Here is a 112,330-nt window from a genome sequence, read left to right as displayed (position 1 = left end):
TAAACACTCTAGGGTGGGTGAAGGATATTAGAACTCCACTTTAGAGACAGGGAAACTGAGGCTTACAACATCTGGATGCATACCCAAGTTTTGCTGGGCCAGGCAGCTGTGCCACGTGTCTAGCGAAGCTCTCTTGACCTGGACATGTGTCCACAGGCTTTATTAGAGCAAACAGGAATTTTACACTGCATGTCTGATTCCTAGATTCCTACACACTATGGAAATGGTGCTTTTTCGAAAGTGACAACACAATGGAATTGTATGTGGCATGTGTATTTCACATTCTCAAACAGAACTGCCAGTGCTCAGAGAAATAACCATCCAGTGAAAGCATCTCTCTCCATGCCCCTCTGCCCTCAACACCCACATCCAGGACACAAAACTCCCCCGTTTCTTCTCCCACCTCCCCAGCCACTCCTTCCCAGTCCCGGTGACTGGTTCATTCTCATCTCTTGATTTTTTAAATATATGTTTTTTATTGATTTTAGGGAGAGAGAGATAGAAACATCAATCAGTTACCTCCTGAACAGCCCCTGCCTGCTGGGGATCAAGCCCATAACCCGGGCATGTGCCCAGACTGGGAATCAAACCAGTGACCTCTTGGTGCATAGCTTAATGCTCAACCACTGAGCCACACTAGCCGGGCATCTCTTGACCTCTTAATGTTGGCAAGGCCAAGTAGCTCAGCTTTGGATCTTTCTCTATCTTATCCCATCTTCTGGTTTTAATGCTATCAATATGCTGATGATTCCTGAACATAAGCGCTCCAGTCTAAAATTCTACCTTGAGCTCCAATTTACATTCATTCAACATCCCATTCCACATCTACCCCTGGGTGTCTGGTAGGATTTCAAACTTAATCTGTCCTAAACCTAGTTCCTGACTACCACTTCCCACCTCCTCCCAAATGCTTCCTCACCTCAATTAATGGCAAGTCCATCCCAAGACTCAAGCTAAAACCCTCAGAGCTTCTCTTGAACTTATCTCCTAGTTTCATACTCCACATCTATTTTAACAGTAAATGCAATGGTAGCTCTAAAGTTAAAATATACAGTATTAACTAATTCTCACCAATTTGGTTCAAGCCAATCATGTCTCTCATCAAGACCGTCCCCTCACTAGCTCCCTTGTCTCTCTTCAGGCTTTTACACAGAAACCAAAGTAATCTCGGTAAGCATGTTTTGTCCTTCCTCTGCTCAAAACTATCCAATGGCCTTCTCTCTCGCCCAGATAGAAGGCCAAGGTCAGCACAATGGCTGAGAAGGCCCTACATCATCAGATCTCACCCCACAGCTCCCCCACTCCTTCCTTCCATGCCAGCCACACTGGACTCCTCTTCCACAAATATGCAAGCACCCACCTGCCTGCCACAGGGCCCTTGCACTGGCTGTTGCAGCAGAGCTTCCCAGCAAGTTACTCAATTTAAACTGCTTTGGCCATTCCAGAACTTCCTAACCTTGGTCTTGCTTTGTCTCTCATAGTACTCCCATCTCACAAACTATCTTTTTTACTTGTTTGTTGTCTGCCTCCCCAACTAGAAGGTAATATAGAATGTTTTCTTTTTTTTCACTGCTGTGCCCATGTCTAGCATAGCATCTGGCACACAGGTGATCAATAAATATTTGTTAAAGGATGGAAAGATGACTTGAACATAAGAGCCAGAGTAAACCGGAGATGAGAGCTAAGAATGACTGGAATTGTGAATCTGCTGCTCCCTCAGCTGGTGTCAGTTCCCACACGTCTGTCTCGGTGTGATGCTAAGTTTTTCATTCAGCATGGCCCTAAAACCTAACTTCAATATTTTAACTGGTGCCCAACCCAAGAAGAGGCTAAATCTGTTTCTATGCTGGAAAAGCAACTGATTCTACTGGACTTACTGAGAGATGCCCTTTGAGCCAGTTCAGAAGCTTTATGGGTAAATTTAACTATATATGGTTTTGACCTCATGGTCTGATTTTAAAATATAATCCTGGCCTAAGATGACAACACAGCCTGTACTTCTGCCTTTGTGTCCTTTACCCTCCCCAGACCTACACACATCCTTCCCCACCACTCACATAGTACAAATCTGCTGGGCTAGACAATGGATAACCCTCAGGTAGTTGTTAGTGGGATGGATTTGCACATGCACAATATAAATAACCTTTATATTGAGATTTATCATTTCTATATTTCATCTCACTTAATTATCACAAAATATATATTATTATCCCTATTTATCAGATGAAAAAACAGGTTAGAGTGATTAAATGACTTACTCAAATAAAATTACTAAGCAAGTGCCCTGGCCGGTTTGGCTCAGCGGTTAGAGCGTCAGCCTGCAGTCCGGAGAGACCCGGGTTTGGTTCCCGCTAGGGGCGCATACCTTGTTTGCAGTTTGTCCCCAGCCCTGGTTGGGTCGTGTGGGTGGCAACCACTCGATGTGTCCCTTTCACGTCAATGTTTCTCTCTCTCTCTCCCTCCCACTCTATCTGAATAAAATATTGAAAAATGTCCTTGGGTGAGGATAAAAAATAATAATAATAAAAACTAAGCAAGTTCACAGTGCCTACACCCTCAGTCCAGATGCTTTACATATGCTATCCAATTTAATCTTTTCAATGACCCAGTGAGGCAGCTGTTACTTAGTCCCATTTACAGCTGCAGAAACTGAAGCCCAGAGAGGTTAGAGAATATCTCCCACATGGTTAGAGAATGGACCCACATTCACTCAGCTAGTAAGAAAGAGCTGGACCAGGCGTCCACCTTGGTCTTCTGATCCCAGGGCTGGTTCTAGGGCTATCTGCACGCAGCTGCACTTGCCCACTCCCCACTCACTGCCCGCCAACCCCACGTGGCACACAACAAAGGGGGCTGACAATCTGGCTCCCTGTGTCAGAGGAAATGCCCAGTGACTGCACCACACCCTGATGGTCCCTACATAGCTAGTATTAGGACTGTCCAGAGTGGACCTATGGGAATCAAACCAGAGTGAAGGCCTTAACTCAGAGCAACAGAAATCTCTTCAGATCCCCAAACAACTGAAAGCACTGGGAGCCTCTGCCCTTGAGAAAATCTCCTCTCCCACTAACTCTTGGGAAGTCCTGGGGGAGTCAGGCTGAGGCTAGCCCTCTCTCCCCACAGCATTTCAAGTTTATTCTGCTCCTCTCTTACCCTTTCAAACATGGCAGTCATGGAAATCAGCAGTGATGATAGGCACCTGCTGGTTTCTCCCTTCCTATTTATGGCAATCACTTCTCACTTGACCTGGACTCTCCCTGACCAAACCCTTGCAACTGCTACTCTTTTCTATCTGTCCTGTCCCACTGTGTTCCATCACTCTCTGCCTCTGTCCAAGTAATCCCACCTTCTCACAACTGAAGTCCTCACTTTAAGCCAACCAATCTTCTCCTGGGAATCAATCCTAAAGAATCACACATGGGTATGAAGACTCAGCAGCAAGAAAATTCACGGTAGTCACACTTTTAAGAGTGAAACACAAGGAACAATCTAAAGTTTCAGCATGCAAATAGTTACATAGCCCTGGCAGTTTTGCTCAGCGATTAGAGCGTTAGCCTGTGGTCCAGAGAGATCCGGGTTCGGTTCTTGCTAGGGGCACGTACCTCGGTTGCAGTTTGTTCCTGGCCTTGGTTGGGATTATGAGGGAGGCAGCCACTCGATGTGTCCCTTTCATGTCAATGTTTCTCTCTCTCTCTCTCTCTCTCTCTCTCTCTCCCCCCCCCCCTTTTCTCCCTCCCACTCTATCTGAACAAAAAATGGAAAAATGTCCTCGGGTAAGGATAAAAACAAAATTAAAAATATATATATTCATAATAGTACTGTGTAAAAAGCTGAATATAAGACTGCCCCAGTTTTTAAAATAACATATATATGCAAAGTGGGGCCCCCTTGCCCAGCCAGTGTGGCTCAGTGGATTGAGCATCGCTGGGTTCAATTCCCCATCAGAGCACGCTTGTGGGCTTGATCCCAAGTGGGCAGTGTGCAGGAGGCATCCAATGGATATATCTCTCTCACATCAATGTTTCTATCTCTCTCTCTAAAAAATCAATTAAAAAATATTGAACAAAAAAAAAAACAAAAGTGTGGCCCGGCCAGTGTGGCTCAGTGGATTTGAGCATCATCCCATGGACTGAGAGGTCCCTGTTCAATTCCTGGTCAGGGTACATACCAGGGTTTCGGGCTCAATCCCCAGTAGGAGGCGGCCGATTGGTGTTTCTTTTCTTTTCTTTTTTTAAAAACATGTTTTCATCGATTTTTTTTTTTTTTTTAGAGAGAGAGGAAAGGAGAGAGAGAAACATCGATTGGCTGCCTCCTGCACAACCCCCACCAGGGATTGAGCCTGAAACCTGGGCATGTGCTCTGACCAGGAATCGAACCAGGACCTCTCAGTCTATGGGACGACGCTCAATCCACTGAGCCACACTGGCCGGGGCCAAGAGACTGATGTTTGTATCTCTCTCTCCCTTCCTCTTTCTAAAAAATCAATTTTAAAAATGTGTATACATATATAAAAGTGTGTATGTATGTGTGTGAATGTGCATAGTATATGCAGAATATAAAGTTATACACCAAAATTTAACAGTTTATCAGTGATGGGTAATTTTTACTTTATTGCAACTCTGTTTTTACATTAAACATATATTACTTTTATAATAGGAAAAAGGTATTTGCATGTCCTACTTTCTGTGGAAGAACAAAGACCAAGAATAACCAATATAACTGGAAGAAGAAAAAAACAAGGTGGGGGACTAGCCCTACCAAGATTGGTTACAGTGCGATAATATTTAAGACGATGTGGTGTTGGCACAGGAAGAGACAAGCTGGCCAATGAAGAGACCTGTGACTAGATGGAAACTTGCTCTAGACAGAGGTTATACGTCACCAGGGAAAGAATAGATTAGTCTAGAGCAGCAGTTCTCAACCTGTGGGTCATGACCTCCTTGAGGGTCAAACGACCCTTTCACAGGGGTTGCCTAAGACATAACAGTAGCAAAATTACAGTTATGAAGTAGCAACGAAAATAATTTTATGGTTGGGGGTCACCACAACATGAGGAACTGTATTAAAGGGTCACGGCATTAGGAAGGTTGAGAACCACTGGAGAGGATCTCAAATTTTATGGTATAAGGATTCCTTTACCGTGTTAAAAATTAACAAGGATCGAGGGAGGACTAGGTGGAGCTCAGAGGATTCAGGACAGTGAAAAAAAATTCTGTATGAGACTATATACATGTCATACATTTGTCCAAACCCATAGAATGTACAACACAAGAGTGAACCCTAATGTAAACTATGGACTTCATGTTCTGATAATGATGTGTCCACATAGTTTCATCAGCTGAAACAAATGCACCACCCTGGTGGGGATGTTAAAAGTGGGGACAGCTATGCATGGGGGTGGGCGGGGGTATATGAGAAATTTCTGTAACTTACTCTCAATTTTGCTGTGAAGCTAAAGCTGCTCCATAAAAAATTAAGTCTTTTAAAAAAGTTAATGAGAAACCTAAAGAGCTGTTGTTTATAGGCTTTATATAGGTTTATATCTATTTATACTAACTTATCCAGAAATTAAAACTGACAAAAAAAATTTTTTTTAATCCTCACCTGAGGATATTTTTTTGGTTTATCTTCAGATAGACTGTAGGGGAAGGAAAGAGAGGGAGAGAGAGGGAAACATCAACATCCACCTACCAACTGACTTGCTGCCTCCAGCACCACAACCAGGGCCCCAGGGTGAATGACAACTGAGGTTACATACCCTTGACCGGAATCAAACCCGCAACTCTTTGGTCCTCAGACCAATGCTCCAACTGCTGAGCCATACCGACCAGGGAGACAAAATTTTTTAAATATTTAACTAACTAAGCCGGGCCAGTGTGGCTCAGTGGGACTAAGCATCGTCTGAGAAGTTCCAATTTGATTCCTGGTCAGGGCACATGCCTTGGTTGCTGGCTCCATCCCCAGTAGGGGGCGTGCAGGAGGTAGCCAATCCATGTTTCTCTTTCTCCTTTCCTGTCTTTAAAAAATCAATAAAAATATATTTAATTATTTAAATAATTAAAATTAGCTCATAGAACCATTAGATGTTAACATAAATAACCTATGTTGTGAAAAATATATATTTTAAAAAACAAAGCAGTGAAAAGAATGGCATTGTTTTACATTTTTGTTAAGTTCCTACTAGCTTAATAGAAAACTGCTGGATTCTCACATAGTCTTCTGCAATCAATCTGCTGCAGTATGCCATTTTGGTTGACGTATATGAAGAAAATCCAGCCTCACAGATAATAGTTGTAAAGGGAGGAGTGCTGTAGTCTTTTCAGCTAATTGGGGATATTCTACTCTGTTACTACACCAAAACTCAACAAGGGGTGGTGTATTAAAGTTAGTTACAATGTGGAATATGAAACTGTATCAATGAACTTTTTTACTGTGTTACATTGAAACACATTCGTCTATCTTACAGTTGTTTTTTTATATATCACTTATTTTTAAAATGCCTTTATTGATGTTAGAAAAAGGAAGAGGGAGAGAGAGATAGAAACATTGATGAGAGATAAACATCAGTGGGCTGCCTCCTGCATGCCCCCTGCTGGGGATCAAGCCTGCAATCCGGGCAGGTGCCCTGAGCGGAAACATCCATGGGATGACACTCAACCACTGAGTCACACCAGCCAGGAGTCATACACGCATAAATATATATATATATATATATTTTTTTTACCCTCACCCAAGGACATTTTTTCCATTTTTTGTTCAGATAGAGTGGGAGGGAGAACGAGGAAGAGAGAGAGAGAGAGAGAGAGAGAGAGAGAAAGAGAGAGAGAAACATCGATGCTAAAGGGACACATCAAGTGGTTGTCATCTGCACGACCCAACCAGGGCCAGGGACAAACTGCAGCCGAGGTACGTGCCCTTAGCAGGAACCGAACCCGGGTCTCTCTGGACCATAGGCTGACGCTCTAACCGCTGAGCCAAACCGGCCAGGGCTCACTTACATTTTTAATGTTTTTATTTATTTCCAAGAAAGGAAGGGAAAGAGAGAGATAGAAACATCAGTGATAAAGAAACATCAATGGGCTGCCTCTTGCACCCTCCCTGCTAAGGATCGAGCCTGCAACCAGGGCATGTGCTCTGACCAGGAATCAAACCAGCGACCTCCTGGTGCATAGGATGACACTCAGTGAGCTGAGCCACATGGGCTGGGCTATCTTACAACAGTTTTAATTTATCTTTTTCCTATGCATGCTTTTGGAAAATACTGATCTACTCGGTTATCACATTTCACAATACAGTATTTTTAAAGTCATTATTTGTTAATATCAGCATCTATCTTAAAAAAAAAGCAAACTTTTAAACATTGAAAAATTACCAGATTCATGGTGGTGAATAAAAGTTCCCAAATGCTAAGTTTTGCTTGAAAGCTCATATATTATCATTGGCAACAACCATCAGTTGTCCTAGCAGTGACCAGCTCACTTCATTCGTTTCTGAGAAAATATCTGCAAATATCCTAATCTGAGTAACCATAGTCTGTCATTTTTTCAAGTAAAAATGGTGTTCCATGAAAAAGTCACCAGTTTTATCTCAACTCAAACAACTGTACAAGTATATTACCTAAACGGCCATCATTCTTCTGCATGCAATAGAAGTGCTCTATGCAAACTTCCTGTTTCACCACACAGAATATTAAAAAGACCTGCTGCAGGGCCAAAGCTTTAATACAATTACAACTTTTCACTGCTTCTTCAATGACATTCTTAAGTGAAAATATTTTGTTTAATAGCGAGTGTGTGGGGGTGAGCAATACAATAGCAACTACTGTTACCATTTGGTGCCACTGTATTGATTCCTGCTGAGGTGCCAGCAGTTCTACCCACTACTGCTTTTATACTAATAATGCACATAACAACACAGCACAAATGAGAAACTCAAATAATTCCTTTAAATTATTACAAAAACAGTTTATCTTCTGGAGAGATAGATAGATAGATATAGATATAGATATAGATATAGATATAGATATAGATATAGATATAGATATAGATATAGATATAGATATAGATATAGATATAGATATAGATATAGATATAGATATAGATATAGATATAGATATAGATATATCCCTGATGACATTAAAATAATAACAATAATAATGTTATGAATATCAAAAGTCACCATAAAAATGAAAAAGCAGCCCAGCCAGTGTGGCTCAAAGGACTGAGCATTGTCCTATGGACTGAGAGGTCCCAGTTCAATTCCTGGTCAGGGCACATGCCCAAGTTGTGGGCCCGATCCCTAGTAGGGGGCATGCAGGAGGCAGCCAATCAATGTATTACTCTCATATTGATGTTTCTATCTCTCTCTCCCTCCCTCTCTCTCTCTAAAAAATCAATAAAAACAAATCTCAGATGTGAGAAGAACTCCTGAATTGAGATGAAGACAAGCCAGCAGGAAAATAGGCAAATATATGAATAGGCAATTAACAGAAGGCAAAGAATCAATGAACATATGAAAATAGCTCAATCTCACTAATAATCAGGGTAATGAAAACTGAAACTACTAATTCACAAATCCATCCGAAGAACAAAAATGTAAAAGTCTGACAATACCGAGTGTTGATAAGGACACTAAACAATAGCAACACTGTTAGTCGGAGTGAGAACTGGGATGATCATTTTACAGAGCAAACTGTCAATATTTAGTAAATGTGAATACTCCCATAACCCATAAGCCAGCAATTCAACTCTTAGATATGTATCCCAGAGAAACTCCTGCATGTGTACATAAGGTGATATACACAACAATGAACACTGTAACACTTGTTTGTAATAACAGGAAGCTGAAAACAACCTAAATATCAAGGGATGAATGGGTAAATATATACTGTCCGACAAAACTTTCTATGATCATGGAAGTGTTCTCTATCCATGTGGTCCAATACAGCAGCCTCTACCCACAGGTGCCTATTAAACACATGAAATGTGGCTAATGTCACTGGGGAAATAAAATTTTCAGTTGCATGTGGCTAGTGGCTATACCAGACAGCATAGCTTTCTAGCAGTGAAAATACATGAATTAGAGCTACATACATGTCAACAAAGATAAATCTCAAAAACATTATATTGGACAAAAAAGGCAAATTTCAGCCCTGGCCGGGTTTGCTCAGTGGTTAGAATGTCGGCCTGCAGACCAAAGTGTCTCTGGTTCAATTCCTAAGACTCTCTGGTCAAGGGCATGTACCTCAGTTGCAGGTTCAATCCCTGACCCTGGTCAGGGTAGTGTGGGAGGCAACCAATTGATGTGTCTCTCTCACATCAATGTTTCTCTCTCTCTCTCCCTCCCTTCCTTCCACTCTATCTAAAAATCAGTGAAAAAATATCCTCAGGTGAGGATTACCAAAAGAGAGAGAGAGAGAAAAGCAAGTTTCATAAGGTAGGGTGGGAACTAGAATGAAGCGAGTGACCTATGTAGGGTGAAAATTTTGGGAAGCGCTCACCCTCAAGATCATGCAAATACAAGTTGGACATTTAGGTGACCCTGGGAGTGAGAATGTCAAATTTTGTGCCCTATGTGCCTTGCTTGCCTTACCCTAGATCCATCCCTGTCAGGATATCACCTCCAGGTCCTCTCTAGGAAGACTCAAGGATTTAGCATATGATTGTATTCATGCCTGTGATTTCTTACAATGAAAGAATACAAAGCAAAATTAACCACGGGAAAAGGCGCATGGGGTGAAGTCTGGAGGAAACCATGTGCTAGCCTCCAAGAGTTCTATCCTAGTGGAGTCTCATGGGATGCACTTAGTTCCTGGAGCAGAGATGTGACAACTTGTATGAAATGTTGTCTACCAGGGAAGCTCATTAGAGACTCGGTGCTAAGGAATTTATTGGGAGCTGATCAAGTACCAGAATTTCAGATTCCAGAAAGAAAGCAAGTGTTTAACATAAACCACACTGTACAAATAGTTTAAGCACCACAAGCCACTCTTATCATTTAAAGACTGGTGGAAATGCTCCTAAAATCCAATTTCCTAGACACCAGCCAAAGGCCAGTATTGCCAATAGGTCTTTCTAAGAATAGCAGTCTCAGGCCTATTAGGTTAACTCTTTTTTGCATTGATATCATTTATATAAAATCTTATAACATAACGTGCATTACTATATATTGTTTAAAGACACATGCATATAAAGATATACAACATGTACAGAAAAAGAACCACTAAATCCAGGGTTGTAGTTACACTGGAGGAAAATGGGAAAGTAGTAGGTTTGAGGCAGGGGCCTTTCGATCACATCCCTCATGTTTTACTTCTTAAGCTGGGTAATAAGTAAAAGTGTATTTTGTTTTAGCATTTCTTATAGTTTTTCAAGTGTGTGTACCTGAAATATTACATAAGAATAAAGACTTATCTGCTTATTACTATGTTCTACTAACAGTTCATGTTTATTGTTTTTCACACTCCAGGTACTATGCTTAGCCCTTTACATGGATTTATTCTTTCCTTTTTAATCTACTGAAGACTGTGTGAGGCCCTGTGCTAATCTCCAAAAACACACTGAGAGGTCAATGTGAGGCAGGTGAGATTTCTGTCCACAACCAGCTTTCAATCTACTAAGGGATGATGAGCAGCAATAAGCACAACTCAAAACCAACATAAGTACAGACTCTGAGTGCTACTAAGATAATAAAGCATGGCAATGTGATTAAGGAAGGGCTACTTTAGGGTGATCCAGGAAGGCTTCAGAGGGACATTTGAGTTGAATCATAAATGATGAGATGAGACAACCATACATTATTCTGAAGGAAGCCAATTCCAGGCAGAGGGAGCACCAAGTACAAAGCCCTGCAGCAGGAATAAGCTTGTTGTGTTGAAAGACAGGAAATAAAGCCAACAGGGTTTGAGAGTGGTGACAAGAGGGAGACTGGTAGATGAGGCCTGAGAGGTTAGCTGAGGCCACCATGCAGGGATTCCTAAGCTACAGTAAGGATCTAAGGTTTCGTTCTAAGTGTGATAAGCCTTAGAAGGTTTTAAGCAGAGTAATGACATGATCTGGTTTACAACTGAGGATTATTCAGCCAGCTGTACGGAGACATTTTCTTTATTAGCACCACCAGACTGATGAGCTTTTCAGGGGCTATGAAAAGGTTGGGACTAGCAATAATAAAAAAAAAGTTCCAAAATGCAAAAAGAAAACTATGAAGTTGGAATGCTAGATGTTTAATTAAACATCTAGAAAATGTAATATTATGGCAACTTCATTCATCATTAATTTTAGTATTCATAAACAATCAAATTACATTTGGAAATAATTTGAAAATTAGATTTTTTTGAGTCACAAAAATGTCCAAGTAGGCACAATGATTGCCAAGAAATCACAGCCATCACAAATGTAAAATTTCTTGTAGCCAAGCAATTTCAAAGGCAGAAAAAATGTCTTCTGGTGTTTTTTTTTTTAAGTGGAAAAAAAAATATTTTTAATTAATGTAACATGTAAATACAAAAATATACCTAGCATTATGAGGCCTTAAGACTCTAAGGAGGCCACAGAGATGGCTGGATAAGAAATGCTAGTAGTGCCCTAGCCAGTTTGGCTCAGTAGTTAGAATGTCAGCCCGCAGACCAAAAAGTCTCGAGTTCAATTCCAGTCAAGGGCATATACCTTGGTTGTGGTTTGATCCCCAAACCTGGTTGGGGTCATGTGAGAGGCAATCAATTGATGCGTCTCTCTCATATCAGTTTCTCTCTCTCCCTACCTTCCTCCCACTCTAAATGAAAAAATATCCTCCGGTGAAGATTATTTTTTTAAAAAAAGAGAAAGAGCCCTGGCCGGTTTGGCTCGGCAGTTAGAGCGTCGGCCTGCAGTCCAGTGAGACCCGGGTTCGGTTCCCAATAAGGGCATGTACCTCAGTTGCAGTTTGTCCCTCGCCCTGGTTGGGTCGTGCGGGTGGCAACCACTCGATGTGTCTCTTTCACGTCAATGTTCTTCTCTCTCTCTCCCTCCCACTCTATCTGAACAAAATATGGAAGAATACAAAATAAATAAATAAAATAAAAAAAGAGAAAGAGAGAGATTCCAAAATGGCGTTAGAGTGAATGGAAGCTACACAGATCATCTCCCAGGACCAAACTGAAATTACAATTAAAATAAAGACAAATCATCAGGAAAGGCAACAGAAAAGCAGCTGGAAAGGACCCATATAACCAGGGACAGAAAAAGGACACTAAATTAAGCCTGGCAGGAATTGTGGAGGCACAGAGGGTAGGCTGGGAGCCCATGGACAGCAGCAGTTTTAGCTGTGAGCAGCTCACTCTGGGTTAACATCCCAAGTCAGCTCCACAGGACAGAGCACTAAATTAGCTACAGCCATTCACCTGGGGCTCCAGCAGAGGGAGGGTGGACTGGATGGACTGGAACGATGTGGAGGCTCAGGAGCTGGGAGGGCAATGGGAGTTTTGTGCTGAATAACTCTCTCATAGGTCAGTAGCCATATTACTCAAAGAGCCCCCTCCCTCAGGAATTTAACACCACCCAGCCAGGCCAGAAAAATGTAAATTGAGGCTCATTAACAGCCAGCAAGCATCTGCCTAAGTCAAAAGAAACAAAGGAAAAATTAACACATGGGGCTACATCAAACTAAAAAGCTTCTGCACAGCAAAAGAAACAACCATCAAACTGGAAAGGGGACCCACTATATGGGAGAGCATATCTGACAATGATTCATCAAATAAGGGGTTAATTTATAAAATATAAAGAGTACTCATACAACTCAACAAAAGGAAGACAAAGAACCCAATTTAAAAATCGGCAGAGAACAGTTTGGCTCAGCAGTTGAAGCATCATCAGCCTGCGGACCAGAGTCCCAGGTTAAGTTCCCACTAGGGGCATGTACCAAAAATATAAAAAATAATAAATAAATAAATAAATAAATAAATAAATAAATAAATAAACAAATAAATAAATAAAAATCAGCAAGGACCTAAATAGACACCTCTCTAAAAAAGGACATAGAAATGGCCAAGAGATATATCAAAAATGCTCAACATCACTAATCATTAGAGAGATGCAAATTAAAACAACAATGAGGTATCACCTCACACCTGTCAGAATGGCTGCCATCAACAAATTATCTAACAAGTGATGGTGAGGGTGTGGAGAAAGGGGAACTCTAGTACACTGCTGTTGGGAATGCAGACTGGTGCAGCCCCTATGGAAAACAATATGGTGTTTCTTCAAAAAATTAAAAAATGATCTGCCATTTGACCCAGTGATCCCACTTCTAGGAATATACCCTAAGAAGCCTGAAACACCAATCAGAAAGAATATATGTACCCCTATGTTCATAGCAGCACTATTTACGATCGCTAAGATCTGGAAACAGCCCAAGTGTCCATCAATAGATGAGTGGTTAAAAATCTGTGGTACATATACACAATGGCACACTATGCAGCTATAAGAAAGAGAGATCTCTTATCCTTTGAGACAACATGGAAGGTCCTGGAGAGCATTATGCTAAGCAAAATAAGGCAATCAGAGAAAGACAAATACATGATCTCACTTATTTGTGAAATATAATGAACAAAATTGACCCAGAGACATAGAAAGGGGTACGGTTCAGACGGACAAACCTCAAAGGAAGGGGTTGGGGGAGAAGGATGAGATAAACCAAAGAATTTATATGCACGTGTGTGTAACCAGTGGACATAAACAACAATGCTGTGGGGGGAGGGATTAGGAGGAGGGTGTCGGGGGGGGGGGGGCAGGAGAAGTATCTGTAACAAAAATAAATTAATAAAAATTGAAAAGAAATGCTAGTAGCTTGGATCAGTGCTATTTAGACTTGCACTGAGTATGAACACTGTCCAGGGGACCCTTGGAAAGGTTTCTCTTGAGGAGAGGACATTTAAACAGAGAAACATAAATGACAAGAAGGCATCAGCTATCCCAAAAACTGAGAGAAGATAATCTACCAAGAACTGGGACAAGAGCCCTAGCCAGTTAGGCTCAGCGGTTAGAGCGTTGGTCCACAGACTTCAGCGTCCCAGGTTCGGTTCCCGCTAAAGACACATACCTCGGTTGCAGTTTTTCCCCAGCCCGGGTTGGGGTCGTGTGGGTGGCAACAGTTCCATGTGTCTCTCTCATGTGGATGTTTCTCTCTCTCTCTACCTCCCTCTCCCCCTCCTGCTCTATCTGAAGATAAATGCAAAAAAAAAAAAAAAAATGTCTTTGGGTGTGGATTTAAAAAAAAAAAGAACTGTGACAAGATAATCTAGTTAGAGGCTCTGTGCTGGGAGTGCCTTTTCAGATTTTTAAGGGACAAAGAGAGGGTCAATTTGGCTGGACTGAAGTTGGGGTTTGTGGGTTGTAGTTAACAAAGCATGTAGAGTCTTAAAGACAATACAGGAGGAGAATAGTTCCAAGATCCCAGTGGATGCCTAAAACTGTGAATAGTATCAAACTTTATACACACTGTTATTTCCTATACATGCATGCCAGTGATAAGGTTTAATTTCTAAATTAGGTACAGTCAGAAATTAATAATAACTTATAATAAAATAGAACAATTATAGCAATTACTGTAATAAAAGTTTATGTGGACATGGGGGTCTCTCTCTGATATGCTGCATCAGTGATTTTCAACATTTTCATCTCATGGCACACAAACTAATTACTAAAATACTTCGGCACACCAAAAAATATATTTTTTGTCAATCTGATAAAAAAGATATACAGGTGTAATTTCGATTCATTCACACCAGACAGCTATTTTATTGGCTGTTACCATATTTTTATTTTACAAGGGAAAAGAGGTCAGTGCTCCTGACTAAATAGATATTACATGTTTTTCTTTCTTTGTTTTTTATGTTTGTATTGATTTGAGAGAGAAAGAGACAGAAACATGAATGTGAGAATGAAACATCCATCTGTTGCCTCGCACACACACCCTGACTGGGATTGAATCGGCAACCCTTCGGTGCATGGGGCAATGCTCAGTTGAGCCACACTGGCCAGGACACCTATTGCATGTTTTAAAAATCCTTGCAGCACATTGGTTGAAAATCACTGTGCTAGACAAAGGGATGATTCACCTCCCAGACAGCACTAGCTAGTGCAAGATTTCATTTTTCATCATGATACTCAGAACAGTGCACAATTTCACAGTTTAAAACATATGAATTATTTTTGGAATTTTCCATTTAGTATTTTTGGACCAAGGATGAGGCAGGTAACTGAAACTATGAAAATTGAAGCAGTAGATGGAGGCGTGTGTGTGTGTGGGGGGGGGGGAGGCTATTGTGTTATCATCCTGAGAAAAAATACATCACTCACATCATAAGCAGGAGAGTGACTAATCTGATATTTGACCTGCACTGTCCAATAATACAGTAGCCACTTGCCATAGGGGCTCATGACCACCTGAATATAGCTACTGCCACTGTGAAACACAACTTTCCATGTCACTTAATTTTAATCAAATAACATTTCAATTTAAAAACCAATATGCAGCCTAGCCGGTGTTGCTCAGTGGTTGAGCATCAACCCACACACCAAGAGGTCGCCAGTTCGATTCTGGGTCGGGGCACATGCCCAGGTTGTGGGCCTGATCCCCAGTGGGGGTGTGCAGGAGGCAGCCAGTCGATGTTCTCTCTCATCAATGTTTCTATCTCTCTCTCTCTCTTTCCCTTCCTCTCTCTCTAAAAATCAATAAAGAAAAAAAATTATTTTTAAACCTTTTGTTTTTACTTTTTAAAACGTAGTTAATAGACAAATTTAAAATTAAGTATGTGGCTTGAGTTATTTTTCCACTGGTCAAACGGGGGAGCAGAGAGAGTGGGTGCGGAGGTGCCTGGGGTCTTCCTGGCTGGAGGCAACTTTGGAGAGAAGTTCCTAGTTGTATTATGCAGTCACGAATTACGTCAGTGTGTTTTCACGGCCCCGTTAACTGAGCGGGGAAACGTAGCCTTGGGAGTTGAGTAGCAGAGGCCGGCCTCGAACTCCTACATAGAGCGTTGTCCACCTGACACACCTCCCAGCGGCCCTCGAGGAGGAGAGGGCGGGATTCGAACCAGGCCCGACAGCCAGAGCCCGGGCCCCGGCGCCGCGTTACCGCCGCTCCGTCTCCCCTCAGAGGTGAGTCAAATGGTCACATCGTTCACAACAGACTCCGTGGCCGCTGGGCCTGAAGGGCCAGAGAAACTCCGGGTAACGCTCACCTTCTGCAAATGCCGAAGCTGCAAACACTCCTCCTTCCCCTTCACACCCAATTCAATCGCGCCGGCGGCCGATTTCCGCTTCTTTCCCACGAATCCCCAGCCAAGCCTCCTTCTCCTCCCGCCCCCTGGGACTAATCCAACCAATAAGCTCTCAGAGAATCTGCTTTAGCACCGCCCTATTATCACCTGCCAATCACCGCAGATTCGAGCACCGCCCTCCCCGCCCTCTTAAGCGAGCGCCGCGCGCCACCGCTCGGCCGTTGGCGGTCCTGCTCCCCTTGGATTGAGTCTCCCGGAAGGGCTAGGCCGAAGGGCGGGCCGCGCCGGTGCGGGAACCCTCAGGATTGGTCGACAGGAGCCCCGCGCTCTGACTCAGCCTACCCCCGCCTGCGATATCTGAGTCTGAGACGCTGGAAATTGGTTCCCCGCGGATACCCAAAGAAGCCAAGGCGTGGTCCCGCCTCCCCTGCACAGCCGGAGAGGGAGCTCTGCTGATTGGTCCGGGAACTCTCGGCGCGCGCAGCCCGGCTCTCCAGGATTGGCTAACGGAGTGCTTACGCAGCCGGGGAGCGTTTACGGTGATTGGTCGGGGGGTGCGGCCTGCTATTTGAAGGAGGCGCGCGGACCGTATGCGCACTTCAGTCCGCGGACAGAGGAGGTGGGAGGTTCCGTGGGCAACGCAGTCCCGCTGACCCTACAGGACCCAGACGTGGGCTCGGCCCCAACTCAACCGCGCCCGGCGAGGCGATGGCCAAGGTGTCGGTGCTGAACGTGGCGGTGCTGGAGAATCCGAGCCCTTTCCACAGCCCCTTCCGGTTCGAGATCAGCTTCGAGTGCAATGAAGCTCTGGCGGACGGTGAGGCTAGGCCTGCGGGGACACTGCCCCCTCCCCGCGTTCCCTTGCCAACCCGACTTTCCTGTAAAGACCCTCGCGGCCAACTTCCTACCCGGTGAAATAACCCCCAGATCATGATCTAACCCCCCTCCCTCCTTGCCAGCCCAACCTCCGCGTAGAGGCTACCTCCCACTCTACCCCACTGCCAACCCGACCCTTTCCGCACGGGTTCTCTCATTTCCCACGGTGGAGACCTCATCATCCCCGCCCAAACACACTTTCCTATGGAGCTCCTGGGCTCCCGTTTCTATGTGGAGACCTTCTCAGCCGCCATTCTTTAACCTGCGGAGACCCTCAGCCACCCCATCTTCTATTTCTGTATAGCAGTTTTTATTTTAACGTTACGGCCATTCAGTCTTCTTCACTCATCATCCCCTCTCTGGCGAGCCACTCCCATCTCACTTTTTTCCTAGGGAGACTCCAGTCCTCAGCCCCCTCCCATTTTGCCAGTTCCCCTGTGGAGGCCTCTCTCCCAGTTCTCCCAGTGAAACCGTCCTGTTACCCTTTTTCCCTGTGAAGAAGGTCCCTGGCCCCATGGCAAGACCTCACTCATCCCCATCTCCCCACTTTTCACACAATAATCTCCTCCCCAACTTGCTATTTAAACAATACCACCCACTTGTTTTCTACCCCAAAGCATATACCATAGAACCTGGCTTCCCTCCTCCTTATCCTGGCCCCAACCTTATACTCTTGAGCTCCACCTGGGGAGGTATGGCCTGGCTTCCAGCTCCAGTCTTTGAGGAACTTACTTTCCCCAGCTTCCATTCTTCTCTCTTCCCTGACTATCGGCTTTGACGAATACACTCAAATTTGAAGAGTGGGCTAGTTAGGCAAGCATTAGCCATTTCCCACTGTTTGCCCACCAGGTTCCAGCTGACCTACTGCAAAAATTCTTTTAGCACTTTTTTTTTTGTCTGTATTTATTTGAGAGAGAGAGAGGAAGGGAGAGGGAGAGAGAAACGTCGATGAGCAAGAACATCAGTTGGTCACCTCCTGCATGCCCCACACTGGGGATTTGGCCCACAACCTGGGCATATGCCCTGACCGGGAATCGAACCAGTGACCTCTTGGTGTATGGATCATTGCTCAGCCACTAAGCCACACCAACTGGGCTCTTTTAGCACTTCTGATGGTCTGACCTAGTCTGGTTAGGTGGGCTGGGCTAGGCTAAATCATGTTGGTTTTCAGCTTCAAACAATCAGCTGGGAGGTCACAACCTTTTGGGCATCTTTTCCAAGGTGCTTTCACAGATGTGCTTATTCATCTGTGTGACATAAAGGTAGACATGGCTCTCATCTCACAGATGAGAAGGAGGAAGCCACAAAGAATGAAAGACCTTTCAAGGAAAGGTCTATAAAAAAAAAAAAAAAAAAAATCTGAAGTCATCCAGGGAGTCTTGGCACCACTTTCAGGAGTAAATGCTTTCATTTTATTGCACTTCACAGATGTTGAGTTTTTTACAAATTTAAGGTAAGATTCTTACCAGCAAAAGGATCACTACTTACTTTATTGTTGTGGGTTGGAACTAAACCCACAGTACCTCTGAAGTGTGACTGTACTCCATCAGACCACTTCTCTGGCAGTTGAAAAGAAAAGAGACAGAAGCTGAGGAGGTAAAGATCTATGAGGTCCGGGCATACCAAACAAGCACCTCTAGGTGGTAGTTGGGTAGTTTGCTTGCAAAGCCAGCCACTGGATTAGTTTAGGGTTGATACAATCGGAGATGTTTGTGTGCTTGGGCTGGACCAATGGATCAGTTTCTCTCTGGTTTCTCTTTTTAAATTATGTGGTCTACTGTGGCTAACTATAGAGTGAATCCAGTTAAATCCTTTCTCTAACAAAGCAGGTTATAAGTAAATTAAGTGTAGAATGTCACTGTAGAATAAGATTTAATTTTGAAGCCAGGAGGAGATGTAAAGGGCTAATAGATTAAAGAATTCACAGTTCCCAGATGGCAAGAGATCAGGTTTCAATCACCCTGTTTATACTCCTTGCATGTAAAAGTGGGTGTGTGGTCATTATCTAGTACTTTTATCCTAGGAAACCCCTGCCCTGTTAATTTACTAATCTATTTATAACATCATAGTTGAGGTACAGAGTCAATCTGCTGGTCATTATATTTTAATAGAAACAATGACTTCTCCAAGGTCACACAGCTGATTGGTATAATTATTGACATTAGGGCTCGTTCTGAGTTCAATGTTGTTTATCTTTGCTGAAACCTGGGAAGGAAAGAAAGAATGCATCTTCTGTTTTAGAAGTAGGACATAAATAGAACTGATCATATAATTTATTTCCACATTAGGACTCTCAAAAGAGAGTGAAGGGAGTACTATTATTAATTTTGGACAATAAAGCTTTTGCTCAGAGAAACTCAAATTGAAAAGCAAACTCTAACCTGGAAATCCAGACTCTGGTTCTTCCCCTTAAGGCACTCCATAGCTCTAACCTGTCAGCTTGCTTTCTGTCTCTTCCCACAGAACAGAGAATTTGATTCCTCCCTGTCTCCCAAAAGATGGAATGGGCCTGGCTTTAGAAGTCTCAGATCCTGGAGTAATCTCAGTCTTGTTACCTCGACACTAGCAACTGCAGATCTGACAAGACACCTAAACCACAGCCAGTCAGCTGACCTCATTTCCCAAGGGCTCCAAGCCCCTTTTGCTTTATTTTCTTCTAAGCATCAGGAAATAGATGCTTCCAAAATGTGGGTCCACATTTAGCATATTAGGTTTGACATCTCCCCACCCCCACCCCCACCCCCTTTAGTTGAGAAATTCAACAGGCACTGCTTGAATAAGTCATGGGACCAGATGTTTAGACCCACTGCTGTGGTCAGGCCAAGGTTCATCTGTATGATTATGAACAAAAATAAAATGATAAACTGAAAAAAGCCTACTAGATAAGTTTTTTAAATGGCAGGAAACAGGTCCCTCAGCTATTTCAACTACAATAATATTTTACGTCTTTTTCTTTTTCTTTTTTAATCCTCACCCAAGGAAATTTTTTTCCATTTTATCTACAGATAGAGTGGGAGGGAGGGAGAGAGAGAAACATCAATGTGAGAAAGACACTTTGACCGGTTGCCTCCTGCACAGCCCCGACCAGGGCCAGGATGAACTGCAACTGATGTATATGCCCTTGACTAGAATTGAACCCACGACTCATTGGTCCGCAGGCCGACGCTCTAACCACTGAGAAAACCAGCCAGGACTTTATGTGTTTTATTATGCTGTTGGTTTTGGTTTTGTTTTCATAAATAGTGGAGGAGTCTGGCCAGTGTGGTTCAGTGGTTGAACGTCAACCCATGCACCAAGAGGTCACCGGTTTGATTACTAGTCGGGACACATGCCCAGGTTGTGGGCCCAATCCCCAGTGGGCAGCATGCAGGAGGCAGCCAGTTGATGTTCTCTCACATTGATGTTTCTATCTCTCTTTCACTTCCTCTCTCTCTCTAAAATCAATAAAGGGAAAAAAGAAATTAAAAATAAAATAGCTGCCCTGGCCGGTTTGGCTCAGCTGTTAGAGCATCAGCCTGCGGTCCAGAGAGACCCAGGTTCGGTTCCCGCTAAGGGCATGTACCTTGGTTGCAGTTTGTCCCTGGCCCTGGTTGGTCGTGTGGGTGGCAGCCACTTGATGTGTCCCTTTCACATCGATGTTTCTCTCTCTCCCTCTCCCACTCTATCTAAGCAAAGAATGGAGAACTGTCCTTGGGTGAGGATTAAAAAAAAAAATAGTGGAGGAGCATCTTGTGTAGTGGTTAGATCATAAAGTTAGGTTATAAAGACAAAATGTAATGCAGTTGTCTTTGAAATTGCCCCAAAGATTAAATACACATGTGATGTATAAAATCGTGTCCTGTATCCCTGGTGGTTTGGCTCAGCAGTTGGAGCGTTGGCCTGTGGACCAGAGAGTCCTGGGTTCGGTTCCTGCTAGGGGCACATACCAAGAAAAAAAAAGAAGAAAAATTGTGTCCTGTATTCGATAGGAGTGAGTTTGTGCTGTATTGGTGACTGATATCCCATATCTAATTCTAAAGAGGGTTATGTTAAAAAATGAAGCCACTTAAGTATACTTCAGCTTAAAACACTTCAACTTTAAGACGATTCCAATAGTAGGTCCTTATCTTTTGTCTTCTGTAGATGTTTTTGTTAGCTCCAACTCCTGAGTCGTCATTTCTCTGACCCCCTGTTAATTCTCTGGTTAATTTCTCCAGCATTTTTTTGTTTTTTGTTTTTATCCTCACCCGAGGACATTTTTCCTTTTTTGTTCTGGTAGAGTGGGAGGGAGAGACAGAAACAGAGAGAGAGAGAGAGAGAAACATTGATGTGAAAGGGACACATCGAGTGGCTGCCACCCGTACGACCAACCAGGGCCGGGGACAAACTGCAACCGAGGTATGTGCCCTTAGCGGGAACCGAACCTGGGCCTCTCGGGATGCAGGTCGACGCTCTAACCACTGAGCCAAACTAGCCAGGGCAATTTCTCCAGTATTGAGGGATCCACTCTGACCCACTTGCCTGGCCACCCATGTAGTGTGTTTTCCTGTCAGCACCCACACAGTCTTTGTTTAGGTTTTGCTAACAGTATTAAACATAATGTGCCCGTGGTGTGCCCTGAATCTGCTTTCAGTCTCCTTTTTATCTTCTCCATCCCCAGCACATTAGTTAAATGCACACATGTGTTATTCCAACTGGTGATGGGGGAGAGGCCAGGAGAAAAGATAACCAAAATCTAGACCTGTGTGAGAAAGGTGAGAACAGCTAGCTGGTTTTCTGTTTGTTCCAAACATGTTATGTCTAGTCATGTAACTACTTGTAGCAAAAATAAATCAATAAACTTAATCCTCCCTGCAAATAATAAAGATACTAGAGTATGAACCCCAGTGACCCCTTCGAAGTGGGGGTGTCACACTGTATCTCAAACCTGCTTGGTCCCTGAGTAGACTTGGGTGGAACTGCAAAGGGACAGGAAGCCAGTGTATCGAAGAGGAACTTGGGGCTTAGGTGACCAACCTTCATAGCTATGGCCCAGCATCAGTGTGCTTCTGAAGTTGGATGCACTTGCAGGACACTGGACCAAGGAATAGGGCAGCTTCCAAGAGCGTTTGCTTCCTGTGAAAATCACAGCTTGTGAAACTTCCCCAGTTGCTGGAGTGGTAGGTTGTGTAATTTCAGAGAACCTAAAATAAGTTTCAGGTCTCCTGCCAAGCTTCCCTGTACTAATGTGACCTTGCCCCTGATACACTTGGACCTCTTGCAAGAGGTAGTGGTCACTGGGAATTTCCTGTGATTGATGAGCACGATCTCCTTAAGCACTTTTTCTTTCATCTTGCCAGAACATCCTCAGGGATGAGGTCCCCTCTACTGGATCAAGTGCAAGAGAGTTGGGGTTAGAGGATCACCTATGATGCCACATTTTTTGATTGAGCCATCAACAGTGGCCATAAACAGGCATGACTTGGTACTGGATCTGGAAGACCTGGGGACTGGCTGACTCCTCCAGCAGCCTCATCTTCCCTCTCATGCCGGCTGGCTGTCCTGCTGTATTGGAATCTGCCACCCTGCCCCAGTTGTCGAGGGATCTACTCAGTTTGGTGGCACCAGTCCCTGTGTGTGAAAGAGGATGCTGCTTCCTATCCCAGTACCCAGTGGGCAGGGCCCTGAAATGGCCCAACTCCCTGCTGTTCCCTCCTCAGCACGCCTCCATCACGTGGCTCTTAATTCAGCCTCTGCCATACGGTTTGCCCTGTGGCTTTGAGAGGTCCGAGTTTCCCTGAGATGCGTAGTCAAGGTCGCCTGGCAAAGCTAGGCCCACCGGAGAAATTTCCCACTCCCATTGGAAGAGCTTCCTGCCCACCCCAGTATTTAGGACTACAGTGCCTGGTACTTAGTACCCAGAGTGAGTGTCAAGTGTTATTGAGCATAAGAGTTTTACCATATTAAGGATCTGTCCAAAACTAACATGTGAAGACCCTTTTCCTGCCTTCTTGATGTCAATTTATTTCAATTCTTTAACACCCTATGTCCTTGCAGACTTGGAATGGAAGATCATTTATGTCGGCTCAGCTGAGAGTGAGGAGTTTGATCAAATCCTAGACTCGGTGCTGGTCGGCCCTGTCCCAGCAGGGAGACACATGTTCATCTTTCAGGTAAGAAAGGAGGCTTTAGGCCTTCATACATAGAAACATCCTCTTCTACCCAAAAGCGCACAGCATAGTTTAGTGGTCAAAAGTTCAGGTTCAAATCCTCATTCTGCTTAAGAACTGTCTGATCTCTCAAAGGTACTTGAAATACCTCCCTTTCCTCCACCTCTGTGTGGTGACTGTTACCATAAACCATTGATTCACAGTTGATCTTCATTAGTCACAGGAGTTACATTCTGTAAAGCTGCTGTGAACAGTGAGATAGTGAATACTGAACCATGGCCCCACAGGAAATACAGGGTTAGGTTCCAGCGTGTCACATTTAAGTCATCTAGTCAATACATAACCTTGTTTTGGTGTGTTTAAATACCTGTTAGTATTATTGTTGATTCATTAACACTGAACTCAGAGCAGTTGGTGCTAAGGCCCAGGATGTGTTTTCCCTAGGCCGATGCCCCCAACCCATCCCTCATCCCTGAGAGTGATGCCATTGGTGTGACTGTGGTCCTCATCACCTGCACCTACCATGGACAGGAGTTCATCCGTGTGGGCTACTATGTCAACAATGAGTACCCTGACCCAGAGTTGCGGGAGAACCCACCCCCAAAGCCAGACTTCTCTCAGGTGGGGTCTTTCTACACTTCCAGTTCTAGATCAGCTAGCTCCTTTGCATTTTGGGGGAGTTGAGTTATTGGATTTGGGAGCTAAGGTCACTTAAAGTTTTCAAGTAATACTCAGTGAGAGAGGTCTTTTTTCTCAGAAGCATGCCTCACAGAATTAAGATTAGATAGGTCCTGGCCCTAAATCATGGTGCACAGGCATTCCCTGGAGTCTCACACATATTGTTGGTGATGGAATAAGCAAGGTCGGCTCTTCATGGGCCTTGGGGGGTGAACTGGGGGTGCCCTAGCTTTGTGGGAATAATGAGAGGGCATGCTGAAAGTTGACGTTTTTCTTCCTGCCCCAGCTCCAACGGAACATCTTGGCCTCGAATCCCCGGGTGACCCGTTTCCACATCAACTGGGACAACAACACGGATAGGCTGGAGGCCATAGAGAACCAGGATCCTGCCCTAAGCTGCAGCCTCCCCATCAACTGTACCCCTGTCAAGGGTTTGGGGCTCCCTGGTTGCATCCCTGGCCTCCTCCCCGAGAACTCCATGGACTGCATCTAGCTGGGGGACTCTAGGCCCTACCTGGGCCCAGCTAAGACTACAGCCAGTCTCCTGACACATCTGGGGGTGGGGCATTCGGGCCTCCTGGAGAGTCCTGTGGGGGCCATCTGGAAGACTTTGGGGCCATCAACTACATTCAGGCCTGTCAAACTTGTCCCTAAGGGAGGAACAGGCCTCAGGTCTCTCCCAGCCTCAGCCCAGAAGGATTATCTCACCTTTACTGCCCAGGCCTTTAAAAAGCAGGTACTTCAGTTCTTAATTCTAACTTACGTCCTTTCTCTCTTCCACACATAGGTCATTGTGTCACCATGCTCCCATATAAGTACCATTGACCCACAGCTCTTCCCACAGACCTCCTTGGCCTACCTTGAGGCTTTCTTGGTCAATGGTTCAGGCCCTCTTGGGCCAAAGGCTCTGTCATTCCTTTCCCTTCCCAAACATCTGAATAGATCAACCCAGTTTTCTGGAGTCACAAGGAATTTGGGTTAGAAGGTAGACTTGGACAAAATTTCTGTCCTTTTCTCAGAACAATTTTTAGGTCTTTTCAATCTAGCAGCCCCTGGAAAACTCTGTTCCCAAAAGTGTGATAAGCAGGATGCTGAGGAATGATGGTTGACTCTCCTCTCAATCACAACCACCTTCTTATTACCTCCTAACTGGACCTGGATTTCCCTGGAGGCTGCCACTGTGGGGAGATGGCATGTTGGAGCGGCCTGCTGGGCTCTTGTCTGTTGGTATCAGGGCCCCTCTGCCTCTGGCTGATCTGCCCTCTGCTAAGACCTCATGCTCTCACAGGCTACAGAGTGATTGTAGGCATGAACAGTAGGGGCCCTGAAAACCTCCCTCCCCCACCATACTCTGCCACATTCCCCATCCCTTTGCTGCTATGTGGATGCTGTTGGTGATTAGTTTGTATATTAAAGGGTTTTTATATTAAATATGTTTGGTTGGTCTAAAAATGCATTTCATTTATACTGATTGTTTCTGCTTTTGTCTTGGGTGTCCATCTTTCCTTGGAACATAGGGTGGAGGTCCTCTTGTGCTGACCATTGGGTTGACTGCCCCTTAGCTCCTTGTTCAGCTTTTTGTTCTAGTTCTAATTGGTTGTATAGTTGTAATCCAGACTGAGATTCAGGAAGGGATTTTATTTGTTGAAACTTAAGCAATGCAGCTGTTGTAGAGCATAACCAGTGATTTTTTCCCCCCAGACGTTGACCTTGACCCACAGGAAGAAATTAACATTGTATTCCAAGGACACAGCAACACTTTCATTAAATTTTATTTAACCTTTCTTTGTAACTTCACAGCCAGAGCTAGAGTAGTTTGGCTGGAGAGCCATTTCCCCATAATTCACATACGAGCCCCAACTCTTCCTTCCCTGAGACTATGGTCGACCTAGGAGCATGGGTGCAGACAGCAGCTGGGTAGGGTGCAGGGTGTACAAATCTATAGGAAGAGCAGTGAGTCAGCTGGCTTGTAGACCTAAGACCCCCTAAACCCCTCCAAGGCAAGGAGAGCTGGCTCATCCAGTCCCCTGCCCCTCTGACCACCTCTTGTTTGGGTTTTCTTCTGCCTAAGTGGCTCTAAACGGGGTGGGGGGGGGTGTTTGCTCCCCAGGGCACATTCAGCAATCAATGTCCAGGTGGTTTTAGTTGTCATTTCCGGTGGAGGAGGAGGTCCTACTGGCGTCCAGTGGGTAGAGAAACGGGATGTACTATAGTGCACAAGACAGTCCTCCCAGTAAAGTGATCAGGCCCTAAGTGTCAGTAGTGTGGCAGTGGGAAACCCTGATCACCCTCAGTCTCTGTGTGTATAAAAGGGCACCCTGAAGACAGATTCCCTCTGCATTCCCCAAAGGTAATCTTAAGCCTGACTCTGCCCCAGATCTTTCATCTGTATAATGGGAGTAATGATAGTACCTGCGTGACAAGGCTGTGGTGAGAAATAATGAGTCGCAGGAACCCAGTGTGGATACCAGGAACAGGACTGACACTGAGGGCCCCCTCCCAACCGCTCCTTGCTCCGGAGGACCTGCCTCCTCCAGGAGCCCAGCCCAACTGGCCTGCTGGGTTATCCTGCGCCAGGCCTTATGAATGACGACGGCCGGCGACCTCTGACCCGCGGCATCGCCGCGCCCCTCCCCCGCTGGCAGGTGGACAGCGACTGCGCCGGGGTAAGGGGACCGCGGAGCCAACCTCGGCTGGCCCGCGGCCGCTGCCGCACTGAGCGGGGGCGGGGGACTGCGGCGTGCACCGGGCCGGGCGTGCGCCCGCCTGGACCGCCTCCTGATCCTCCGAGCGCGGCGCGGCCTCCCGCCAGCTCCGGCCGCCTAGCCGGGCCAGCTCCGGCAGCAAGCTGCGCCTCCGCCCCGCCCTCTCACCCCGGGATTGACACTGATCGTTCTGCCGGGGACTGGCCGGACCTCGCGCCTCGGCCAATTGGCGGCCTCTCTGGGCAAGCCCGGGCCCCTGTCGCGAACCTCAGCCAATCAGGCGCCTCGCGAGCTCGCGAGTGGCCGGGCATCCACGGAGCGCGTCACGGGGCTGGAACCAATAGAGGCGCTGGAGGGTCGCAGAGGACCAATAGGTGGCAGCGTGGTGCCGTCAGTCAGGGCGTCCTGGACCAATGAGCGTGGGCTGCGGGAGCGTCACAGACAGACAGCAGCAGCGGACTTGGGCTGAGGTTCCCGGGCGGGCGGGCGCGCAGAGACGCGGGAAGCAGGGGCTTGGCGGGGGTCGCGGCGCCGCAGCCAGCGCAGCAACCCGAGGGGCCGCTGCCGCCGCCGCCGCCGCCGCCGCCCAGCGCGCTCCGGGGCCGCCGGCCACAGCCAGCACCCGCCGCCGCAGCTCCGGGACCGGCCCCGGCCGCCGCCGCCGCGATGGGCAACGCCGCCGCCGCCAAGAAGGGCAGCGAGCAGGAGAGTGGTGAGTGCTCAGGCCATGACCTCAATCCCGGACCCGCGCTGTCAGCCTCCGCCCTGTCCATCACCGCCTGGCCCCTCCCCCACGTGCCCCCCCACATTTCTCTTTGCTTACCCCTCTATGCCCCCTCCCCCTGCTTGTCCAAGGTAAGGCCTCAAGGCACTCAGAAGACCCTTCGTAAGAGCCCCCTTGCCAAAGACCTTCCCCTACTGCAAAAACTGTGCCCCCCCACCCAGCTGTCACTGCCAACTATGGCACGTATGACCGCTGGGGCCCCACATGGGGCCCTGTCACCACCCCACTCCCTACTTTCCTGGACCCTCTCCCCAGATTCTAATTCTCTCACTTCCTCACTCACCTCTCCCATAGATGGGACCCACAACCAGACTCTGACCCAGGCTTCTACTGGGAGTGCTGTGGGGTCTGCCTCCATCCCATAGGGACCTTGGTGACCACACCCCTCCCCCATCAGCTCCTGCCATCTTTCTCCTGCCCTTTTCCTCTTCACTTTACCACAGTCCCCCTCCAAACCCACTCTGCCCACTTGAGCTTTTCCCAGAGCCACCTCCAGCGTTGTTTTTCCCCTTCTGTGTTACTTGGCTTGGTGGACAGGATCTTTCTGAGTCCCTGTGCCCCTCTCTCACCCTGTCACTCTGCCACTCTGCTTGTGCGCTTTCCTCCCAGCAAGTGTTTGTCCCTGGCTGGGGTAGCAGACTGTTTATGAACCTAGAGAACTGCTTCCGTGTGTCCAAAGTCAAGTCTGAGCCAGTCTTGCTGAGTTACTTTCTTTCTCCTTCCCAGGTTGGGGTTAGGGGGCAGCAACAGAGCCCCTTTCCATATCCTACTATGCACTGAGCTCTAGGCTCCTTAGAGGGTCCTTCAATAATAAATTGTTGTTTCACAATTGAGGCTCCATCATTCACCCAGCCCCCGGTCTTCTTCACCCGCTCCTGGCTCAGGATGAAAAGTGGGTGATGAAGATGTCTGAGTTAACAAGGCTCATTCAGCTTGAGCTAGAATGGTGAGAAAGGGGACCCAAGGGATGGCAGTTGGGGAGAGTAATGGGTGACAACTAATGACCTGCTTTGCCAAGAGACAGATTCTGATTATTTCCAGGGCTCAGCCAGAAACAGGCTTGTTCCCCCTCAGCCTCCAAATTATGTTGGTCTTTTCCAGCCAACCAGAGAAAGAGATTCTGTATCTGTAAATGCCTTCAGAAATGGTGTCGATCCCCTTTTTCAATTCCTGCATCTCTTAAATTGTCATCACTCCAGGCCTAAAACTGGACCTCAGTTGATATCTACTTCCCATTACCCAGACATAGTCAGAGCTGAAAAGGGAGGGCACATCCAAATTTACCTTTCCCAGTTACTGGTCTCCAACCCCAGAGTCTGAGTCCCCTGAATGCCCCCTCCCAGAAAGACCCTGATATGAAAGCCAAAGAAACTTTATTCTCACATGGATTCAAATGGCAGAACTGAGTCGTTGAACAGCCATGGGGAGGGCTGACATGTCACCAATGGGCGGGGTTTACGGAGACAAGTGCCTGTAGCGGAGTACTTGATGACAGAGGAGCAGGTGGGTAGTGACCAAAAAAAGTCTGGGCATGAGCTTGGAGGAGACTAGGCACAGAGGGAGGGGCTGGACCCCCAGCAGGTGAGGCCTGGGAGGTAGAAGGTGGAGGCAGGCAGCTATATATTGCAGTGGCTCAGTTGAAAGTTGGAGAGATGACCTAGTCCTGGAAAACTTTCAAGGCATATCAAACACATGCGAGGGGGGGGGGGGGCTGTACAGGGTAAAAGATTGGAGGCTCTGGAAGGAACCACTAAATCTCTTAGAGCGCGGGGCGGACACCCAGGAATGGACCATCATGGTGAAGTAGGGTCACTATTTATTGGGCATCTAGGATATGCCAGACTAAGTGGTTTCCATAGATCTAGCTGCTCGAGTGATTTTCATAATGGTCTATTTTCCAAATTTTCTAAATGACTCTCTGAGTTTGATATGGATGATGTCACAGAGGCAGGATTCACATCCAGATCTGCCTACCAGCCAACTTCCTGGAACCCAGAATTTCCCAACCCAGACATTCTCAAGTTACTGCCATGATTTTTCCTCTAGTCACTTATATTTTCTTAATTTAAAATAATAAAAATGTCGACTTACTTTTGTTCTGATGTAAACTTTGATCCATCCTAAGCAGTAATATAAATGAAATCATGGGATTGCTATGCCAGTTATAGTCTCTCTGCTACACATTGAAATGGGGGTCCATGTGACTAGAAAAATGAAATATCCCTAAAATTATTTCATGCCCTGCCAAGGGGACCCATGTCACACATTGGGGAATGCCCTAAGCTGTACTTCCTTCCAGAGACTTGCAGGGGCTCTCAGAGAAGGAAATAGGATAAGGAAGGAAGCCCCACTTTGCTTGGAACTCTGATTCTGAAAGGATGGAGTTAGACAAAATTTGACCTCTCCTTAACTAGGATGGGTGGGGTGGGAGTTAGGGGCAGTAGCCAGGCCAGCCTGCAGGGGGCACCTGAATTTCATCTGCCAGACGCCAGCCATACGGAGGGAGGCACTAGTTAGGCATCCTGCAGCCCCCTGTGCTACTGTCTGGTGCCAGAGCAGTACAGTGTCAGCCTCCTCCCAAGAGAGCAGGGATCTATCTAGAGCAAGCCCTGGGGTGGGGTGAGGTGGGGAAAATCTGTACCCAAAGATGTAAAGCCATTAGCTGGGGCCTGGGCAAGATGCTAAGAGGGCAGAGAAAAAAAAAACCTAGGACCCGGCTCTGAGCAAGCTAGAGAAATTGAGAGAGGGCATTGGCCCCAAGAGGCTCCTGGGATAGGCAGCCAAGTGGGGCTCAGGCCTTGGCTGGCACTGGCCAAAAGCACCCCTGAGAACTGGCCCACAGGGCAAAGGGTAGGGCTGGTGAGAGGGAGCCCCCACTCTACCACCCCTAGACCCTAGGGACAAGCAGATCCAGGCACTGAGAGTAAGAAGTGCCCCCCCAGAAGTCCCAGGATGGAAAGAATTGTTGCCTTCTAACATGCTACAGAAATACAAAAGGGTCAAACACCTATGTATTGGCAGTTGTATGGGTGCCCAAGAGGGTCTTGTCAAGGTGGCTTTTTCCCTTAGTCTAGTCAGGCCTACAGAAACTTGAGGATCCTCTCTGCCCCTCCCCTGCACCCACTGGCCCAGGTTAGGTTTCTCTTCCTGCCAGCACCCCCACAACTCCCTGGCTCCCCCTGTAGGCAGGTATCTAGGGATGGACTTCCAACCTGGTGCAGCAGGTCTCTTGAGCCTTCCCAGCCACCATAGTTCTAGTGCCCTGAGAGGAAGACTGAGTGATGGCTTCCAACTTCAACGATGGTGAGGCTTAACCCTGTTGCTATAGCAACTCTCCAGGCACCCTGCCCCTGAAGTCAAGGAGGAGCTGCAGTAGGGTTTGGGGAACAGGCAGAGAGAAAAAGGCTTTGTACTTCTGGTTGGCCCTGGAAACCCCTCCCTTACAACCCTGAGCTGGAGGCCTGGGAAATAGGAGGGTAGGTGGTAGGCCCAGTTCAGACGAGGGAGTATGGTCCACCCAGAGCAGCAGTCCAGTTCAGAGCAGGGCAGTGGGGTAGTCTAGCCCAGTATTGGGGTTCAGCTCAGAATAGGGGTTGGTCCAGCTCAGTGATGGAGTCCAGGTCAGAATGGGGATGTTCAGATGGAGTCCAGGTCAGATGGTCCAGTACAGAATTGGGATTCATCAGACTGTGGAGTGTTCCTGCCCATTGCTGGGGGTCCAGCTCAGACTGAGGGATCACCCAGTCCAGAATAGAGTTCCAGTTCAGAATGGGGTTGGTATAGTCCAGTGTTGGGGTCAAGCTCAGACTGGAGGTGGGGAGGGTTCCAGTTCAAAGCAGGTGATCCAAGCTAGACTAGAGGAATCAACCAGCCCAGAGTAGAGGTCCCAGCCCAGGCTTTGCATCCCTACCGCAGAATTCTTGGGACAACCAAGTTTCAGTGGGGAGAGAGTACTAAGATTTGTTTAGGGAGTCTGAGACTGAGCTCCTGCTTCCTGCTGTAGTCCTGGCTTTTTGAAGGGTATCTGGGGTTCTCTTTATGAGCCCAAATAGAATCCAGACCAGGATGAAGGCTGGTACACACATCCCACCCCACTCCCCACCCCCATGGAAGACATGGGCAGGGGAGCAGGTTTCACAAGTCAGCACCTGGCTGGGTTTCCTTTCTCTGCCACTTCCAGTTGTCAGAAGGGCCACAGGTGCTAGGTACTCTGAGATAAGCTACCACTGACACTCCACTTCTTTTGGGATCTGGAAAGAAGGAGGAAGATGGTCAAGGCAGCCTCTCCCTCCCCCACCCCTGGGTTTAGCTTTTTGTTTCCGGTTTGGACTTTCACGGCCTAGAGCAGAGCCAAGCACAGGGCAAGGTTTGACAGAGGCCAAGGACATCCCAGGTTGCTGTTCCACTCTCCGCCCCTGCATAGGAACAAGAGAAAGCCAGATGTACCCATTTCTCTCTCGGAGAAGCAGGATTTGGGGAGGTGATAGGGTGGCTCTTGCACCCCCAACCCTCTCCTAACCCCCCACCCCCGCTGTTATCTCCAGCTGCTCTTTCTGCTAATTAATGGAGCTCTGGGGCCTCTTTAGCCCCCAGGGAGTCCCTGGCTGCTGCCTGGGCCAAAGCCCTTAACTCCTTCTCTGCCCAGTGGGCACTGCCCTGGGCACATCAGGTACCATCCTGTGGGTAGTCTGCCCACTTGGGGAAGCAGGAACTGGCATCCTAGAAGCAGTGAAGTCCCTGGAATGGGAAGTTAGCTTTAGCACTTCACCCCTGGGGCAGGCAGGCTAGCCAGGAGGGCCATCCTAGGGAGAATCTTCCCACTGCCTTCTGCCAAGAAGGGCCTTTGCAAACCTTGGCCAACCAGGAGCAGGTACCTTTAAATGCTTCCCTGACAACCAGCTCCTCCTCCAGGGTCCCCTGAGACCCTACCAAGGAAGCCAGCTCAGAAGCTCTGTATATTTGTGGTTCCCAGGGTAGCCTGGGATGGATCTGGGTTCAGGCAATGGCCAGGGTGGGGACTCGGAGACCACCTTCCAGCTATGGCTGCAGCTGCTCCTCTGGGCTCACCTGACTATTCGTTTCTTGAACTACCTGCACCACACCCTCTGGGCACCTAAGCCACAGTCAGCACCCTGAGCCTCCTTGCTCAGGGGCAGAGGGGCCCCAGATCACTCCATCCGACTCCACCCCCATTGCACCCTCTGCTGGAGGAGGCAGGAAGCAGAGGTGAGTTATGGGGGCTCCTGGCTCGGGGCCCCCACATCATTATTCCTCTTTATCTGCCTGTTCCTCCTGGCACTGCCACTCCCTTGTGCCCTATCCCCGAATCTGGCAAGCCAATGGCACCAGAGGGGACAGAGAAGGGCTGTGCTAGGACCAAGGCACTCAAAATCAGAAAAGCAGGACATGGTGGTTCTTAGGGATGGCTGAGAGTAAAAGAGGAAGCAAGACTAGGCATTCTGGGTTCCTCAAAAGCCCACTTCTCCCTACCTTCCTGTGAAGGTAGAGTTCCAAGAGGTTACTATCTCCCCCACCTTCATTCAGAATTTAATGTATACATTAGAGGTATCCAAGGAGGGTGGTATGTATCTGAAAAGATTCTGCTGGTGAAAGCATTGGATATGGTACTGTCCCCAGATTCAGAAAGGTCTCTCAGACCATTAGTAGCCCAGCCAGAAACCAGCCTAGGACTCCTAACCATTCCTTGACTGCCCTTCCTCTGCGCGGTCACTCTTTGTAAGGTTTTCCTGACCAATGGTCTTTCCTCTGTCTGCTGCTCTTGTAGCCCCGTGGAAGGTTCTTCTGTTTGAATGCTGAGGGAGAGCCTTGGGGACAGTGGGGGAGTGGTGTCTACCCAGAAGCTGTGGTGGGACTCTAATACTGCATATGGGTGGGACACATAGATGATAGGTAAGGCCAAAGTGCAAGTGTGTAGGACCCCTCAGGGTGGCAACTGTCCAGGAACATCAGGGGGTCGAGGACAGGTCTGTCTGTGGGCCATCCTAGTGCACTGCTACCTGTCTGGAGTGAAGCAATTAATTCCATGAGCAATGGGGTCTGGCAGGTGACCTCAGGCCCGGTCAGTCTTCTCTTCTATACAATAAGAGTAATAGCAACTCTGAGCCATCAGGGTAGGACGCAAGCATAGGAAGCATTCAGCACAGGGCTGGCACACAGGCAGGGTCCCTGAACAACAGCATGCCTGACCCCGGGGGTAGTCACAAGAATAGGTCTGTAATGTACAAATCTGTCAGGTCACACATTTAAGGTTTGAGTGCTCAATGCATCATCCCCTGTATTTTATACCTTAATTTTTAAAAATACTTGAAAGCAAAATTAATAGTCAACAATTGTATGGATTGAACCTCATGCAGGTCACTGTCCAACTCTGTTTGCCAAGATTAACTTAATCAGTCCTCACAACCACCCTGCCAAGTCATTATTATTATTATCCCCACTTTACAGATGAGGAAAGTTGAGGCCCAGAGAGGTAATGTCAGTTGCCTAAGGTTACACAGCTTAGCAGGGACCAGGCTGGGATCTGAACTTGATCTCAGTCCCAGAGTCCTGGCCCTTAACTTATTTGCTGGGCTGCCTCAGGGCGCTGGCAACAATGCCTCTTTTCAAGCCTCAGTTTTCTGGAGTGTTAAATGGGCAGAAGGATAAAAGGAAAGTTGGAGAGCTAACTAAATGAGATAGTGGAGACAAAACAGCAGGTCCAGGGTCTGCATGCTGGAAAGTCTTCCTTCCGTATTAGCTGGATGATGATATTTTTCTTGGGGTATTGAGGGGACCCTGGGGAGTGGGCATGGAGCAAATCCTCTCTTTAATCAGCTCTAGAGCCTGGCCCATGAATTGGCAAAGGCAGGAACAGGGCCAGCTGGGGACCAAGGCGACAGCTGAGCCCCCCAAGGGCGCCTGCTACCCGAGCCCCAGAGGCCTCCACCCTGGACCGGCCTCCCCAGAGAAGGGGCCTGAGGAACAGCCAAATCCTGAGGCTATAAATACCTCAGCTGGCGTTGTCCCTGGCCGTGGAATGTCGGTCAGAACTGGGGCAAGTGGGGGTGGGCTGGCCTGGGTGTTGCCCTCTGTCCCCCTGAGAGTGACCCCCAAGTTGCCCTGTACCCAATTTTGGAAGAGCTGAGGCTGGATTCCACCTCTCTGTAGTAGATGGGGCCCAGGCCCTAACCCAGATCAGGGCTCCCCACAATCTGCCCTCAGATCAGCCAGGGCACCCAAAGGTCCTGGGGGAAAAAAAGATCAGACTCTGGTTGAAACAGCTGCACCCCACTTTCCACAAATGGGCATCTCCCCAGGAATACCCTTGGCCTGCCCCAATGAGATGGGGTCTTCATTTAACTCTCCCCTCTCTTCCTTCCAGTGAAAGAGTTCTTAGCCAAAGCCAAAGAAGATTTTCTTAAAAAATGGGAAAATCCTGCTCAGGTAAGCCCCCCTGGGTACAGAGCCCCTGGAGGGGTGAACTGATGGCCCCGTCTTCCAGCTTCATCCCTGTGACATGGCTAGGATTTAGGGCCCTGTGAGGGTGCCTAGACACCCATGGGAGTTCCTAGATGGAGGCACCTGACTGCCCACTGCCAGGCTCCCCCACCCTACCACCTCCTACAACTGGTGGTCTCCACACACCACCCCCCAGCTGCCAGCAGTTCCTGGGCCCCAGTCCAGGGCTAGATCTAGCCTCTGCCACTCACCTCAAGGAATGTGCCCTCCGCCATCTTGTTTTTCCTCCCCCTGTCCTCACCCCATCACTCCCCCTGTTCCCCAGGGCTCCCTCTGCTGGTGGCAGGGAGGATGCCTCAGACCTTGGCCAAGCAAGCCACAGGAATGGCTGAGAGTAAAAGGGGAAGCAAGACTAGGCATTCTCCCAAACCCTCCACCCACAGAATACAGCCCATTTGGATCAATTTGAACGAATCAAGACCCTCGGCACAGGCTCCTTCGGGCGGGTGATGCTGGTGAAACACAAGGAGACTGGGAACCACTTCGCCATGAAGATCCTGGACAAACAAAAGGTGAGCTTATCTCTGCCATGTGGCCTGGTCCCACCTGCTGCCTGGAGTGCTCTTTCCATCCATGCACTCACCAACTACCTCTTGAGCCCCCATCATATGCCAGACCTGAGGGCCAGAAGGGCACCATGCTGCCTTCATGAGGTTCCACTCCAGGCTGACCACTAAGGGAGATCAGGCACTGGGCACAGGGTCAGACACATAACCTATATTCCAGAAAGCCGGAGGTCTTCCTTAGGGAGGTGGCATTTACATGGGCCTGCTTTCTGTAAATATTTTTGACACCTATTTATGCCAGGCACTACTCTAAAGCAGTGCTATCCAGTAGAAGTGTCACACAAACCGTGTATGATTTTAAGTTTTCTAGAAGCCCCATTAAACAAAAGAAACAGGTGGAATGCATTTTATTTTATTTTTTTCTGTATTGATTTTAGAGAGAGAGAGAGGAAGGGTGAGGTAGAGAGAGACAGAAACATCAATGAGAGAGAACATCGATTGGCTGCCTCCTGCATGCCCCCACTGGGGATTTGGCCCACAATCTGGGCATGTGCCCTGACTGGGAATTGAACCTATGACCTCTTGGTGCATGGGTCGATGCTCAACCACTGAGCCACACCAGCCGGGCTGGAATGCATTTTAACAATATGTTGTAATTAAGTCAGCATATCTACGATATTATCATTTTAATGTATATAACCATATCATTTATGAGACATTTTAAATACTTTTTTTACATACCAAGTCTTCAAAATCCAGTGTGCATTTTACACTTACAGTATATCTCATACTAATGGTACGTTTTCACTAGAAAGACAAGAAAAAGTAGAGAAGTTGAAAAAGCAAATTGGCATACCCAAGTTGTTCCAGACAGGCTTAAAAGTTGTCCAGTAACTGTATGGAGTGTCAGGTTTTATTTATTTATTTGTTTGTTTACTTATTTTTTCTTTATTGATTTTAGAGAGAGGAAGGGAAAGAGAGAGAGAGATAGAAACATCAATGAGAGAGAACATCGATTGGCCGCCTCCTGCATGGGACCCACTGGGGATTGGGCCCCCAACCTGGCCATGTTCCCTGACTGGAATCAAACCAGCAACCTCTTGGTGCATGGATTGATGCTCAACCAGTGAGCCACACCAGCTGGGCTGGAGTGTCAGTTTTTAAATTTTCACTTTAGAAATTTAAAATTTTAAACTTTGTTATCCAGTCTCTCAGACACATTTAAGCGCACAGCAGCCATATGTGGCTAGTATGGATGGTATTGGGCAGTGCAGGTATAGACACAAATGATACAGCTGTGAGCAAAGCAGAAAAGGCCCTAGCACAGGGGCTCAGAGGTAACTGAACAGCCAGGCTGCTGACTAGCATGCCTCTGACCTTAGGCAAGTCATTACCCCTCTCTGGGCTTCCAAACTGGTGTGTTCACAGTACATACCCCTCAAAGCTCCATTACTATGCACAAGGTGCCTTCTGGGGCTAGCTGAGGGCGGAGGAGGAATTAGCCTGGCATTCGGGTGGAGGTGTGTGGGTGCTCTAGATGGAGAGAAGTTTTTTGTAAACCCCCTACTCCTTGGACACTACTCTTGCTTGTCTTTCCATGTTCAGCTCCTCTGCCCCTTCCTCCAAAAAGCCTTCTCTGACTACTCCTGCCCCAGATTTAGCCCCATGGCTCATCTGGGCATCCTCAGGCCCCAAACTAACCCCTTCACGGCTCTTATCCCTCTGGGCTGAGGGGCCTGGTGACTCGTGTTCTTGTCCTGAACTGCATGCCACCTTTGGACAGGAAGCCTCAGCCTTGTTGTGTCCTTAGCACCCCACCTAGGCCACAAGCATTCACAAGAACCGACCCGGCCCTGACACCCCTACTTCCAGGCACCAGGGGATGAGGGCTCTCTCATGCCTCCTCCTCTCCACCCTCTTCCCGCTCGCAGGTGGTGAAGCTGAAACAGATCGAGCACACCCTGAATGAGAAGCGCATCCTGCAGGCTGTCAACTTCCCGTTCCTTGTCAAACTTGAATTCTCCTTCAAGGTGGGACCAGGGTCACCGTGGTGGGTCCCAGCCGTTGGGGAATAGAGGGGGCAGAGAGGGAAACCATGCCTGAGGGCTGAGGACATTCAGTGGCTACCCTAGAAGGTTGCCCACTGATGGGGGGGTGGGTCAGCCTAGGGTTCCGATACACCCAAGTTCAACTCCTGGATCTGTTCTACTTGATAACCTTGGGTGGTCATGTCACTCAACTTGGATGACATCCCTCAAAATCACTGCTCTATTTACAAAAACCTGACACACAGTCTGGGTTCAAATCCCAGCTCAGCAGCACCTGCCCATGTGACCCTGGCAAGGGACTTCACTGCCCTGAGGCTCAGTTTCCTCATCTGTAAACTGGGAATCAAAAGGTAGCAGTGACAGTTCCAAACACATCATGAGCACCCTGTGTGAGCTACTTTGGGTGCCATCCTAAGCTGGACTTCAAGAGTTGGGAAAGTTCATTCTGGGCCTGCTACCCAGGCAGTCACAAGGGACTGTGCTTGGTGTCATGCTCTACTAATGCCCTCTTCAAAAATCCATAATCATTTTTTAGCAAGGAGACTCACACTTTTATTTGGTGGAGGAGGGGGGGCACAAATTTTGTAGCCTGTCCTGGTTCCAAGAACCTTGCTCAGGACAGTCACAGACATAAGCTGCTGTGGAGTCCCCTCTCCAGCCCCCTCTCCAGCCCAGGCACCTGTAGTCTGCCCTCCCTTTTACCACTACTCCCTATAAGTAGGATAGTGGCTGTCCCTTTTTCCTCATGGGCAGAGGGAAATGCGACAGGTAGCTCATTGAGCACAGTACCTGGTGCTTATGTACTTCATATAGGAGCCCAGATTGGTGTCACTGTATTTCTGAACTCCTGCTGGTTGAGGGCACCAGGCCTTCAGGTGGGGCCCAGGGCTTGGGGAGCAGGGTCCTGATCAGCTGCTGCTCCCAACAGGATAACTCAAACTTGTACATGGTCATGGAGTATGTGCCCGGCGGGGAAATGTTCTCACACCTGCGGAGGATCGGAAGGTTCAGGTGAGTGGACTGCCCCCAGCTACACCAGGCCTGGGGTTGTCCACACACAGTGTCATATGACCAAGCCATCTGGGGATGTGCAGGTGGCCTCTTCAGTACCCTGTGAGTTCTTGGTTTCCCTGAACTAAGGAATCTGCAATGTTTCAACCACCATGAAACAAAATAAACATAGTAACTTAGGTATCGCATTTTAAATTGATGATTTTATGAAGTTTTAAAATTTATGCTATTTTATTTTTTTATTCACATAGCTATGCACTTTATATACAATAAAATGCACAGGTCTTCGGTGTTCTATTCCATGAGTTTTGACTGTTGCATACATTTGTGTAACCACCTCCCAAAACACTGTATTTAGCATTTCATCACCCCAGAAAATTCCCTTAAATGCAGATCACCACCCCAACAAAGGCAATTGTCCCTTCTCGCTTTAAACACCATAGAATGTGTTTGGTCTAGGTTTGGACTTGATATAAATGGCATCACACAGTTCATATTCTTTTGTCCTTTTCTTTCTCTTCATTTAATTGTTTTGAGTTCTAGCCACAGTTTTGAGCATATTCATCATTTGTCCTGGTGGTAGTGTTGTGTAGGATTCCACTGTATGAATCTATCACAATCTGTGACGCAATTCCTCTGTTGAGGGACTTCTGGGCTCCTTCCAGTGTGGAACTCTATATGAATAAGGCTGCTCCTCTTACACATTTTGGATAGCTGGGCTGGAGGCCACTCTCTAGATTCACATGCAAGACCATTTGGGGGCAAGTGGGTCCTGCTGGGTGTGGCCACTCACACTCATCCATCCCCTCTCCACTTGTCCCTGCCAGTGAGCCCCATGCCCGCTTCTATGCTGCCCAGATCGTCCTGACCTTTGAGTACCTGCACTCGCTTGATCTCATTTACCGGGACCTGAAGCCGGAGAACCTTCTCATCGACCAGCAGGGCTACATTCAGGTACCCACCAGGCCAGGCAAGGGACAACCCCAGGTGGCCGTGGCCTGGACCCTCTCTCCCTCGCTCTCCATCAGCCCCACTCTTGTGCCCACAGGTGACAGACTTCGGTTTCGCAAAGCGTGTGAAAGGCCGCACCTGGACTTTATGCGGGACCCCCGAATACCTGGCCCCCGAAATCATTCTGAGCAAAGTAGGTGCCTCCCCACCCCTCCGGCTGCTCCTGAGGCCTGCTTTGTCTGTGCCCCCTCTGCACCCTTCTCCCCTCATCCTGCACCCCCTTCTCGCTCCAGGGCTACAACAAGGCTGTGGACTGGTGGGCCCTGGGGGTTCTCATCTATGAGATGGCTGCCGGCTACCCGCCCTTCTTTGCTGACCAGCCCATTCAGATCTACGAGAAGATTGTTTCTGGGAAGGTGAGGCCTTGGATGCAGGGGCTCCACCTGGGACAAACCCCTTCCCACCCACCATCTTTGTCAGAACAATCCAGAAGTTCATTAAGTCAGGCCAGGCAGTGAAGCTAGGTGCATCTGCCATGCGAACTGAGGTCAACACCTCACACAACCTCATTGACTATTCCTGGACCCACAGTGCCTCTTAAGGGCTTCCAAAACCTCAAGCCTCACCCGTATTTCTACCCTGCTCTATATGAGGCTCTACTCACTCCTAATTGTCCCCCTTAATGTAATTTTTCACAAGTTTCACAGAAAAGCTAATGCATTTGGTTCCTAGACCCCACTGGACAGTCATTTGGGGTATATGGCCCATACCCCTCTTCTCAAATGCAGAGATTCTAACTCAGAGGGTGCAGGTAAGGGGACTGTTAGACCTAGCATCTACAGAGTGCATTAAGCACCCACTGCCCCAGTGCACCCCCTCTGTCCTACCCAGAACTCTGAGGGACTAAGGAAGCTGAGGTGTGGAGAGGGGATATGTCTGGTCCAAGATCCAAGGGCCCGAGAGAGGTGGGAACCTCACTTTTGTCTTCAGCTCACCCATCTCACTGGGAGGATTCAACCATCCCTCCATCCAGACCAGGAAATGGTGGAAGTAACTTCCAGCTCAGCCTGCGTGGGTTGACTAACTCCTGGTAACAGCTCTGCCATCCCTTGGCTTTTTTTTTTTTTTTCTCTATATCGATTTTAGAGGGAGAGAGAGATAGAAACATCGATGAGAGAGAACATCAATTGGCGACCTCTTGCATGCCCCCCACTGGGGATTTAGCCCACAACCTGGGCATGTGCCCTGACCAAGAATCTAATCAGCGACCTCTTGGTGCATGGGTTGACCTTTAACCATTTAGCCACACCAGCTGGGCACCCCTTGGCTTTGAAACCACGGGCAAGTGCCTTCCCCCTCTGAGCCTCATCTTATGCACCTGAGAACTGAGGAACCAGCCACCTGCCTCTCAGAGAGGTTGAGAGAAATCACATATGCAAAGTGGGGTCGGAAAGGGAAAGAGGAGATGACTGCCACCAGGCACAATACAAATTGCCTACAGAATGGCTCAAAGTGGGAAACAAAGAAAAAGCCATAGAAGGTTCCAAGAGGGAAGAGGAGAAGAGCATAACTGCCTTCTTTGTAGCATTTCACAGTTCCCACGCACCCTCAGCAGTATTATCTCCCTCATGCAACCCTGGGATATCTGTCCCATGCTGGAAAGGCAGGCACAGGCCCAGAGAGGTTAAAGGCCATGGCCAAGGTCACAGCCTGTAAGAGGCAGAGTAGTGTTGGAAATCCAATAAATAGTTGCATATGAAACCATGGGTTCAGAGCATTTGGTGAAAGTTTCTGGGAGATTTGAACTGAGCCTTAAAGAATGGAAGAGCCTTAGCTGTCCAGAGAGAGAAATAGAAAAACAGTTGTTTCGCCCTGGCCGGTTTGGCTCAGCGGTTAGAGCGTCAGCCTGCAGTCCAGAGAGACCCTGGTTCGGTTCCCGCTAAGGGCATGTACCTCAGCCCTGGTTGGTCATGCAGGTGGCAGCCACTCGAGGCAGCCACTCGATGTGTCCCTTTCACGTCGATGTTTCTCTCTCTCTCTCTCTTCCTCTCTCTCCCTCCCACTCTATCTGAACAAAAAATGGAAAAATGTCCTCAGGTGAGGATAAAAAAAAAAAAAAAGAAAGAAAAACAGTTGTTTCTCTCAAAAGCATGGATATTTCTGAAGTCCCAAGACCTGAGCAGAACCACCTTAGGAAATAATGGCTAAAATTGCAAGTCTGAAAAATAAAATAAAAATGCAAGTCTGGAGTCTAACACACCCAAGAGGGAGCTACCCTGTCCCGCTCATCTGTGTGACCTTGGGCAAGCTGTATAACTCTTTTAAGCCTCACTTTCTTCTCTAGAATGGAACCATCATAACACTTAACTTGGAGCAACAGTTCTCAAAGTGTTCCCCTCTCCCACATCATCAGCATGGCCAGGGAACTAGCTAGAAATGCTGACTCTCAGGACCCATTCCCAGACCTGAATCAGAAACCAACACTGATTCACTGTTCTAATGGGATTCTGACACACTCAAGTTGGTCCTGTGCCCCATAGGACTGTTAGATGTCAAAGGCAGTGTGCTGGGGTCCCCAAGCTCCAGACCTGTTTCCCACCCTGTCTGTGTCCTTCCCCTCCCCCTCCCCTCAGGTGCGGTTCCCATCCCACTTCAGCTCTGACCTGAAGGATCTGCTGCGGAACCTCCTGCAGGTGGACCTCACCAAGCGCTTTGGGAACCTCAAGAATGGAGTCAATGACATCAAGAACCACAAGTGGTTTGCCACGACTGACTGGATTGCCATCTACCAGAGGAAGGTATGTGTCCCCCCTCCCCTCCCTGGGTACACTGAGGGCTCTGAGAGCAGGTCAAGAGCCAGGGAGGGCTGTCAGTGGAGAGATAGAAAGGGAAAAATAATTTGAAAACAGGCTCTGGGTCATTCTAGCTGGGGCAGCTTAGAGCAGTGGAGATCTAGAAATGGGATTACAAGGTCACTTGGCTACTCTGACCTTGGGCCTTCCAGAGGAGATGTCCCTCTCTGGAAAATCATTTCCCCATTGGTGAGTTGGCTATAATAAGATTCTTGGGTTGTTAAGGTGAGTCCACACCCGAATGCTAAGCTCAGGCCTGGGTCTGAGTAAGTTATCTCATGAATGTTAGGCCATTTGTATTTATTGTTTTAACAAGGATTATGTTGACTGCTGAGGTCTGGGTAATTTTGACCCCTCTCCAGGTGGAAGCTCCCTTCATACCAAAGTTTAAAGGCCCTGGGGACACGAGTAACTTTGACGACTATGAAGAGGAAGAGATCCGAGTCTCCATCAATGAGAAGTGTGGCAAGGAGTTTTCTGAGTTTTAGGGGTGTGCCTGTGCCCCCAAGGGTTTTCTTTCTTTTTTTGTGGGGGGTGGGTGGGAGGGTTGGATTGAACAGCCAGAGGGCCCCAGAGTTCCTTACATCTAATTTCACCCCCACCCCACCCTCCAGGTAGGGGAGCAGGAAGCCCAGATATTCAGAGGGGCAGGAACACCAGCTGCTCCCCCCCACCCCCTTCAGCCTCCTGCCCTCCCTAATGCTTTTGCCTTCCTCCATCCCAGCCCACTTCTACCTGTTTTGAAGGAGTATCTAAGTTCTAGTCAGACCAGGTCTTGCTAGTGTATCCAGGGACAGGGTGTGGAAAGAGGGGTCCAAACTTAACTCCAGCCCCCTTCCCTCCCCACCTCCCTCACCAAACCACCAGCAAACTTGCTAAGGGAAAATAAAAGAATGGCCAACCTTCCTTTCAAAGCAATCTTGCCTGGGAAGGAGAGATTTTAGTGACATGTGCAGTGGGCTACTTGCTAGAATTTTTTAAAAAACAATTTACGAACTTATTTAAGTTCCACCAGTGCCTCCCTCCCACCTTCGTAAAACCCACTCCCACCCCACCCCCCCTCCAAATCCATTTTTACAAGCTGGGAAGCAGACTGATGTGTAAAGGAAAGAGCTGGGGTTCCAACCTCTTCCCCCAAGCTGCTAATTACCCCCTCCCCTGCCAAGTCTAGAAGGGTCTCAGCCCCTTTAGAAAGTCCGTACCCCCTTCTGCTCCAACAGACCTTTCTTCACCCTTGGGCTTTGGGACCCAGACAAAGCAGCTGCCCCTCTCCCTGCCAAAGAGGAGTTGTCCCCACAAAAAGATAGAGGGGGAGCCCCAAACCCAGGGTCTTTCTTCCCCGTGGCACTCCCCCAAATTCCTTAATTTTATTCTCAGCTAGATTTTAATGCCCAGCCTCTTAGCTGTTTGGGAAGGCAACCAAAGCCCCTCCTTCCCCCTCTGTGGTCCCGGTTCAAGGCCAGGGTTGCTGGGGAGGGGCTGTCTGTTTTAGTCACCCAACAGTCCCTGCCCGCCCCCCCCCCATCCTGGGTGCTCCTCTGCATAGCTGTCAGCTATCACCTCTTCCCCCCCATTTGTGCTTTTTTTCTGTAATAGAAAAGTGGGGAGCCCCTACTCAACCCCAAATCTGCCCCTCACAACTTCTCCCCAATCCCAGGAGGAGCTCTCAGGCCTGGGGTCGGCCCCGGGTGGGCGCAGGGGTGATTCAACCTGTGTGCTGGGAAGGACGCGACTTCCTCTTGAACAGTGTGCTGTTGTAAACATATTTGAAAACTATTACCAATAAAGTTTTGTTTAAAAAAAAGTGTTGCTGGTGTTCCCGACTTTGGTCAACTGCCCCCACCCACCACCACCACCACCACCACCACACACCAAGGGAGGTTGGAAAGGGAATTTCGCACCCCAATGTCCAGGCTGATCAAGACCTGGACTGCAGTCCTTGTAAAACCAGGTTTAGCTGACTTCCGTCACTACCCCACCCCCCAGGCCCTGCAAGAGAAGGGGGCGCCAAACAACCCTATAACCCTGAATTCGGGGTTCCACAAGTCTGCGTCGCGCCCCTCTCTGCATAGAGCCCCAGGCCGAGAGGGAGCTCCAAGGAGACTCCAGGGCCCGCAGTGAGCAGGAGGCCGAGCTTCAGGGTGGGGCGAGGGAAGGGGGGCCTGGTTGAGGGTGGTCAAGGGTTGGGGAGACGGTGCGCATCCCCCTCCCTGCCTCAGCGCAGGGCCAAGCGTGCCCTAGAGCCACTGGGGTGACAGCGGCTCGAAGGTTCCCGCGGCGCCCAGCAAGCTCAGCAGCCCGGCCCGCGAGCGGCGAGTTCCCGGTAAGTGCGGTCCCGAGAGCGGAGCGCGCCTGGGAGGCGTGGAGATGGGGGCTGGGCGCCGGGGACGTCTGGGTCCCGCGCCCAATGGCTGGAGGGCGGCCGAGCGCCGCCCGTCCGCCCTGCCCGCCCCCTCTCCCCTCCCCCCCGGCGCTCCCGCTCCCCTACCCCTCCCCCGCCCGCTGCTTTCCCCCGCCCCCGCCCCGGCGCCAACTCCGCGGCGCCTCCTTAAAAAGCGCGCGGGAGTTGTAAGGGGGGGGCTCGGAGCGAGCCGGAGTGAGCCGGAGCTCAGGGTAAAGGGGGCGGGCGGGGGGGCCCGGGCTCCACCTTAAAAGCGGGCGCGTGGGGGTGGGAGGGAGGAAGGCGGGCGGCGGGGTGGAGGGAGGGAGGGAAGGAAGGGGGGTCGGAGTGTCCCGGGCGCAGGCCGCGCGTGCGGCGGCGGCGGCGGCGGCGGCGGCGGCGGCGGGGAGGGGCCGGCCGCGCCGCGCTCCCCTCCTCCCTCCTCGCATCCCCGGCCCCGCGCGCGCCCAGCAGAAGCGGGTCTGTGTGTGCGTGCGTGCGAGTGAGTGAGTGTGTGCATATTTTTTTTCCTCTCTTTTCTTTCTCTCACTGTTTTCTCTCCCTCTCCCTCTCCCTCTCTCTCTCTCTCCCTCTCTCTCTCTCTCTCTCTCGCTTTTTTTTTTTTTTGCAAAGAAACAGCAGCGCCGCCGCCGCTCCGCCGAGGCGCTGCGCCCCCCGGGGGGGAGGGTGGAGGAGGAGGCGGGCAGCGGCGGAGGGAGGGGAGCCGGGGAGGGGGGCGCCGCGCTGGGAGGGAGGCAGCGCGCACGGTGCAGCCGGGCCGGGCGGGAGGCATGGCGGGGCCCCCGGCCCTACCCCCGCCGGAGACGGCGGCGGCCGCCACCACAGCGGCCGCTGCCTCGTCGTCCGCTGCTTCCCCGCACTACCAAGAGTGGATCCTAGACACCATCGACTCGCTGCGCTCGCGCAAGGCGCGGCCGGACCTGGAGCGCATCTGCCGGATGGTGCGGCGGCGGCACGGCCCGGAGCCGGAGCGCACGCGCGCCGAGCTAGAGAAACTGATCCAGCAGCGCGCCGTTCTACGGGTCAGCTACAAGGGGAGCATCTCGTACCGCAACGCGGCGCGCGTCCAGCCGCCCCGGCGCGGAGCCACCCCGCCGGCTCCGCCGCGCGCCCCCCGCGGGGGCCCTACCGCCGCGCCGCCGCCCACGCCCGCCCCGCCGCCGCCGCCCGCGCCCGTCGCCGCCGCCGCCCCGGCCCGGGCGCCCCGTGCGGCCGCCGCCGCTACAGCGCCCCCCTCGCCCGGCCCCGCGCAGCCGAGCCCCCGCGCGCAGCGGGCCGCGCCCCTGTCCGCGCCGCCGCCGGCGCCCGCCGCTCCTTTGGCAGTGGCGCCTCCGACCGGCCCGCGTCGCGCCCCCCCTCCTGCCGTCGCTGCCCGGGAATCTCCACTGCCACCACCGCCACAGCCGCCGGCGCCGCCACAGCAGCAGCAGCAGCAGCAGCAGCAGCCGCCACCGCCGCAGCCACAGCAGCCGCCGGAGGGGGGCGCGGCGCGGGCCGGCGGCCCTGCGCGGCCCGTGAGCCTGCGGGAAGTCGTGCGCTACCTCGGGGGCAGTGGCGGTGCTGGTGGCCGCCTGACCCGTGGCCGTGTGCAGGGGCTGCTGGAGGAGGAGGCGGCGGCGCGAGGCCGCCTAGAGCGCACCCGTCTCGGAGCGCTCGCGCTGTCCCGCGGGGACAGGCCTGGACGGGCGCTGCCGGCTGCCAGCGCCCGTGCGTCTCGGAGCAAGGTGAGCGAGCCGGGTAAGGAGGGCGCCGCACGTTGGGCAGGTGCGGGCAAAGTTAGTGGTGGGGGTGCAAGTCCTGGGAGGATCCGGACGTTTTGGGCTTTTCGAGTCTTTCCTGTGGACTCATCGAGTAGCGACCTTGTAAGTGACTATTCTTTCTGAGCCTCAGTTTCCTCCGGTGTAAAACGGGACTTAACAGTAGCGACCTCTTGGGGTTGAGCGAGATTTGGCTACTGAGAGCTTTATTAACACACATCTTGGCACGGAGCGAATATGTAAAAGTTAGTCTGTTGATGTTAAAGGTCGTCATTGGTACACTGTTGGGACCTGGATTCCAGGGACTGGGCCCAGGGCCAGAATAGCTGCTAACCTTACCTGCTCTCTCCTTGGCATCAGAGAGGTGGAGAAGAGCGACTGCTTGAGAAGGAAGAAGAGGAAGAAGAAGATGATGATGATGAAGATGAAGATGATGAAGACAATGTGTCTGAAGGCTCCGAGGTACTGGAGGGTGACCGTCCTGCAGTTGCCCAGCACCACCAGCTTAATGGCGAGCGGGGCCCTCAGAGTGCCAAGGAGAGGGTCAAGGAGTGGACACCTTGTGGACTCCACCAGGGCCAGGATGAAGGGCGGGGCCCAGCACCAGGCAGTGGCACTCGCCAGGTATTCTCTATGGCAGCCATGAATAAGGAAGGAGGATCAGGTAAGGATTCCTCTGTGTAGGGGAGGATGTCTGGTGAGAAGGAACCAAGCCCAAAAACAAAGCAACAGGCAGATGCTTTTTCATTCCCAGCCTCTGCTGCTACTGGGCCAGACTCCCCATCCCCGGTGCCTTTGCCTCCAGGAAAACCAGCCCTGCCTGGGGGTGATGGAAACCCCTTTGGCTGTCCGTAAGTTGGGGTTTTGAGATAAGAGGGTAGTGCCCATGGGTGTATAACAACCAGAGTAACATCACTGCTTACTGGTTCCTTTTTTTTCCAATTCAGTTCTGGGCGCAAAGAGAAGCCAACTGACCCTGTGGAGTGGACAGTGATGGACGTGGTAGAATATTTCACAGAGGCCGGCTTCCCTGAGCAGGCAACAGCTTTCCAAGAACAGGTGAGTCCCCAACTGTCAACTTCCCTAGTCTATTCCAGGGCCTCAGTGGGGGTCTGCTCTGACTGTTCTGTCTCTCTCTGTCCCACCCAGGAAATTGATGGCAAGTCTCTCCTGCTCATGCAGCGGACAGATGTGCTAACTGGCCTGTCTATCCGCCTTGGCCCAGCCCTGAAAATCTACGAGCACCACATCAAGGTGCTCCAACAAGGCCACTTTGAGGATGATGATCCTGATGGCTTTCTAGGCTGAGTGCCCAGCCTGACCCCTGCCCCAACCAATTCCAGCCCCATCTCACCCAAGTCCCCTGGAGTCCAGGAGCTGGACCGGGGACATACTCAGCCCTCATAACAGATTCCAATGAGGGGACACCCTTCCCTACTCATATCTTCCCTGTGTCTCCCCAACACACACACACATCTGGCCTCCAGCATATTCCAAATTCCATGATGGAGGAGTGTGGGGTGGGACAGGGCCTGCTCATTTCACCCCAAGAGGCTAGTCCTCTCCCCCACCCCCAGCCTAGGACATTTTTTGGAAAAAGAAAAAGAAATGGGGACTTCTCATCTCCCCTAGGTCTTTAGTTCAGCCAGATGTTTCCTATATAAATGATTTGTTCTGCCTGTTCATTTTGGTGGGTGGCCTTTCTTTTCCCCACCAACCAGGCCCCTTGGTCTGCCCCCAGCCTCTATCCCCTGGGAATAGCTGGGGTGAGGTCAGTGGGTCTTCCCTACTCCTCCCTTTTCTGTTGGTTGTTGCTCCAGCTGGCTGTATTGCTTTTTAATATTGCACCGAAGGTTTTTTAAATAAAGTTTTAAAAAAAAAAAAGAAAGAAAAGAAAAAAGGCCAGAAGTCCCATTTTATCAATGGAGTGAGGGTGGGGCGTTGAACCACACCAGCCTTCTGGGAGTTGGGTTAGCACTGAATTGTTCTTGGAGGGAGACTGGTAGTGAATGGGAATGTCTCACAGTCTGCTGTAATAGTGATTGCTCCAAGAGGACAGGAATATTTGCTTAGTTCTATTATATCCCCATGCCCAGAACAGTGTCCCAGCACAGTAAGTGTTCAATTTGAGTGACTAGAAGTCAACTTGGCTTTACTTTTTTTTTTTAATTTTTTTTTTTCTTTATTGATTTTAGAGAGAGAGGGAGGGAGGGAGGGAGAAACATAGACAAGAGAGAACATTGGCCGCCTCCTGCAGGCCCCCGACTGGGGATTTGGCCCACAACCTGGGCATGTGCCCTGACCAGGAATCCAACAGGCAACTTCCTGGTACATGGGTGGACGCCCAGCCACAGAGCCACGTTTCCTTGGTGGTTCTCTCCACAGCCCCATGAGGCAGAGCATGTAAAAACCGACTTTACAGCCCTGGCCAGTTTGGTTCAGCGGTTAGAGCGTCGGCCTGCGGTCCAGAGAGACCTGGGTTCGGTTCCCGCTAGGGGCACGTACCTCGGGTACCTCGGTTGCAGTTTGTCCCCAGCCCTGAATGGGTCATGTGGGTGGCAACCACTCGATGTGTCCCTTTCACGTCGATGTTTCTCTCCCTCCCATTCTATCTGAACAAAAAATGTCCTCGGGTGAGGATAAAAAAAAAAACCCACTTTACAGATGAGGCAACTGGCTCCCTACAGCAAAAATACTTGCTTAGGGGTCACACAAGTTGGGATCCAACACCTGTGAGCATTTTACCCAGAGTCTTTAAGTATAATTAACATATTTGGCTTCATATGTATATATCTGATAGCCTTTGCATACTACAAAGAACTTGGGAGCAGGGATGTGTTCTGGGTCCATGGCAGAATCTCCAAGCTACAAGGTCCTCACTCCATAAAAGGAACAAAGGATTGGGTTATCAACTGAGCTCATAGGATGGGGAAATTTTTACAAGTGGATAACTTTATTAGTAATAACAGCTACTACATTACAAGTCCCTACTAAGTTCTAATGCAGCTTCTCAACTCCATTAGTTTTTAAAATACAGATTCCGGGGCCGGCGTCAGAGGCTCTGCTGGTAGGGGCGGATGTCTACCTTTATATTACTGCGCCCCAGGATTTGGACGCGCTGCAGAGACCCCTCTTCCCTAAGAAACTGCCTCAAGAGAAAGGCAGTGCTCCCCCCCCCCCAAAGACATGGCCGCGCCAGTGCTGGCCCAGGTCGCCCCCCCACCCCCATCTCCGTTGGATTGCTGGAGCGCGCGCCCAAGCGGACCCAAGCGGCGCGTCCCTCCTGCGTGTTGAAATTCAAACGAGGCGAGCTCCGCGCGGTGCGACCCTGGCAGAGCGGTCGAGAGGCAGGGGTGAGGTTGACTGGGCTGCGCTCCCAGTCAGGCGAGTCAGAGGTTCCCGGGGCGGGGTCGAACCCGCGGCCAACCGGAGCGGTGGAGACTTAAAAGAGCTCAGATCCCTTCTTCCAGCCCCACGATGGCTACGGAGCAGTGGTTCATGGGGCCGCTCTCCCCGGGCACTGGAGAAACGCTGCCCCAGAACGACTTGGAACCTGGGGCACAGCCCTGCGGAGACCCCTCCTGGTCGACGGACCCAGCCCAAGCGGAACCGGAGGATGTCCAGGGGCAACTGTCCGAAGCCTCCCCTTCTACGCCTTCCCCAGAGCCTCGGACCCCGGGCACTGGGCCCACACCTCCTCGCCTACCCTTGGACACCTTGTTCAGCCCTGTCACAGAACAGCTCCGCTACCTGCTCAAAAAGGCGGATGATTTCCAAAGCTACTTGCTCTACAGGTGATGCTGGACAGGGTCCCAGGATCCCGGTGGATAAGGAAACAGAGGAGAGGGTGACTGGATAAGCAGGTAGAACACACCAGAGTCGCAAACTTAAAAGCATTAGGAGCTCGCCCTGGCCCGTTTGGCTCAGCGGTTAGAGGGAGCATCTGCCCGCGGACCAAAGAGTCGTGGGTTCGATTCCCGTCAGGTACCTCGATTGCGGGTTTGACCCCTGGTGGTCGTCAGGGTCGTTTGGGAGGCAACCAACTGATGTGACATGATGTCTCTCTCTCTCTCTCTCTCCCCTCCCCCCCCTCCTTCCTTCTCTAACTGAAATCAATGAAAAAAATATCCTTGGGTGAGCATTAAAAAAAAAGCATTAGGAGCTAGAGACAATGAATGAATGAAGCTAGCTTATTAGGAATCCAATTTGGAAGAGTGATGAGGGCTGTGTATCATTTGTGGTTAGGGAGTACCTACTATTTATGTGAGCACCAGTTTGCCAAATGTCTAGGATTCTTTGTTTTTTTTGGTTTTTTTTTAAGGACAGATGCCCAGGTGCTGGACCAGGGCAGGGGCCTAAAGGACTTGAATGGGTGTAACACCGAGATGACATTATTATTATTATTATTATTATTATTATTATTTTGGTGTGTGCCCCTAGCCGCTAGGGCCTAGCAGGAACTGAACCCGGGACTCTCGGGTCCGCAGGCCGATGCTCCAACCGTTAAGCCAAACCGGCCAGGGTGAATTCTTTGGTTTTTAACTGATGGCTTAGGTTTTGGACCCTGGACAGGCTAAACAAAACCTATCTGACCCAGATTTGGCTTGCTGACTATCAGTTTGAGATCCAAAAGGAGAATGTGATTCCCAGCCCAAGGAAAAAGGGACTGATTCTGGAAGGCTGTTTAAACCCATTTTCTAGGCTCCACCTGCAGAGTATTTTGCATCAAAAAAAATCAGTCATGGAACTCAGGTGTCAGCATTTTTATAAGTTCCAAATAGTTGTGATGCAGGTTGTCCTGGAAGATGCTCTGACAAAGCCTGGCACTTGGCGGGGGAATTGTAATGGAGGTCCAGACCAGCGATAAAAGTGGGAGGTGAGTAGAATGGGAGAAATGAGGAGGTATAAAGGATCCCAGGCAAAGGCCATCTTCTCCCTTCAGCAGGGACCGAGTTCAGAAGGAACAGCTGGCAAAGGCCATGCCCACCTTCTTAAAGATGTGTGAGCCCTACTTTCTGTACCTGGAGGCAGCTGCACGGAGCATGCCGCCCATCTATGGAGCCCTGCAGGAGCTGGTTCGAAAGGGGGTGTGTGGGGCCAATTCCTATACCCCATGACCCTTCATCCCTCAGGCCTGGGGGAGGGGGAAGGTGTGAGGGTGCTTCTGGTAGGCCAGCTAATCTTATCATGCCCCCCTCTTCCATGCAGCTGTTGGAGATCTCCCAACAGCTGACCCTGCGCCTGGAACAGCTGGTGCTTATGTATGCCTCCTTTGGGTTTGTGGACCTGGAAGAGTCAGATCCCCTAAGGTAAAAGAGTGAAAGACTGGGAATAGTAGGGGGTAGAGAGAGAAGGGTGTCTAAGGCACAGCCTCCTTTCCCACTCTCCCATCTCCTGCCAGCATTTCCTGTTTCTTCTGCGGGAGGTTCTCCATCAGTCCTTCCCACGAGGTGTCCATCTTCAGATACTGTGCCCCTGCTGCCTACACCATCAGCCGCTTTCCTCGGTACCTGTATAAGAAGATGCGCTGGAACCTGGAAACTACCCCAGAGCCCAGCAGCCAGGGGAAAGATTCTCACGTGGATTAGTGAGTCCCCTTACCAGAATCAAAGTCCTCACCCTTTCTATGGAGATTGCCAATACAGGCCTCTGAACTACCACTACCACCTAAGTGTGGAAAGTCAAGCAGGAAACCAAGCACCTTTGAAAGGCCACCCTCACCTTCAAAAAAATTCATTCCCCAATCAAAATAAAAGTCTTCATCTTAAAAGTAGCCTGGCAGAGAGAAAAGGCCTCAGTATTGAGTCACATCCCTGTCTGAGAACTTGAAGGCAATTTCTTTTGAGTTTCTACCTCACGTTCAAAATTAAAGCCCTCAACAGAAGTTAGAAAACTGCTCACTTTTAATTGCTGCCTCTTCCCCTCTCAGCTACTTCCTGTGCTATCGGGATACATGGGAAGACACAGGCAAGAGTCCAGCCAATTCTTGTCCCCAGATTCAGAAGCTGTGGTCCATCGGTCGATGGGTGCCCCTAGGACCAGCCGAGGATGACCTTTATTCTTGGTAGGAGCTAGGGCCATGGCAAGGTGGGTGTGGGCTCTGAGGGGAGGGGCAGAACCCCACCAAAGACCATCTACGTCCCGAACATTGTTTCTCTTGGTAATCATGATAGCATTGTATTGTGCCCTGAAATCTGCTTTATGTAAAACCCACTGAGGTCTATACTACTAGCACATTTTTACAAAGAAGGAAACAAGTGTTCAGAGAGGTTAAGTTACCTGCCCAAGGACACACAACAGCTAGTTGAGTGATTGGCCAGGTCAGGGGTAAGTAGTTCAGCCTCGCAGAACTAGTACCCTCGAGGTTTCTCATCAACAAGGAAGCCACTTTCCCCCAGGATTTTTCCCACCCCGAGCTGAAACTAAGCCTCTTTCAGCGACAGCTTCTCACCCGAGGGGAGAGGCTCCCGAGGAGCAGGGGGCGCTCACGTGCAGGCCTGTCTGTCCCTGGCCCGCAGGATTTTGTGCCCGCAGCCGTCTGGAGACTACCAGCAACTGCTGACCATCGGCTTCGAAGAGCCGTCTCATATGCTAGCCACCGACCTGCTGGTGCAAATCCTCACGAGCCAGGCAGGCCCGGCCCGGTCGCCGAGCGCGGCCGTCCCCACAGCGTGGGCCCCTCAGGGGTCTTGAACCAGAGAGGGTGGGAGCTGGAGCTTGACAGTTCCAAACTCCAGGAAAGGGGGCAGGGAGGGGCTAACTCGTTCTCCAAGGGCAGCTCAGTCTCACCTTCAAAGGGGCCAGGCCGAGCAGGTTGGGCTGCACCGGGTCTGGCCCTGCCGCGGATACCCGCGTGCGGATTACACGAGTTTCGTGTTAAATAAAAGAAAGAAAAGAGATCACAGACTCTGCGTTCACTCGGAGCGCCGCGTCCCTCCTCTTGGGGCGATGAAGTCCCGCCCACTCGCGCGGTCTTCTGGGCAATGTAGTTTTTGCAATACACCAGTGTTCCGTAGACCAGAGGACGAGAGCTCTGGGCATGTGCAAAGGCGTACGGGAAGCAAAAAGGGAAGTAACGGTGCCTGTCAACAACCGGAACCCAGAAAACCGCAAGTTTCGGGTAGCCGGGAAATTCAATGCTCGTTGGGGGCGGGTGTGTGTGTGTATATGTGAAGGAACCCTGGAGTTACGCCCACTAACATGTTCCGACCCGGAAGTGATTTCTTTGTACTTTAAAAGACCATATTTCCCGACGTGCCCCAGGCTAAGGGCCCCTGATTAGTTTCCTAAGAGCCAAGGTCAGATCTTCCTCTTCAAACTTTTGGGTGCAGAACCGGTCAGGTCGCCGTACCCCGCGGTGTGTCCTGGGCTCAGGCGGGATGGGAGAGCCGCAAAGAACTACAACTTTGGATCTCCAAAGCCTTACTTCAATCATGGACTGGAGGGGAAACCCGGATTGAGACAGTTGAACCTGTTCAAAGCTACGGCGAGCAAGTACAGGAGCCTGGCTAGACCTGAGCTGGGTCCTGAGCTCAACTGGTCCCTTGCGAGGTGAGGAGGATACTTCCTGGCCTTGAATCACTCAGCTGCAAGTTATGCCCTTTAAACTAAGGAATGCCTTTTGGTCCCCTCCACCCCCTCATTTTCAGAGTCGGAGGAGAGACCTAGAGTCCTGCTTTTATGCTTTGATGAAAGCACTCGCACTTTGTATAGTCCCTGGCACTTTGTATTACCTTAAGCCCCAGTTTACAGATGACACAAACGGATGTGAGGGGTGAAGTGAATCAAAACTCTTGTTCTTGGGAGGGATCAGGCTTTTGGTGACAATTTCTGATTGCATCAAGGATTTTGTGTTTTTAATCCTCACTCGAGGATATTTTGTTTTCTTTATTGATTTTAGAGAAAGAGGAAGGGAGAGGGTGAGGTAGAAACATCCATGAAAGAATATAGATTGGCCACCTCCTGCATGCCCCACACTGGGGATTTGACCCACAATTTGGGCATGTGCCCTGACCCAGATGTCAATGCTCAATCACTGAGCCACACCACCAGTGGAGGATATTTTTCTGTTTATCTTTAGAGTGGGAGGGAGGGAGAGAGAGGGAAACATCGACTTGAGAGGAACATATCGACTGGCTGCCTCCCGCTGGACCCAGACCAGGGCCAGGGGATGAACCACAACCAAGGTAGTGCCCTTGACAGAAATTGAACCTGAAACTCATTGGTCCATGGGCAAACGCTCTAACACCTGAGCCAAACCGACCAGGGCAACATCAAGGATGTTTTAGTCCACAGTCCAGGTCCAAAAGAATTCAAGGGGTGTCTGAAGCTCCCTAATACTAATTTGAGGTAGCTCCTCTGAGATTTCTCCCAACTGTAAAACTGTATAGACTAGCCTGGTTCAATAGATACATAAAGTGTCAGATATATGTAATTTCAAGTTTTCTAGTAGCCACATTTTTTTAAAAAGGTCAGACTAATTTTAGTGATATTTTAATTTAATCCCAGTATCTCCAAAATATTATTTCAACATACGATCAATGTAAGAAATTATTGAGATGTCCCCCTACCCCCCCTTTTTTTAGTACTAAACCTTTGAAATCTGCTATTTTACACTTCTAGTACATTTCAATTCCGACTAGCTATATGCAGCTTAGACTGTCTCCCATAAGACAAATCTACAGGCCTCTTAAGACCAAAGGTTTCCAGTGGGTGATGGCAGTACTGGGAGAGGAAGGAAACAGGCTTGATTTCCTGGGTCCTATTCCTGGAGAACTGTCAACACCCATGATTCTCCAGCTTTAGTGTCCGGAGAATCATATGGAGGTTTTGATCATTAAGTCTGGGATGGGGCCCAAGACTTAATTTTTAACAAGTTCTCAAGCAATGCTGGTGCTGCTGGTCCATGCAGCACATTTTCAGAACTGCTAGCCCACATCATCATGGCTCTCAAACTGGCTCCATGTTGGAAGGCCCTGGGAAGCTTTACTGATGCCAATGCCTCCCTCAGATTCTGATTTCCTTAGCATAAGGGTGCCTCAGGTGATTTTAACTTGCAGGAAAGTTTGAGAAACCAGGTCTATCCTTAAGCCAACCTTTCCACTCTTTACATGCTTAATTCTTAGCTGCCCTGGGAATTAAGAACTAGCTCTGGGTGTTTCCATTTACACCTTGGCAATGCTGACTTCCCTGCCTTTCTCTCCAGACCTCCCAGAGTCACTGTCAAGCATGTGGTCAGTGTGCTGATGATGATGTCAGGTGCTGAGCTGAGCTGCTGTTGGGGTGCAATGCTGTATGAGTAAGCATCCTTCCATTCTTCATTAGCCATTTGTTGTCCCTATGCAGGTTCCAGCCTGTTGGTAGACCCAGGGTATAGAGTTGGACCAATCCAGTTTAAACAATGATCTAAAATGTTTCCTGGGTCTCAACTATTTCTGAGTCTCACTGCACCTCTAAGAAGCTGGTATACTGAAACCACAGAATACAGTCTGGCCAGTTGAGCGTGGAACCATGCACCAAGAGGTCCTCGGCTGGATTCCTGGTCAGGACACATGCCCAGGTTGTGGGCCTGATTCCCATTGGGGAGCATGCAGGAGGCAACTATCAATGTTTCTGTCTCTCTCTCCCTCTCACTTCCTCTCTCTAAAATCAATAAAGGAACAAAAAAATTATTTAAAAACATATGACTGCAGAGATACAATTTTACAACTTGGGGTGTTCACAGAACCTCTTAAAGTCCATCCTAGGGGCCCTTGAACCCCTTGTCTTGGGAGAGAATTAAGGAGGGTCTGCCAATTGATAACCACAAGCCCTATTGCAGACAGGTGTTGCTGCCTCCTCCTGCGCACCTCCCCCCCATTTTAAAAGTTTTCTAAATAGTCACAATTATTTAAAGTTTAGGAGATTTCTCTTTTAAAGGCTGGGTTGCCCTTGCTTTTGGAAAGCAGAAGCTCTGGCACCACTTAACTCACTCACTGGGAACACTGCTGTTAAGGAGGAACACTTACTAGCCTTTGAAATGAGGCATTTGTTTTCAAGCACACCTCATCTCTCCTTAATATTTGCCTGGGGCAGCAGGCATGTGAGGTTTGCAGTCTGGGCAGATTATAAATGGCCTTGTGTGCCCTGCTAAGAAGCTTGTACCCTCACTCTTTTTTCTTTTGTAGCTATTGTTTACATCCCAAGGGCAGGAACAACCTCTTATCATTTCTGTCTAGCCAGCGCCCAGAGCGGGGCACGCGGCTGGTACTAATAAATGTTGACAAAGCCTGGAAAAGGAGGGCGTGAGGTTATTGATCCGAACGCCGCAGTTTGCACCCGCGCCGCCAGGGGGCATTAGGACCCGGGCAGGACAGAGGAGACCGGCAGCCCAGGAATAGGGCGTTACGGGCGCATTCCGCTTTCCACATTCCGGTCAGCGCCTCCTGCGGCTTTCTCCCCCGCTCGCCGCACTCCCGCCCCACCCCAGACAAAAAGGACCCAAAATTAAATAGCGTGCACTGCCCAGAAAGAAGGGACTTTATTGGAAGTGGGGAAACCGAGATGGTGACCACAGTCAGGGCCGGAGGGAGAGGCTAACTAAGTTTGCACTTAGGTGAAGAAGTGCTGGATGGGCAGTTTCACTGGCTGCACTGTTGTAGTGGTATTTACCAATGGGGAATAACAGTTTTATGGCAGAAACTGATCAATTTCACAAAAATCAAGTTCAAGGATGGGCTGGTAGATTTCATCTTCCCCGGCGCAGACCGCTGGCCCCTCTCCAGGACTTCTGCTTATCCGGAGGGGTCTCCTGGGCTCCTCTTGTCCGGGTCCTCTGACGGGCATTGTTACTTCCAGCCGGGGATCCCAGCCCGCTCTAACCTTAAGGCTTCCGCTCCTACTGGGAAGAAGGGGCCAGTCGGAACACCCAGACATAGGGGTGAGGCGGTTTGGGTCCCAGGACCACCGCCTCCTCGCACCCCTTAGCCGCACCCGGGAGTTCGTGTCCTAGCCCAGAGTGACTTCCTAGGGGGCGCGAGGATGTGCTTTTCCCCGGCCCAGCGTCCTGGCGCCACGGGAGCTTGGGGGGGGGGGGGGGGAAGCGCCAGAAGCAAGAGGGCAAAGGGGAACTCACCTGCTCCAGACCGTTCTCCGAAGCCTTTCTGCGAGGAGGCCAGATCACCGCCAGCTTTCCATCGCTCCTGAATGCTGCGAAGAAAGGGGCACTCACCCGGTGTGGCTCCTCCTCTCACCAGCTGGAGACAGCCAGGACAAAGGAGGCAGGCCGCACCCCTTAAACACACATAGGCGTTCACATACACACACATACACATCGTCCCCGGGAAGCTCCATTCTAAGGGAGGAGGGAAGCAAACCCAGTGTGGGGAGGGAGGAACCCGAAAATTCAGGACGATCCAGGAGTGGCAGAACCAAGGCAGGGTTCCCTGGGACCCAACAAAGAGAAAGACATCTGGAATCCTCCTTTCCCCCACCACGAGTCTAGGTGAGGTGTACCTGGGAGTTGACCACTCTGAGTAGGGAGTGAAGCACAGAGAGTGGGCAGCGCAGAAGGGAATGGAAAGCTTAGAGCGAGTCCCAGGTATCTGGGAACCAGAGGGGAAACCCCAGAGGGCCAGAAGAGGGGCCACTGGAGTTGGGCAGTCTGTGTGAGCGGCTGTGGAGCCCCGGCGCGGGTAGCTTACCCATTAGGCTCGGCTCGGGCTCCTTGACCTCGGCGGTGCCATAGACATTAAGCCTCTGGCGCTGCAGCTCCCGCTCGCGCTCCTGTGCCTCGCGCACCTCCTGCTCCAGCAGCGACGGCGCCATGGGCGGCGGGGCGCGGGCCAGTACCGGGCACCGGCCCTGCACGGCCGAACGCGGCCGGCTTCCGGGCTCCAGCAACCACTGCGTGCCCGTGCCGCCCTCCGCTGCCGGTGAGTAGCCGCACCCACCCGCGGCCTCAAAGAAGCGCTTGAGCTCGCCCAGCGCCTGCGGAGGCGGCCGGGTGCACGGCTCCGGGGTCGGGGGACGCGCTAGCGCCGCCTGCCGGTGAGACTCCCGCTCGATGTCTCGCTGCATCTGCGCGCCCGCCCGCGCGCGCTCCAAGGCACGCGAGAGCGCGGGGCCGGGGCCTGGCAGGCTGAGCACCGGCCGCAAGCGCAGCTCAACGAGTTCGCGGCCCGCGCTACCAGGGCTCAGGCCCCGGCTCCGGCGCAGGCTCTCCTCGCGTTCGCAGCTGCGGCGGATTTCGCGCTCGATGGGCGTCTCCATGAGAGGCTATTCCGGGGGCTGTTGCAGGTTGGGTCTCAGGGCGCAGTAGAAAACGAAGCTGGGGCTTCCAAGTCTGACCCAGAGGAAGAGGTCTGGGACCCTGAGGGGGACACTGCCCCGGGGTCCTGGCTCTTCGCGCTTCGGATGGCTCCTAGTCGTCGCTGCCTGACCCAGGAGTCTTAAAGCTCCCAGGTGGGCACGGCCTGGGGGCTCTGCGTTCTTCCTCGCTGATGGCTTGAGCACTTCGTTATCTTGCTCGGGGCTCTCCGTGTCCTGCTCTGCAGAGGGCACGGGGACCTCGCCGCCTGGCCTGAGGACCGCGGTGACCTGCCCTGCGACAGACCCAGGGATTTCTCTGTATGACCCCAGGGGCTCTGGGTCCTGCTTTTTGGGCGACCCCAGGTCTCCACTCTCTGGCCTGGGGACCTCGGTGTGCAGAGTTGAGAGCAGTTCGGAAGCCTGAGTATCCAGCGCCAGAGTTTTGATGCCCACAGCTGGGACACAGTGCCCTGCGCGGTACCTGTGGCCGCAGTCGCCACCCGCGGGTTCCAGGGCGTCGCCCGCACCGGCCGTTTCTCTGACCCGCCTCTGGCCTCCAAGAACAGCCCCCGGGGCAGGGCAGGGCACCGCCCCCTGCACCTGCCCGAAGGACTCTAGCCCCGCCCTCGAGCCTGGAGCACCTCCGCGGGGCACCGGAATTTGTCCACTGCCGGCTTTTGGGTCAGCTCAGGGCACCGGGCTTTCCTAGACTCTGTCCACTGCTGGGGGGAAGGGCAGTTTGGGTGCTGTTTCACACACTGGGCAACACCCTGGCACCTTTCATCTCCATGTTCCTGGTATTGCCTGGAGGCGTAGCCCCAGCCATGCGCCGGACTGGGCCTCTGAACCACTGGCCATCTGGTGGGGGTATCCTCGGAAGACGTCGTTCTGGGGCCTTGCCTGCCCCGCCCAGCCAGTGCCAGAAGGCAGCGACGCCCCTGGCCTCTGGGCTGTCCATCCACATTCCACCCCTGTGGCACACAGCTTGGGCTGGAGGGGGCGCCAGGAGCATGGGCGACAAGTTCCTGGGCTCAGCGAGGCTCCCAGCGGTGGCCACTCGCACCAAGCACAGAGGCCTCTTCCCTTCACTCTCTCCCAGAAAAGCCTCAAAGCGTCCTCCGCCAAGTGCATATACCCAGACTGAGGGAAGAGGGAGGGACAGACACAGAGCACCCAGGGTTCAACAGAGTGACTGCGTTTGAAAGGTAGTCACCTTGGGCTCGGACAGCTGGCAGGGCCCAGAGAGAGATCCAGGCTTGCAGGAGGTAGCAGCTCCCTGAAGCTGGGGCCAGATCCTGGCTCTCCCCCTGAGGGACCCACTCCCGGGGACATTGTTCACCCTCTTCCCTCCAAATCCATCCTCCTGCCCTGACCATTCTAGGGTAACTAGGAAGAAAGCTATAATTACCTAGAGAATGTGGCGGGGCTACAAAGCCTCAAAAACCCCCAATAAACCACTCTCTGACCATTCCTTTCCCCAACTCTCTGCCTTCCCTGGTAACTCCCCTCTCTTTCCACCCTCTCATCCAGCTCTCTCCTGGGTCACAATCTCAAACTGCTGCTCTCTTCCCTCTGACCCTATTTGGCCTAATTGGAATTGGGCCCACCTGGGTTCCATTCACTCATAACCTGAGCAAGGTACCAGTTTTCTCCAAGTCTGTTTTCTTGGGAGGCGATGAGGCTTAAAGCTGTACTTCTGAAAAGAGTTGTCTCTATAGTGGCCTTTCCATTTTATCACCTCTGGCCCTCCTCCAGCCATGCTCACCTGGCTCTTGGTCCCACTATCCCACTGAGCCTTCTCCACCCATGGACATTGATGACCTCTATTTGTCAGTCCCAGCCACTGGCTCCTCTCTAACTTCATCTCCATTAGCTCCTTGGTCTCCAGGGACACTACTCTCCCCTGGTTGTACTCCTACCTCCAGAGCACCCCTTTTCAGACTTCTATTCACTTGTGTCAACAGACTTCCTTCCCCTCTGGCTTCCATTGGGGTTGACTAATGGGGGAGAGGTGAGTTCGCATGTTTATCCCATGTGCTCTCAGTTGGATGCAGTTGGGTGTGTCCCTCCACTGTAGGTAGCAGCTCTGCGCGCTCTCTCTCTCTCTCTCTCTCTCTCTCTCTCTCTCTCTCTCTCTCTTCCTCTCTGCAAGGCCAAGGGGTGGTAAGAGCTCTTAGCTATTACTAACCCAGGGTGTGCACAATGCCTTGATTGTTTCCCTACACCTATGTAAACTGACTCTATTAAGTTCTCATCCATTACTCAGTTTGAGCACACAATCTCTTTCGTGCCAGCACTGGGACCCTGACAAATCCCAATCTCATGCTTTAAACACTATCTCTATGCTTATGTCTCCCAAATTTACATCTCTAGCTCTGACTTCTCCCCAGGGTTTGGACTCATAGCTAACAGTCTCCAGTCTAATAGATATGTCAAACTAAACACTTTCAAAACTGAACTCTCGGTTTCTTCCAGTTCTACTACTCACTATGTATGGCAACTCATCCATTCTGGTTTTCATGGCTAAAATCTAGGTGTCGGCCTCAATTTCTCTCTTTCTCTCAGCCACCACCCCCTTCAATCCATCTGGATTGGATTGTTGTTGGATCTGTTAGATATTCTGAATTTATCCATTTTTCTTCACTCTTGTCCCAGCCATTTCACCTTCCTCCAATGGCTCTCCACCAAACTTAGAAGAAAAACTCAAACTCCCTACCCCATTTCAAAGGCTCTGCCCACTTCTCATATCTCATCTTGTAACATTCTCTCCCTTGATCACTCCTCTGTTCCAGCCTTCATGCTTCCCTCAAATCACCCACTGTATTCCCACCTCAGAGCCTTTGCACTTGTTTTTCCTTCTTCCTGGAATGATTCATTACATGACTGGCTTCTGTTTAAGTCTGGGCTCCAATGTCACTTCTTCAGACAAGTGGTCCCTGATCATCTAGCCTACATCACACACAGCCCTTCTCCATAACTCTACCCTATACTGTTTTTTGTAACTCACCCTATACTGTAGTTATCAGCAATCACCTTTATTTATTTGTTTATTTATATATTATCTATCTCCCCCCCACTAGAAATTGAGCTACATTACAGTATATTTGGTTTGTCTTAATCACCTCTATACCCAACTCCTCCATGTTTAGAACAGTGCCTGACACATAGCAGTTGCTTACGAATTATTATTGCATGATACTAGGCCTATATCAATGTTGGGAATGAAGAAATACATCACACTTTTTTTTTTATCCTCACCCGAGGAAATTTTTGCATTTATCTTCAGATAGAGCGGGAGGGAGAGAGGGAAGAAGAGAGAGACATCACGCGAGAGACAGAGAGAGACACATCAACTGGTTGCCACCCACATGACCCCAACCGAGGCAAGAGACAAACTGCAATCAAGGTACATGCCCTTAGAGGGAACCGAACCAGACACTCTCTGGTCCGCGGGCCGATGCTCTAACAGCTGAGCCAAACCGGTCGGGGCGAAATAAATCAAACTTGCATGTCCCAGTTGAGTTTGAGATTGACGGACAGACACAACTATAAACAGAACAGTCTTGCCTCAATGTGGAATCCATGACAAGAGTATAAAAGGAAACCTATGTACTATACATATACATTGTTAACAGTTTAACATTGTTAACCTAAAAATAAAGTCCAAAATGAGAGGCAACAAGCATTTATTTGAGACCCAAAAGAATAGCTATTTGGTTTTTTTTTGTTGTTGTTGTTGTTATTTTATCCTCACCTGAGGATGTTTTTGCATTTATCTTCAGATAGAGTGGGGGGGGGGGGTGTCGACATGAGAGAGACACATTGACTGGCTGCCACCCACACAACCCTAATGGGGCCGGGGACAAACTGCAACCAAGGTACATGCCCTTATTGGGAACCAAACCTGGGTCTCTCCAGTCCGTGGGCCGACATACTAATCACTGAACCAAAACAGCCAGGGCAAGAATAGCTATTTGGGAAGCACTGATTCAGACAGAACCCAACCAGTGTTCTGATTAGGAGACAAAAGCAAGGGATATTTATGAGAAAGGGAAGGTGAAAAACTACAGTAATAAAAGAAAGGCATTTCTGTTGGTGCCGATGAGCTAACACAATGATGTTAATTCTAAATAATGTTTTAAAATTTCAGTCCCAGAGTCATTAGTTCAGTAGTCATATATCAGCTTTCTTGTTATCTTTGCAAACAGTTCTTTGGGGCAGAATGTTGCTTTAGGCCCAGTCCAAAGGTTATTTTGCCCTGTTCTAACATTCCAAAGGTTTGAAGGAAAAAACATTGCAAGGCATTTCCTCTAGGGTGGCAACTCTGACTTCACTTTAAAGTGGCTCCATTTTGCCCTGGCCAGTTTGGCTCAGCGGTTAGAGCGTCGGCCTGCGGTCCGGAGAGACCCGGGTTCGGTTCCCGCTAAGAGCACGTACTTCGGTTGCCGTTTGTCCCCGGCCCTGGTTGGTCATGCGGGTGGCAGCCACTCGATGTGTCCCTTCACATCGATGTTTCTCTCTCTCTCTCTCCCTTCCTCTCTCTCCCTCCCACTCTATCTGTACAAAAAATGGAAAAATATCCTCGGGTGAGGATAAAAAAAATAAAAATAAAAAATAAAGTGGCTCCATTTAGCCCAGCTGGTGTGGCTCAGTGGATAGAGTGTCGTCCCATGGACTGAGAGATCCGGGTTTGATGCTTGGTCAGGGCACATGCCCAGGCTTCAGGCTCGATCTCCATTGGGGGGTGCGCAAGAGGCAGCTGACCAATGTTTCTCCCTCACATCAATGTTTCTATTTCTCTCTCCCTTCTTCTCTCTCTAAAAAAATCAATAAAAACATTTAAAAAAAAATAAAGTGGCTCCATATATATTATTATTATTATTACAAAATCAAACTACAAGCAATTAAATAAAATATATTCTTGCCTCCAAAAAGTGAGAACAACCCATATGTACATTAACAGATGAATGGATAGTCCTGGCCAGTTTGGCTCAGCGGTTGGAGCGTTGGCCTGTGGACAAGAGAGACTTGGGTTCGGTTCCCGCCAAGGGCACGTACCTCAGTTGCAGTTTGTCCCTGGTCCCGCTTGAGGACATGTGGGTTGCAACCACTTGATGTGTCTCTCTCACGTCGATGATTCTCTCTCTCTCTCTTCCTCCCGCTCTATCTAAAGATAAATGCAAAAATGTCCTCGGGTGAGGGGAAAAAAAGAAGTCAGACACAAAAGGTCATGTGTTGTATGATTCCATTGATATAAAATTTCAAGAACAGGTAAATCCATAGAAAAAGAAAGCAGATTTGTAGTTGCCAGGGCTGGGGGAGGGACGAATGGGTATTGACTGTTCCTGAGGACATAATTTCTTTTTGGGGTGGTAAAAAAGCCCTGGAACTAGATAGTGGTAAAAGTTGGACAACATTGTGAATGTACTAAGTGCCACTAATGATAAATTTTATGTGTATTTTACCACAATTAAAAACCAATTTAGCCCTGGCCAGTTTGGCTCAGTGGTTAGGGTATTGGCCCGCTGACCAAAGGGTCACGGGTTCGATTCTGGTCAAGGGCATGGACCTCAGTTGCGGTTCAGTCCCTGGCCCTGGTCAGGGTCAGCCAGTTGATGTCTCTCTCTCACATCGATGTTCCTCTCTCTCTCTCTCTCTCTCCCTCCCTCTCCAGATAAATGGAGAAAATACACATCATCGAGTGAGGATTGGAAAAAACACAAAATTTTAAAAATATGTTCTCTCTTCATATCATGGCAAACATACTTTCAGAATGACCTGGAAGGCCAGGTTTAATTGACAACATTTTGAATTCCTAGGAGTTTTGTACTAGAATGTGGGGTACAGGGAAACCCCAGTCCTCAGTCCGGCCCCATTTGCTTCACACCTCCAACTCTGGCTTGCATAGCAAGGAGCTTTATGCATGCTCCTGGGGACCCTATCCTACATTTTCAAGCTCTTTTCTCACCCCTCTCCCCAAAGCTGTCCTTAGCCACTTCTGGGGTCTGGGTGGGGTGAAATGGCAGGGTGAGGCACACCCTGACTGCATGGTCTGCCTTCAGAAAACCAAAGGCCTTCTCAGTGCACTCATGACCACTGGGGCAGCCCTGGCTGGGTGGCTCAATTGGTTGGGGCATCATCCTGTACACCAAAAGGTTGTAGGTTCCATCCCCGGTCGGGGCATGTGCTGGTTCTCTCACATTGATGTTTCTCTCTCTCCCTTCCTTTCTCTAAAAATCAATAAAAAATATCCTCTGGGAAGGATTAAAAAAACAACTTCCTTTTTATTAAAAACGACAACACTGGGACAAGGAATTCTGGGGTCCCAAGTACCCCGATTAGGATCTAGAAGAGGGAGGTGCAGGATGTGTTGGGCACCTTCCCTTTGCCCCCTGGGAGGGTCTCCACTGGAATGTGCTCTCTAAAACAGGGAGCACAGGGCAAGGACCTTTCTCCTTGAGGTTCATGTCTCAGAATTGCACACTGTGACCAAGGCTGGGGTGGGGGAAGCTCTGGAGACTATGAGAGACCAGCCTGGAGAGTAGGTTCTTTTCCCAAAGGGTGGTTAAATGAAACAGGAAGTCAGTTGAGAAAGGGGCTGCTGACACTTTAAGAATGGCATGGGGGTGTAAAACAAAGACCCTCAAGAATTGGGTGGGAAGTTCTCTGGACCTTCCTCATCACAACTCCACCCTTAACTGTTACAGAAGCTAAGGGTTCAGCATCCTGGAGGCCACTTAATCTAATTCTGTCACTTCACAAAAGGGAAAACTGAAGCCTAGAAACCAGAAGTGAGTTGCCTATAGTTACCCAGATCGCAGGTCTCCTTATTCATTCCCACAGTGCTCAGAATCCTCTAGCTGGCTAGAACTAGGGTCTGAGAAGGGAGGGCAGTAAGTAGTGTGTAAGAATAGCCAGCATGTGTGGTGTGCAACGATGCTCACATGTGGGGGACCCTTGGTGGGCAGGCTGGACTTGAGGTGTCTGGTGTGCCAAGTGGAGGTGCTATTTTCAGAGGGGGTCCGCTACTCCCCACTCTGGTCCACATGCCCCACCACGCATGTGAGAGCACATTTACCGGGAGGCAGCCTAGTGCAGCAAGGAGGCCAGTGGCTGGTAAATAATTTATCAGGACAGCTGATAGTACCTCCCCAGAACTGCCGCCAGCCCCCAGCCCCCCTCACCCCATGCACCTCCTGCCTCCCAGCCCAAACCAGCTGGACCAGCTCTCCCGGTGCCTGACCGCAGCCCCCCACCCCCCCCCCCTGCCAGCCACAGCCTCCAGGGCACGTTTAGGCAGGCAAGTGGGCAAGCGGGTGGTGGGTCCTGATCTCGAAGATTGGAGACCAGAACGTGGGCTTCTGGGCAGAGATGGCCCTGCAGAGCCAGATGTGGTCTCCAGCCACACCCATGTAAGTGTCCAGGGGCAGGGGGGCAAGGGGGCAGGGCCTGGGAGGGACTCGTGGGGGACACTAGCCTTTCCACTGGGGTGAGAGCCCCAAATGGCCTCTCCTAAGGAGACCAGGGGTAGTGGAGGGATGCCAGCAGCCAACCTTGAAGGCTCTTAGATGCCCCCCCAGAGTCTGGTGAGAGAAGTGAACCTCCACCCCCTTCTTTTTGGGAGATTTTCCTATAGTAGGCTTCAAGCCCAAAGTCCAGCCTGGGGGTGGGGCTATGACTGGGGGGGCGGGGAATGACAGGGCCCCTCACTCCCCCTTTTTGCCTTTAGGAACACCCCTCAGCATCAAGTGTGGGAGGAAATGCTTGAAATGCAACAGAAAAAGTTAATAGCTACTAAACTGGGAAAGATGATGGCAAAATTAAAATGATCACCTGCTTAATGAAATGGCCACCAACTGTTCCTGGTGCAACAGGCCACAGCTATGAACGCTATTCTTGTATATTTAAACAATATCGAATGCATTTACAGAGTATTTTAATATTTGAAGTGTGAGGGCCTTTTAAAGTAGGAGGGTGGAGGGGCGCCAGAGGTTTGTAAAAAAATTCTGGAAAATGCACCCCCCAGGGACCCCAATTTGGTTTCTTCACTCTTTTGGGTCCCCCATTGCATTATTCACCAACTACAAACCTGGTTGCCTAGCAACGGGAACCTGATCCCCCCCCCAGCAAGGAAGAGGCCAGGAGATTACATCTGGGGGTGGGACAGCAGAGGGGGGACTTCAGCCCTCCCCCAGGGGCAAGCCTATTTAGCAGAGGGTCTGGCTTTCCTGCAAAGTATGACTTCAACCCCCTGCCCCAACTGAAATCACGGACCGCAAGCTGATCTCTGGCCTCCTGGTTGCCAAGACATGGTGCCTGGATGCCCCCTCTCTCTCCAAGGGTTCCTAGTGGTTGGGGCCTGAGAGCTTCCAGTTCCAATTTCAACTCAGTGACCTTGGACAAGTCTTTTTTGCCACTTCTTGTAGCCTCAGTTTCCCCATCCAGAAAATGGGGATAAGAATACTACTTACGCCCTGGCTGGTTTTGCTTAGTGGTTGGAGCGTCGGCCCGCGGACCAGAAAGACCCGGGTTTGGTTCCCATTAAGGGCATGTACCTCGGTTGCAGCTTGTCCCCAGCCCCAGTTGGGGTTGTGAGGGTGGCAACCACTCATGTCTCTCTCATGTTGATGTTTCTCTCTCTCTTCCTCCCTCTCTCCCTCCTGCTCTATCTGAAGATAAATGCAAAAATGTCCTCGGGTGAGGATTTAAAAAAAAGAGAGCGAGAATACTACTTACCTCCTAGGATCTTTGGGAGCATTAAATGAATTATATAGGTAAAGCATTTCACAGTACCTAGCACATGATATGCTCTGGATAATGGTTGGGTGATTTTATTCTCAGTTGGAATGTCAATTCAGCAAAGAATCAACTACAATGTCTCAAGATCAGGGAGTGGTAGGGGGAGGTGGCTGTGGTAGCCTATTGGAAGACCCACAGAGCATTTAGAGCACTATATATAGTAAGTGCTAAATATGTGCTGACATTATAGCTGCATGGTCTGGCCAGAGAAGATCTGGGAGGCCCTGCCTGAGTTTGGGTAATGAGTCTAATAGTGTTAGTGCTCAAATTAATAAATGTTTGAGGGCTTGCTCTGTGCATGCCCTGGGTTAAGTGTCCCGAACAACAGGCAGATAGACATACACTTCTAGATACTCGCCTATGAAGCATCTACACATAGTTGGCGCTCAATGCCTGTCCCTGATGATAGGCTAAGGCAGTGATGACTGTCGCCTAAGCACCCTGCAGTGCCACAGTCAGTTTCCAGTTTCCAGAGTGAGCCCAATGGGGTTAGGGGTGTCCCTGGAGGCTGTGAAGTGAGATCCTGGGATGCTGCAAGGACAACGATGAGAGTATTTCAAGTTAAACCTTAAATAGCAAATCCTCCTCCCCTCCTTTCAGCTCAGAGTCCAGGGCTAAGCATCATGACTTGATGACCCTTGCCCGGGGTGTGTATCTATGTGTGTTTGGGGGTGGGTTGGCAGGTAGAGAAGGCAGCTCTGGAGTTACCATGGCTATGGTGAGTGTTCACAGTGGTGGGATGGACACTTCTCTCCCCAGACTCCCTCACACTCCAGAGCTTAAGGAATCTTGGGTAGAGGCCAAAGTTCAGAGAGGGTGTAGAATTGGAAAGAGACACAGCAGTTGGAGGTCTGACAGTGTTCGAGAATTTCTGTAGGACGGACTGGAAATGGTTATTATAACTAATCGTAAGCATTATTAATCATGGAAATTATTAAAGGTATTATGAATAATAAACTATGCTAATTTTTTGGAGTACTATGTCCTTAGTTTTTTCCTGTATGGATAATTCCTTGGTAGGGCATCTGTCTGCAAGGTCAGAGTCAAGATATTCAGGTCCATTTTACAGATGAGAAAACTGAGGCTCAGAGAGGTGATATCAGCCTTGGGAAGGGTTTTAGCTCAACCTGTCATGGTCTCTGCCTCTGCCTCCATGCAGGATCCTACCCTTTGCCACGACTCCTCCCAGAGGCAAAGGGGAAATAGAGGAAATGCTGGGCTCTAGTTGATTTCTAAGCAGCTCAGTAACCTCGGCATAGAGAGGGGCATTCAAGACCTGCCGGTGTGGTTCAGTGGTTGAGCGCTCACCCATGCACTGAGGGGTCACCAGTGCAATTCCTCTTCACAGCACATGTCCAGGTTGTGGGCCAAATCCCCAGTGGGAGGCATGCAGGAGGTAGCCAGTCGATGCTCTCTCTCATCTATGTTTCTATCTCTCTCTCTCTCCCTTCCTCTCTCTCTAAAAATCAATAAAGAAAAAAAATTTTTAAAGAGAGAGAGAGAGCCCTAGCCAGTTTGGCCTGCGGTCCAGAGAGACCCAGGTTCAGTTCCCGCTAAGGGCACGTACCTCGGTTGCAGTTTGTCCCCGGCCCTGGTTGGTCATGCGGGTGGCAGCCACCCGATGTGTCCCTTTCACGTCGATGTTTCTCTCTCTCTCTCTTCCTCTCTCTCCCTCTCACTCTACCTGAAGAAAAAATGGAATAACGTCCTCGGGTGAGGATTCAAAAAGGGAGAGAGGGTGGGGGACCAGCCTGCTGAGGGTGGGGCCCTGGAAGACCCCCTCTGAAACACCCCCACCCCACCCGCCCTCTCCCCACAGGCCCATGGCTGAGAGCTCCCTCTACCGGCAGCGACTGGAGGTAATCGCGGTAAGTGATGCCCTCCGGGTGCGCCCCGCCCAGCGCCCTGAGTAACCCCAGCCTTAGCCTCCTTCTCGCCTCCCTTCCATCCGGGGAGCTGGTCTAACGCTAGGAAGTGAGGGAGCAGCACCTTCAGCTCCAGCCCTGTCTGGGGCGCCCCATCTAAATCTTCAGGCCCCTCTGCTCCCCAGTTCCTCTGTCTGGTCACCACCCCCCCCAAAATAGTGAGGCTGCAGACCTGGCACTTCCAGAATCTGCATCATCCGATGCTCCATTATTGAACCCGGATCTCCCAAACATCCCATGTGTAAACCCTATTTCTCAGATCCCCGCCATCTCACTAACATCTATCTCTCTGATCCCTCATCTCTCTGAACCCCCATATCTAAATCTTCATCTTTCTGTACTACATCTCTGAGCCCCCATCATTCTGACCCCTATGTCTGTACCTCATTTCTCAGTCCCCCACCTCATTAACTGACTCCGATCTCTCTGTCCCCCACCTCTACACCCCATCTCTCTGTCCCCCACTTCTGCATCTCCATCTCTGTGGACCCCATCTCCACAGCTCAGTCTCGTGGAACCCCCATGTCGGCCGGCAACTCCCTCCCATCCTGGGGAGCTGGCCTAGCTCTGAAGTGGAGGAGCAGCACATTCAGCTCCTGCCCTGCCTGGGGCGCTCCACCTAGATCCTCAGGCCCCTTCACTCCCCAGTTCCTCTGTCTGGTCACCACTCCTCCAGACCCTCATCTCATTAGCTTTCTTCCTTTGATCCCCTTATCTGGACCCCCATCTCTGAACCCCATATCTTGGACCCCCACAGTTCTGTCTCCTCTCTAGATTCCCATTCCAAGTTTCGCCCCACCCCCCATCCACAGCCCCCCATTCCTTGAGGGCCAGGCCTCTGCAGAACCCAGGGCGCGGCAGGCCCCGCCCCCGCCCGCCCCGCCCCCACCGCTGCTGAGTCAGCGCCTCCGCAGCCCCCTCCCCTCCCGGGCCCCGACGTGCGCCCAGCGGTGCGCCTAGCCGCCCTGCAGCCCCGGGAACCCCCACTAATCCGGCGGAGGAGAGAGGGCGGAAGGGAAGGAGGTGGCCCCACCCGGCCGCTAGGCAGCTCCGTCCTCTGTGCGCAGGAGAAGCGGCGGCTGCAGGAAGAGATCCGTGTGGCTCGCGGGGAGCTGGAGGAGGAGAAATTCCGCGTGGAGCGGCTCAAGGTTTGTGGCGAGTGGGGGCGCCTGCCTAGCTTGGGCCACGAAGGGGGAGGGGGGTGCCTGTGAGAGCCGGTTCGCAGGACCATAGGAGCCTCTGTCTAATATGAGGGGAGAAGTTGGGGGCACTGGTTCCAGCTTTGGGGGCGGCTGTCTTTCCCTGTATGTGAGAATGGGTGATGGTGGTGATGGGGACATTCGTAACACCTTTGGGAAGAGTATGGGGACAGTGAAGGGTTTTTCCAACTTTGAGGTAGGGAGGGGCCAAGAGAGACATTGATTTCACCTTTGGGGATGTCTGTCCCATTCTGGAAGGGTTGATGAGGAGGATGAGTGCTTTTTCTATCCTGGAGAAGCTATGGGCTGGTAATGGGGTGTCTGTCCCACTAGCAGTGTTGAGCAATGGGGGTTTATATCCCAGTCTGAGGGAGAACTATCTGTCCCATCTGGGTGATTGTGGAGCTGTGAGAAATCTGCCCAACCTGGGGAGGGCGGACCCTGCATAGGGCAGGGAAGTCCATATGCCCAGCTGGAACCCCTTTCCATGCCCAGAGAAAGTCTCTTCGGGAGCGGTGGCTAATGGACGGAGCTGAGGGACCTGAGGGACCAGAGGACGCCAACTTGCAGGATACCCAGTCTGCCGAGGGCCAGGCGCAGGCCCGCATCCGGAACCTGGAAGACAGCTTGTTCACGTGAGTGGGGTTCCTGCTTGCTGCCTTGGCCCCAGCCTGGCTAGGCCAGGACCCTGGGCCCACTCCCAGGAGGTGGCAGATTGAGACTGGGGGGGTGTCCATTGAGCCTGGGGGCTCAGGTCCCAGCAGCCCCCCTTTCTTCCAGACTCCAGTCTCAGCTGCAACTGTTGCAAAGTGCATCCACAGGTGCCCAGCACAAGCCCTCTGGCAGGCCTGCCTGGCGCAGACAGGTGAGGAGGAACAGATAGTTGGGGAGGGGGTGTGGCCACAGGGCCCAAGCAGAACCTCTGCAAGTAGTTTAGATGCTTGGTCCTCTACTACTTTTTTGCTCAGTGGTCTTGGGCAAGTCACTTTCCTTACTCAAGCCTCAGTTTCCTTGTCTCTGAAAAGAGACTATCAGCACACACCTGGAAGAGGTGTAAAGGAGGGTCCACAAGTTCACAGCTTAGCACTAGGAACAGACACAATGGAATGTTTTGTTATATAGTTGCTAGTATGGTCAGAATGAGGAAGGAGAGCAGATGTGGAGGGTGCTTGTGGAATTCAGCCTCAAAGGTGGGAACAGATCACCATTAGATGCTCTTGGGATCTGAGGCATCTATACAGGTTTGGGGGTTTTTGTTTGTCTTGTTGATAATACCTTTATTAAGATAAAATCCACATGCCATACACAGGATTTTGAAAACCAGGGTACTGCCCTGGCCAGTTTGGCTCAGCGGTTAGCGCGTCGGCCTGCGGTCCGGAGAGACCCGGGTTCGGTTCCCGCTAAGGGCACGTACTTCGGTTGCAGTTTGTCCCTGGCCCTGGTTGGTCGTGCGGGTGGCAGCCACTCGATGTGTCCCTTCACGTCGATGTTTCTCTCTCTCTCTCCCTCCCACTCTATCTGTACAAAAAATGGAAAAATATCCTCGGGTGAGGATAAAAAAAAAAAAGAAAACCAGGGTACTTTACAGTAAATTCTGGCTGTTTGGGTGGTCCCTGAAGTCCAAAGATGCCAACAAACTTGTGCCTGGCCACAATGAGTTGTGGGTTTTCCACAGTCTCCACCTCTCCCTAATATCTTCCCTTAGTTCCCAGATGTCTTTCACAGGACAGAGGAAGAGGAGACCTGTTAATTGGCATGGGAAGCACTTGCTGGGTTTTTGGTATAAGCCAGAACTTTCTTGCCAGAGATGCACAAGGCATGTTTTCTGGCTCAAGGGAGCTCCCAGTCCAGATGAGGAGATGGGGTGCAAAGAGTCCGTGAGTGGGAAGCCCTGGGCATGAGAGAGCTCAGAGGAAGCACCTTAGTGATGGTGAGGATTTAGGAAAGGTTTCCTGGAGGCAGTAACTATGCTGAATCTGGGTGGGAGCCAGGCAGGAGGGGAGAGGGAATTCCAGGCAGAGGACAGCCTCTGTAAAAGTATGAACGCTGGAAAGAGGCGATTAGGATCAGAGAACTGTGAGGAGATCCATGGAGCTAGGCCTAGGTGGCCTGTATGGCTGTGCCCAGTTTCCCTCCCTCAGGCCATCTTCTTCTGCCTCCTATACTGCATTCCAGCCATACTGACCCTCTTTTCTGTTCTTTGCCTAGCTTATTGCAGCCTCAGGGCCTTTGTATTTGCTGTCCTGTCTAACCCTTTCCTACCTCTTAAAAAAATTGTTTTTTCTGTATTGATTTTAGAGAAAGAGAGAGCAAGGGAGAAGGGGAGAGATAGAAACATCAATGAGAGAGAACGTGCATGCCCTACACTGGGGATTTGGCCCACAACCTGGGCATGTGCCCTGACTGGGAATCAAACTGACAACCTCTTGGTGCATGGGTCGATGCTCAACCACTGAGTGACACCGGCTGGGCAACCCTTTCCCATCTCTTCACTCAAGACTGGCTTCTCATCTTTCAGTTCTCTGTTCAATGTCACCTCCTTCTAGAGGCCCTCCTGCATCTTATATCTAAAGGAGGGACCCTCACCCTGGCCAGGTTGGCTCAGCAGTTGGAGTGTCGGCCTGCGGACTAGAGAGTCCCAGGTTTGGTTCCTGCTAGGGGCACATACAAAAAAAAAAAAAAAAGGCACCCCATCACCTCTTAGGCACTCCTTAATCTCTCATCCTGCTTTTATTTTTTCTGCCATAGTCCTTTCACTCCCTGATATTATATATTTATTTATTTATATTTATGATCTGACTACTCCCATTGGCATGTAATTTTTTTCCCACTTAAGTCACTGTCTCTTCAACAGTGACATCACTGGCAAGCCAGGCTGTTCTGGGTCACACAGTTGAAGGACCAGGCATGCTAGGGCAGGGCCATGTGGGCAGCTGGAAATACATCACCAGCCCTGGGGCCAACCCCCATAAGTAGCCAAAGCCCCTGGAAGATGACTGGCCCCTTAGGTGCCTTGGAAACCAGAGGAGAGGTCATCAAAGTGCCCACCACTTTGGTTCAAGTACCTCATTTTACAAATAGGAAAACAAGAGGGCCAGAGAGGATAGTGCCTCTCCCAGGGTTACATAGCAAGTGAGGGACAGATTCAGGGAAGGACTCATCCCATCTTCCAGCACAGTGCTCTACCCTCCAAGCATGTTTGGAATATATGTTCTAATAACAAAAGGCATAAGTGTCCCTTATGGTAAGGTAACCTCAGTAGCTGGCAATATAGTAGGTCCCCAATAGAGTATTAGCTGCATGACACAGTATTAAGCATCTATTATGTGCAAGGCACTGGAGCAGAGGGTAATAAGGTGAGGAAGGCTGAGGTGCAGTAGAGGGTTTGATCCTGAAGGTAATAGGGAGCCATTGAGGGTGTTTGAGCAGGGGAGGGGTACTGGCATGCAGGAGGCTGGAAGTGAAGACATGGGCTGGCTTGACCTTGTCTCTGTCATTCCTGTAGAGTCATCGTCCACTCTCCCAGCCCACCGTGGAGGCAGGTACTACAGGTGGGTGTTTATGTCCCTAGGCCTGGGGATCGCAAGAAGAGGGGCCTGAATCTGGGTAGCCTGAATCTCATCCTATCTCCCTCCCTCTCTCCTATCCTCCTGACTTTCCCAGACCAGACTGATCTGAACAAGAGAGCCTCCTTGCCAGCCGAACCAGTGGACACATCTCTGGAGTCCCCATCTGAGCCCAGAGATGAAGCTGTTGGGGTTCTGGCAGCCCCGAGGCATGTCCCTGGGGCAGCAGGGGCCTCCTCAGAAGCCAATGGCCCCTGCCTCCGACCCAGCCCTACTCCAGAGCAGGAGCAGGGTCAGGGGGTGACAGCATCTGATGGGGGTGGGGGTGAGGCCAAAGGAGGGGGTGTGGTGAAGGTGGTGTGGGAGGGGCTGAGGGCCACAGAGGACTGTGCCAGGGGGGCCACAGGCCCAGAGCTGGAGGCTAAAGTGGAGGAGATGGTTCTGGAAGCCATTGGGGACAGGCTGGAAGCCAACCGTCCAGAACTTCCATCCTGGGTGAAGGAGGACAGGGGCGTCGTGGAGGTGGTCTGGGAAGGGGTGGGAGGCACAGAGGGCAGTGACTCAGAGGCTGCAGGAGAGGTGGACAGGGGCCCGCAGACTGCACAGACCAGCCCACTGAGGCTCCAGGAGAGACTAGAGGGAACAGCTTCTGTAGAAGGGGAAGGGGGCCCCAGGGGCAGCCCTGATGGCTTCAGGCAAGGGGGCTCTGGAGGAGAGGAGGGATCCTTCATTTGGGTGGAGAGAGTGACCCTCAGTGAGGAATGGGAGGAACTGCTGGTGGAGGGGTTGGAAGGGCGGAGGGCACTGGGGAAGGAGGAAGGAGATGAGAGTCCTCTGGGGGTGAAGAGGTTGGGAGGGGCAGAAACCTGGGAAGCGGAGAGGAGACAGGCAGAGGAATCGGTGGACACATTGAAGAAAGGAAATGAGGAAAAGGCAGAGGAAAAAGGAGGGGCAAAGTGGGAAGGGGTGGAGACGTCGCTGATGGTGGAGAGGAAAGGAAGGGAGGACCCTTTGGAGCCAGAGAGAAGAGGTGGTGAAGGAAAGGTAGAGACAGAGAGGAAGGGCGGTGAGGAACCATTGTCAGCAGAAAGCAAGGAAACAGAAGGACCTTTGAGGGCAGAGAGGAAAAGAGGTGAGGAGCCATTGGCAGTAGAGCAGAGTGGAGGTGAGGGAAAGCTGGAGCTAGGGAAGGAAGTTGAGGAACCATTGGGAGTAGAATGCAAGGCAACTGAGGGACCACTGAGGGCAGAGAAGGAGAGAGGTGAGGAAAAGCTCAGGGAGGAGGAGAAGGAAGTTGAGGAACCATTGGTTGTAGAGAAGAAAGAAGAAGAAAAGCTAGAGGCGATAGAAGAACCACTGATGACAGAGAGAAAGGAGGGTGAAGGATCACCAACAGTAGAGAGAACAGGAGATGAGGAGCCATTGGATGCAGAGAAAAAAGGAAATGAGGAATCAATGACAGCAGAGAGAACAGGAGGTGAGGAGCCATTGCAGGCAGAGAAGACCCAAGAGATCAAGGAAGATGTAAATCCAGAAGAGCAGGACAAGTCAGGAAAAGGAAATGAATGTCAGGCAGAAGAGGTGAGTGAAGCAGGGGCTCCCCTGGGGGCCAAGGAAGAGCTAAGGCCAGAGGAGGAAGGACCACAGAAGCCCCAGGAGAAGCAGGAAGGCTCCCTGGAGGAGGAAGCAGTGAAGCCCCAAACCCCTGCTGAGGGCCAGGACCCCTCACAGGATGCCACCCCCCTCCTGGCAGAGACCCCAGCTCCTGAGCAGCCCACCGAGTGCCAGCCACTGCTTCCAGTGGAGGGGCCCAGGGCCAACCCCAGTGCCCGCCCTGTGCCCACCTATGCACCTGCCCAGCAGCCCGAGCCATCTGCTCCTCCTGAGGGTGAAGAAGCAAGTGGTCCTAAGCAAAAAACGTGCCAGTGTTGTGCGGTGATGTGAGTCTATGCCCTCCACCCCACACCTCGCTCCTCTCACAGCTACCTCGGCCTCCTGGCATCCAGCAGAGGGTCCCAGGCGCAGACAGGGCATATGGGACTGGCTGTGGCATCTGGGAGCCTGCTGGTCCACACATCCACCTCCACCTGGGCTTCCAGACCCCTTGCCCACTGCCTGTGACCCTGGCCCCCTTCTCTGACTAAGCCTTTATACTTGAAAATAAAATGTTAAAGCACTGGGACAGTTTGAATATGGGTGTTTTTGGCACAGAACCACCTTGCCATCTCCTGGTGGGAAACTGAGGGCTTCACTTGGCTAGAATCAAAAGATGATGAGTCAGTGAATGTGTAGGTGCAGCTGCTGTAACAAAAGATCTCAAGCTACAGTAGCTATAAAAGTATAAGTTTATTTCTCTGGGTGGCTCTGATCTATGAAGTCACTTGGGGATTCAAGTTCCTTTCCATTTCTTGTTCCCACCCTTCCCTTGGGTCTGGCTAGAGCTAAATTATGGGCACACTGACATTTTTCCAGCTCATGGAAAAGGGAAGAGAATATGAGGGAGCCCCATCCAGCACCAGCTTTGGCACAAGTCAATTCTACTCACATTACACTGGTGAGAACTCCATACATGGCCACACCTAGCTGCAAGGGAGGCTGGGAGTGCACCCAGTTACAGTTCTGTTACAGCAGCAGGACAGATTTGGGGAGGTGACTGCCACTCTCGATTTTGTGTATTTTCCTTTGTTCCCTCATCTATCCATACATTCCCTATATGGCCAGGCCCTTCTCTGTAGGAGTCTTTCAATCTCAGCTCTTTCTGGCTGGGTATCCTCAGGCAAGTGGCTCAGTCTCCCTGAGTCTGTCTTCAGCTGTCAAATAAGCACTCCTCTCCTGGCCTGGAATCAGTTCAGGCCAAAACCTGGGCCCTGAGGACAGGGGCCCCACAAGGCCCAGCTCCTCAGGTGTGGGCAGGAAGTGTTTCTCATACCCAGAATCAAGCCGGGGGGAGGTCTGGAGGGGTTCTGTAACTGGTAGCAGCTCCATCTCCTCCACTTCCAGGATAGGCAAGTCCCCTGGGGGCTGGGCCTGGGGTACCTCCTGGGAAGAGAAGAGGCTGAGATTATGACCCCATTCCCCCTCAATGTTCCCACCTACTTCCCACTGTCCCAGCATTCCCCAACCCCCTGGAGGTTCCTGACAAGCCGGTCTTTTTGCTCACCTCTACATGGGGCGGGCTAGAATTACTGTTGGCAGGATCGGGGACCTTCTCCCAGACCCAATGGGGCAGTACCTTGTACCATAGGTGGAGGCACCTGGCAAGAAGGTAAGAGTCAGGGAAGGGAATCCAGGTGGCTGAATACCCATGCCCAGGTTGCAGGGTCCAGGAATGTCAAAGAACCCTGGGCTGTCCCCTCACTCTGGAAGTTCAGCTATTGCCCAGCTGCCCTTCCCACTGGGCAGAGATCCACATGTCTGATTGCCTCACCTTCTAGAAGTGGCTAGGCTCATGCAACAGCCCATCAGGATCAAGCCCCACAGGAGAAGGATACCTGACAGAATGTCCAACTTTAGGGTATTATCTAGGGGAGAGGGGCAGAAGACAGTTAGCACCAGGAGGGGGAAGGGGTCAGTTAAGACTTATTGATGTGCCGGGCTTGGGTGAGAGAGGCAGATAAGTGGTCAGGGCTTTTGAAAATGAGTAGGGGCAATGGGTGGGGAAGATCCTGGGGTGGGAGTGGGGCTTGTGAACATAGCAATCATCAGTGAGAGGTCAAGGTCAGGGGTGGGTAAAATGGTCAGAGACACACATTGCCTGATAACCCACAGCAGTATTTAGCAGAATCAAAATGCATCATCAGAAATGACCCCCACCAAAATCAAAAGACTGCCCGGTCACTGAAGCCCAGAGAATCATTCCATAGCCTCTTCAAATGGAGCAGGCCCCCTACTATGGCTGTGCCACCCCAGCCCCTACCTGGTAGATGAAGCCAGAGGCTGGGACCAGGTGGGCCCTGTCCTGCTATTGTGGACGCCATCATCCACAGCTCACAGGGACTCCAGGGAAGGTTGGGCAGGGTGATTTTCTGGACGCTGCCACTCACTGAAGGACAAACCCAGAAAGATTGGGGAGGCAGTCAAGTCCTACCTCAGGACCTTTGTATGTGCTTTCTCTTTGTCTGCAACACTCTCCCCCAGACATCCACAGGACTCTCTTCTTCAGGTCTTTGCACAATTGTTGCCTCCTCAAGGAGGACTTCCCTCACCCCAGCATATATAAAATTGCACCTCCTTCACAATCCATCTTCCCTGCTTCATTCTCTACCCAGCACTTCTCACCATCTGACACACTGGTTAGATATTATTTATTTTATCTATGCCTGTGTGTCCTCTATTAGAAAGTTAGCCCCTCAAGGGCCATATTCCCAGCACCTGGATCAGCCTGGCATGTAGAAAGCACTAAAAATGACAGCGACTTGAATAAACAAAAACAAATGAGTATCATATCACTCATTTGCACAGAACCCAGTAGAGAGAGACCCCTTAGACCCAGAAGAGATATTTGTACCTGCCAGAGCTTTTTGTTTACTTTTTTACTGAATTGCTCTTTTTTGTTTAAAAGCCAAAAGAAGTAGCTTTTTGGTTTATTATAGGATTATAGGAAACATGAACAGGGATCAAGATATATTACCAAAGAAAGATGTCCAAGCAAAGTCATCAGGTAAAAAAAAGAAAGTTGCAAAACATCACGGTCATAAGGCTCATGGGCCAAACTATGGCCTATAACATGTCCTGTTTTATGTTAAAAAGTAGGCTTTATCACCTGGCCAGTGTGGCTCAGTGGATTGAGTGTCATTCCATGGACTGAGAGGTCCCGGATCGATTCCCAGTCAGGGTACATGCCCTGGGTTGCAGGCTCCATCCCCAGTAGGGGGCATGCAGGAGGCAGCTCATGGCGTATCTCTCACATCTATGTTTCTATTTCTCTCTCCCCCTTCCTCTCTCTCTAAAAAAAATCAATAAAAACATATTAAAAATAGACTTTATTAATTAAGGACAAATATGAAGTACTGATGTATTTAGGGGTGAAATTACACCAAAGACTCTGGGGAAAAATGTGTAGGGGGTAAATTGAAACAAGGTTGGCAAAATGTAGGTAACTACTGAAGCTGGGTGCTGGACACACCAGGGTTTGTTATATTCTCCCTACTTTTACATGTGCTTGAAATTTTAATAAAATTTTTAAAAAGTTAAAAATCTTCAAAAACCAACTCCTATCTGTTAACATACACATAGAAAAACCTGGGAGCTGTGTTGTCAGTATCTGTGAAATGATGAAAATGTTGATATTCTTGATGATATTGTATCAGATTTTGTAACAAGCAGAGATAGTTTTTGTAATTAGAAAAAAAGGGGGGGATATTAAATATATTTTTTAAAGGAATTTGTGCCCAGAATAAAAATTTAGCCAATACTCAAAAGTATGAAAAAGAAATAAAAATCATACATAATCCTACAATCCTGTTGACATTGAGGGAAATTTATTTTCATATTTCTGCTTCTGCTTTGCTCAATGCTGGTTTTATTTTACAAAAATGGAACCATCCCAGAGTTTTAAATCTTTTTATCTTAATAAAATATGACAGGCATCTTTCAATGTCAATAAATATAGATTGGAGTCTTTATTTTTAATGGCCAGATGACAGTCCATTACATTGAGAGCCACCAGGATTATTGTCCACTAGGGAATTGATGACATCATGTGTTCTCCCAAGGGCTGAGAAGGAACCAAAGGGGCTCATCTGAGGACAAGAGGTGAGGCAGACTGATGGGTGGGTCTTGTGGGGGCTGGGAGCAGGGGGCAGGAGGCAGAAAAACTCACCATTCATGCAGACAGAAGGCCTGGTCCCACTCTGTGCACACAAAGTGTAGTGGGTGAGATGGCCCCGAAGTTGGTGCCTTGGGACTTCTCCCCACGCTATGGTGGGGGTTCCTGGGGGGACATCCTGGAGTCGCCAAAGCGCTGGCCCCACTAAAGGTGCTGGGGAGAAAGCCAATTAGTCAAGGTCTGCCAGGGTTCCAGGACCCTCCATCCTCCAGCCCCAACGCTTACCTAGCTCCTCTCTGAACCTCCAGACTGAGGGGGCAGGATACAAGCCCTCTGGAGAGACCGCAGTCACTGTGATTCGGTAGGGCACCCCTCCTTCAAAATTCCCTGTTGGGGAGGGGGGAGGAGCAAAGACCAGTTTGAGTTGGCTCCTCCTTCCCCTAATTTCCTACATAATAGGAGCCTTCTTTTGGGTCTCCAGAAGGACATGCTGAAATCAAGACCTGGCTGTAAGTCATTTATCTGGTAAGTAACCCCAGAAAACTCCCAGAGGGCCGTAGGGAAGCAAAACAGAGAAGGAAAAGCAGCCAGTAAACTGCATTAAAAAAAAAGTCCCCGGTGTGGGTAATGGAGGTTCACTCTCGTTGGTGACCTTTGGGAGGCAGCAGAGAGCAGTGCCTGAGACCGATTCCAGGCTCAAGGAAGGAGCTGGGGTATTTATCCATCCTTATTTCTCAATGGTCAGGGCTGAACCTGAAGCATCTAAACCCCTGCACTTCTAGCCTTCTGCCCAGGCAGGCAAAATGATTCAGGGACCAGAAACAGATCTCAGGCCAGGAAATGCTGGAAGTTGGGATGGGGGGCCTGACACCACCCATCACGGATAAGTGAGGTTCCTGAAGTCCCTCCTCAAAACTACTACTGCTGCATGGCCTTTCCCAACTGGGAATTTTCCAGAATTGGGGCTCCTCTTCTTTTGTCCATATCTATTTATGGGCCTCAGGACTCTGTCCTACATTTCTCATTCAATACCAAGTTCTTAACCACAAGGAAGGCCTCTCCAATGTCAAGCTCAGGGTCAGAATGCATTGCTGAGCCCAGGATCTGAGCATTTGACAGTCTCCTGCACAACCCCACTTGGGTAAGCCTCTTGGATGTAAACGTGTCAAATGGGTCCCCAAAATTCTGCTCCAAGACTTCCCAACCAGAACCTGCTTGCTTCTCTCCCCTCCTCAGTCTCCATCTGGTCCAGCCCTCATTATCTCTGGCCTAAACCTATACAGTTCCTTCTCTCAGCTTCCAGGACCCCCTCCTCCCAACTCAGTCTGTTCCTCCCTCCACATCATTCAGAAGATGCCTGTGAACACCTGAGTCAGGTCCCTCCTCTGTTCAAAATCTTCTGTGGCTCCCACCTCACTCAGAATAAAAGGCCAAGTAAAGTCCTCCCTGTGGTCCATAAGACCCTGCTCACTCTGCCCCCATTACTTTCCTGCTTTCATCTCCTCTCACTCTCTCCCTCACTCATTCCACTCCTGCCATACTGGCCTTCTTACTGAGTCTAACACATCGAATACATTCCTGCCTCAGGACCTTTGCACTATCTGTTTCCTCTTTTTTTCTCAGACGTCCTTACAGCTCCCGTTCTCACCTCCTTTAGGCCTTAGCTCAAATGCCACTTTCCCAAAGAGGCCTTTCCTAACCTTTCTTTCTAAAACAGCGACTCTCCCTCCTTACCCTTACACTGATTTATTTTCCCCCAATTACATTATAAGTACTTGCTTTTGTTTCATTGGCTGCCCACCCCATAAGAATGTTGCTGAGAAGGGAGTGGAGTGATGGCTCGGGGTTTAGCTTCAGGAGTGGACTATGTCATTTAAATCCTGGTTTCTACCACCTACTTGCTGTGAAGCCTCAGGCAAGTTGCTTAATCATCCTGGGCCTTTCTTGTCATCCGTAAATCTAGCATGACAATAGCAGAAACCTATTTTATAAGGAAGTTTAAATGTTTAATGCTTATGGTAAATACCAATAGACATCAGCTGCCATCACTGTGTACCGGTGTCTAGGACAGAAGCTGGCACACAGTGGGTGGTCAATGAATTAATGATACTTAAACAAAACACTCTTTCCTGCACACCCACCCAGCAGTCTGCTCTCCACCAGCGGGGAGGGGAGCCCAGGTGTACCAGAGCCTCACCTGGCAACAGAGCACTGAGGTTCCCAGGGGGAAGCCGGACCCATTTGAGGTTCTCCAGGGGCGCCCCGTCTTGAGCCCAGTCCACTACATGCTCCTGCGGCTCCCCGGACCCCTGTTGCCAAGTCACCAGCAGCTCCGTGCTCCCAGCAATGCTGCTGACCACCACGCCATGGGGGGCAGAGTCTGAACCTAAAGGGCAAGAAGGAGAAGTCTCATCTGCCCACGCAGGAGGCCCCCTCCTGAGCACTTCCGGGGCACTTATGGAGGAAGTTCACATCCTCTTACCCAAGCAGACGAGAGAAAGGTTGGTGAGAGGCTCCCAGCTTGTGGCATTGATGGCAGACACAGCAACCCACTCTGCCTGGGTTGGGATGGAGAAGCTACAGCAGGGAGCCTCCTGGAGGATCAGCTCCTGACCTTTTACTTGGAACCAGAGTCTATAGCTCACCTGCACACAGTGCCCTGGGGCCTGTGGGATGAGGAAAAGAAGGGGTTACTATCTCCCATTTAGCAGATACTGTGTGTCTCAGTGTGATCACTTGACAAACTAGTCAGTGAAATATGTTTGTTGGCCCCACACTTTACAGATGAAGAAACAGAGTGTCTGAGGGGCTTAACACAGAGTGGGATTAGAATACGATTCCAAGGCCAGGATGAGGGTGAGGGGAGTGAGGCACCTATCTTGGGTGTAAAATATAAAGGGGAGGATGAAAACAATTCAATAATCAAGATCAATAATTATTTAATCAAAATTAATGCAAAACCCCCCATAACCAGCAAAATGTCAATATTTTAAGTAAAGACAGGATCTGACCCTGCACATGTACACAACTCTGCCTCACTCACCTCACCCTAGTTTGTATTGTACAGCTCCTCGGGATTTCATTCAGAATGCCCACTGTTGTACAGAGGAGTGGTTATATATAGTAAAGAGGATGATACCCTCCACAGGGATTTGGGGAAATGTGAGAATGTTTGGTTGCCTCAATGATTGGTATTTGATGGGCAAAAGTTAGGGATGCCACACTGTCCTAGACTAAAAAAACTGTCCATGGCCCTTATGACTTTTGAATATTTTTAAATATCCAGAACATACGGGGACTTTCTAGGCAGTTTTTATCTGTATTTTGAACAGAGAATTTTAAAAAATAATGTTATTATTTTTTTTGTTTTGTTTTTTATCCTCACCCAAGGACATTTTCCCATTTTTTGTTCAGATAGAGTGGGAGGGAGGCAAAGGAAGAGGGAAAAGGAGAGGGAGAGGGAGAGGGAGAGGGAGAGGGAGAGGGAGAGGAGAGGAGAGGGAGAGGGAGAGGGAGAGGGAGAGGGAGAGGGAGAGGGAGAGGGAGAGGGAGAGGGAGAGGGAGAGGGAGAGGGAGAGGGAGAGGGAGAGGGAGAGGAGAGGGAGGGAGAGGGAGAGGGAGAGGGAGAGGGAGCGGGAGGGAGAGGGGGAGAGGGGGAGAGGGGGAGAGGGAGAGGGAGAGAGAGGGAGAGGAGAGGGAGGGGGAGGGAGAGGGAGAGGGAGGGGCAGAGGGAGAGGAGAGGGAGGGGAGAGGGAGAGGGAGAGGGAGGGAGAGGGAGGGGGAGGGGAGAGGGAGGGGGAGGGGAGAGGGAGAAGGAGGGGAGAGGGTGAGGAGAGTAGAGGGAGAGGGAGGGGAGAGGGAGAGGGAGAGAGAGGGAGAGGAGAGGAGAGGGGAGAGGGAGAGGGAGAGGGAGAGGGAGAGGGAGAGGGAGAGGGAGAGGGAGAGGGAGAGAAACATCGACGTGAAAGTGACACATCAAGTTGTTGCCACCCGCACGACCCAACCAGGGCTGGGGACAAACTGCAACCGAGGTACCTGCCTTTAGTGGGAACCGAACCCGGGTCTCTCTGGACCGCAGGCTGACACTCTAACCACTGAGCCAAACCGACCAAGGCTGTTATTGAATTTTTTGATAGAGAGGAAGGGAGAAAGAGATAGAAATATCGATGTGAGAGAGAAACATCAATCAGCTGCCTCTTGCATGCCCCCTACTGGGGCTTGAACTCGCAACCCCGGCATGTGCCCTGACCAGGAACTGAACCAGGATCTCAGTCCATGGAACAACACTCAATCCACTGAGCCACACTGACCAGGTGAGAATTTTTGTTTTTTAATCTTCACCTGAGGATATATTTTTATTGATTTTTAGAGAGAGAGAAAGAGAGAAACATTGACGTGAGAAAGAAACATTTGTTGCCTCCTGTACGCACCCCAGGGATCAAACACACAACCTAGGTATGTGCCCTGACCAGGAATCAAACCCGCAACCTTTAGGTGCACAGGACGATACTCCAACCCAACTGAGCCAGCCAGCCAGAAAAATCAGAGAATTTTTTTTTTTTTTTTTTATCCTCACCTGAGGACATTTTTCCATTTTTTGTTCAGATAGAGTGGGAGGGAGAGAGAGGAAGAGAGAGAGAAACATCGATGTGAAGGGACACATCGAGTGGCTGCTACCCGCACAACCAACCAGGGCCGAGGACAAACTGCAACCGAGGTACGTGCCCTTAGCGGGAACCGAACCCGGGTCTCTCTGTACCGCAGGCCAACGCTCCAACCGCTGACCCAAACCGGCCAGGGCCAGAGAATTTTTTAATGTGCCTTGAATCACTTTACCCCTTTGAAGTCCCTGGAAATTGACTCTATGGCATGGCATGTGGCTGACTTTGGTAAATGTCCTGTTTGTATATTGAAAGAATGCATATTCTGAGTTTATTTTAGTGAGTCCATTAGATTATTTGTTAATCACAGGTTTATATAGTCTAAGATCTTGATTTATTTTCCATCTGTTAGTTGTAAAATTATTGAGAGCCGTGTGTTAAAATCTCTCACAAAAGCTGGGAATTCATACACTTCCCCTGTAGTTCTGTTAATGTTCATTTTCTATATTTTAAAGTCGTGTTATTAAGTAAATTCAGGATGACTCTTAGGTCATCCTGGTGAACTAAATTTTTTGCCATTACATAGAACCTGGTTTCTCCTTTATTTTCTACTGAATGTTACAATGAGAACACTGTGTTATATATATTTTTAAAACATACAATGTTCTCTCTCATTGATGTTTCTATTTCTCTCTCCCTCTCCCTTTCTCTCTCTCTAAAATCAATAAAGAAAAAAAATTAAAACAACATATGTATACATGGGTTATATTATCTAGGTATTTTATTCAGTATAGTAAAGGGGCATTACCAAGTATGTGTTGCACAACAGAGATACCGAGGCTGTAAATTTCTGTTTGAAGGCCAGTGATCTCAGCTCTGCCACTTACTAGTTGTGTGGTTAGGGCAATCTTTCTGTGTCTCATTTTTCTCATCTAAAAGTTAATTAATATAAAAAAGTGTGTAGGCTAGGCCCTGGCACGTTGTAGGGGCTCTATAAGTATTATGTAATGGTTAAAAATAATGATATTAGATTGTGTGGCTCAAGAAGATATGAGCCCTGTTGTTTTGTTCCTTGCCATATTTATTGTTAGCCAGGGCCTAGCAATACCTGGAACATAGTAGGTACTAAACACATTTGGATCATTGAGGACTCTCATACCCTTTGTCATCTCATAATGCCCTTTTGATATGAGCATCCAAGCCCTTAGCACACTGTGCTGTATTTTGTAGAGCTGAGCCTAGTTTTGGTTCCAAACCGTTGCACCTGTTGTCTCCCCTGCCTAGAACACATGCACCCATTTTCATGCCTAGCTTAGAGCTCCCAGATGGTGAAGGCATACTCTAGGCCTAGCCCTGTACCAGGACCTCTCTGAGCATTCCCTTCCTTTAGGCCTTGAAGCAACCTCAAGAGAACAGTACAGCCCTGGCTGGTTTGGCTCAGTGGTTAGAGCGTCGGCTGGCAGATCAATAAGTCGCAGGTTTGATTCCGGTCAAGGCTACATACCTTGGTTGCGGTTTGTCCCTGACCCTGGTCGGGTCATGCAGGAGGCAACCAGTCAATGTGGCTCTTTCACATCGATGTTCTGTCTCTCTCTCACTCCCTCCCACTCTATCTACTGATAAATAGGGAAAAAATAAATAAAGAGAGCAGTACAGTACCTCTATCTTCTTTACATCCTTGTTACTTGGGGGTTTCCTAACACATGCAGAGAAATCTAAATGGTCCCCACAACTTACCTTCCACAGAAGCAGGGATTTCTGTCCATTTTGTGTCCCACAGAGGTTCCCCGATATCCAGACATCTTTTGGAGCTGCCGAGGATGAGGAAGGAGCACAAATGAAAGGGACATGAATAGACAGACTTCCAGGAGAGGCAACAAAGGTATAGGGGTAAGCCAGGAGATCCTTACCAGAGGGCAGTGTCTGGAAGGACAGAATGGGACTCCACTCGCCCCACAGATTTTCTTCTTTCTCCATTCGGCAGCGGCCAGACACCTCATAGCCAGTGGCTAGCTCTAGGTCCTGGATCTCAACAGGGGCCAGGGGTATGGACTTCAGTTCTCTTTCCAGCTGGGGAGAAACAGGAGACAGCAATGAGGCTGAGGGCTGACTTGACAGTACTTGATCTTTTTTTTTTTTTCTTTATTGATTTTAGAAAGGAAGGGAGAGGGAGAGATAGAAACATTGATGAGACAGAACATCGACTGGCCACCTCCTGCATGCCCCCACTAGGGATTGGGCCTACAACATGGGTATGTGCCCTGATCAGGAATTGAACTGGTGACCTCTTGGTGCACGGATCGACGCTCAACCATTGAGCCACACCAACTGGGCAACAATACTTGATCGTATATGTCATTAGGTGGCCAACTATCCTGCTTTACCTGGGATGGAGAGGGTTTCCAAGACATTGGACTTGTGGTTTTAAAACTGGTCCCTGCCCTGGCTCATATGGTTCAGTTGGTTGGGCATTGTCCCATGTACTGAAATGTTGCAGGATTGCCCTGGCCAGTTTGGCTCAGCAGTTAGAGCATCGGCCCGTGGTCCAGAGAGACCCGGGTTCAGTTCCTACTAAGGGCATGTACCTCAGTTGCGGTTTGCCCCCGGCTCCGGTTGGGGTCGTGTGGATGGCAACCACTTGATGTGTCTCACGTCAATGTTTCTCTCTTCTCTCTCTCTCTTCCTCCCTCTCTCCCTCCCACTCTGTCTGAAGATAAATGCAAAAATGTCCTCGGGTGAAAATTAAAAAAAAAGAAAGAAAGAAAAGAAAGAAAGGTTGCAGGTTTGATTCCAGTCAAAGCACATGCACAGGTTGCAGGGGCTCAATACCCAGCAGGGGGCATGCCGGAAGTAGCTGATCGATGTTACACTCTCACATGGATATTTCTCTCTCTCTCTCTCCTTCTCCCTTCCTCTCTCTAAAAATGAATAAAGTATTCTTTAAAATAAAATAAAAAATTGGCCCTATGTGCCAAGCATGGCAGTAGGTAGTAAGTTCTATTATTATCCTCATTTTACAGGTTAGGAAAAGTGAGGTCCAGAAAGAGGAAGTGACTTGCCCAACGTCACAGAGCTGATGAGTGCAGGAGTAGAGATTTGTACCCAGGCAGTCAGATTGCAAAGTTTGCATCTCAGCATTGCTCTGAATTGCATGAATAATCACAGTAACAACTCTGCTCTATATTGTGTTTTGCATCAAAAGCTGTGTTGCCCAGGCCAGTCTGGCTTAGCGATCGGATCATTGGCCCATGGACCAAAGAATTGCAGGTTCAATTCCAGTCAAGGGCACATACCTCAGTTGAAGTTCGGGCCCTGGCTCTGGTCCGGGTTGTGAGGGAGGCAACCAGTCAATGTGTCTCTCACATCATTGTTTCTCTCTCTCTCTCCCTCTCTGTCTCTCTCTCTCTCCCTCCCTCCCTCCCACTCTATCTAAAGATAAATTGGATACCCGCAATATCCATTCTCCCTTTCTTCCTGTGGAAATACAACCTCCCAGTATTAGTTGGAAGCATGACTATGAAGAATAAAGACTAGCCCTGGCCATTTTTGCTCAGTAGTTAAAGTATCAGCCCAAGGACCAAAGGGTCAAGGGTTTGATTCCTGGTCAAGGGTGCATACTTGGGTTGCAGATTCGATCCCCAGCCCTGGCTGGGGTCATACCAGGGGCAACCAATCAATATGCAACTCTCAAATCATTTTGTTTTGTTTTTTTCTCTCTCTCCCCTCCTTCTACTCTATCAAAAATCGATGGAAAAATATCCTTGGGTGAAGATTAACAACAAAAAAGAATAAAAACTACATTTCCTAGAGGCCTTTGCAACAAGGTGAGACCATGTGACTATATTCTGGCCAATGAAATGTGAACCAAAATGGTATATACAGCTTCTGGGGTGTGCTCTTATAGTGCATAGGCAGGTCCCCCAACTCCTTCTGGGCTTCATTGCCCTGGGTTGTCTTCCACTTTCTTGCTGTGTGAGCTTGGGAAAGTTGTTTAACTTCTCTGAGGTTCAGCTTCCCTAACTATAAAATACACATTTTAAAAGCACCTGTTAGGTAGGGAGGTTGGGAGGTCTTGTCAAAATAATCCATGCTGATTGCTTAGCCTGGGACCTAATGCTTGGTAGGTCTTAGAAATGTTAGCTGCTTTTATTTTATTTATATATATATTTTTTTAGTTAAAAATTTTTTTTTTCTTTATTGATTTTGAGAGAGAGAAACATCGAGGAGAGAGAACATCGACTGGCCACCTCCTGCATGCCCCCTACTAGGGATTGGGCCCACAACCTGGGCATGTGCCCTGACTGGGAATCGAACCGGTGACCTCTTGGTGCATGGGTCGATGTTCAACCACTGAGCCACACTGGCCAGGCTCAGCTGCTTTTATTAATTCTTTTTGAGTGTTTACTGAGAACCAGGCCCTGCTCCTCATTGTATAATAACACTAAGTGCTCTCACTCTTTTTTTTTTTCTTTCTTTCAATCTTTATCCGAGGATATCTTTCCATTGATTTTTTTATAAAGAGTGGAAGGGAGAGAAGGAGAGAGAAAAACATTGATATGCGAGAGATACATTGCTTGCCTCCCACGTGACCCTGACTGGGGCTAGGGATCAGACCTGAAACCCAGGTGTGGGCCCTTGATTGGAATTGAACTCGTGATCCTTTGGTCCACAGGCAGATGCTCTAATAGCTGAGCCAAACCAGCTAGGGCAGTGTTCTTAAACTTATTCTTATTTTAAGGTTAACATAAGCTGTTTGAGTACTTTTATTTATTCACAAAAAATGTTATAAGAAGTTTACTGTTTCTCAGAAATCCCAAGTGGAATTTGGATTGAGAATGCAAGAAATTTATAGGTTTTGTTGGGGGTAGTAATTTTTTATTTGAAGAATATAATACATGTGCATGTCTTCTGTGTGGGATACAGACAGATTCCAGGGGCAGGTGAGAAATGTGCTCTAGGTGTGGTCTCTGATTTGGGGATGATGCCCCAAACAGGGCGGGGGGGGAAGCAACTTAGACACTCACCAGGGTCCAAGCCATCTGCTGGCATCTTCGGTAGTGGAACTGGCAGACCAGGACCTTATGGGGTGGCCAGGCAGGTGGGGACCATTGGATAGTGGCCTCCAGGGAGTCATCCTCTGAAAAGTCCACATCAGGGTCCAGTTGGGGGGCTTCTGGCTTCACTGAGGAGGGGAAGCCAGGGTGCATTGAGTCAGAGCTTCCAGGAACCACCAACCCCACCCAGATAGCAACCCACCCTCCTGCCTGTTACTTTGTGTCTCCAGATTCACGAATACTGGGAGCCAGAGAGGCTGGCTGGCCTTGGTCCCCCAGATAAGGAGTTCATCAGATGTGGTGAACTGTTCCCTTGGGATGGTCACCCAGCTCTGACCAGCAGGCACTGCCACAGTCCAGGTTCTGTTGGAATGACTTTGAGGAGAGATGGAGGAATTAGGGGGAAGGTGTACATAGGGCTGGGCCCAAGTCAAAGTAACAACTGCTCTATCTGGGTTCAAATCCCAGCTCTACTGTTTTAGAGCTGTATGACCTTGACAAGCAACTTAAATTCTCTGTGCCTCAGTTTCTTTATCTACAAAGTGAGGGCAATAAAAGCACCTGCTGAAAGGGCTGAATAGAGGAGGGGAACCAATGTGATAATAAATGGAATGTGTTTAGAACAACACTGAGTGCTTAATACATATGTGAACATCAGTTATTGTATTTATTGAACACCTACTATATATATGCACATTTATGTCTATGCAACTATTCAGTCAGCAAACATATATTGTGCCAGGCCCTATTGTAGAAACTGAGAATAGGACTATAATAAAGGCAGGCAAGAGTCCACTCTCTGGAGCTGGTGTTCCAGTGGGGGAAGGCAGATGAAAAACAAATATATAATTGATGATGATATAAGTGATATAAAGAAGAATCAAGCAGCATGAAGAGGATGCAGTATGGTGATGGGGTGAGGACTGACTGCTGTTTTAGGGAGAATAGTCAGAAAAGATCTCTCAGACAAGGAGATATTTAAATAAAGTCCTGAAGGACGTGAGGGTGGAGCCATGCAGTACCTGGGGAAGAATATTTTAGGAAGACAGCCAGTACAAAGACCCTGGGGTCAACTGCCTAGTGTGTTTGAAGAAGAGCGAGGAGGAGGCCTGTGTGGCTGGAGAGTGGGAGGGTGGTAAGGGCAGGGAGGTGACAAGCAGATTGTGCTGGTCCTGATGGGCCACAGGACAGAATGACTTTTACCCTGAGTGAGTAAAAATCCTGAAAGGCTGTGAGCAGAGGAGGAACATGTCCTGACTCAGGTGTTCACACATGCCCTCTGGATGCTATGGCAGAGAAGAGACTGTGGGGTTAAGGGTGGAAACCAGAGAGGAGGTGACTGCACTGTCCAGGTCAGCAATGATGGGAGCTGAGCCAGGGTGGGTGCTGAGGAAGTAGGGAATGCCGGATTCTGGATAGCACTGAAGGTGGGGTCAGCAAGGTTTGCAGATGGATCAGTGGGTGAGAGAGACAGAACTGCGGAACTTCCCAAGAACTAGATTTCAAAGGCGCAAAACAAGGCCCTCATAAAAACAAAAACAGCCCGGCCGGTGTGGCTCGGTGATTGAGTGTCAACCCATGAACCAGGAGGTCGCTGGTTCGGTTCCTGGTCGATGGAGCACATGCCCAGGTTGTGGGCCCAATCCCCAGTGGCATGCAGGAGGCAGCCAACTGATGTTCTCTCTCATCAATGTTTCTGTCTCTTTCTCTCTCCCCTTCCCTTCTTCTCTTTCTGAAATCAATAAAGAAAAAATATTTAAAAAACAAAAACACAAGTGTTGGTGAAGATGTGGAGAAATTAGAGCCCTATGCATTGCTTATACATTGGTGGAAACGTAAAAGGTTGCAGCTGCTGTAAAAAAGTTTGGTGGTTCCTCAAAACATTAAACACATGTCTGGCCGGTGTGGCTCAGTAGTTGAGTGTCAACCCATGCACCAAGAGGTCACCAGTTTGATTCCCAGTCAGGGAACATGCCCAGGTTATGGGCCAAATCCCCAGTGGGGAGCATGCAGGAGGCCACCAATCAATGTTCTCTCTCACTGATGTTTCTTTCTCTCTAAAATCAATAAAGAAAAAAAAATTTAGTTAAAAATATATATATATATATTTTTTAAAAAAGTTAAACACAGAACTGCCATATAACAGCAATTCCACTCCTAAAATATACCCAAGAGAACTGAAAACAGACTCAACAATTTGTACACACATGTTCATAGTAGCACTAGTCACAATCACCAAAAGGTGAAAACAACCCAAATGTCCATCGACAAAAAGATGAATGAACAAAATAGAATATTACTCCACCATAAAGAGGAATGAAGTCCTGATATGTGCTACAATGTGAATAAACCCTAGAAACATTATGCTCAATTAAAGAAACCAGACAAAAAGATACATTGTATATGATTCCATTGATATGAAATGTCCAGAACAGGCAAATCCACAGAGACAGAAAGAAGATTGGTGGTTGCCAGGGGCTGGAGGAGGGGGAACGGGGAGTGACTGCTATTGGAAATGGAACTTCCTTTGGGTGTAATGGAAATGTTTTGGAACTACAGTAGATAGAGATGGTGGTTGCACAATATTGTGAACATACTAAAGCCACTGAATTGTTTACTTTAAAATGGTGAATTTCATGTTATGTGAATTTCACCTTATTAAAAAAACGGGAGAGCCCTGGCCAGTTTGGCTCAGCGGTTGGAGCATAGGCCTGTGGACCGGAGAGTCCTAGGTTTGGTTCCGGCTAGGGGCACGTACCAAAAAAAAAAAAAAAAGAAAGGGAGGAGAACCTTTTCTTACTCCCCAACCCTCTACCCATGAAAACTAGGTCCCACTTCTCAAAATGAATAGTGATGATGGTTGCACATCAAGGTGAATGCACTTAATGCCACTGACCTTTCCTCTTAAAAATGGTTGAGAAAAAATGGTAAATTTTATGTGTATCTTACCACCACTAAAAAAAAAAAAAAAAGAAGCCCTGGCTGGTTTGGCTCAGCGGTTGGAGCATCGGCCTGTGGTCCAGAGCAGTTTGTTCCCGGCCCTGGTTGGGTCGTGTGGGTGGCAACCACTCGATGCGACCCTTTCCCATCGATGTTTCTCTCTCTCTCTCTCTCTCCCTCCCACTCTATCTGAACAAAAAATGGAAAAATGTCCTCGGGTGAGGACAAAAAAAAAAAAAGCCCTTGCCTATGTGGCTCAGTTGGTTGGGTGCCTGTCAATTCCAAGTCATGGCACATGCCAGAGTTGTGGGCTCGATCCCAGGGCTCAATCCCTGGTGGGGGTGTGCAGGAGGCAGCTGATTATGTTCCACTCTCACATTGATGTTTCTCTCTCTCCCTCTCTTTTCCTCTCTCTAAAAATCAATAATACATCTTTTTTTTTTTTTTTTTTTTTAAAGCCAGCCCTTAAGGCCCCTTTTATTCTTCCTTCACTTAGCCAAATTTGAAGTGACTTTGAGTTTCCAGGTGTGATTCTTCAAGAAGGAAAGGCAGTCACCTCTGGGTCTGTGGACCCTGGAAGGACCAGGTTTTCTGATTGTCTCTTTCAGCAATAGACCAGTGATCTTTTCATATGCTCAGAGTGGTTAAACTACTTGCCTAAGGCAACACAGCAATAAAAAGAGCTTATAATTATTAAGCATATTCTCAATGCCAGATGTCTCACTCACTGGACCCTCAGAACCAACCCTGGGAGGCAGGTTAATTTATTATCACCATTTGTAGTGTGTGTGTGTGTTTTCTTTATTGGTTTTAGAGAGAAAGGGAAAGAGCAAGAGAGAAACATCCATGAGCGAGAACATCAACTGGCTGCCTCCTGCATGCCCCACACTGGGGATTTGACCCACAATCTGGGCATGTGTCCTGATCAGGAATAGAACCAGTTGATGATACATGGGTCACGCTCAACCATTGAGCCACGCCAGTCAAGCTTTTTGTTCTTGTTGTTGTTAATCTTCACCGGATTCCACTGATTTTTAAATAGAATCGAACAGAGGGAGAGAGAGAGAGGAAGATCGATTGACTGCCTCCCTCATGGGCCAGGATTGAATCTGCCACCCAGGTATGTGCTCGCCTCCGGGAATTGAACCCACGACCTTTCAGTCCGTGGAGCCAAACCGGCCAGGTCTGTTATCGCCATTTGATAAAGAACCAAAGGAGTCATGGGTCATGACTGGTCCAGGGTCATGCAGCAAGGAAATGAGGGAACCTGGAATTACTGAAGGGCATGATAGTCGGAGAGGATTGTGGGGCAGGGCTCCTGGATCCTCTCAACAGGAGAAGGCGGGGACCTGAGAGGCCACCTCTCCCCAAGTCTCACGTTCCCCAAGCCACCCCACTGTACTCACTACTTCTGGCTCTGGAGGTGCAGGGTGGAGGGTGCTCCCAGGTCTCCAAGAGACTCCCATGAGCAGTTCAAGTCGCCTAAGGGTCCAACACCATAGCACTGCAGGGGCCCAGTGCTGCCTGGAAGGGTGGTGTGAGGGTCCCAAGGAAGGGGGTCAATTTCCCCAGCTCCTGCACTGCCCAGAACCTGAATTACCCCAACTTCTGAAAATCGTGGAGGGTGACGGGGTCCCTTTAGGAAGTGAGCAGCAGGAAGGGGGCGCTGGGCAACTCTAACCAGACTTTGAGCATAACTCCTCCCCTCCCTCTACCAGCCACATCCTGTTACCACCCCAAGAACCCCTACCCCACTCCAGGGCTGTGACTTCCATCCCCCACCTCCCATTCCTCACTCCTTTCTACGCCCCGTCCCTGCCCAGGGAGAAGCAGAGTGGCGTTCGGACCTCTGTCATTCACTTGGGGTTCGCCCTGGAGACTTGCGCTTTAAGGGTGAGCGCGCGGTAGTGCGCCCGACACGAACTCGCCCAGAACTCACCCTTGGCACTTGTCCAGTGGAACAGCAGCAACAGCAGAGGCAGCAGCCGGCAGGGCGCGGCCCAGGCCCCCCTCATGGCGTCCCGCGCACCCCCACAGTCTGGCCGGGCCCTCCTGGGGCCCCGCGGATGCGCCGCCGGGGCCCTTGCTCTGCGCGTCCAGCTCCTGCCCCGCCGGAGCGGCGACGGGAAGCCACCCCTCCCAGCCGCCTCCGCACCTTGCGCTGGGGTCTCCGCCCCTTCCCTGCGACGGAAAGTCCCCGGGGGAGGGGGAGTGAGGAGGCAGCCTAGGGCGTCTGGGGGAAGGACCGAGGGCTCTGCCTTGCTCCGGTGAAACTGAGCACACCCTCCCCAACAATACACACACTCCGTAGAATCCTTTGGAACTTTTATTGTTGGGTTGGAGAAGGTTTTGATCTGTCTCCCTATCAGCCTCCCACCTCAGAATATGAAAGGACCCCAGGGGTCTCAACACTAACCCTGGGGTCCACAGTCTTAGAACCCCAGCAGCTAGGGTTGGAGGGAGAGGGTCTGGAAAGCTGGAAGTGGGCAAAGGCTAGGCTGGGGCAAGGGCATCATTTGGGCTCCCTAGGAGACAGTAGCCAAAGTTGGGGCAGAAGAGTTGCAGTTTTGGCAAGGGTTTCTTCAGTGTGGCCAGTTTGGGTAGAGTAGGGGTTCCATTGCACAGGGGACAGTGTAGTCCAGACAAAGGCATGGTATTGGGCTGGGGAGAGGTCAGGAATCAGGATCACGGGCAACCATTTGGCCAAGTAGGGATATAGCTTGCTTGGGGTTAGGAGAGGCTGGTCAAAAGTCAGGGTTATTTGGGGGCACTGTGTTGGAGTCCATGGTGCCTGACCTCCATGACTTGCTGACAAATGAATGTATAAGGAGCCAAAGACAGGTACTCAGCATTTCCCCTGGTACCCCCAGCCATCATGTTCCCTGGTCTAGCAGAGCCTGCTGATTTCACTTTCGCTGCAACCCAACGTGCAGCAGTTGCTGGCGAGTTCAATCACTATATCTCTGGGTGCCTGCAGAGCCTCTGGGGTTCCCTGCCAGCTGCGTTTGCTCCTATAGAAAGCCTGGGGGGACTTGGTCAGGGCCAGCCACTCACTGGAGGCTACTGCCTCTTCCAGCTTGCTGTCTGCATCAGGTTCTGCATCTGGGAAGGCATCTCCTGCAAAAAATGAGATGAGTTAATGCTTAGAGCTCCGTTTCTGTTACACCCAGAGTCCTGGCTCCTGGTTGGTCCAACTACTTTTCTGTTCTTGTGACATGGTCTCATGGTTAAAGGTTTTGATTCCATTCAGGCCTAGGTTCCAGCTTTGATGGGCAGAATATTCAACCTCACTGAGCTTGATTTTCCTGTCTTTTTTTAAATTCTTTGTTTATGGAGGACCTGATGGTTAAGAACATATATTTGGGAGCCAGACTGATTAAGCACCAACCCACCTTCTCGAAGATATAATCCTGAACAAGTGAATTTACTTCTCTGAGTCTTGGTTTTCTTGTCTGCAAAGTGAGGAAAATAATGACTCCCACTTTCTAGGGTTTCATACAGACTAGATGAGTTCATTAATACCCATTTTAAAAAGTTTGAATTGAGTGTGGCACATGATAAGCACTCAAAATAGCACTGAGCATTTATCGAGAAAACTGTGTGCCAGACATTGTTTTAAGGGCTTTCATGGATAAAATTCTTTGCTCCTCTCAATGACCCCATGAGGTGGGTGCTGTTGTTATTACCTCATTTTCCATAGAACACACAGCTATTGAATTGTAGAGCTGTTATTTTAACCCAGGCAGTGTGTTTTCTAGGTCCACATTTATATCATCATTATCACCAACACTTATTTTTGTTAGACCCATCCCCTTTAGGAAACTAGACCCCCTACTCCCTGCTTGAGCCCAAGCTGAAGGTCCTGCCTTTCTTGGACTGTGTCCTTATCTGTTTTGATTCAGTTTTGCCACCGAGCAACCTTGTGAGATGCAGGGACTCTGCCTCCCATTTGTAGATAAAGAGGATCAGAGATGGAAAGCAACTTGATGGGAGGGTCACTCACCCACTAGGTGGAAATATCTGGCCTTGGACACACCACACCCCTTACACTATCTTCACCAAGGGGTTGGAAAGCACTTTAGTGTCAGCTTCTGAATGGTGTCCCCCTAGAGTCCTGTAAGCAGCAGCCTTGCTCAGCACAGGGCTGGGCACATAGCAGGTGCCCCAGAAATAGTACTCTCTCCTCTGACATTCAGCCGGTGGAGATGGCTTGCGACACCCATACCAGCTTTGCTGTTTTGCCAACTAGCTCAGCTTCAAGGATGGGCAGGTCTCCTCAGCTCCAAGTCATGGGCAGGGACTCACCTTTGTCCCTGCCTCTTTGGGCCTATCTCATGTCTCACATTCCCCTTTCCCCCCTCCACTACCTCCATGCCTCACCCATTGCTTCATGGGCCAGGATGTCCAACCGCCTCCATCTGGAGTTTCCGCAGGTGAAGATGATTGCCCGGATGATCTTCCAGCCGCAAATCTTCACTCTGTCCTCAGATACTTCCCTGGCTTCAGTTTCCAGCCACAATGCCCCCGCCATCACCCACACAGACAGCAACAGCAGCAGTGGGTGCTTGGCCATGTTGGACAGTGAAGCCTGGGACAAGAGAGTGGGCACAGCGAGACAGTTCTCCAGTGGTCAGTGCCTCTGCTGCCTCCTGGCCCTCCATTTATACATCCAGCCCCCCGCCCCTTGCCTGTTCTGGAGGAACCAAGTGAACTTCCTTTATCTCTTCCAGCAGTGGGGAGGCAATCCTGTTCTGCACACCCTGACCTTTCCTGTTTCCTGGACTAAGTGATAACCTTTTGCTGGGGATGGGGTGATGTGGTTTGACTCACTGTCATCTTCAACAGAGAAAGGCAAGAAGGCTCCAATTCAGCATAGACCGGGAACCTAGAACCTCACCAGATCAGAAGAGAGGGTACAGCCAGATCCCTCCCCATCTTAGGGCTGGGGTCCTGGACCTCCTCTATAATAACAATAAAAGGTCTGAGCCAGCAGGATATCACATCCACAACACAAGGCAAATGTAGAGCAAAATGGCTTTATTGCACACACCTGGGTACGGGAGGGCTGAGCCAAAAGGGGTTCATCCTCGAATAACAGTTGGGGTGTAGGTTATATACTCTACTTTTAGCTTCCAGCAGTTCCTGCTAACTACTCTGCATGGCCCATTGTCCACCCTGCGGTTGGACTGGTCTGGTATCTCATCCAGACTGTCTTGCGGATAACCTGATCATCCTTATCTGTACCCAATAGAAGGCTGAACAAAGGTCATGCAAGCAACACAATTTTTCACAGGTCCCGCCTTTTGCAAGCTTTTACCCTTATCCTTTAAAACATTACTAACCCTTCTTTTTTAAAAAATTATTATTATCATTATTATTATTTGCGTTTATCTTTAGATAGAGTGGGAGGGAGAGAAAGGAAGAGAGAGAGAGAGAAACATCGATGTGAGAGAGACATATTGACTGGTTGCCACTCACATGACCCTAACTGGGCTGGGGACAAACTGCAATCAAGGTATGTGCCCGTAGCCGGAACTGAATCCGGTCAGCAGGCCGATGCTCTAACCGCTGAGCCAAACAGGCCAGGGCATTAAATTATTTTTATTAATTTATTTTTGTTACAGATGTTTCTCCTTTTTTCTACATTGACAGCCTCCTCCCAATCTCCCTCCACCCCACCCCGTCCCCAGCTTTGTTGTTTATGTTCATTGGTTATGCGTACATGCATATAAGTTCTGTGGTTTATCTCTTCCCTTCCCCCCACCCCCTCTTCTGATGTTTGTCAGTCTGTACCCTACTTCTACGTCTGGGTCTATTTTGTTTGTCTATTTGTTTTGTTAAAACATTACTAACCCTTTCATTCCCATCTTATAATGATGATAAAAAGGAGAAAGGGGTGAAGTTTCTTTGTCTACTTCATGCAGGTGTGGGGTCATCATGGACTCCTAAAAAGAATTTGTTAGCCCTGGCGAGTTTGGCTCAGTGGTTAGAGCGTTGGCCTGCGGTCTGGAGAGACCCGGGTTCAGTTCCCGCTATGGGCATTTACTTCGGCTGCAGTTTGTCCCCGACCCTGGTTGGGTTGTGCGGGTGGCAGCCACTCGATGTGTACCTTTCACATCGATGTTTCTCTCTCTCTCCCTCTCTCTCTCTCTCTCTCTCTCCTCTCTCTGCGTCCCTATCTGAACAAAAAATGAAAAAATGTCCTCGGGTGAGGATTAAAAAAAAAAGAATTTGTTAGCCCTGGCCAGTTTGGCTCAGTGATTACAGCGTCGGCCTGCGGTCCAGAGAGACCCGGGTTTGGTTCCCGCTAAGGGCACGTTCCTAGGTTGTAGTTTGTCCCTGGCCCTGGTTGGGTCGTGTAGGAGACAGCCACTTGATGTGTCCCTTGCACGTCAATGTTTCTCTCTCTCTCGTTTCCTCTCTCTCCTTCCCACTCTATCTGAACAAAAAATGCAAAAATGTCCTCGGGTGAGGGTAAGAAAAAAATAAAATAAAATGACATTTCCTTCTGGACTAGTGGAATCTAAGTTAGTATATTTTCTCATAGTCTGTGTAAGGCGGGATAGAAAGGTTGCAGGGTTTTCATTCCTTTCCTGGATTATTTCAGACAGTTTTTCATAGTTAACCACCTTGTATGAGGCTTTTGTAAGTCCCTCAATGAGACATATTACCATATGGTCCCTGGCTTTCCTAACTGCCCCATTGTCCTGATAATTCCACCTGGGGTCCTGGCTAGGGACTGCTTTGGCCCCTACAGGGTTAGTGGGGGTCTGTCATCTCAGATTATTGGCATGGCCCTGGGCATGAGCCCAGACTCAATTTTTATCTTCTGGATTAAGGGTGGGAGAGAGAATAACATGGTTCAGCCAGTGTGGCTCAGTGAACAAGTGGTCACTGGTTCAATTACCAATCTGGACACATGCCCAGGTTGTGGGCCCGATCCCCAGTGGGGGGCATTCAGGAGGCGGCCAATCGATCTTCTCTCTCATAGAAGTTTCTATCTCTCTTCTTCTCACTTCCTCTCTCTCTAAAATCAATAAAGGAAAAAAAAAGGAGAGAGAGAATAACATGAATGTCATTCCAAGTTAGATCATAGGACTGGGTAAGGTACTCAAATTCCTGAATATAATTGGTGGAATCCTCAGTAAAGGATTCTAGTCTTTTATTTATTTGGTACAAATCTGAGAGAGAGAAGGGGACATGAACTCTGATAATTCCCTCAGCTCCCTCTACTTCCCTCAGGGGCATTCTAAAACAGGGGGCCTAAGTAGAAGACAGATAGGGACCAGAGATGGTTCCCGATCCTGTGTGTGAGGGAATCATTTGCAGCAGTAGAGGACTTGGAGCTGGAGTAGAAGGTTCAGGGTAGGGTGGGGGACCCACAGAAGGGACTGGAGGTGGCCCTGCCGGAGGGGCTGAGGGAGAAGGTGGTGGAGCGAAATCAGCTGGGTCAAAGGAGGAAATAAGAGAAGTTAGCTCTACATCTTCAGAGGGAGGTTTGAGAAGATTAAAAGTGGAGTAGGAAAATTTGGGAGGGAGAGCAAGAGTCACATAAAAAGGGGTGTGATCTGAGTGCAAAGGGGCCTGGATGTAAGGAACCTCAGACCATTTTTTTTGCCTTCGACAGAAATTGTCTAGGTTGCCCTGGCCAGTTTTGCTCAGCGGTTAGAGCGTCGGCCCGCAAACTGTAGAGTCCCAGGTTCTGTTCCCACTAAGGGCACATGCCGTACTTGCGGTTCGTCCCCGGCCCGTTGGGGTCGTGTGGGTGGCAACCAGTCAATGTGTCTCTCTCACATCGATGTTTCTCTCTCTCTCTTCCTCCCTCTCTCCTTCCCACTCTATCTGAGGATGAATGCAAAATGTCCTCGGGTGAGGATACAAAAAAAAAGAAATTCTCTAGGTTGTTGAGAATGTCAAAAGTGCCGTTCTCAGCTATTGTAACTCATTGTCTAATTTGTACCGAGGCCACGCAGTGTTGCAGTAAAAAATGAGTCACTTGAGACGTAAGTCCTGAGCGAGCCTTAGGGCCTGTAGATTTTTTAGGAGACGTCCTAGGAGTGTTGCACAAGGAATGGATGATTGAGTGTTTCTCATGTTGCGGTGTGAGATGTTGTGGCCTAGCGGTCTGACGATACAGTATGGAAGAAGAAGGTGTCCCCCCTTCTCCCCTAGAATAGAGAGACATGCAACTCATCTATATCAGGCGTCCCTAGACATATGGTGAGCTGAGGGAACCTGGTTCCCGAGGAGTGTGTCCGAACCAGCACTGGATTTCGAGAGGGACGATCACACAGATGTGACTGAGAGACCTGGCTCTCTTATGTCCCGGACAGGGGATAACAGGACAGCCCGGAGAATCAGACTTGTAGGCAAAAACACTCACCAGTGAATTAGTATCCAGTGTTGCTCAATCGGCAGGAAAAGTTGGAGGACCGGTATCTGGCTGAGGATGTGATTGATCCCGGACCCACAGGAGTTTCAGTTTTGCATGATGAAAAGAGTCCTAGAGATGGATGGCGGTGATGGTTGCACAATAATATGAATGTGCTAAATGCCACTGAACTGAGCACATAAGAATGATTAAGACGGTAAAATTTAGGTTATCTGTATTTTTTTCACAATTAAAAATAATAATTAAAATGCCTAATGAATACCATATACATAGAGGAGCTGTGATGTGCTGGAAAATGTTTAACAATGGGCTCTCCAGAAAAATATTATCTGTAGCAGTTGCAGTTTCTGGCCAATTTCAAGCTACCAATATGATGCCACAGTGATGTCCCCACATTCCTGAAAAGTTGAAATCTGTCCTCACAAGTCACTTTAGCTGGCTCCAGGATACCACCAAAAGACAAAAATAAACATGCAATTTAAATAATCATTTTAAACCAGATACCCATGTCGTCATCACTCAGATCAGGAAATACGATGCCAGCACCATAGATGTCCATCCCCTCACCCCACATCCTCCATGATCACAATCCCTTGCTTCCCCCCAGAGGTAACCACCATCTTGACTTGAACTATCATCATTTCTTTGTTTTTTATTACAGTTTTAACACCAACATGTACCTCTCCAAAACTGAGTCTGTCTTTTTCCTTTTTTTCTTGTTGCACTTGAACAAATTGAAGTTTTTATTGCACAGTACACAGATTATAAGTGGACACTTAGAATAATTTTCACAAACAAAACATTTCTGTAATCACCACTCAAGTCCAGAAACAAACACTGTCAGCCTCTACCCAGAACAGGGCAGTGGGAGGAGGAGTATAGAGGAGTTGGTGGACCTATGTTAAAACTATGAGAAAAATACAGCGCTGCAGCAGAATTTTCACTGATTCATCACCCAAGGCAACAGAAACAAAGGAGAAAATGAACACATGGGACTACATCAAACTCAAAAGCTTCTGCACAGCAAAAGAAACAATCACCAAAATGAAAAGGCAACCCATTCTATGGGAGAGCATAATTGCCAACGATACATCAGATAAGGGGTTAATTTCCAAAATATATAGAGTGCTCATACAACTCAACAAAAGGAAGACAAAGAGCCCAATTAAAAAATGGGCAGAGGAACTAAATACACACCTCTCCAAAAAGGACATACAAATGGCTAAGAGACATATGAAGAAATGCTCAACATCACTAATCATCAGAGAGATGCAAATTAAAACAATGAGGTATCACCTCACACCTGTCAGAATGGCCACCATCAACGAATCATCGAACAACAAGTGTTGGTGAGGGTTTGGAGAAAAGGGGACCCTAGTACACTGCTGGTGGGAATGCAGACTGGTGCAGCCACTATGGAAAACAATATGGTGTTACCTCAAAAAATTAAAAATTGAAATTCCATTTGACCCAGTGATCCCACTTCTAGGAATATACCCTAAGAAGCCTGAAACACCAATCAGAAAGAATACATGTACCCCCATGTTCGTAGCAGCACTATTTACAATAGCCAAGATCTGGAAACAGCCCAAATGTCCATCAGTAGACGAATGTATAAAAAAGCAGTGGTATATATACACAATGGAGTACTATGCAGCTGTAAGAAAGAAAGATCTCTTATCCTTTGAGACGACATGGAGGGACCTGGAAAGTATTATCCTAAGCGAAACAAGCCAAACAGAGAAAGAACAGTATCATATGATCTCACTTATTTGTGGAATATAATGAACATAACAGGAATGGGGTAGTCCTAGAGACATGGAAGTGGGGTACAGACTGACAATCCCCAGGAGAGGGGGTTGGGGGGAGACAAACCACAGAACTTATATGCAGGTATGCATGAACAATGGACATGGACAACAAAGCTGGGGACGGGGCAGGGAGGGAGGGAGAAGGGGGAATCAGTGAAGGAAAAAGGAGAAATATCTGTAACAAAAATAAATTAATTAAAAAAAATATATAGCACCGGCTGGTTTGGCTCAGCAGTTAGAGCATCAGTCCATGGACCAAAGAGTTGAGAGTTCAATTCTAGTCATGGGCACATGCTTCAGTTGCAGTTTGGTCCCCGGCCCTGGCCCAGGTCCTGTGGCAGACAGCCAATTAATGTGTCTTTCATGTTGATGTTTCTCTCTATCTCTCCCCCCACCCCCCACTCTATCTGAAGATAAATGATAAATGGAAGTATGTCCTTGGGTGAGGATTTAAAAAAAAAAAACTATGATAAAAATACAAAAAATTGCCCTGGCTGGTTTGGCTCAGCGGTTAGAGCATCAGCCTGTGGTCCAGAGAGACCCGGGTTCGGTTCCCGCTAAGGGCATGTACCTTGGCTGCAGTTTGTCCCCGGTCCTGGTTGGGTCGTGTGGGTGGCGGCCACTCGATGTGTCCCTTTCACATCGATGTTTCTCTCTCTTCCTCTCTCTCCTTCCCGCTCTATCTGAGTGAAAAATGGAAAAATGTCCTCGGGTGAGGATTAAAAATATATATATATACAAAAAATTGATAAATACTTTGACTGAAATACTTGGAGGCCTTGCAAAGGTCCTATTTCCCATTAAGGTTCACCCATTGGTTTACATTAATTGGTGGATCATTTGTGTGGAAATTATTACTGTGATGTTTGTTTACTTGTAATTTTCCATTTATCTCATTCCTTTTACATTTACTATTATTTATTATTTGGATTTTTTTTTTTTTTTTAGTCCTCACCCGAGGATATTTTTTCATTTATCTTCAGATAGATAGAAGATATTTTTCCATTTATTTTCAGGTAGAGTGGGAGGGAGAGAGAGAGACATTGACTGGTTGCCTCCCACACGGGGTTGGGAACCAAACACAACTGAGGTACGTGCCCTTGACCGGAATTGAACCCAAGACTCTGGTTTGTGGGCCTATGTGCTCACCACTGAGCCAAACCGGCCAGGGCTGGAATTATTCTGTAATGAAGAGTTGTTCTGTCTCCATTGATTTGTTTATTCAGTTGTTTCTTTATACCCATGTGGATTCGTGAACAGTTATTTTAGTCTTTGGGTTATAATCCAGTACTATTGTTATTTATTTTCTTGTCCAGATTGTTTCAGCTTTGGCCACTTGGAGCTCTTTCAGTTGGCCCTGTTGTCAACATTTTATTTCAGGCACTATTCTTTTGACATGACTCCATTTGTTCGTTTGTTTTTAGTACTTTCTTACTTTCTGGTGCCACAAAATGTCCCAGTCTCATCTTGTGTTTTCCCCACCCCATTCCTAGAATCAGCACTTTTCTCAAGGAACCTGGGGAACAGCATTGGGAAACCAAGGTCTGGGTGCTGGGTGTGCTTATTGCTACTGGGGGGGGGGGGGCGCATTATGTCATTGCTTCTAGGCCCTCTCACCTGATAGCATTATGGTTTTTTTTTTTAGTCCTCACCCAAGGATGTGTTTATTGATTTGAGAGAGAGAGAAAGAAACATCAGTGTGAGAAACATCAGTTCGTTGCCTCCCACATGGGGAATCAAACCCGAAACCCAGGTATGTGTCCTGACTGGGAATTAAATCCACAACCTTTTTTTTTTTTTAATATTTTTTCTTTACTGATTTTAGAAAGAGGAAGGAAAAAGGGGAGAGAGATAGAAACATCGATGAGAAAGAACATCTATTGGCCACCTCCTGCATGCCCCCCACTGGGAATTAGGCCCACAACCTGGGCATGTGCCTTGACCGGGAATCGAACTGGCAACCTCTTGGTGCATGGGTCGATGCTCAACCACTGAGCCACACTGGTCAGGCAAACCCACAACCTTTTGGTTCACAGGGATAATTCTCCAACCAACCGAGCCACCTGGCCAGGGCACTTTTTAAGAAAAATATTGAAGTAAATTCATATAAAATGAATCGTTTTAAACATCACATGTACATTGCTGCACACACACAGTCATAGCAGCAATATTCAAAACAACCCAAAAAGCAGAAACAACCCAAATGTCCATCACCAGATGAATGTATAAACAAAATGTGGTCTATCCATACAACAGGATATTACTCAGTTATACAAAGGAATGAGGTTCTGATACATGCTACAGTGTAGATGAATCTCAGAATACATGATGCTGAGTGAGAGAAGCCAGACACAAAAGGTCATATATTGTATTCCATTGATATGAAATATCCAGAATAGGCAAATCTCTAGAGACAGCAAGACCAGTGGTTGCCAAGGGTTGAGAGAAGGGAGGAATGGGGAGTAATTGCTACTGGGTATCCCTTTTCATGAAAATGTTTTGGAACTAGACAGAGGTGATAGTTGCACAGCATTGTGAAATACTTAATGCCACTCAACTGTTCACTTTAACATGGTTAATTTTATGTATATAAATTTCACCTCAATATTTAGAAAACAATAGGGCCTCTGATGATGGGCAAAGTTGGGTTTGAATCCCATCTCTATTTCTTGCTGTGTGACCTTAGGCAACTTAACCTCTTTGTGCCTTAGGATTCAGCGAGTATGTCGAATTCATAAAACAGTCTGTGGCATGCAGTAAGTGATGCTTAAATGTTATTTGTGCTTGACACATTCCCTCTGGATTTGAACTTTATTCCTTTGTCCTTTTCCTCATAACAAGCTCCTGGCCTTGATTGCCCTCTGTGGATATTTCTAGCCAAGGGTGCTCCAGAAAGCAGGAGTCATATCTGATTGTACCACTTTGAAAGGGCTAATGAATAAATACTCTTTCCTCTTCTGCCTCTTCTCCCCGTTACTCTCCAGGGATGCACCCTTCTTTCCTTTCCTCCATATCTCCAAAGCCTGACCCAGGGGCTGGCAAAGAACAATCACGCCAGGAAATTTTTGCTGCCTGTCAGTTTTGGCCTAGAACCAGAAACCTCTTTTGTGCCTCACACAGAATCAGAGTTTTGAGCCCAACACAGCTGGGTTTGAATCCTGGTTCCTGTGTGACCTTGAGCAAGATGCTGTACCTCTCCGAGTTCGTTGGGTAGATGGAAATAATAAGCGTATCTACTTCATGGGGCTGTGTTGGGGACTTTGGTGAGATTATGTAAAGTGCTCAGAACCTGCACAGCACTCCATAAGTGCATTTGGTTGAATGGTAACCTGCAGAAGGTAGGGCCATGTCCTAACCCCCCTGGACCTATGAACGTGATCTTATTTGTATTTTTTATTTTATTTTATTTTTTTTATCCTCACTTGAGGACATTTTTCCATTTTTTGTTCAGGTAGAGTGGGAGGGAGAGAGAGGAACAGAGAGAGAGAAACATCGATGTGAAAGGGACACATCGAGTGGCTGCCACCCACACGACTGACCAGAGCCGGGGACAAACTGCAACCGAGGTACATGCCCTTAGCGGGAACCGAACCCGGGTCTCTCCGGACCGCAGGCCGACGCTCCAACCTCTGAGCCAAACTGGCCAGGGCCGTGATCTTATTTGAACAAAGAGTCTTTGCAGATACAACTGAGGACTTTGAGATGAGATCATCCTGGATTATCTGGGTGGACCCTAAATGCAGTGACAAGTAGTAAAGATGCAGACAGAAGAGACAAAGCTATGTGAAGACAGAGGCAGAGATTAGAGTCAAGTAGCCAAAAAAGCCAAGTCAGGCCTACAGCTGCCAGAAGCTAGAAGAAACAAGGAAGGACACTCCCCTAGAGCCTTCAAAGGAAGCATGGCCCTGCTGACATCTTGAATTTGGACTTCTGTCCTTCAAAACTATGAAAAAATAAATTTCAATTTCTGTAAGCCACCCAATTATTGGCAATCTGTTACAGCAGCCATAGAAAACTAATATATAAGAATAAGGAAATATTATGTGCTACCCATATCATTATTTCATCATCATTGTTATTTTGGTCTGCATAAAAATGCACCCAAAATTTACCAATCCCAAATAAAGCCCCTCTCTCCGAACTTCTTAACTAATTTTATTTTTGAATAGTTAATACACTCAGGTATGTCAAGAAACAAAAATGTAAGAAAGTTTGCATTGTAGAATCTCTCTCTGCAGTCTCAGTTCCCTTCCTTTCCCCCCATGAAAAACCCGCTGCTTTTGATTTCCTGAGTATCTTTCCAGAATATCTATGTATGTTTACAAACAAATATGAATACAAGTCCCCATCCTCCACCCCCACACCTGCTTTTACCTTAAAGGTGGCATTGCCACCCTGGCCGGTTTGGCTCAGCAGTTAGAGCATCGGCCCGCAGACCAATGAGTCTTGGGTTCGATTCTGGTCAAGGGCACATACCTCCATTGTGGTTCGTCCCTGCCCCGGTTGGAGTCATGTGGGAGACAGCCACTCGATGTGTCCCTTTCACGGCAATGTTTCTCTCTCTCTCTTCTTCTTCTTCTTTCTTCCTCCCACTCTAACTGAACAAAAAATGAAAAAATGTCCTTGGGTGAGGATAAAAGAGAAAAAGGTGGCATTGCCTGGCCGGTGTGGCTCAGTGGATTGAGCGTCGCCCCATGGACTGAGAGGTCCCAGTTCAATTCCCTGTCAGGGCACATGCTGGGGTTGCAGGCTTGGTCCCCATTGGTGGGCGTGCAGAAGGCAAGCCGATAGATGTCTCTCTCTCACATCGATGTTTCTATCTCTCTCTCCCTTCCTCTCTAACAAAAAATCAATAAAAACATATTTTTTTTTAAATTTGGGGAATGTGGCTGGCTGGTAGCTCAGTTGGTTAGAGTGTCTTCCAGCTATGCTAGGGTTGCTGATTTGATCTCCAGTCAGGGCACATACAAGAAGCAACCAATAAATGCATAGATGAGTGGAACCACAAATTGATGTTTCTCTCTCTCAAATCAATCAATCAATAAAATTTTTGTTGTTGCGGTATGTTATGCAAAGTGCTGAGGTCCCAGAAAACCTCAGTGTATTGTTCTTGGATTCCCAAAGAAATAAACTGGAGGACTGGCTGTGAAAGACATGGATTTATTAGGACTCCCATGCACACCAGCAGTGGTCGATTCGTGAAGTTTACTGCCACACCCACCAGCTGCCACAGGTGAAATTGAATGCTGCTAAGTCCCATCTGGCCTGCGGACAGGCTGCACCGTAGGCAGCTGACCAGTGCTATTGTTTTGCCAACACCCAGACTTTCCTAACACAAGGTTTGATAGAGTGCAGAAAACAGAGAAAAACAAGGCACGCAGGGGAATGGGAATGGGCACTGTGTGAGATCAAAATGCTGTTTTCCTGATTGAGGAGCTGGCTGGGCTCCCAAAGTTTCACAGTCCACTACTCATGGCCTTCATGGTCTTCCCACAGGATGGGAAGGGGAGGTGAAGCATGGGAAGGGGCCCATGTTCCCATTTATCAGGCATGGTAAAATGGACATAACATAAAATATACCAATTTAGCCATTTTAAGTGCCCATTTCAGTGGCAATAACACATTCACATTGTTGTGCAACCATCTCAACATTCATCTCTAGAACTTGTTCATTTTCCCAAACTGAAATTGTGTCCCCATTAAACACTAATTCCCTATTCTTCCCTCCTCCCAGCTTCTGGAAACCACCATTCTCCTTTTGTCTCTATAGATTTGCCTATCCCTAGGTACTTTGTACAAGCAGAATCATATAGTATATCTGCCCTTGTGTATCTAGCTTCTTGCACTTCGCACAATTTTCGTGGTTCATCCATGTTGTAGCATGTGTTACAATTGCGATTCGAGATAGCATGTTTTTCCCTGGCTGGTGTGGCTCAGTTGGTTGAATGTCGTCCCATGCACCAAGCAGTCACCAGTTCGATTCTTGGTTGGGGCACATGCCCAGGTTTGGGTTTGATTCCAGGTGTTCCTCTCTCCCTCTCCCTTCCTCTGTCTCTAAAAATCAATAAAATCATATTAAAAAAAAAAAAAAGATAGCATGTTTTACACATCTTCTGCACCTTGTCTTTTTCTTTCTACTTACCAAATGCTAGAGATCTTCCCTTACCAAACTCCCTTTATGCACCCTTGTTATTTTTCTACAACTACATAATGTTCTGCTGTGTGGAAGCTCCACAGTTAATTTCACTCTCAGAAACCGAAAGTTTTCATCCGTTTGTTCTTAGGCTAACCCAGTACAGAAGAACCCAGTGAAGAACCTTGTACAAATGTCATTTCACACATATACAAGTGTCTCTGTAGATAAATCCCCCAAAGTGAGATTATTGGTTCAAATACTATGTGCATTTGTAATTTTTACAGATGTTGCCACATCTCTCCCTTTGGGGTTAGATTGATTCACACTCCTTCCAGCAAGGGGTAAGGGCCTCACCAACAGAGTACCAACCTTTGGACTTGAGCAAACAGGAAGGTGAAAATGGAATTTCAGAGTAGAGAAAATTTGCATTTCCCTCACCACAGTTGAGGTGGAATTTATTTCCATGTGTTTGAGAGCCATTTATAGGCCCAGGACAGGTAGCTCAGTTGATTAAAACCTCCTCCCAAAACACCAAGGCCAAGGCTGTGGGTTTGAGCCCTGGTCAGGGAACAAAGAAGAATCAACCAATGAATGCATAAATAAATGGAACAACAAAACTTGATGTTTCTCTCTTTTTCTAAAATCAATTTTTTAAAAAAGAGCTATTGATAGATTTTTCTTGTGCATTATTCTTTTGGGTTATTGATCTTTTTCTTCTTGATTTGTAGGAGTTTTTATATATTAAAGAGATTTACCATCTAGTTATAAAATGAGTGGTAAATAATTTTTTCCCAGTTTGTCATTTCTCTAAACTTTTGAATTAAAATTTGCATTTATTGAGGATTTGGTGCATGCCTGCTTTTGTGCTAGGTATTTTAATCCCACATTTCAATCTTACTGATATAATTTTTCTTCCATCTCTAATGACAGCATGCATATCTGAAAAATAAAAAACATCTTTCTACATAATCATACAACAATTTTCACATCTAAGGAAATATACAATCATTCTTTAGTCTCATCTTACACCAAGCATATATTCAAATTTCCCTGAGTCTCTGAAATGTCCTTTTAGTAGTTTATTTTATTTATTTATTTCTTATCCTCACTATAGGACATTTTTTTTTTTTTTTTTTTTTTCATTCATCTTCAGATAAAGCTGGAGGGAGAGAGGGAGGAAGAGAGAGAAAGAGAAATATTGATGTGAGAGACACATCGACTGGTTGCCACCCGTACAACCCCAACTGGGGTGGGGACAAACCGCAACCAAGGTACCTGCTCTTAGCGGGAACCGAACCCCGGACTCTCTAACCACTGAGAAAACTGGCCAGGGCCTTTTTAGTAGTTTAGAGAACCACTGGCCAACAGAACTTTCTGTGAGGGTAGGCATGTTCTATTTTTGTGCTTTCTAATATGGTATCACTAGCTACATGGAGTTATTGAATGTTTGAAATGTGTCCAGTACAAATAGGGAACTGAATTGTTCATTGCATTTTATTTTAGTTAATTTTAGTTTTTTTTAAAATATGTTTTTATTGATTTTTAAAAAGAAAGGAAGGGAGCCCTGGCCAGTTTGGCCCAGCGGTTAGAACGTTGGTCCGGAGAGACCCGGGTTCAGTTCCCGCTAAGGGCCTGTACCTTGGTTGCAGTCTGTCCCCGGCCCTGGTGGGTTGTGTGGGTGGCAGCCGCTCGATGTGTCCCTTTCACGTCGATGTTTCTCTCTCTCTCTCTGTCTCTCCCTCTCACTCTATCTGAACAAAATATCAAAAAATGTCCTCAGGTGAGGATAAAAAAAAATAAAAGAAAAGTATTTAAAAAAAGAAAGGAAGGGGGAGGGAGATAGATAGAAATATGGATGAGAGAGAAATATTGATTGGCTGTCTCTTGCCCTGCCCCTGCCCCCCTCCACTGGGGATGGGGTCCAAAACCCAGGTATGTGCACTGACCAGGAATTGAACCAGTGACTTCTTGGTGCATGGGTGGGATGCTCAACCACTAAGCCACATAGGCAGAGCTAGTTACTTTTCGTTTTAATAGTCACATGGGAAATTACAGGTCAATATCACTGATAAACATAAATGTAAAAATCCACAACAAAATATTATCAAACCAAACTCAACAACACATTAAAAGGATCATACACATGCCCTGGCCAGTTTGGCTCATATCAAAGTTTCTCTCTCCCTCTCTCCCTTCCTCTCTCTCTAAAATCAATAAAAAAAAAAATAGTCTCAAGTGACGATAAAAGACAGTGTAGTGCTGATAGAGTGAAACCCAGACACTACAGTATTTTGAAATAAGGCAACCTTGCTTCTGATCCAAGTGGCAAGAGTATGAGGTCTCTACCAACATGTGACCTGCTCCCTGACCGGGGATCAAACCCACAACCTAGGTAGGTATGTGCCCTGACTGGTAATGGAACCTGAAACCTACAACACTCCAACCAACTGAACTACCCAGCTGGGATGGCTTTTTTGTTTGTTTGTTAATCCTCACCGTTACTGGATATTTTTCCTATTGATTTTTTTTTTTTTTTTTTAAGTGGAAGGGGGGGGGGAGAGAGAGAGAGAGAGAGAGAGAGAGAGAGAGAGAGATGTTAGAAAGACCTGGGGATGGAACCTGCAACCCAGGTACATGCCCTTGACTGGGAATCGAACCCTTGACTCTTTGGGTCCTAGGGCTGATGCTCTAACTGCTGAGCCAAACTGGCCAGGGCTCTAGCACTACATTAAAAAAATTAAAAAAATTTTTTTTATTTATTTGAGAGAGAGAGTAAGGCAGAGGGAGAGAGAGAGAGAAACATCGACTGGCCGCCTCCTGCGTGCCCCCCACTGGGGATTTGGCCCGCAACCTGGACATGTGCCCTAACCAGAAGTGAACTGGTGACCTCTTGGTGCATGGGTGAACACTCAACCACTGAGCCACACCAGCTAGCACTACCTTTTTATTTTTATTTATTTATTTTTTATTCTCATCTGAGGACTTTTTTCCATTTTTTGTTCAGGTAGAGTGGGAGGGAGAGAGAGGAAGAGAGAGAGAGAGAGAGAGAGAGAGAGAGAGAGAGAGAGAGAGAGAGAGAACATCGACGTGAAACGACCAACCAGGGCCGGGGACAAACCGCAACCGAGGTACGTGCCCTTAGCGGGAACTGAACCCGGGTTTCTCAGGACCGCAGTCCGACGCTCCAACCGCTGAGCCAAATTGGCCAGGGCAGCACTACCTTTTTATAAAGGTCTACTTTGTTGCTTTCCCTGTTGGTTGGCATAGTATTCTGTATCATGGAGCCTTCTTATTTCATTGTTGTAGTCCCCTACAGGATGGACACATATTGTTTCCAACTTTCTACCTCAATGAACATTCTTATATGGTGCAAAATTTTAAA

General features: G+C 48.9%; 8 protein-coding genes across 10 annotated transcripts; 5 read left to right on the top strand and 3 right to left on the bottom strand.

Moving 5' to 3' along the window:
* Positions 1-16,827: 16,827 nt before the first annotated feature.
* On the top strand, positions 16,828-25,347 carry ASF1B (anti-silencing function 1B histone chaperone). The gene is made up of 4 exons (XM_036240585.1): positions 16,828-17,072; positions 23,147-23,262; positions 23,704-23,880; positions 24,224-25,347. The coding sequence occupies exons 1-4, from the start codon at positions 16,964-16,966 to the stop codon at positions 24,428-24,430; spliced, it is 609 nt and encodes a 202-aa protein (XP_036096478.1). The 5' UTR covers positions 16,828-16,963; the 3' UTR covers positions 24,431-25,347.
* Positions 25,348-27,304: 1,957 nt separating this feature from the next.
* PRKACA (protein kinase cAMP-activated catalytic subunit alpha) lies at positions 27,305-42,857 on the top strand. Its single transcript, XM_036241019.1, has 10 exons — positions 27,305-27,354; positions 34,808-34,869; positions 35,328-35,456; positions 37,382-37,480; positions 38,427-38,509; positions 39,337-39,463; positions 39,558-39,653; positions 39,754-39,876; positions 42,094-42,258; positions 42,675-42,857. The coding sequence occupies exons 1-10, from the start codon at positions 27,309-27,311 to the stop codon at positions 42,798-42,800; spliced, it is 1,056 nt and encodes a 351-aa protein (XP_036096912.1). The 5' UTR covers positions 27,305-27,308; the 3' UTR covers positions 42,801-42,857.
* A 2,273-nt stretch (positions 42,858-45,130) lies between these two features.
* SAMD1 (sterile alpha motif domain containing 1) lies at positions 45,131-48,344 on the top strand. The gene is made up of 5 exons (XM_036240495.1): positions 45,131-46,437; positions 46,831-47,134; positions 47,225-47,321; positions 47,418-47,529; positions 47,620-48,344. Exons 1-5 carry the CDS (start codon positions 45,484-45,486, stop codon positions 47,776-47,778), a joined length of 1,626 nt encoding a protein of 541 aa, XP_036096388.1. The 5' UTR covers positions 45,131-45,483; the 3' UTR covers positions 47,779-48,344.
* Positions 48,345-49,919: 1,575 nt separating this feature from the next.
* Positions 49,920-53,163, top strand: CUNH19orf67 (chromosome unknown C19orf67 homolog). Its single transcript, XM_036282208.1, has 6 exons — positions 49,920-50,264; positions 51,413-51,557; positions 51,679-51,779; positions 51,872-52,057; positions 52,400-52,534; positions 52,989-53,163. Exons 1-6 carry the CDS (start codon positions 49,948-49,950, stop codon positions 53,161-53,163), a joined length of 1,059 nt encoding a protein of 352 aa, XP_036138101.1. The 5' UTR covers positions 49,920-49,947.
* A 391-nt stretch (positions 53,164-53,554) lies between these two features.
* PALM3 (paralemmin 3) lies at positions 53,555-76,289 on the top strand. Of its 2 annotated transcripts, XM_036241913.1 has the most exons (11): positions 53,555-53,590; positions 53,802-54,021; positions 55,676-55,768; positions 69,377-69,425; positions 70,550-70,630; positions 71,177-71,316; positions 71,462-71,546; positions 74,187-74,232; positions 74,345-75,313; positions 75,443-75,581; positions 75,651-76,289. In XM_036241913.1, the coding sequence occupies exons 3-11, from the start codon at positions 55,716-55,718 to the stop codon at positions 76,189-76,191; spliced, it is 2,103 nt and encodes a 700-aa protein (XP_036097806.1). In that variant the 5' UTR covers positions 53,555-53,590; positions 53,802-54,021; positions 55,676-55,715; the 3' UTR covers positions 76,192-76,289. The 2 variants fall into 2 exon arrangements, with proteins under 2 accessions (XP_036097806.1, XP_036097807.1); XM_036241914.1 differs by lacking the exons at positions 53,555-53,590; positions 53,802-54,021; positions 55,676-55,768 and adding an exon at positions 66,130-66,170.
* Positions 56,961-58,850, bottom strand: MISP3 (MISP family member 3). 2 transcript variants are annotated; one of them, XM_036241916.1, is made up of 3 exons: positions 58,152-58,850; positions 57,584-57,657; positions 56,961-57,349 (listed from the first exon to the last, which is right to left on the bottom strand). In XM_036241916.1, the coding sequence occupies exons 1-3, from the start codon at positions 58,717-58,719 to the stop codon at positions 57,347-57,349; spliced, it is 645 nt and encodes a 214-aa protein (XP_036097809.1). In that variant the 5' UTR covers positions 58,720-58,850; the 3' UTR covers positions 56,961-57,346. The 2 variants fall into 2 exon arrangements, with proteins under 2 accessions (XP_036097809.1, XP_036097808.1); XM_036241915.1 differs by having other exon boundaries at positions 56,961-57,346.
* Positions 76,290-76,574: 285 nt separating the features above from the next.
* IL27RA (interleukin 27 receptor subunit alpha) lies at positions 76,575-94,627 on the bottom strand. The gene is made up of 14 exons (XM_036241775.1): positions 94,549-94,627; positions 94,016-94,133; positions 89,887-90,044; positions 89,640-89,797; positions 86,526-86,685; positions 86,353-86,426; positions 82,497-82,680; positions 82,212-82,400; positions 80,300-80,401; positions 80,069-80,227; positions 78,164-78,289; positions 77,675-77,768; positions 77,408-77,501; positions 76,575-77,286 (listed from the first exon to the last, which is right to left on the bottom strand). The coding sequence occupies exons 1-14, from the start codon at positions 94,622-94,624 to the stop codon at positions 77,020-77,022; spliced, it is 1,959 nt and encodes a 652-aa protein (XP_036097668.1). The 5' UTR covers positions 94,625-94,627; the 3' UTR covers positions 76,575-77,019.
* Positions 94,628-95,251: 624 nt separating this feature from the next.
* On the bottom strand, positions 95,252-97,291 carry RLN3 (relaxin 3). Its single transcript, XM_036241776.1, has 2 exons — positions 96,990-97,291; positions 95,252-95,726 (listed from the first exon to the last, which is right to left on the bottom strand). The coding sequence occupies exons 1-2, from the start codon at positions 97,180-97,182 to the stop codon at positions 95,497-95,499; spliced, it is 423 nt and encodes a 140-aa protein (XP_036097669.1). The 5' UTR covers positions 97,183-97,291; the 3' UTR covers positions 95,252-95,496.
* Between the last annotated feature and the right edge of the window lie 15,039 nt (positions 97,292-112,330).

The sequence above is a fragment of the Molossus molossus genome, unplaced genomic scaffold, assembly GCF_014108415.1.
Source record: "Molossus molossus isolate mMolMol1 unplaced genomic scaffold, mMolMol1.p scaffold_m16_p_4, whole genome shotgun sequence".
Classification (NCBI taxonomy): domain Eukaryota; kingdom Metazoa; phylum Chordata; class Mammalia; order Chiroptera; family Molossidae; genus Molossus; species Molossus molossus.
The sequence above is the reverse complement of the archived record's forward strand: the minus strand, read 5'-3'. Positions and strand labels throughout refer to the sequence as shown.

Excerpts from the sequence above, each read along its gene's own strand:
- ASF1B (XM_036240585.1), top strand. The coding sequence starts at position 16,964 with ATGGCCAAGGTGTCGGTGCTGAACGTGGCGGTGCTGGAGAATCCGAGC. Across the intron at positions 17,073-23,146 it reads CAATGAAGCTCTGGCGGACG|ACTTGGAATGGAAGATCATT; the intron begins GTGAGGCTAGGC and ends ATGTCCTTGCAG. Across the intron at positions 23,263-23,703 it reads GACACATGTTCATCTTTCAG|GCCGATGCCCCCAACCCATC; the intron begins GTAAGAAAGGAG and ends TGTTTTCCCTAG.
- PRKACA (XM_036241019.1), top strand. The coding sequence starts at position 27,309 with ATGGGCAACGCCGCCGCCGCCAAGAAGGGCAGCGAGCAGGAGAGTG. Across the intron at positions 34,870-35,327 it reads AATGGGAAAATCCTGCTCAG|AATACAGCCCATTTGGATCA; the intron begins GTAAGCCCCCCT and ends CTCCACCCACAG. Across the intron at positions 39,877-42,093 it reads AGAAGATTGTTTCTGGGAAG|GTGCGGTTCCCATCCCACTT; the intron begins GTGAGGCCTTGG and ends CCCTCCCCTCAG.
- SAMD1 (XM_036240495.1), top strand. The coding sequence starts at position 45,484 with ATGGCGGGGCCCCCGGCCCTACCCCCGCCGGAGACGGCGGCGGCCGCC. Across the intron at positions 46,438-46,830 it reads CCCGTGCGTCTCGGAGCAAG|AGAGGTGGAGAAGAGCGACT; the intron begins GTGAGCGAGCCG and ends CCTTGGCATCAG. Across the intron at positions 47,135-47,224 it reads GAATAAGGAAGGAGGATCAG|CCTCTGCTGCTACTGGGCCA; the intron begins GTAAGGATTCCT and ends TTTCATTCCCAG.
- CUNH19orf67 (XM_036282208.1), top strand. The coding sequence starts at position 49,948 with ATGGCTACGGAGCAGTGGTTCATGGGGCCGCTCTCCCCGGGCACTGGA. Across the intron at positions 51,780-51,871 it reads GAAGAGTCAGATCCCCTAAG|CATTTCCTGTTTCTTCTGCG; the intron begins GTAAAAGAGTGA and ends ATCTCCTGCCAG. Across the intron at positions 52,058-52,399 it reads AAAGATTCTCACGTGGATTA|CTACTTCCTGTGCTATCGGG; the intron begins GTGAGTCCCCTT and ends TTCCCCTCTCAG.
- PALM3 (XM_036241913.1), top strand. The coding sequence starts at position 55,716 with ATGATGATGTCAGGTGCTGAGCTGAGCTGCTGTTGGGGTGCAATGCTG. Across the intron at positions 55,769-69,376 it reads TGGGGTGCAATGCTGTATGA|GCCCATGGCTGAGAGCTCCC; the intron begins GTAAGCATCCTT and ends CTCTCCCCACAG. Across the intron at positions 75,582-75,650 it reads GAGAAGAAAGAAGAAGAAAA|AACAGGAGATGAGGAGCCAT; the intron begins GCTAGAGGCGAT and ends AACAGTAGAGAG.
- MISP3 (XM_036241915.1), bottom strand. The coding sequence starts at position 58,719 with ATGGAGACGCCCATCGAGCGCGAAATCCGCCGCAGCTGCGAACGCGAG. Across the intron at positions 57,658-58,151 it reads GCCCGAGCCGAGCCTAATGG|CATTCAGGAGCGATGGAAAG; the intron begins GTAAGCTACCCG and ends CTTTCTTCGCAG.
- IL27RA (XM_036241775.1), bottom strand. The coding sequence starts at position 94,624 with ATGAGGGGGGCCTGGGCCGCGCCCTGCCGGCTGCTGCCTCTGCTGTTG. Across the intron at positions 90,045-94,015 it reads CACCTCCAGAGCCAGAAGTA|TCATTCCAACAGAACCTGGA; the intron begins GTGAGTACAGTG and ends CTCTCCTCAAAG. Across the intron at positions 77,287-77,407 it reads CTAGCCCGCCCCATGTAGAG|GAGGTACCCCAGGCCCAGCC; the intron begins GTGAGCAAAAAG and ends TTCTCTTCCCAG.
- RLN3 (XM_036241776.1), bottom strand. The coding sequence starts at position 97,182 with ATGGCCAAGCACCCACTGCTGCTGTTGCTGTCTGTGTGGGTGATGGCG. Across the intron at positions 95,727-96,989 it reads CCTGGCCCATGAAGCAATGG|GAGATGCCTTCCCAGATGCA; the intron begins GTGAGGCATGGA and ends CATTTTTTGCAG.